The sequence below is a fragment of the Mesoplodon mirus genome (assembly GCF_964341445.2).
Source record: "Mesoplodon mirus genome assembly, chromosome: 18".
Classification (NCBI taxonomy): domain Eukaryota; kingdom Metazoa; phylum Chordata; class Mammalia; order Artiodactyla; family Ziphiidae; genus Mesoplodon; species Mesoplodon mirus.
The window spans coordinates 5,522,227-5,660,289 of NC_138994.1; the positions used below are offsets into that span (position 1 = coordinate 5,522,227).

Here is a 138,063-nt window from a genome sequence, read left to right on the forward strand (position 1 = left end):
CGAGGGCCCGTGTGCCCTGGAGAAGTGCCCCAGGGAGGGTCCACCAGAGCCAGCATCTGTACTCAGGAAGTATCTTCCGGCCAGACCGTCCGATTCCTGGCTGGCCTCTTTCTAGTCACCCCCAACTTTACCCTCACCCTGTCTTAAAAATTGCTGCTGGCTCCTCCCCACCAGGTGTTTTCCTGTGAAATTCCCCCTTCTTTCAGGAAACGTTCCCCTAGGAAGGCAGCTTACCACTTTCTGTTCCAAGACAGAGCCTGCATGCCCCCTCCCTAACAGATCACTCAGCCTTGACCTTTACTTGGCATGTTTTACCTTATCTCTGAGTGAATTTGTCATTTTTGCCTCTTGTCTCTCTTTGCGTTCCATTTTGGGGAATTCTCTCAAGGGCAGGTAGAAGGTGTACAGATAAGAGCTTTCAAGCTCCATCAGGGCCAAAGTCTCTACCCTGACACCAACCTTTTTTTTTTTTAATATTTATTTATCTATTTGGCTGCACCTAGTCTTATGTGCAGCACACGGGATCTTTTAGTTGCAGCACATGGGATCTTTTAGTTGAGGCATGCGGGATCTAGTTCCCTGACCAGGGATCGAACCCGGGCCCCCTGCATTGGAAGCGAGGAGTTTTAAGCGCTGGACCACCAGGGAAGTCTCCCGACACCAATGTTAAGAGACATCCTGGGATGTTTGGAGGCCTCATCCCAAGCACAGGTTGCATTCTCCTCTCTCCCTCACAACTTAGGTGTTGTCGCAAGGATGAACAGCCCCAAGTGCTGCTTATCCAGGGCTCCTTGATGACAGATTCATAGAAAGTCAGAACCAAAAGAGACCTCAGAAATACTCTAGTCCAATTCTTTAATTTTATAAAGGAAATACAGGGGAAACTGAGGTCCAAAGAGGTGACCTTACTGCAGATGGGAGGGCAGATTGATGCAACTACTTTGGGGGACTTCCCTGGTGGCGCAGTGGTTAAGAATCCGCCTGCCAATGCAGGGGACACGGGTTCGATCCCTGGTCCAGGAAGATCCCACATGCCGTGGAGCAACTAAGCCCATGCGCCACAACTACTGAGCCTGTGCTCTAGAGCCCGCGAGCCACAACTACTGAGCCCGTGTGCTAAGACTACTGAAGCCCGCATGCCTAGAGCCCATGCTCCACAACAAGAGAAGCCACCACAATGAGAAGCCCATGCACCACAACTAGAGAAAGCCCACACGCAGCAACGAAGACCCCACGCAGGCAAAAACAAACAAACAAACAAACAAACTACTTTGGAAACCATTTGGCATTTATCTTATAAAATTAAAGAGTCAGATACACTAAGACCCTGCAGCTTCACTCCTAGGTATGTACCCCGGAGACTCTCACACACATATGTGCGAGGACACACATGCAAGATTGTCCAAAAACTGGACAGAGCCCAGATGCCCATCAACAGTTGGATGGATGGATGGGTTGTGGTATATTCATACAAGGAAAAACTTGACAGAGAGCAGGGGAAAATGAATGAATTGCAGCTACCCACAGCAACATGAATGCGTCTCAAAAAACAAGTGTTGAGCAAAAGAAAGTAGACCATAAAAACACAGTTATGGTAGGATTCAACTCACATAAAGTTGAAACAAGCAAAACTAAATTGTATTATTTGGAATGGATACATAGGTGGAAAAACCACAGAGAAAAGCAAGGAAATGATTATTGAAGAAAAAAAAAAAGGACAGTGGTTCTTTCATTTAATATGTATTTACTGAACTCCTGCAATGTGCCACATGCTATTCTGGACACTGGAGCAACAACAGTGAGTGAAACAAGCAAAGGTGCTCACCCTGGGGAGCTCACCTTTTATCAGGGGAAACAGCAATAAACAATCATAAAATAAATAAAGAAGTTATAATAGTATATTGGAAGGTGGTGCTATGGAAAAAAGAAAAGCACAGAGGCTCAAGAATTCCCAAATCAGGGAGGGATAAATTAGGAGGTTGAGATGAACATATACACACTGCTATATATATAGAACAGATAACCAACAAGGAGCTACTGTATATAGCACAGGGAACTCTACTCAATATTTTCTAATAACCTGTAAGGGAAGAGAATCTGAATATATATATATGTATGTATAACTGAATCGCTGTGCTGTACACCTGAAACTAACAATTTTATAATCAACATACTTCCATGAAAAGATTAATTAGTTAAAAAATAAATGAATAAACAATTCCCACGTTGGAAGCTGAGGGCAAGTAGGTTGCAGTATTATAGAGGATGGGCAGGGTTAGCCTCATTGCAAAGGAGAGATCTGAGCAAATGCATGAAGGAGGGGAAAGTGTCAGTTAAGTGGTGGGGAGGGAGTATTCCAGCCCAGTCCCAGGCCCTTTGGAGCTGAGAGAACAGGCCAAGAAAAGGCCCTAAAGAAGGAGTCTAGCTGGTGTCTTCCTGCATGAGGAACAGCAAGGAGGCCAGGCGGCTGGAGCACAGGGCATGATGGGGAGAGTAGCTTTTATTCTGAGTGAAATAGGAGACCGTTATAGGGTTTTAAACAGAGTGCCATGATCTGAGTTATATTTTAGAAGGAATATTCTGACTCCTGTGTTGAGAAGGAAGGGGGCAAGTGTCGAATGCGGAGACCTAGTTGGAAGGATCTTGCATTAATCCAGGAGAGAGACCGTGGGGGCTCCGACCAGAGCAGTAACTGGAAAGGTGGTGGTTACCTGGGTAGGGGTGGCAGTGCAGGGGTGGGGTTGTGACTGGGGAGGGGCCTCACAGGGAGCCCCCGTTGGTAATATGTTTCTTGACTTACCTGTGTGATGAATGCATGGGTGTTCATTTTATAAGTATCTATTAAACTGTACATGTATGTTTCAGTGATGTTTCTGTACCTATGTTTTAATTCACAGTAAATGAGGAAATAAAGAAGTAACATAAGGAGCCCAGCTAGTAAATGGCTGGCACAGGTTGGGGTCCAATTCCAGTGCCTTTTACCCTACCAATCCAACCCAAGACACGCATCCCAGCTCAGTTCCCCTATATCCTGGTGCTGTGGCTTGGGGCAAACCCTGTCACCTCTCTCAGGCCCAGTGTTTCATCTGGGAAACCAGGAAAGTACTGCCTGGCTCCCTCCCTCCCTTGGGTGCTGTGAATATCACAAAGTGTTTTGTAAACTGCCAAAAAGCACACGTTACTGTTGCTGTTTTATTGAATTTAAAAAAACATCTTTACTGATATATAATTGAAGTACAATAAACTGTACATACTTAAAGTGTACCATTTGATGAGTTTTAACACATGCATACACAATGAAAATGTTACCACAATCAAGGTAATACACATATCCTTCACCCCCCAGAAGTCTCCTTCTACCCTTTGTAATCTATCCCTCCCTGCCCTATACCTCCAAGTTCCCAGGAGACACCGTTTTGCTTTTGGGCAATATAGATTAAGTTTGCATTTTCTAGAATTTTATATAAATGGAATTATATAGTCTTTTTTGTACGAATTCTTTCATTCAGCATAATTACTTTGAGATTTATCCATGTTATGCATGTATCAATAGTTCTTTCCTGGGCTTCCCTGGTGGCGCAGTGGTTGAGAATCTGCCTGCTAATGCAGGGGACAGGGGTTCGAGCTCTGGTCTGGGAGGATCCCACATGCCGCGGAGCAACCAGGCCTGTGAGCCACAACTACTGAGCCTGCGCGTCTGGAGCCTGTGCTCTGCAACAAGAGAGGCCGCGATAGTGAGAGGACCGCGCGCCGCGATGAAGAGTGGCCCCCGCTTGCCACAACTAGAGAAAGCCCTCGCACAAAGACAAAGACGCACACTGCAAAAATAAATTAATTAATAAACTCCTACCCCCAACGTCTTCTTTAAAAAAAAAAAAGTTCTTTCCTTTTAATAGCTGCGTAGTATTCCATTACATGGATAAACTACAATTTGTTTATCCATTCACCAGTTGATGGATATGTTTCCAGTTTGGGGCTATTACAAATAAAGCTGCTATGAATGTTCCCATAGAGTTTGATTTCTCTTGGGTAAATTCCTAGGAGTAGAATGGCTGGGTCATATGGTAAGTGTGTTGAACTTTTTTAGAAGCTGCCAAACCGTTTCCTAAAGTGGTTAAACCATTCTACATTCTCACCAGCAGTGTGTGAGTTCTGGTTGCTTAACGACCTCATCAACACCTGGTAAAGTCAGTCTTTTTCACTTTAACCATTATGGCGGGTGTGTAGTGGTGTCTACCTGTAGTTCTTTTTATTTATTTATTTGTTTGTTTATTTATTTATTTTTGGCTGTGTTGGGTCTTCACTGCTGCGCACGGGGTTTCTCTAGTTGCGGTGAGCGGGCGGTGGTTTCTCTTGTTGCGGAGCACGGGCTCTAGGAGCGTGGACTTCAGTAGTTGTGGCACGCAGGCTCAGTAGCTGTGGCGCACGCGCTTAGTTGCTACGCAGCATGTGGGATCTTCCCGGACCAAGGCTTGAACCCGTGTCCCCTGCCTTGGCAGATGGATTCTCAACCACTGCGCCACCAGGGAAGCCCCGTACCTGTGGTTCTTAATTTGTATTTTCCTAATGACACCGAGCATCTTTTCATGTGCTAATTGACCTTCCACATATCTTCTTCGATGAAATAACTATTAAAATCTTTTGGTCATTTTTTAATTTATTTGTTTTATTATGGAGTTGTAAGAGCTCTTTACTTATCGTACTTACAAGTTCTTTGTCAGATAGATGTTTTGCAAATATTTTATCCCAGTCTGTGGCTTGCCTTTTAATTTTCTTAAGTGTCTTTCTGAAGAGCAAAGGATTTTCATTTTGATGACATCAAAGTTATTTTTTCTTTTTCATGTTTTTTTGCTCTCTTATTTTCATCTATTTTTTAAATAGTTTTATAATTCGACCTCTTATATTTAAGTCTTTTGAGTTAATTTTTGTATGTAGTATGAGGTAAGGGTCAGCTTTTTGCTTATTTTGCTTTGTTTTGGCATATGGTCATCCAATTGTTCCAGCACCATTTGTCAAAAAGATTATTCTTTCCCCAGTGAGTTTCCTTAGCAACATTAATTGATCATATATGTGTGGATCTATTTATGGACTCTATTCTGTTCCATTGATCTATATATTGATCTTTATGCTAATGCCATTACTGTAGCTCTAAAGTAAGTGTGTCCTCATCTCCCTCACAGGCACACAGAACTTTGAATAACAATATCACTTTGTGTAGTCATTATTGTTTTTTGAAAATAAATTTATTTATTTATTTATTTATTTATGGCTGTGTTGGGTCTTCGTTTCTGTGCTAGGGCTTTCTCTGGTTGCGGCGAGCGGGAGCCACTCTTCATCGCAGTGCGCGGGCCTCTCACTATCGCGGCCTCTCTTGTTGTGGAGCACAGGCTCCAGACGTGCAGGCTCAGTAGTTGTGGCTCACGGGCCTAGTTGCTCCACGGCATGTGGGATCTTCCCAGACCAGGGCTCGAACCCGTGTCCCCTGCACTGGCAGGCAGATTGTCAACCACTGCGCCACCAGGGAAGCCCCGTCATTATTGTTTTATGCAACTCTCTCCCTGGCTAGACAGAACTCTTCCAGGAAAAAAATGTTATTTTTTTATGTTGGTACTAAAGGTATTCTTTTTTAAAATTAAACTTATTTTGAGATAATTACAGATTCATATGCAGTTTTAAGAAATAATACAAAGACATCCCATGTACCCTTTACCCAGTTTCCCCCAATGGTAACATTTTGAAAACCTTTAGTGCAATATCTCAACTAGAAAATAGACACAGATCTTATTCAGGTTTCGCCACCTTTACATGTACTCATTGGTGTGTAGTTGTGCGTAGTTAAGGGTATCTTTTTGCTATTTAAACCTTAACAATGATTTCGTTTGTTCTCAGCTCCCCCTATGAATACAAGGCCAAGAGCCTCGCAATCTCATTGGTGTTGGAAGTTGACATTCTAAAGTAATGTAGTAGAGACTTCCCTGGTAGCACAATGGTTAGGAATTCGCCTGCCAACGCAGGGCACACAGGTTCAATCCCTGGTCTGGGAGGATCCCACGTGCCGTGGAGCAACTAAGCCCGCGAGCCACAACTACTGAGCCCTTGTGCCACAACTACTGAAGCCCGCACACCAGAAGCCCCTGCTCTACAACAAGAGAAGCCACAGAAACGAGAAGCCCACGCACGGCAACTAGAGAAAGCACCCCCCGCAGCCAAAAATAAATAAATCTTTAAAAAATATATGTAGCAAATGCAGGGTGTTTATTGGAACCTAGAAGAACCTAGTCCCCCTTTTTTGGGGGGGAGTGGTGGTATGGGAAAGGATATCAGGAAACGCCTGGAGGGGGTGAGGGCCTGCCAGGTGCTCACTAAATGTGTCACATTGAAGGTTAGTGCCCTTAGGTGCCTGGCCCAGGGTCACGCAGTGAGTGTACACAGACCTAGCACTCCGACTCCGAAGTCCTGGGCTCCCTCCCTCTGATGGTGGTACACGTGCACATATCCTTGCCACGAATGCCTTACCCCTATTTGGAATTCTGCCCCCAATCTTCTTTCTGGTTTTCCTGGCTGTAAATTCTGAACGCCACGCAACGCCAGGAAGAACCGATGTAGCGTGCAACAGCCAACATTACAGAGCGCTCCCGCCTCGCAGGCGCCTTGCAGCTGCTGGCCACGCGCTCGCCTCGCCCCGCTCAACGCGCGGCTGCCTAGACGCATGCGCACGCTGGCAGCGGTTGTGCCCGGGACTCAGCCTTGCGCGCGAGGGGCGGGGCCGGAAGCAACTCTACGTCTCCCTGTTGCTAAGAGACGGAGCTTCCACAAGCCAGACAGACTTTCTCAGGCTTCTTTTCCTCCCATTCTCCGCTTCATCGTCTCCGAATTGCGTCACCATGGCGGACCCAGAAACTGAAGGCCTGCGAAGCACCTTCCCCTCTTACATGGCGGAGGGCGAACGGCTCTATCTGTGCGGGGAGTTCGCTAAAGCCGCCCATAGCTTCAGCAACGTGAGTCGCGCTCCGAACCTATCAGCCACCCATCACTGAGGTCCTGATGATTCCTGAACCACCCTATTGTTTCCATTATTCCACTGTTACTGATTGGTGCACATCTGTCACAGATAAGCCCCTGTTTGGCCGTTTTCTACCAATTCCCACTTGCTTTCTGCCTGGTTGTTAATAACCAACCTCTGTGTTAACAGTGACCTCGTCTCCTACTTTTTTACTCAAATGTTTCGCGATTGGCCTCCTTTCCCATACATAACTGGCCGGGAGATTGGCTGGGAGGCTGCTTGCAGAAGTGAAGTCTCTGGCACTCGGTTGCTTCTGGAAGGTGGTCAGTGAATAACTAACATCATAAAACTTTACTGTAGTATAAATAGCTCCACCCTACCCTAAGGGGATTGAGTGCTATTTTAGGATACCAGGCATACTGCCACTTAGCAGTATGAGCCACTTAGCAAGCTTATGGGGGAGGTGCTGTTATTACGCCATTTTGTAGTTGAGGAAACTGATATAGAAGTTGAGTAACGCCCAAGATCACTGAACTAACGAGTGGCAGAGGAAGGATTCAAACTCAGGCACTCAGACTTCAGTGCTGAGGTGCTAACCACCATACTCTACTGTACTGTCTCCCAAATAAGCTTTTGTATGTTTTTATGACTGTTTCTTTTATAACAAATAGCCCGCTTGTTACAAATGGAGTGGTAGGATAGCCCTGTAACCAGTCCTAAGGCTCCCCCTAAAGTCAAGCTTCTCAACTGCTACCTAGAGTCTTTTGGCCCTTTGGATCACCAACCACATCCTAAAACCAAAAATAACTGATCGGATGGGCCAACAATTAAGTTCAGGAGCCCTGCCCGGCGCATTCTCCTCTTTCTGGATCCTGTTTCATCCTGGAGAAGCTCAGGTAGTGAGAAAAGAACATCCCGAGGGCCTATAGCTTTAGGTGAGAAGTGGCCTTTTCTAGGAAAGAAAGTAGCTACTTCTTCTTCCTGGGAATGTGTGAAGGTCTTAGACAGGGGCGGGTACAGTCTGATGCCTCAGGAAGGACAGTACACTGCAGACTATGGTAATGATCTTAAACAGGAGAAGAGAGGACATGGGGAGTAGGGGAAGCATTCTGCTGCCACGTTAGGGCCAAAATCACAGTTTCCATTTTCCCAGCACTTTCATCTTAATCCCCTGAAGTAGTGATTCATTCTCAATAAGCTATGTAAAAAGAGAGGGCTCGTGGAATGGATAACCAAGTTGCAGATTGTCTAAAATCCATTTTGTTAGCCTTCAGAATGCTTAGCCTTCGAGTAGTATTTTGAATGTGTTGTGCAGCCATTACAGGTTCATGGTTGAATTTTTATGCACCGAACACCCTATGATTCTGAGTGGACTGGAGGCATCCCAGACACTAGGAGAAATTCCGAATATCCACAGGGTAGTATATTCTCACATCTCAACCAGTGGTTTCCACAATAGCTTGTGATTTTACCTTGTTCCAGATGAGCCAGATGCAGATAACCTAGTTGACTGAGCAGAGATCAGTGTGGTGCTGCTTTTAGTCTGAAAAGATCCAAAGACCTGTTTGCTGGCCTGTGGAGTCCCCTTGAAACTCTGGCAGGAGGGTTTGGGCTGCTGTGTCCATTTAGGCTTCTTACCTCGCCCTGCCTGATGCCTGTTGATCTGAGTGGTTTCTTCCTCAGGCTCTTCACCTTCAGAATGGAGATAAGAACTGCTTGGTTGCCCGCTCCAAATGCTTCCTCAAGACGGGAGAGCTGGAGAAATCCCTGGCAGATGCTGAGGCTTCACTCCAGGGTGACCCGACTTTCTGCAAGGTGACCGTAAGGGTGGGAGGACTCACTTTTTCTTCAACACTGCCACCGCCTGCAGCAGCCTCTGATTAGTACTGGTTGAAGAACCAGCCAGACTGCCTGGAGTTTATTGCCTGGAGTTTCCCTTCATAGGTTACTTGCCTGGCTCTCTGACCCTGTATCCCAACATTTATCCTCAACCCAGGGACCCTTCTGTTCCACCACACCTGAGTCCTAGAAGGCCTTGTCTGCTCTCCTTGATTTGACTTCCTCTCGTTTCAGGGGATTTTACAAAAGGCGGAGACCCTGTACACCATGGGAGACTTTGAATTTGCCTTGGTGTTCTATCATCGAGGCTACAAGCTGAGGCCCGATCGGGAATTCAAAGTTGGAATTCAGAAAGCCCAGGAAGCCATCAACAATTCAGTGGGAAGTGAGTGACCATGAGGCCTATGCCCTTATCCAGGAGGCTGTTGGAATCCTTAGGTTTGGGGGAAGGCCCAAGGTGTACTGGGTGAGCAGCCACCACCGGACGGGCTACACGGAGTCCCAAGCTTGGATCTGGCTGCTCATGATTTCCTTGAGGATTAAGAACTGTCCACTGGGAAGACCAGTCCCCGGTCCGCTGTACTGAGCACTGCAGTGTCTGGTTCTCTCCAAAGCCAGATGAGAAGCACCATTTTTCTCACCCCAAGACAGACGAGTAGGCCTCTTTTTGGCCTGGTGTCATAGGGTAGAATGAAGTCCTGAGCCCAGCCTTCCCCGGTCCCTGGCTTCCTCCCTTACCTCATACGCACCAAGGGCTGGCTCTGCCCATCAGCTTAGTGGGGGTGGGGGTGGGTGGAGAGCTTGCCACTGTGGGCGGCAGAGTGTGGAAATGGAGACCACCCCTGGTGCCCAGGGCCTGCTGTGGCCTTAGGCTAGTGGGGGCTGCCTGGCTCCTAGGAGAGTGTTGAACCATTTGCTTGCTAGCCAGCCTCCACCATCCTGCTGCCAAAGGCAACTATTTCCACATAAAATATGTGATAGATGGTGCCTGGGGGCCCGGCCGACCTGAGCCCCAGCTTTTGTCCTTGCAGGTCCTTCTTCTGTTAAGCTGGAGAACAAAGGGGACCTGTCCTTCTTAAGTCAGCAGGCGGAGGTAAGGGCCCTGGCTGCTCTGACATCATCTCTTTAGGAAGGCAGAGGCCACACGTGCCTGAGGAGCACAGGAAGTTCAGCTCGGTGCTCTGTGATGACCTAGAGGGGTGGGATGGGGGTGGTGCTGGGAGGGAGGCCCAAGAGGGAGGGGATATAGGTATACATAGAGCTGATTCACTTCACTGTGCTGCAGAAACTAACACAACACTGTAAAGCAATTATACTCCAGTAAAAAAAAACAAGTCTTAATGGCCTTCGTGCCTGGGAGTGATGAGCTCCTGGCCAGTGTGGGCAGTCATGAGATTCTGCCCCAGCTCCTGAGGGGTTTTGGGAGTGTAGCTGTTCCTGGACCAGACACACTCTATGGTTCTCAGCCCACGGTGGTCCTGGAGGGAACGGTCTGGGATCACAGTCTCAGGGGACCTTGGCTGGGTGCTCCAGGCTCCTTTCTGAGGCTCTGTTGGGTATTGCTCCGTATTCCCAGAGCATGCAAGCCCCGCAGAAGCTTCATCCCGTGAGACAGCTCGTACACCATCCCAAGAGGGAGTCCAAGTGGAAGGGCTCGCTCAAGAGCAAGAAGATCATCCGACAGCTCCTGGGCGAGCTCTATGTGGACAGGGAGTATCTGGAGAAGCTCCTGTTGGATGAAGGTTTCAGACACTTTTTTTGCAACAGGGAACTCGGGGCAAAGGAAACCTGGGGTGGATGCTTAACCTATAAGCCAGAGGCAGAGCCTTTCAAAGGATATTTGCCGACACGTTCCTCTGGAAAGGTTTTGCTACCATTCTCATTTTACAGATGAGGAAACTGAGGCATAGGGAGGTTAAGTAACTCAGTGACACGGCTCTCGGATTTGAATCCAAGAAGTCCCGTTTCTGAACCAGAGCTCTTAAGTGCTGTGGTACCCTGGGAGGGAACGCTGAAGATTTACCACTGCGATCCCCAAAGGGGTATCCCCTGAGCCTTCAGTCTGTACAGGTCAATCCCCTGTAGAGGGCAAAGCAGTCCAGCTTGGAGGTGCTAGAAGAGGAATCCTAGGACCGTGGGACTGTAATGTCCTAAAACCTCATCCCTCCTTTATCAGAGAGACCCCGAATGGGGAGTAACTCATCCAAGGTGACGAGCAAGCAAGCTAGTGGTGGAGTTGACAGCAGAGCCCAGGCCTCCTAACCTCCAGAGCAGCACTCTTCCCACCACACCATGCTGGCAGGGAGAGGAAATAGGACGGAGCCTGTTTCCTCATTAGACATTCATTATATGACTGTCTCGTATAAACATGGGTGGTGGGAGTGTTGCCTTTAGCTACTGAGCCTGAGCAGGGATCACCCTCGAAGCCAATGCCTTTTTCCAGAACTGACTTCCCAAGGTCCTGTGTAGGATTCCCGGCAGGTTGCGTCTCAGGGGCAGCTTCACAGCTGGCACAACTCCTCTGTAACAGGCCTAGATGCTTCCGTCCCTGCAGAGGAGCTTCCATGGAAGGAAGAGGTGGCCGGAACATTACCCAAGTGGCCTTGCAGCTTTGCTCCCAGCTCTGACCTCTGGTTAGGCAGGTGGGCAGAGCTTGGGCATGCCCCTCCAAGTCCCAGCTTGCACTGGCACACTTGGCACCTGGGGACTCGCTTGTCACTGGCAACCTGGACCAGGTTGTGCATTTCTACTTTGTCTTCTCTGAGGACACAGCTTGAAATAAGGGAGCCCCGAGGGCTGGGAGCTTTTCAGAAAGCTATCCACCAGCTGCTGCTTCTGCTGGCTCCTCATGTCTTGCCGTAAGGGGCCTATGCCCGAAGCCCTGTGCCATGCGAGTGCCTGAAAAGGGGGGCTCTGGCCTCGTCTGCACCCAGTTAGACCCACTCTCCCACCTATGTGCTCTTGCTTTCATTACTGTCCCCCAATTCCAGGGAGAGGTCCCCACAGGGAGACCCTTAGCCAAGAGGAGGTGACTCCCCTTAGACGCCTCCCCACACCCTTGCCCACAGACCTGATCAGAGGCACCATCAAGCACGGCCTGACCGTGGAGGACCTCATCATGACGGGCATCAACTACCTGGACAGGCGCAGTTACTTTTGGGGGCAGCAGAAGCCCATCTACGCCAGGGAGCGGGACCGGAAACTGACGCAAGAGAAGTGGCTGCGGCACCGCAAACGCCGGCCCTCACAGACGGCCCGCTACATCCTCAAGAGCCTGGAAGAGATTGACATGTGTGGGTGGTGTTCTCAGAAGGGCGGGCCTGTGGCCAGGTGGGGACAGAGACGCACGGCAGCCGGAGCCCCTGGCTTCGCTGTCCTGTGGATGGAATCTGGAGGGGGAAGTGGGCTCCCCTGTCAGCCGGGGGGGGCTGCTCCCCGCTCCATATCCCCTCTCTCCCTTCCCAGTGCTAACCAGCGGCAGTGCTGAAGGCAGCCTTCAGAAAGCTGAGAAAGTGCTGAAGAAGGTTCTGGAATGGAACAAAGAGGAGGTGCCGAACAAGGACGAACTGGTCGGAAACTTGCACAGCTGCATAGGGAACGCCCAGATGGAGCTGGGGCAGATGGTGGCAGCCCTGCAGAGCCACAGGAAGGACCTGGAGATCGCCAAGGAATAGTGAGTGCCTGCAAGGGCTTGGAAGGCCAAGCGGCCGAGGCCTGGGGCGGGGGCTACGTCTCGGCCTTTTGCCAGGGCTGCTGGTGGCTGAGCTCCCACTTTCTGCCCTGCGTGCCTGAGGTGGATTCCCCCAGAGGGAGGAGCCACCTACCCAGGACAAGGGCACACCTAGACTGTCAGCTTTTTTTTGCCACAAAAGGAAGGTAGTGGCCCCAGACTCCAAAAAGCTCCCAGTGGTTTGGCTCTTAGGGATATTTTTATGTCATCTCCACAAGCATTCATCAACTCCAGACATGCCAGATGTTGCTAGCATTGTGAACACAGCAGTGACCAGACACAAGGCTCATTTCCCTGCAGAGGTAAAACAAAAAGTGACACAGCTAATAAATTGCAACTGTGCTAAGTGTCATAAGGAAAAAGTACAGGACCCGGTGCTACGAAAAGTGTATTCCAGGAGGACTTGACTGGGTGTTGGGGACACACTTGGCCTGTGGGAGGGCCCAGAGGTAGGCAAGAGGGAGCTTAAGGCCGAGAGGAGGCTGGACCAAGCAGGTAGGGGTTGGATCAAGCAGGGCCTCGGAAACCATGGCACTGACTAAGCTTGGGCTTCGAAGTTGTACCTCCCAGCTGTGGGGCCTTAGGCAGGCACTTAACTAACCTCATGAGCCTGGGTCTCCTCTGTCAAATGGACATAACAGTAGCCCTTACCCGATAGGGTAGAAGGGAGGGCGACATGCAGAAGTTTCCATGAAGATCTCAGAACAGCGCTGCGTATCCGTGATGAATCCTGTGTTGGTTCTCGGGAACCACCTCTTCCCGAGACTGGATGGCCCCTCTCAGGGGTACCATCGCTTTCTGGGCACCCTGGTTCTAACCTCTGGAGTCATTTGTGACCTTCTCTTGCCCGATTCTACTTGCCCCACAGTTCTGAGCCTCTCTGTCTCCCATCCTCCCATTTTTGTTTTAACTTTTTAAAAACGTATTTAATTTATTTATTTTGGCTGCACTGGGTCTTAGTTGAAGCATGCGGGATCTCTTATTGTGGCACGCAGACTTCTTAGTTGTGGCATGTGGGATGTAGTTCCCCAACCAGGGATCGAACCTGGGCCCCCTGCATTGGGAGCATGGAGTCTTAGCCACTGGACCACCAGGGGAGTCCCTCCCATCCTCCCACTTCCTCTCAGGTCAGCCCTCACCTCTCCCTGCCTCGAGCTGCTCCCATACGTCACCTCCAGAGACATGCTGATCTTCACCTGTCGACTGTCCTTCCACTGCTGACACACAGGCCTTGGGCCCTCACTGCCTGCAGGTTAAAAGCAAATGCCTTCACTTGGCACTCAGGGCCCTTTCTGAACCCACTTCTGCACAGCCCTCCAATGTCAGTCCACCCTTCTGGGCCAAAACGGATCTCCTGAACACGCCTGCCACCTGTGTTCTCCCCCTTGCTCATCCGAGTCCTAGAAGCCGTCCGTCCATTCCCAGCTCATTTCTCACCTGCCCTCCCTGTGCCGAGCAGGAATCTTGCATGTTGGCCATTCCAGGAGTAGAAAACAAGCAAACGACAACCAGCTTTGGAGACAGACCTGAATTTGATTCCTGCCTTTGGCACTTAGAAGCAGTGTGGATTTGATTCAGTTGCTGACCCTCTCAGTTTCCTCATTTCTAATGAAGGCATAATAATACCAACTCATGGGGATTTTGAGGATTAAATAAGTACATACAGTACTTTGTATCCAACTTTCTCCCGTGCCCTAAAGACATAAATCTTTACGTCTTGCCTCCCTTCTGAGCTCCGGACCTGCATATGCAACAGAGTCCAAGGCATTTCCACTTGGATGTCCCACAGGAGCCCCAAATTTAACATGTCCAAAGTGGAACCCCTCATCTTCCTGCCAAATCTCTTGCTTCAGGGCCCCCTATCCGTGAAGATGGCACTGGTGGCCACTCAGTCCCCAGGAAGGAGCCAAGGTGGCTTCCCAGACACCTCCCTCCCCTCACTGCTCACGCCAGCCTGCCATGGCCCATCCACGCCTTCTCCTGCCATCAAGAGAACATTCCCCGTACTTCCCTAGTGGTGCAGTGGTTAAGGATCTGCTTGCCAATGCAGGGGCCACGGGTTCGTGCCCTGGTCCGGGAAGATCCCACATGCCACGGAGCAACTAAGCCCGTGCGCCACAACTACTGAGCCTGCGCTCTAGAGCCCGCGAGCCACAACTACTGAGCCCACACGCCGCAACTACTGAAGCCCGTGCACCTAGAGCCCGTGCTCTGCAACAAGAGAGACCACCGCAATGAGAAGCCTGTGCACCATGATGAAGAGTAGCCCCCGCTCGCCACAACTAGAGAAAGCCTGCGCACAGCAATGACCCAACGCAGCCAAAATAAATAAATTAATTAAAAAAAAAAAAGAACATTCCCTTCTCTCTTTCCCTCCCACAACTCAGTCCAGACCTTACTCACTTCTCGCCTGTTTCCTCCGACCTGGGTTTCCTGCCACCCAGCTGGCCCTTCTGTGCAAAACAAAGCCAGTGGTCGGGAGGCAGTTCCAGCGCCCGGGTCTGCTCAGCTCAGACCGTCCTCCCTGACCTGACTTGCCCTGACCTCGGTTGACCAGGCTCTCTCGGGGCCCTTGGGCATCCTGAGCCCTGGCCAGCACCTCTCAGCTCTGCTTCTGTTCAGCCTTCTCTTTTGCCAGCCCTTTCTTCATCAGCTCCCTCCTCCCCATCCTTCAAATTGTAAAGAAGTGGTTTTTTCTTGGGGAAAGCCCACCATGCGCCCCAGAGTGACTTAGCAGCCCTCCTCCGTGCTCCCTCTCCACACGCCATAACGTTTCTTGCCTGCCCTGTAGACCTTGGACTTTTCTACTCCCTTTCTCTTCCCAGCATCTGCCACATAATGGGCATGTGATGGATGTGCGCTAAGTGGCTGATTAAGCAAACAGAGGTGTTCCTTAAACAAGCTTAGTTCCTTTGCAACATCCACGAACGGGCCTCCAGTCTTTTTTTTTTTTTTTTTTTTTTTCCCCTTGGCTGCGCCGGGTCTTAGTTGCAGGATCCAGTTCCCCGACCAGGGATCGAACCCAGGTCCCCTGCCTTGGGAGCGCTGGAGTCTTCCCCGCTGGACCACCAGGGAAGTCCCCGGGCCTCCAGTCTCACCCATGAGTCTCACCTGTGTGCCCTACGGGTGTCCTCAGTGGATCATCCCTGCCCCCACCTCCAAAGCCCACCATCCTTCCAGGCGCAGCTCAAATCCCGGCTTGTCTGAGCAGCTTCTTCAGTGACCCCAGCCCTCAATTCCTTTCTCTGATTACTCTGTGGATGACTTGATAGCAGGCTCTCTCAGTTCCATTACTGTCCAAGATAACAGTACACCTTATTGTTATGAACAAATTAACATATTTCAACGTGTCTATTCACACCAGAAAAGAGCACCCACTCTGGAAGGGGAGGCTGACATCAGAGCAGCAAACATGGCCCAGAGGCCGGAGAGAGAGGAGCTGAGGGGGCCTCAGAGAGGAGGAAAGGAAAAGATAGGACAAGGGGGGTGGCTCCCTAGGCAGAGGGACAGGGCAGGGGTGGAGGGCTGGGGGAACGGCGGCTTGTGGGCTGGGCAGGGGGGCCAAGACCTGTGGGGAGTGGGAGGACGGAAGGAGGCCGCGCTGAGGAGGGAGGACCTGGCCGGAAGTAGTGAGGGCCGAGGAGGGCTTTGTTTTCACACCGGTCCGCGGCCTGGTGCTCGACCCAGAACTGTGTGGTGCTCACGTCTCCCCACAACCCCCAGCACCACGCTCCCCTCGCTTCCCTGGGGCCGCGTTGAGATGTGTCCCCCGCCCCCTTTTCAACGTATTTACCTACATATTTATGTACGTGTACACATACATAGGATTTTTAAAACAGAAGTGACTCACTTCTGCGGTTTTTTAAAAAAGAACGTGCCTTGGAAGGGAACGTCTCACTCTTCGAATGGCTTCATCGAAAGGTATTTCAGCGCCCACAGTACGCGCGTAGGGAACTGCATCCCTGCGGACCGACACCGAGGCTGTTCCCTTTTGCCGGCACGCACACAGCTTCGGTGAGACGGCAGACAGATGTGGGTATGTCTGCGGGTCGAGGGATGCCTTGGTCAGGTTTTGCATTTAAAAGGCAGCGCGGCCGCGGTGGGGAGAGTAAATCAGAGCAGACTTCCTGGAAGACAAGGAAGTCTGCCACTGTGGGCCAGGGGCTGAGGGGCGAAGGGAAGAAAGGGAGCTTGCCTGAGGAGGGAGGGAGTCGGGGAGGGATGCTGGGGGAGGGGGCTGCGGTTGGGGGAGGGCTTTCTTGGTTTATTTGTTGGGAAGGAGGTATATTTTAACAGATCAGAATGTTCATATGGTAATAGTAAAGAACCAGTGGAGGGGGGAGTGATGGCCTTTTCTTTACGGAAATATCTTTTGTGTGTGTGTGTGTGGTACGCTGGCCTCTCACTGTTGTGGCCTCTCCCGTTGCGGAGCACAGGCTCTGGATGCGCGGGCTCAGCAGCCATGGCTCACGGGCCCAGCCACTCCGCGGCATGTGGGATCCTCCCAGACCGGGGCACGAACCCGTGTCCCCTGCATCGGCAGGCGGACTCTCAACCACTGCGCCACCAGGGAAGCCCCGATATATCTTTATTTTTAGGGTATAAATTTTTTTACTGAAGTATAGTTGATTTATAATGTGTTAATTTCTGCTGTACAGCCAAGTGATTCGGTTCTAAATATATATACATTCTTTTTCATATTCTTTTCCACTTGATTTATCACAGGATATCAAATATAGTTCCCTGTGCTATACAGTAGGACCTTGTTGTTTATCCATTCTATACATAATAGTTCCATCTGTTAACCCCAAACTCCCCCTCCATCCCTCCCCCACCCCTATTTATGGAAATATATTCATTGCTTTTCTGATGACACGTGAATACTGAAAAAATATGTAGATTCTATGGATAAATTAGAAGTTTCCTTCATACTCTCATTTCCCTTGGGTAATCACTGTTAATAGTTAGGTTTACGTTCTCTATTTCTTTTTTTAATGCCTGCTTTTTAATTTATTTGCTTATTTTTTGGTGGTTTAAAACAACGCATTTATCCTCTTACAGTTCTGGGGGTTAGCTGTCTGAAGGCAGTCTCACTGGCCGCAGTCCAGGTGTTGGTAGGGCCACACTCCTTCCAGGGGCTCTGGGGAGAATCTGTTTCCTTGCCTTTTCCAGCCTCTGGAGCTGCAGTTATTACACCCTGGGCTCGTGGCCCCTTCCTCCATCGTCAGAGCTTTGAGCACAGCTTCTGCTTCAGGCCCCGCACATTCACTTTGAACACTAATGGGGCAACAGACGTTGTATGTGCTCCCATAATCTGACTTTTTAACTTAATATATCAGGGACTTTTTCGTACACAAAAAATTGCCCTGATTGCATTCAGATTGTTTCCACTGTTCATTACTACAAACAACACTCTATTGAGTGTCCTTGTCACATTATATTCTGGAGGTGAATTCCTAGAAGGGGAGTTGCTGGACCAAAGGGATATCTTTGCAAGCTGTTGCCTGTTTGCCCTCCGGAAAAGTCCCGATAATGTCCGTTCCCGGCCACAGGGCTCAAGAGGGCCTGGGTACCGCAGCCTTGCCAGTCTGGGCATCGTCCCTCCAACTGGCCCGTCTTTGACTTCTTTCCAGTTTCCGTAGTGCCTAGAATGGCCTTGTCTTGCTTCTTCCCCACAGTGATCTTCCTGATGCCAAGTCCAGGGCCCTGGACAACATTGGCAGGGTTTTTGCCAGAGGTGGGAAATTCCAGCAAGCCATTGACACGTGAGTGACCCGGGACTGTCCCCTCCCTACTCTGGGGCCAGGACATCCCACCCTCCCACTGGACTCCCAGACTGGGGAATGGATGTCAGGCAAAGAGGCATCAGAAGGCCCGAGTTTGGCTCCTGGCTGTGCGAAGTGACCAGGGGCAAGCCACTTTGTAAACTCTGTGGCTCATCAGTTAAATTAATTAATAGAATAGAATCAGCATTTTCTCCAAACTTCCCAGTGACAAGAGTCACCGAGGACACTTGTTAAGCCTATGAATTACTGGGCCTCTCTCCTGGAAATTCTCATTCTACAGGTCTGGGTTAGAGCTCAGGAATCTGACTTTAACAAGGACTCCAGGTGACCCTTACTTTGGGCAAGTTCAGGACCAGGTGGACCACTGACTTCTGGGAGCTCTTCAGAGGTTATTCTGTCACTCTGTGCAGTCACGTGGGGTCACTGGGAATGGAGTCTGAGCTCTCCAGAGGGCTTAACTGCTGGACTTTTGATGTCCAGCCCTGGGGCTGGTGACCTGCTCCAGTGGGGTGACTCAACCCCAGGGAGACTCAGGGGCGGGCTTGACCACACAGTGAGAAATTGTCCTTCAGGCCTTCGTTGCTTGACTGGAATAGACTTGATCACCAGAGCCTTCTATTGCACGTCATATGGTTTCCCGAATGGCCCCTGGTGTCTAGGTGCCAAAAGACAGAGGCCTGTGAGTGTTCACCTACCCACTTGTTGTGCTTTTCTAAGAATTTGTCCATTTCTTCCAGGTTGTCCATTTTATTGGCATAGAGTTGCTTGTAGTAGTCTCTCAGGATGCTTTGTATTTCTGCGGTGTCTGTTGTAACTTCTCCTTTTTCACTTCTAATTTTATTGATTTGAGTCCTCTCCCTCTTTTTCTTGATGAGTCTAGCTAATGGTTTATCCATTTTGTTTATCTTCTCAAAGAACCAGCTTTTAGTTTTATTGATCTTTGCTATTGTTTTCTTTGTTTCTATTTCATTTATTTCTGCTCTGATCTTTATGATTTCCTTCCTTCTGCTAACTTTGGGTTTTGCGTGTTCTTCTTTCTCTAGTTCCTTTAGGTCTAAGGTTAGATTGTTTATTTGAGATTTTTCTTGTTTCTTGAGGTAGGCTTGTATAGCTATAAACTTCCCTCTTAGAACTGCTTTTGCCACATCCCATAGGTTTTGGATCATCATGTTTTCATTGTCATTTGTCTCTAGGTATTTTTTGATTTCCTCTGATTTCTTCAGTGATCTCTTGGTTACTTAGTAACGTATTGTTTAGCCTCCATGTGTTTGTGTTTTTTACATTTTTTTCCCTGTAATTGATTTCTAATCTCGTAGCGTTGTGGTCAGAAAAGATGCTTGATATGATTTCAATTTTCTTAAATTTACTGAGGCTTGATTTGTGACCCAAGATGTGATCTATCCTGGAGAATGTTCCGTGCACACTTGAGAAGAAAGTGTAATCTGCTGTTTTTGGATGGAATGTCCTATAAATATCAATTAAATCTACCTGGTCTATTGTGTCATTTAATGCTTGTGTTTCCTTATTACTTTTCTGTTTGGATGATCTGTCCATTGGTGTAAGTGAGGTGTTAAAGTCCCCCACTATTATTGTGTTACTGTCCATTTCCTCTTTTACAGCTGTTAGCAGTTGCCTTATGTACTGAGGTGCTCCTATGTTGGGTGCATATGTATTTATAATTGTTATATCTTCTTCTTGGATTGATCCCTTGATCATTAAATAGTGTCCTTCCTTGCCTCTTGTAACATTCTTTATTTTAAAGTCTATTTTATCTGATATGAGTATTGCTACTCCAGCTTTCTTTTGATTTCCATTTGCATGGAATATCTTTTTCCATCCCCTCACTTTCAGTCTGTATGTGTCCCTAGGTCTGAAGTGGTTCTCTCATAGACAGCATATATATGCGTCTTGTTTTTGTATCTATTCAGCAAGCCTGTGTCTTTTGGTTGGAGCATTTAATCCATTCACGTTTAAGGTGATTATCAATATGTATGTTCCTATTACCATTTTCTTAATTGTTTTGGGTTTGTTTTTGTAGGTCCTTTTCTTCTCTTGTGTTTCCCACTCAGAGAAGTTCCTTTAGCATTTGTTGTAGAGCTGGTTCGGTGGTGCTGAATTCTCTTAGCTTTTGCTTGTCTGTAAAGCTTTTGATTTCTCCATCGAATCTGAATGAGATCCTTGCTGGGTAGAGTAATCTTGGTTGTAGGTTCTTCCCTTTCATCACTTTAAGTATATCATGCCACTCCCTTCTGGCTTTGTAGAGCTTCTGCTGAGAAATCAGCTGTTAACCTTATGGGAGTTCCCTTGTATGTTATTTGTCATTTTTCCCTTGCTGCTTTCAATAATTTTTCTTTGTCTTTAATTTTTGCCAGTTTGATTACTATGTGTCTCAGCGTGCTTCTCCTTGGGTTTATCCTGTATGGGACTCTCTGTGCTTCCTGGACTTGGGTGGCTATTTCCTTTCCCATGTTAGGGAAGTTTTTGACTAGACTATAATCTCTTCAAATATTTTCTTAGGTCCTTTCTCTCTCTCTTCTCCTTCTGGGACCCGTATAATACAAATGTTGTTGCATTTAATGTTGTCTCAGAGGTCTCTTAGGCTGTCTTCATTTCTTTTCATTCTTTTTTCTTTATTCTGTTCCACAGCAGTGAATTCCACCATTCTGTCTTCCAGGTCACTTATCCGTTCTTCTGCCTCAGTTATTCTGCTATTGATTCCTTCTGGTGTTTTTTTCATTTCAGTTATTGTATTGTTCATCTCTGTTTGTTTGTTCTTTAATTCTTCTAGGTCTTTGTTAAACATTTCTTGCATCTTCTCAGTCTTTGCCTCCATTCTTTTTCCAGGGTCCTGGATCATCTTCACTATTATTATTCTGAATTCTTTTTCTGGAAGGTTGCCTATCTCCACTTCATTTAGTTGTTTTTCTGGGGTTTTATCTTGTTCCTTCATCTGGTACACAGCCCTCTGCCTTTTCATCTTGTCTATCTTTCTGTCAATGTGTTTTTGTTCCACAGGCTGCAGGATTGTGCTTGCTTCTGCTGTCTGCCCTCTGGTGGATGAGGCTATCTAAGAGGCTTGTGCAAGTTTTCTGATGGGAGGGACTGGTGGTGGGTAGATCTGGCTGTTTCTCTGGTGGGCAGAGCTCAGTAAAACTTTAATCCACTTGTCTGCTGATGGGTGGGGCTGGGTCCCCTCCCTGTTTGTTTTTTGGCCTGAGGCAACCCAACACTGGAGTCTACCTGGCTCTTTGGTGGGGCTAATGGCAGACTCTGGGAGGGCTCATGCCAAGGAGTACTTCCCAGAACTTCTGCTGCCAGTGTCCTTGTCCTCACAGTGAGACAGAACCACCCCCTGCCTCTGCAGGAGACCCTCCAACACTAGCAGGTAGGCCTGGTTCAGTCTCTGTGGGGTCACTGCTCCTTCCCCTGGGTCCCGATGCGCACACTATTTTGTGTGTTCCCTCCAAGAGTGGAGTCTCTGTTTACCCCAGTCCTGTCTAAGTCCTGCAATCAAAGCCCACTAGCCTTCAAAGTCTGATTCTCTAGGAATTCCTCCTCCCGTTGCCGGACCCCCAGGTTGGGAAGCCTGACGTGGGGCTCAGAACCTTCACTCCAGTGGATGGACTTCTGGGGTATAAGTGTTCTCCAGTCTGTGAGTCACCCACCCAGCAGTTATGGGATTTGATTTTATTGTGATTGCACCCCTCCTACCGTCTCACTGTGGCTTCTCCTTTGTCTTTGGATGTGGGGTATCTTTTTTGGTGAGTTCCAGTGTCTTTCTGTCGATGATTGTTCAGCAGTTAGTTGTGATTCTGGTGTTCTTGCAAGAGGGAGTGAGAGCACGTCCTTCTACTCCGCCATCTTGAACCAATCCCTGTATCTTTTTATAATAAAACGTTTTATAGCAAATGTGCTTAATGTTAAAATATTAATTTGGAAAATATAGAAAAGTAAAAGGAAAAGTCTTCAGTCCCACCACCCAAAGACAAGTACTAATTCTAATCCTGCTCTTACTTTTATTGATATTTTGTTTTTTCATTCCAATCTTTTTTCTGTGTTGATTTTCTCTTACATGTGCTTAATAATATTCTTAAATGTTATTATGTTATTTCAAATGCTGTTTTACAAACATTATTTTCAACTCTTGTATCATCAAAGCCAGTCCAAAGAGAATTCGGTCCATCTCTTTGGATGTACCAAAATAGCTTTGGTAGTTTAAAAATATGTTAATGCTTGTTAGCTCCACCCCTGTCTCTAAAAGGACTGGTAGTTGGAGAACAGTTTTTCTTCTGCCACCAGTAGGAAGCCCGGCCTCCTATGGCCGAGTGTAGGGCCTGAGCGGAAGGAGCTGACCCTGGTTCTTGTGTCCCCAGATGGGAGGAGAAGATCCCTCTGGCCAAAAGCACCCTGGAGAAGACTTGGCTGTTCCATGAGATTGGCCGCTGCTACTTGGAGCTGGACCAGGCCTGGCAGGCCCAGAATTACGGTGAGAAGTCCCTGCAGTGCGCCGAGGAAGAAGGGGACATCGAGTGGCAGCTGAACGCCAGTGTTCTGGTGGCACAGGCACAAGGTATGGGCCCCATGAGGACCACCCTACCTTTCCCATGTCAGGGCCAGGAATCCTGTGGCCTGAACTTACCATCCCAGTGTATCCCTGCGCTGAGACTTCCGATTCTGAGAGTGGGGATAAACCCCTGCATTTTGACCAGCGTATGTAGTGCCTACTTTAAGCTAAGCTCAGTTAGGGCTTGGGGGCCCCTGAGAACTGCCCTGCCCTTGAGGAGCTCATCTGCAGACCAGCACAGTGTCATGTTGTCATCAAAACAGCTCCACTCCTCTTGCCTCGGTAGCCTTTACATGTGCCTTCTTGTACCTAATCACTGTGCAAGCCAGTGATGGAGGCATTATTGTCCTCCTCTTTTTTTTTTTTTTCGCGGTACGCGGGCCTCTCACTGTTGTGGCCTCTCCCGTTGAGGAGCACAGGCTCCGGACACGCAGGCTCAGCAGCCATGGCTCACGGGCCCAGCCGCTCCGCGGCATGTGGGATCTTCCCGGACCGGGGCACGAACCCGTGTCCCCTGCATCGGCAGGCGGACTCTCGACCACTGCGCCCCCAGGGAAGCCCTGTCCTCCTCTTACAGTTGGGGAACCGGAGGCTCTGCGTGGTTCAGCAGATTGCCCCAGGTCACGTGAGGGAACTTTTTAGGGTGATGGAAAAGTTTTAAAACTGGGTTGTGCTGATCACTGCACAAGCCTATAAATTTACCCCAAATCATTGAACTGTATACTTACGAACAGGTGCATTTTATACTAAGTGAATTACATCTCAGTAAAGTTGTTAAAAAACAGCAAGGGGCAGGGGTGAGGAGGAACAGATGAAACAAGATTGGTGATATTTTGGTATTTTTTAAAATTTTTAAATTTTATATTGGAGTATAGTTGATTTACAATATTGTGTTAGTTTCAGGTGTACAGCAAAGTGACTTCGTTACACATATACATAGGTCTATTCTTTTTTCAGATTCTTTTCCCATATAGGTTATGACAGAGTACTGAGGAGAGTCTCCTGTGCTGCGCAGTAGATCCTTGTTGCTTATCTATTTTATATGTAGTAGTGTGTGTATGTTAATCCCAACCTCCTAATTTATCCTAATTTATCTCTCCCCCCAACCTTTCCCCTTTGGTAAGTTTGTTTTCTAAGTCTGTGAGTTAGTTTCTGTTTTGTAAATAAGTTTATGTGTATCATTTTTTAAGCTTCCGCATATAAGTGACATCACATGATATTTGAAGCTGGGTGATGAGTAATGGGGGCTCATGATACTGTTCCTTCGACTTTTCTGTATATTTGAAATATTTCATAATATGAACTTTAAAAACAAATAGCTTGGGCTTCCCTGGTGGCGCAGTGGTTGAGAGTCCACCTGCCGATGCAGGGGACACGGGTTCATGCCCCGGTCCGGGAAGATCCCACACGCCGCGGAGCGGCTGGGCCCGTGAGCCATGGCCGCTGAGCCTGCGCGTCCAGAGCCTGTGCTCCTCAACGGGAGAGGCCACAACAGTGAGAGGCCCGCGTACCGCGAAAAAACCCACAAAAAACAGCTTACAGTAATAAGTAAGCAGGGGAGCTCAGGCTCCTAATCACTGTGCTGAGCTGCCCTGCTCCGGGCATGCAGCTGACCCCAGAGAAGGAGGAAGTGTGATAGGTGCTCTGATCAGGGGCCTTATCACACATTCACTTATTCACATCACAGATGCTTACCTGGCATCTTCTAGGCACCAAGGCTGGGCATACAGTAGGGAGCAAAACTGGTAACTATTTCCTGCCCCCATGCCTGAGGAGTAACTTTTAAGCACAAACATTAAGAATGCAAAGGCACCAGCTGTTCCAAGACCTGAAGACAGAACTTTTCAGCCAAAGGGACCACATTTAGGGAGGTGGGCAGGAGTTTGGCTCGTTTAAGAAACTGAAGGAGACCAGTGTCAAGCTCCTGGGGGCCAGGAAAGTCTGGAGAGAGGAGGCTGGTAAGGGGCCAGATCCACAGGGCCTCATGGGCCTCGTTACATATTGTAGATTCTTTCCTAAAAACATAGAGAAAACCACTTGAAAACTGTAAACTGGTGAAGACATGATTACTGTGGCCTTTCCTAGAACTCTTCCCTGTTCCCGTGAGGACTTTTCTTTCTTTGGCTGTGCAGTAGGGCTTGCGCGATCCCAGTTCCGCAACCAGGGATTGAACCCAGACCCCAGCTGTGAAAGCGCCCAGTCCTAACCACTGGGAGGTCTTATTGGGCCCTGAGGGCCTTTGGAGAAACAGGCCGCTCACTGCCGGTCTCAGTTTCCCCACTCTAGGGTGGAAAAATCCAATCAAGTGCAGCAGCCCGAGAGCCACTGGGCTGTAGAGGCAACACAGCCGAGCGGGCAGATCTTGGGCTCTGGGCCCTCCTGGCAAGTGCCACTCTGTGCCTCAGTTTCGTCCTCTGTAAATAGGGATAATTATATCAATAGTATGTACCTAGAGGGTTGGTGTGAAGAAATAAGGTAATACCTAGGCGTGTAAGCACTTAGAACAAGAACTAGCATATAGTGAGCACTCCAGAAATACTCATTTCCTCCTTCCTGCCCTCTCGTCAGCTTCCCATAAGTGTTTCCAACACAGATGAGAAACAATTACAGTCCTTAGAAAAGTCGATTTATGGCTCAACGAAAATGTAAATATAAATGTGTAGATTTGTGGATACACGGGGGGAAAAGAAGAGGAAAGGGGCTCCCAGAATGAAGATAACTTCAGGTTATAGATTCAGTTAAAAGGAATGGCCTTTACTGCTTCACTCCCATAAGTGTTATGACTCCTCTTCTGACCTACGGTGTCCCAATGACATTGACATTTATTCAGGGTGGTCTCTGAGGGATTACAGTGACTTTCCTTCTTTTCAAATGTGTATTTGAAAAAGAAATGTGTATTGACCTCATTCACTGTGACTCCACAGACTTTCAGAACTCTATTAGAATTGCTTTTCGGATATAATGCCTTTTGCAGTTTGACTTATGGACACAAGGCCCTTCTTTCCCCGGGGATCCCAAAGCAGTTCATCGTGGGGGGGTTGGATCTTGGGGTACTCAGTTATAAGAGGAAGCGGTGGTGTGTAAAGAAAGTGGAGTGTGGTGTTCCCAGACCCTGGCAGGTGAGCACTTTTCTCCTTCCTTCCTGAAATTAACCTCTTTTCAAGGGCAGTCAGTCAGTCCATAGGCCATCGTCCCTGGCCCAGCACTAACCTGTCCAGTGAGTGAGCTCGGGGAAGCTGCCTCCTCTCTGGGTTCGGATTGTACCAGCGTGGGCATTGATGTCCCAGCCGCTGGCCCACGAGTCACAGCCAGCCCATCCAGATGTGTTTGGTCTCCACAGTGTTCTTAACAAATTTGAGTGAACATTAAAAAAAAAAAAAAAAAATCTCCTTTTCTGGAACAATCTAGAGATGGGGCAAGATGGAGTTATCCCCCTGGAGACGCATGATGTGGGCACAGACCCCTTCCCTCACTGACTCTTTGCACCTGAAATCCAAGGCTCAGCTTCTCAGGTTCTGGTCCTTAGTGGTGAGGACCCAGGAATGTCTGGAAAGGGTGGTGCTGGGAGGCCCAGATGCTGCCCGCCTGGGCTGCAGGGCAGCCGTATCGTGCAGCACACAATGTCACGATCTTCCTGTCTCCCTTGTGCTCTTCAGTGAAGCTGAGAGACTTCGAGTCGGCAGTGAACAACTTTGAGAAGGCCCTGGAGAGAGCGAAGCTCGTCCATAACAACCAGGCACAGCAGGCCATCATCAACGTGAGCCTCTCCCCCGCTGGGCCGGCTCTGGGGCTGGGTGGGCCCAGGGGCCCTCAGCCCTAGATATTTATCACCCCCCAACTGCAGGGCACATTCTGGGTAGGGCCGTGGCTTTCCGCTGTTTGTTACTGCCATCAGTTTATATAGCAACCCAACCAATACCCATACTGTGAACTTTTTATTTTGGGCCGCGCCTTGCAGCGCAGCTTGCAGGGTCTTAGTTCCCGGACCAGGGATCGAACCCGCACCCTCGGCAGTGAAAGCTTGGAGTCCCAGCCACTGGACTGCCAGGGAATTCACCTCAATACACATATTTTTATTTGAAAAAACAGACAAAAAATAGAAAGTTTTACAAAACATATTTACATTTACTATGTACACTGATATTTCCTACTCTATTCTATTTTCTTTTCATTCCTTTTCTTTAATGCTGGCTGAGCCCTCCTAAGCGGATTTTAGGACTTGCAGTTTGAAAAGTACCAGCTCCCCCAAACCCCCACCCACCCCCAGGAGTCAATAAGAAATCAGCGTGATTGCCTCACTCGCGCTGCTTGGTCAGGCAGCCGCTAGCCACCTGCAGCCATTTAGAGGAAAAGGAACTAAAAGTAAGTAAAAGTTACAGTTCAGTTCCTCAGTCACACCAGCCATGTTTCAAGTGCTCAATAGCCACGTGAGGCCTCTGGTACCACACGGTGCAGATCTAAAGTCTTCCCATCACTGCACCAAAGCTGACGACCGTGGTCCCGGCCCTCAGGAAGTGTGGTGTCTACAGGAAGCTTAGAACACAACGCCCTCATTCCTGACCCACGCAACAGGGACTAGGGGATTCAGCGTGAGAGCCTCAGCGGGTAGGCAGGGCTGGGCCTTTCCCCTCAAGGAGGGTTTGAGGTCGCCTTGGAGGCTGGGCAGGTTTTGAAAGTAGGAGGCAAAGAGAAGCGCCTGTCAAGCCAAATGGACCCACGGCCCTAAGTGGCTCGTCATGGGACCAGGCCCCTGACCTTTCACCCCCTGGAATGGCATCTCCAGGCAGGAAAGCATACGAGGGGGGCAGACCAACACTGCACAAGAGAGTCCAGGCCCGGCAGAGGTTTCCTGAGTGTCTAGTGGTGTTCCGCCCCGGGCGGGTCAGGGGGATGGCTGCGACGAAGAGGGCAGGGTTGCCCTCAAGATGCACAAGGGCTGAGTTCCAGGTCCCCGGGGGCCCTGCAGACACCATGGAAGCCCCTCGGAAGGCAGGCCAGCCCCCAGCCACAGTGTGTGGCTGAGTCCCCTCCGTGGCTTGCTGCCTGGCTGAGGGCTGAAGGGCTTGCCTTTTCTCTTTTACATTGGCTGAAGCCAAGAGAAGCTTTAGGTTAAAAGGTGGGGCTCAGTAGACAGACGCAACCCCCCAGAACAGGCCTGAGCCCGAGGGAAATGAGTCTGAGTTGCCTGCCAGCCACGCTGTCTCTCATACCACTTAGTGTGTGGGGCGTTCCAAGTGCACAGTATCCGCTAACCTCAGGGCGGGAGTCTTCAGAGGAGCCAGGGGAAAGGGGAGGGGGCAGAGGTCAGAGGAGCCAGGGGAAAGGGGAGGGGGCAGGGTTCTGCGCAGCCCTGCCTCCTGGCGCTGGGGCTTGGGTGGGGCAAGGACAGGTCACACGGGAGCTCACCAGCTCCTCTGCCACCCACAGGCCCTGGACGATGCCAACAAGGGCATCATTGAAGAGCTGAAGAAAACCAACTACAGGGAGATACTCGAAGACAAGGAGAAAGGTGAGTACTGGGGCCCCCGAAGACGGCAACCTCAGAACCCTCCCTCTGCTTTCCTTCTGGCAGTCTTCGCCACGCTTTCCTGCCGCTCCTTCGGTCGGGGGCTTGGCACTGCTCACCGAGCATTCTGATTTCAGTGCCGCCACCAACCCCAGCCTTTCTCGGGACCGGAGAGGGAGACCTCGGGCTGCGGTCAGAACCCGTGCTGTCGGCCCTGATTCTTCAGTACTCCCGTATTTCTTTAATCAATTCATCAACTCTTTGTTGAGCGCTTGTCACGTGCCAGGAAGGTGTGAGATTTGGGAGGAGACAGAAGCTCGGTCCCTGCCCCGGAGGAGCCCACAGCCCAGTGGGAAAGCCAGGCCCACAGCCCAGTGGGAAAGCCAGGCAATTAGAGTTGCCGGCGACCAGGGCTCCTGCACCGGAGCCTGCTCTGCAGGGGGACAGTGCTGTGCTGTGAGAGCCCGGGCAGGGGTGCTCCCAGTTCTGTGGGGAGGTAGGAAATGCTTCCAAGAGGGAGAATCTTCCGCTTCAGCCTCCAAAAGATGCCCAAGCATTTTCCAGATAGAGATGGAAGGTTGAGGGCATTTCCGGTGGGAAACAGCAGGAGCAAAGACAGAGGTGGAATAACAGTAGCTGACACTGCGGGGGCTCTAACCGCTGGCCCGACGCTGGGTTAAGCATTAGACAGAATGATCTCCCTCGGTCCTCACCACCTAGGAGGTAGGTATTGTTCTGGGGGCACTGGAGCCTGAGTGGAGCCACGTCACACAGCAGTCTGACTCAGAGCCACACGCTCCCCTGCTGCCGGCATCTGCTCTTCAGGGCCAGCAGTGGGCAGCGCAGGGGTCGGGGCAGGGGACCCGAGGGCCAGCTGAGGTGCATAGGTGGCAGGGCTGTGCTCCTGCTGGCCGGTCTAGCCCTTATCACATTCTTTCTCCCGAGGGCTCCAGGGAGTAGAGAGGCCTTTGATCCCCCGCTTGCTCTAGGCTGTCTGACTGGCTCCCATGAAAGGAGTGAGGGAAGAGGAAGTGGCTGGGACTCCAGGCCCCACGGAGTCGACAGGGACCAAGGACGGGCCCCAGAGGGGGCAGGGATGATAAGAGAAGCTGATCTGCACTCGGTCCTTCCTGCATGCCAGGCACTCGTCTAAGCTTTATACATGCCGACTCATCTGATCCCTCCCAGAGCACTAAGAAATAAGTATTTCATGCTTGATTTTACGGATGAGGACATGGAGGCAGAGGGGTTAAAGTCCCACAGCGGTTTCCAGTCTCCAGCAGCCTACCTCCGGAACCCATGCTTTTCCCATGCTTCTGCAGTTTCTGTCCGCCCCTCTGAGGGGCCCTCCCTCCAGCCAAATCGCAGTAAAGGGGAGCTGGGGCCGGGGCTCCGGGCTCCTCGGGGGACAGAGCCCCTTGCAGGCACCGAGGCTGAAACCCTCTCTGATCCAGGTACAGCAGCGGGAATTTGGGCACGGGGTTTCTGGGCACCTGAGCAGCCAGATGACAGCCTTTTATTATCCAGCACCTGCCACGTGGTGGCCAGATCCCCTCAGAGAGGATCTGCCTCTGCCTCCACACACCCTTGGAACTGCTCTCAGAAGCAATAATGTGAAGGGTACAGCAGGGAAATGGCAGATGCTCCAAGCATCCTCCTCCCTTGGCCGACGGAGTGCTGGGAAAGGCATCCTGAAAGCTCCTCTGGAAGGCCCTGAGGCCAGCGGCAGCTGCTGGGCACTTCCCTTCCCGGACAGCAGGTGGCAGCATTGCATGTGTCTTGGCCAAACCACGTCACTTTCCTGCTCTGAACCCAGAGCCCCTATAGGCGGCTTAGAAACCAGGGCTTCCAGGAAGAGAATGTGGAGGAGACTCAGGAAGGGATTGGTAACTTTTCTCTGTAGCTGGTAAAAACAACGAGCAAAGATCCCTTGGGTTGTAAAATTGCTCTCCATCCGAACTTCCACCACAGTCTGCTCACATTTTTACGGGGAACCTCCTAACAAATGATGAATATGCTTCCCGGGGACGAAGGGGAATGCAGAGTGGGGATGCCGGAGGAGAAGCCTCCGTCCTTTCCCAGCCCCTGTGCTAGTTCTCATAGGGAAAAGGAAAGAATGTGGTCTGGGGGCAGACTGTCCTGGGTTCAAATCCTGGCTCTGCCAGTTATTTATTTGCAATGTAACCATCGTTTGTGATTTTCCCTTTATCAATCTCAGGTCCCTTGATTGCAAACTCGAATCAGTAACACTATGCAATTTTTTTTTTTCCTGCGGTACGCGGGCCTCTCACTGCTGTGGCCTCTCCCGTTGCGGAGCACAGGCTCCGGACGCGCAGGCTCAGCGGCCATGGCTCACGGGCCCAGCCGCTCCGCAGCATGTGGGATCTTCCCGGACCGGGGCACGAACCCGCGTCCCCTGCATCAGCAGGCGGACTCTCAACCACTGCGCCACCAGGGAAGCCCCACTATGCAATTTTTTGATGACCGAACAGTATAATCTATGCCGCTCACGTGATGCCAGGAACAGAGCTGGCGCTCAGTAAATGATGATCCTTTTCATTTTGGAAAGGAGTGCTGTCTCTTAGAAGCATAGGCCCCCACAGGCTGGGGTTCCCCCAGGCCCGGAGACGGACAAACTTCTACCTTTCTTCCCTCCTTTCTCTTGTTTTTCAGAAGATGCCACTACTTTGGATAGTGTAACAGTGATGGCAAAGGAGAAGGAAACGATGAGGAGAATGAGAGATGAACCCGAGACGGTGATGAAGCAGTGCGAGCGGGAGCAAATGGAGAGTGAGAAAGAGACCGAAGGTGACTTGTCTAAGGAAACCCTGGGGATCACAGCTAGTGGACCAGAAGAACATTGGCAGAGAGGAGAAGTAGAAAAAGCCAGCCCCTCAAGGAGTAAAGGACCAGCTGCGATGGAGGCAGGTCCAGGAGATGTTGCCAAGGGACAATCCGGAGAAGCAGGCAGGAAACTAACAGAAGTGAACAGAGGGGAAAGAAGAGAAATTTACAGGAGGCCTTCAGAACTGGACCAAAACCTCTCAGAAGAATCAAGCAGAAGGGAATCCGAAGGACTAGAGAAGACCCTTTCAGAAATCGGCAGAAGAGGGTCAGAAGCACTGGGGAAAACAGAATCAGGAGAAATAAGAGAACCGGAAATAACAGAAAATTCCGAAAAAGTGGAGAAAGATGAAAAGGAAGACAAAGCCATCGAGTAGCCATTAGGATCAGGAGGCTGGTGTTCACAGGGACCACGGAGATCTTGTTAAACTGGACCTTCAAGCTGAGATTTGTCTCTAATAGGAAAACATGTGGACTGGGTCCCACAGGTCACCTCTGTCTCTTTCTATTACTGTTTTCCCTTTAAATGTGCATCTTTCACTCTTAAAAACCCTGAGTCTGTCATTTTGCCTCCTTAACCCCACCCATTCTCAGAAGAGCCTTAGAGAATGAACGAGCGGGCATGGGGTACCACTTTCCTAGCAGAACTCTGATGTTCTGATTAGGTGAGAAACATGGAGACCCCCAAACAAGGCCTGACCCAGAATGTGACCAAGGTGTGAAACGCGGTCCTCCTCGCCAGGCCCTGTGCAAGGACCTCATGGAAGAAATGAGAAAGGTGCTAAGAAGAAAGGGTTTCAGGAGAGTGAAGAAACAGACGAGCTCCAAGGAGCTCAAAAAGCTTAAAGGGGGGAGGAAAGAGAAAGGCCTGGGAGTAGAGGTATGTCTGCCCAGCTGCTGGCCATTGGTTTGTCTTGCTGAGTACCTACTGTGTGCAGGGCACTGTGGGAGGCTTTCTGGAAGAAATAAGGATGGGACAGCCTCAGCCATCCCACAGTGAGGGAGACCTACTTGTAAACCCCTAAGCCTTGAAAACAATGAAGTGCACGCTGGCACTGGTGGGGCTCTAGGAACCCAGAGGGAGAAGGAAGGTGTCTGCCCAAGAACAGGGAGCAGCCGAGAGTAGGAGCTGCAGCTGGACCCACCTGTGCCACCCCAGGGCCGGGCGGTACAGTCAAGTAAACCAGGCTCCTCCAGCTTGTCTCCTCCTCTGTATAACGAGTACCTGCCTCAGTGACTGGTGTAAAGATTATATGGGTGCTTAGCACAGCACCTGGTGCACAGGAAGCTCTTGAATACCCACCCACTGAGCTTTCAGTGGTTTCACAGAGGGGGTGGCTGAGCAGCTGAGGACGCGAGTTAGGATTTCATTACGTTATTCATCTGTCTCTTTGGCCACTGCCATCCTAGTCCCGTCTCCATAATTCCTGAAACGACTGGGGTTGGTTGGGGCAGAGGCTGGGACCTGCCGGACTAGGGGGAGGCAAGTGAGGCATTTCAGATGCAACTTTTAAGGAACGTAGGGCGAAAAAACTCAGTAAGGAAGATAAAGTATTTTAACGCAATACTGTAAAAAAAAAAAAAATTAATGCAAAACCCGATGATGAGTAAAATATCAAAATTTAAAATAAAGACAGGATTCGACCTTGTACTTGCACGACCCTGCCTCCCTCGCCTCAACCTAATCTCGGCGCGGGACCCGGAAGGGGTGACTGCCTGCCTCTTCAAGGAGTTCATCATCACCTTGTACAAGAAGAAGAGGCCGCACAAGCCCTCCGCTCCCCACCCCCCAGCCTCCGCCGCCGCCGCACAGGTGCCTCGAAGCCCAGGTGCCCCATGCGGCGGGCGTGCGGGAGGGCGGCCGGCAGCACGGCCGCCACGCCCCAGCGCCGAGTCAGTTTCGGGTTTCGATTCGCCGCGCCTGCGCAAAGGGGGCCGGGCTCGGCCCACCCGGGGCCCGCCTGCGCGCGCTCCGCCCCCGGGCTATGTAAGGCGGCCCCCAGTGGGGTCGCGTCACCGCTACACTCCGTGTCCCTCCGCGCAGGCGGGCGGCCCCGGAGAGCTGGTGCTGTGACGGCGGCGCCCCCTCCTCATCATGGTGAGCGGGCGCGGGAAGGCCGGGAGGGGAGCAAGCGGACCGGGCCGGGGTGGCACCGTGATGGAAAACGGGAGTATTGGGGAATTGGGGAGAGGAAGTGGTATGCAAATGAGGACCCGACGTTCCGGAGTTGAGTCGGGGCTTTCTTGGCTGTCCGTTACAGGCCTGAGGTAGGGGTGGTGCTGGGAGAGTGGGGAGTGCGGACGGCGCTGGAGGAGGAAGGGGACCGCTCTGCGGAAGGTGCTGCCCCGGAGCAGACCCGGCTGGCGGGTGGGCCGGGCTAGCGTGCGCTGGGCCCGCGCTGGGCTGGCGTTCGGCGCCCTTCCCTGCCCAGGGCCTTGTCTGAGATGAAGGTACGCCAGCTGAGCACTCAGGGTGCTGGCGGGAGGTGGGGCCTCCCGGTTTAGAGGAGGGCGCTGTACAGTCAAAGCTATTGTCACCTGTGGGTTTTAGCAGGCAGGAGAACAAGTGGTTCAGAGAGGTGCTGCTGACACAGAGCAAGGGGCGAGCAGAGCTAGACCCCGGACGCAGGTGCCCTGAACCGCCCAGTCCTGGGGCAGGCACAAAGACCACGACTTTGTGGGGGGCCCAAGGGAGAGGAGGAGGAGGTGGCAGGCGTGCTGAATGAAGCCCTTTGTCTAGCGCTCCCCTGCCCTGCCCCCCGCCAGCCCTTCTGTGGGACCATTGTCCCCCCATCCCAGACAAGAGAGTATTATCTGTCGCTGGCATTGTTGGGGGAAGGGAGGCGGTCTTTGGGTGACCCTTCTCCACCCTCACCCCGCTCTGTGCCCTCGGGGCCACGGCTGCTGTGGCTTTGCCCAGACATGGAGCCCCCCACCTCCAACGAGGTCATCCTTAATAAGTGCCAGGAATATAAAGGTAGGGTTCACTCCTAGAAACGCAGGCTTCAGGCCCTCCCCTGCACGCACTTCCAGCACCGGTTTCCTTTCGAGGTAGCAGCAGTGGGCGATCCTTGAGGCTAATCCTTGAGGCTACGGTCCTCACGAGAGCGAAGAGTTTAGGAGCGCTCAGACAAGCACCCCTCTCCACCCTGCAAAGCCAGAAGCCATCGGGTCTCAAGGAGCGAGGAGACACGGTCCAGCAACCCAAGGCTTGGGAGGGTGCCCAAGGCACCAGGGGTGCCTGTCAATCAGGGCCGTAGCACCTGAGCCAGCTGGGGTTCCCGGTTAGAATGAGGCCAGAGACAAGGAGGCGAAGCTGGCGGGGTGGCCCCGAGTGACCTGGCTGATGTCTGTCTCCCCCTCCTCACACAGAATAGAGGCTTCTCCCGAAAGAGCCAAACGTTCCTGCCCAAGATCTTCTTCCGCAAAATGTCATCCTCAGGGGCCAAGGACAAGCCAGAGCTGCAGTTTCCCTTCCTGCAGGACGAGGAGACGGTGGCCACCCTGCAGGAATGCAAGACGCTCTTCATCCTGCGCGGCCTGCCCGGGAGCGGCAAGTCCACGCTGGCCCGGGTCATCGTGGACAGGTACCGGGACGGCACCAAGATGGTGTCCGCCGACACCTACAAGATCACCCCCGGTGCCCGGGGGGCCTTCTCCGAGGAGTACAAGCGGCTGGACGAGGACCTGGCTGCTTACTGCCGCCGGGACGTCCGGGTCCTCGTGCTGGATGACACCAACCACGAGCGGGAGCGGCTGGAGCAGCTCTTTGAGATGGCCGACCAGTACCAGTACCAGGTGGTGCTGGTGGAGCCCAAGACGGCGTGGCGGCTGGACTGTGCCCAGCTCAAGGAGAAGAACCAGTGGCAGCTGTCAGCCGACGATCTGAAGAAGCTGAAGCCTGGGCTGGAGAAGGACTTCCTGCCGCTCTACTTCGGCTGGTTCCTGACCAGGAAGAGTTCCGAGGGCCTCCGCAAAGCCGGCCAGGCCTTCCTCGAGGAGCTGGGCAACCACAAGGCCTTCAAGAAGGAGCTGCGACACTGTAGGTGGCGGGGTGGGCGGGTGGGGGCAGTTAGCCTTATTCGTAAGCCCCTCTTGGCTGGGCACAGGGTGCTGCGTGCACGGGACCATTGTTCTCAAAGCACTGGGGGAGGCAGGGGGCTCACCTGGTACCGGCAGAGGCCGCTTTGGGTGGTGACGCTCCGTGGGTTATGGGAGAGGCGTTTGCCAGGCACCTTGCCTCTCACCGCACCCTTCCTCCTGCCCTCTGCTCCCCATCTGCGCTCTCCCAGCCTGGATCTAGGCCACTGACCCCGTCTTAGAGGTGGGAAAAACAAATTACTTACTGCCATAGCAAGAAGTACATCAACATTTCGTAAAAACTTGGAGAATCTGGTCCGATGTTTTCAAACTCATTTTTAGCAGCAGAACTATTTTCTAGAATAGAATATGCCGTGCAGCCCTAAGCTGCAGAAAAATTACAACTTGGACTATTGTGACTCCACTGGCGATGGTTCCCAGGCCTTGAGCTATCCAGCGCACCTCCTGTGGCATCCCACAGCTCCAGAGAACAGTCTCCCTAGTCTAGCCCCTCGTTTTTGCAGATGGGAAAATGCCCAGAAGGGTTGCGAGGTTTGCCCAAAGCTGTAGTGAGAGCTCGACTCAGTTGCCTCTAGAGGGGCCTCCCCTTACTGGATTGGACCAGGGTTCGCTCCTGCAGGGCCTGTTTGCTCCATCGAGAGGGGAGGTTTGGGATAGGGAAGGACCCTGGTGGCCCTCCTTCTCCAGTGGCCCATTGGGGAATATGTCACCCACTCCCACTAATCATCTGTTACTTCCTTTAACTCATTCCTAGCTCCCCCTGATTTTAGACTATCTTCATACTTGAAATATCCCCACCCGTGTTTCTTTGCGTTGTCAGAGGTAATTTGTGCCGGTATAAGTTCTCAGAGAACTCTCATCTCGGCTCCTAAAATTCAAATGCTGGGAAACCAGGGGAACTGTGGTGCCTGCACCAGCCGGGCGTGAGCCCTGTACCTGTGAATAGCGTGACAGAGAAGCTCCCAAGGCAGGGCTCCTAGTTAAGAGCTGGTTCTGCCCTGGAGATTGCCTCTTGAAGCTGCTTTTACCATTAAAAACTGGGATCCTTCTGCCCAGGACACAGCAGGAGAAATGTAATGGGCCACAAACAAGGCCTGCCCTCAGAGTAGAGGTCTCCCTCCCCTGTGGAGGGTGAGCCACGTCCTTCACAGGGATTCAACCCTGGGGGTAAACAGGAAAAGCCTAGTGACTCTGAAGCTAGCCACAAGGCTTAGAGTCTGGAAATTGAGATCACAGATACCCCAAGTCTCATCAAAACTACCAGCCACATAATGTCATCCTGTTATCTTACCAGGCCCATTATAGGCTTTCTTCCACCAAACGAGGCTGTAAGCTACCTATTATTAGAGTGACCAGGTAACTTCTTGTTCAAGTGGCCCCTGAGTGAAATGGGGCACGACTAATAGTTACCTAGGTGGTCTTGGGAAAACTGGGATGTGTGGTTACCCCCAATTGTATTTGATTGACAGATTAGGGTCAATCACTTGCCCCAGGTCCACAGGCTTGGAAGTGGGCTGGATGTTAATTATGCTGTTTCTGGCTCCTTCCGTTATACCACACAGTTCCCAACCTCTTTTTTCTTTCTACCCCATTTTTCATGACCTGCTTCCCTCTTTTCAGATGTGTAGCTAGCGAAGTTCAGATTCCCTTGGCATATGCCACCTACCCCTGGGTTACAAGTGCCTTAGTTTTCACGTCTGGGTAAGAGATGTAAAAATCTGCAGAACATAAAGCAGGGAACTTATATCAACACCTATTCATAGCTCCAAAGTTGCTATTAATTTGACCAACTAATGAATGGTAGTGGATTGCTCAATTATAGTGGATTGCAAATTTATGCTTAATGTCCGATTTTTTTCCTCTGGGTCTCCCATGGTCTTGGTGATAGATGTCGCAATGCCCCTGCTCTCCCGCCCTGACTGCCCCACTTTCTCTCCCTTCAGTTGTCTCTGGGGATGAGCCCAGGGAGAAGATTGAACTGGTCACCTACTTTGGGAAGAGACCCCCGGGCGTGCTGCACTGCACAACCAAGTTCTGTGACTATGGGAAGGCCGCTGGGGCAGACGAGTACGCCCAGCAGGATGTGAGTGCTCCTCGGGGACAGCTGGCTGAGGTGGGGAGAGGGCAGGGCCTTCTGGAGATGGGTACCGGCTCAAGGCAGGGACCACAAACCAGCCAGCCTCTCAGGAAAAGAGGCGGCTCCATCCCCAGCTCGCCGCAGCCTGTGTAGTGCCCCCCAGGGCCTGCCCATCAGAGCCTGTTCCTTCTGCAGTTGCACAGAGAATGCTGGTTGGCAGCAGCTCCTGCTCTGGCCTCGAAGCCCGTGTTCAGTTCCAAAGGCTACAAGTCCCTTACCCCCAGTCTGAGGCCTGGCTGTGCCCAAGTGGGGAGTGTCGACAGGGAGGCTTATTGGCTTAGGGGTACCAGCCCCATCCCTGCCACACAGCCCAAGTCTCCCGCCCACAGCCTCTGACATGGGATCCTTAACCACCGGGCGTGGCCGACTCCAGCCTCCTCCAGGTTGCCTTCACAGCAAGGCCCTCCCTGACCCTCTGCCAGCTCCCCGACTTCTCTGCCTAGGTTAACGCAGCCATTTTACTTGTTTATTCATGGGTCTCCTCCCGCATGAGTGGAAGCCCCCTGAGGGCAGCACTATGTACAGTGTGGTTCACCTTGTATCCCTAGCACCTACCACAGCTGCATGAATGAACACAGCACTTTCACTCCCGCCTCTAACTTCATTCATCGTTTATTAAGCACCTGTTATGCAGTAGACACTGTTAGGACCAGCGGTTGTGAGCAAAATAGGGAAGATTTTATGGTCAAAATCGGAGAGATGGGCTTTTTCAGAGAATCAGATATAATTAAGCCAAAGTGTATGGAGTAGATTTTGATCAAAGTCCTTTATTTCTGACCTCACCCCACCCTCCAGGATACTGCCTGGACACCAGGGTGCTTTTACAGGGTGAGTCGAGTAGTGACGACAACAGCCCTCGCCAGGCTCTTCTTTAGTCCTCACGCTGAGGAAGGTTCTAGCCTCAGCTCTCTCTTACAGGTGAATGAGCCCTGAAGCTGGGGGGTGGGGAGCCTGGCCTGAGCTCAGGAAGCCTTGCGTCTCACGCCTGCTCTCTCCTGCCTCTCTGGCACCTTCATTTTTTCAAGCAGCCTGGACAGTGTCAGTGGACAGACATCCTCCCAGCACACGGCCATGGATGTGGAGGTCTGCGGGCTCTGCTCAGTGGCACTCACTGTCCCTCTCTCGATGCCGCCACCTCCAGCTCAGTCCTCTGTCCTCTCTCCACAGGTGGTGAAGAAATCCTACTGCAAGGCCTTCACGCTGACCATCTCTGCCCTCTTTGTGACACCCAAGACGACGGGAGCCCGGGTAGAGCTGAGCGAGCAGCAGCTGGCCTTGTGGCCGAACGACGTGGACAAGCTGTCCCCCTCGGACAGCCTGTCGCGGGGCAGCCGTGCGCACATCACCCTGGGCTGCGCGGGTGATGTGGAGGCCGTGCAGACGGGTATTGACCTGCTGGAGATTGTGAGGCAGGAGAAGGGGGGTAACCGCGGCGAGGAGGTGGGTGAGCTCAGCCGGGGCAAGCTGTACTCCTTGGGCAGTGGGCGCTGGATGCTGAACCTGGCCAAGAAGATGGAGGTCAGGGCCATCTTCACGGGGTACTACGGGAAGGGCAAGGCTGTGCCCACACGGGGCGGCCGCAAGGGTAGTGCCTTTCAGTCCTGCACCATCATCTGAGTGTTCCCGGGCCATGGGCCCCTGCTCTTTACAAGGGAATGGGGAGGAGAGGGAAGCATCCCTCTGCTTGATTTTTGGTTTAAGATTTTTTTTTTTTTTTTTTTTTTTTTACTCAGAGTTAACCTTCTTGTAACTTTTTAAACACTTGTAAAATAACTGCTCGTTTTTCCTGCCCACCCCCTTCCCCTCTAACGCTCAAGCTCTCAACACAAGGGGGTGGGTAGGTGCCATTCAGGAACCCGGACCAAAGCTGACGAGGCTGGGCCGAGTTGGGCCTGTACCGGAGCCACAACCCCAAGCCCCGCTTACAGTTGCTGGGCCCCTAGGCCCGCTGCCCCACACAGGGCCGGCTAGTGGGGAGGGACACCCCGGCGCTGCTCGTACTCGCGGGGTGGTCACCACGGCCACAGAAGACTAGTGGTGGATTTGAGACGGGATGATCCCTGGGCTTTGACCCCATTTCTTAATCAGTGTAGCCCTAGGAAGCCTGGGCTATTTACCGGGGTAGAAAAGGGGTTTTTACCTTCCACCTTTGGTCCTAAGTGCCTGTCCCCTCCTCCTCACACTGTAACGAGGTAACAGTTTGATACTAGGGGAGAAAACAATAAGCAGCAGCCACATCCCAGGCTGGCTACAGGTCTCACCCCAGGAAGCGGGAGGGCTGCCATCCTTCCAGGGGCGTAGCTCTGCCGTGTGGGCGGGGAGATCAGGGCCAGAGACAGCGCCTCGGTGGGAAAGCTCCGATCTCGCTGTCCGCGCAGCCCGTCTTGCCTCCTTGGTGCCTCCGGAGGCCTCTGTGCCTCCACTAAAGGGGGTCAGTGGGTACCAAGAGCCAGTGGAGTGGCCCCCGGCTGTTTCGCGCCAAGCCCCACCCGGTGCCTCTGGGAAGGGGCTTTTGACATCGCTGCAGGTGCTGTGGTTCCTGGGGTGCCCTCCGCTGCCCTCTGCTCAGTAACAGGGCCTTGCTAATCGGGTTGTCACTTGACAGAAGTGCCCGGGATTTTAGTTACTATCCTGGCTTTGCCCAACCTCAGCAACTTGTAAGACTGATAATGAAATAAATCGTGTTAATCCTAGCTGCGTGCAGTCTCTCTCACCCTCTATGCCCAGCTCAGTCTGCCCTGGGGCAAGGGCAGGACTGCCTTTGTCCCCCAGCTTGGGGCCGTCGGTCCTGTCTCCCCTCTGCGGGCCGAGCACAGCTGTGGCGAGGCCGGGCAGTGGAACAGTGTTGGCTTTCATGAGGCGGCAGAAGGGAGAGAGGCTGGTCTTGGATGCACACAGGCAGCGGGAGTTGGCTGGTGTGAGGGATGCGGAGCACAGAGCTGCCACCCCCCAGCAACTGGGCACAGGCCCACAGGTGTGCCTGCGTTCTCTAGGGAAGGCCACCTTAAGATCAGCGCCACTTCCAACACAAGGGAAGAGCTGACTCTTCCGAGCCAACGGGGGCCTGGATGGCCACATGGGAACTTCCCAGGCCTAACGCAGTCAGCATTTCAGCGCGGCTTTGGCACTAAAGGGGGAAGACTGAAAAGAAAGGGCAGAGGCTCAGATGGACGAGAAACAGCTATTTGGGCCAAGGTCCTTACCCAGCCATCTCTACTTACCAAAGCACCCAAAATCTGAGCTTCAGCCAAAGCTTCAAGTGTGTCTACCTGGAACTGAGATTATTCACCACAAACACAAAGCTTGACCTGAACAGCATGACATATACCACTGCTTCCTCCCCCAGCTTGCCTCCCATACAGGAAGGGACACCAGTGGAGAAGGCAAGGGGCGTTTGCCAAGAATAGTGTTTCCAGCTAAGTGAGCTGATGTCAGCGCCCAGATCGCTGTGCCCAGGAGCTGCCTGTCCCACTTGGAAGGGGTCTGAGGGTCAAGAAGGCAGGATTTTGTCCTTGTCACCATCGCCCTCAAGCAGTGGGAACTCTGAGAGCCCGTGTAAACCTCTGAGTTAGCCCAGTCTGACACCTGGCACCCACTTTGGACACATGCAGCTTCTAGTGATTTCTGGTGGCCCTACCGTAAAATGTGTTTTCTGAACTCGCTGCCCCATGACTGACATCAGGCTGGGCACGGCAGCATCCCCAGGGCCTGCTCAGCACTCCCGTGCTAAACCGATTTGGGGGCAGCCAGCACCCCACCTGCCCCCAGGTGCCCTCACCCCTCATGGGGTGGCTTGCTGAGCCTAAAGTCCACGTGGGCATCAGCTCCGTGCTGGGGGCTCAGCTCTGGCCCACTGACTCTGGAGTGACACAAAGCAGCTGCCAGAGCAAAGTGCCAGAAAGGGTCAAAACATTTTATTCTCTTAATTTTTTTTTTTTTAATAAAGTTAAACAGTAAAACAAAAATTCACAAGCTGCCCTGTCCACCCCCCACCTCCCTCCCCTACCCGCAGTCTTCGGCGCTGGCTCCCTTTCCTTCACCCCACTCACAAAGACACCGGGTATCCAACTGAGAAAACGAAACTGCTCAAAGTACGTGGATCATAATGAAGGGAGGAGGTGAACTGTGTCCACATTCGAGGTTAAACTGAGCAAGTCTGCATTTTCTGGGTTCTGGATGGCTTCATTAGCCAAACTGAAAAAAGAAATTCCCTGGACCAGATGCTGTAGGGAAAAGAAAAGCTTGTTAGCTGGCTCTGAATTTTCTGGGGGAAGATCAGTTTGCCCTGATTATGGAGAGTCTTTAAGGGCTACTTCAAACAGAAAAACCTCTAAGGGTATCAAACAGGCTGGGCCTTGGGGTGTAGGAGGGAGGATGCAAGCAGGTTGTACGTGCGTAGTTCTAACACCGTCACTCTTGCAGAGAAGCTCCGGTACTAGGGAGCTTAGAGACGTCTCCCTGACCCTGTGCAGGTGTGCCCGCAAACCCCTCCTCCATCCTCGGCAGCACCCTGTCCTGCTGTCTTGCTGGACGAGAATTCTGCTGCCTCCACTGTTGGGCCCCTAGTGCTGCCTAACTGGGGAGTCCTTGTGTCGGTTTGTGGTCTGGGAACTCAGGCACACCCACCTTCAAAGCTGAAGCCCCCAGGACCGCCAAAGAATGCCTTGAAGATATTGTTTGCATCAAAATCTGCGGAGCAAAGTGAGAAGCAGAGAAGGCACAGAAAGGTGAAAAAATCAGAAGTGTCTGAAGAGGAACTTACGAGAGACCCATTCTCTAATGGGTCTCCAAAGCTTTCCCAGATAACATCACTTCCCTCCTCTCCCCAAACTTCACCGACGAGAGGCGATCCCACTCCTGGGATGTGTTCCCTTCTTCCAAGCATGGTCCCAAAGGAAAGCTTTCTTTGCCTCAACCCACTTCACTGAGCCTTCTCAACAACTGGAAATGCCATGTGCGCTTTACGACGTAAGACTTTCTCCACACTGTCTCCCTGTAATGCTGGGGCTGCTACTGAAAGGGCTAAAATGTACCACTTCAGTGCTACTAAGACTGTATCTAAGAATGAGACCTATGATTTATTGCGTTTGATGCCATACTCTGTCTACACTGTATGCCAGAAAAAAAGCTATAGTTTACTAAGCACCTACCAGGTGCCAATCACGGTGCTGGGTACTTTGCATACATTGTATCATTGAGTACCAATTTATACTCAACAAAACCTAAGCAGAAGCTCAAGTAACTTGCCCAAGATCACGTGGCCAGTGAAAGCAACAAAACAACACTGCCAACTCCTGTATGCCTCCAGCGCCGTGCTTTCTTCACCAGGCCACAGCAGGTCTCACATGCCCAGTCTGCCTAACTCCCTAAGCTGCACAGGATTTACCTCCACCAGCCAATCCCACCCACAGGCACATCGTGTCCAAAAGTGCATTTGTCTCTGCCTGTGTATCTGCTCCTGTTCCCGGGTCCCCCGGCTCCGGGAACAGCCCCATCAGGTCGGCTGGGCCAAAGCTGCTCTGGACTGCGTCCTCTGCCTCTTCCAACATGTTCCGCAGCCACTCCTGGTGATTCTCACACCGTCTCCCGACTGTACCCTCCGATTCTCTCCTGGTGATTCTCACACCGTCTCCCGACTGTACCCTCTGATTCTCTCCTAGTGATCGTGTCTTCCCTCCTCCTCACCCTTTCCAAACCAGCTCGCCTCACTGCCATCACAAATGTATCTCCAGAGCCTAAATCAGGTCCATGGCTCCCCGACTTATATCCCTTCAACAGCTTTCGACTGCTTACAACTCTTCTCAACTGCTGGGCAGAGCAATGTTTATTATTGGTAAACCTAGGGGGTTTTTTTGGGGGGGGGGGGGCAGGGCTGCACCTCGCAGCATCAAAACCATGCCCCCTACAGCGGAAGCACAGAGTCCCAACCACTGGACCGCCAGGGAAGTGTGTGTGTACACACACACACACACACACACACACACACACACACACACACACACACACACACACACACACACACACACACACACACACACACACACACACACACACACACACACACACACACACACACACAGTCAGAACTATCTGTATAGCATCATCGACCTTATTTTAAATTCCAATAGATTTTCTCAGTGTGAGAGAAAGGGTTGGCATCAGAGGCAGTGGTCTGAGAACTGCATAGTTCAGGGCTTCTTTTATCTCCAGCTAAGCTCACAGTGAGCAATGATGCTCACGGCTGCGCTTCACTACATTCTAAGTCTTCTGGGGAAACTGAAGTCTGTGAGGGCTTACAGGAATCTGTGAGACGCATAAATATCAGTCAGCAAACACTTTGCAGTGGGGGAAGAAAGAACTTCCAGCCAGAAGGACAAGTCCACATCCTTTCCTGTAGCCTCTAAGGCCTGCTGAGGTCTGACCCAGCTTCTGTGCAGTTCCCACCGCTCTGTGCCTCGAGCACCCTCTATCCTCCTAGCTGAGCCCCTGGCAGCTCCCACAAGGTGCTATGCTTTCTGCACATCCAAGCCTTCCCTTGCTAGTGCTGACCTCCTCGGCACCCACTCTGCACCCTTGACACCTGCTATACTTTACTGCCCTCGTTGGACTCCATGTCTATTAGACCAGGGGTCAGACTTGGCCTATGGGCCAGAGTTTGCAAACCCCTGGACTGTGGGTTCCCGGACGTCAGGGAATCTGTTTGATTCACCTTTGTTATTTTCCACACCCATCAGAGTACCTCACACATTACAGGTACTCATCAGAGTGCACTTTACAAATTGTGGAGCATCACTGGCTGATTATATAAGACTCTCCCTCTGGAGTGTCTTTAGAAAAAATGTTAACGTTCCGCAGCTGTCAGATTCATCCTAGGCTGCCCCAACCAACTCCCAACTCACCACCCATATTCATGCCCTCTTCATCCAGGTCTTGTCCACTGTCATATCGAGTCTTTTTCTTGGGGTCGGAGAGAATGGTAAAAGCTTCTCCGACTTCCTTGAACTTTTTCTCCTCCTCCTTCTGAACTTCAGCACTGGCTCCACTGTGCCGATCTAAAGGGAGGAGTATGGGAAGAACTCAGAGCCTCAAGAAAACAAAGTCTGAGAGAAAGACCACATTATGCCTGATTTTAGAATCTGGTACTTCCCAAATTTGGAGGGTATGGAACTGAGCAACACCTTATTCCAGCTCAGCAGCCTCTCTGAGGCTTTCGTGCTGGACTGAGCTTGGCAGCGGCCGGCCCACCCTGCTCTCCCCACTGAGCCCCCTCCCCACCCGCTCTACCTGGATGGTGCATCAAGGCTCGTTTCCGATAAGCCTTCTTGATTTCGTCCTCAGAGGCATTCTTGTCTACTCCAAGAATCTTGTAGTAATCTTTCCTCTTACTCTTCTTCAGTTCCAGCTGTGCATTTTTTAGGAGCTGTTTGTGTTCTGGAGGAAGACATCTGGCGTCAACGGACGCGCCTGATTCTGGCTTCCCTTACCAGGCCCCGCCCAGATGCCCTAGAGTCAGAAGCCTCATTAACCATACCAGGGGCTTTTACGGTGTTTTCTTCTGGAGATTAAAAAATCTACTCCTAGGTATGTTCTTCACATTGGCCTCATCACACAGAAAAGGAAGTGAAAGTGACAGGGAGGACTGGGGACCAGAAAACAGGTGCCTTGTCCCACTCTTGGGGTCTCTGCTCACTTCTTCAAATAAGCTCCAGGTTCATCCCTGAATCAAACTACTCCTATGTCCAGTTTTAGGACCTACAAGTCAGACCACACAGTTCCCTGAGACACATGCTCTCCAACTCCTTTACCTTTTGTTTTCTCCGTCTGATATACTTTTTCATAGTCCCGTACTGCTTCTTCGTACTGTTCTGTGTCCATGTAACTGAGAAGGAAACACAGGGCAGTGCAGCGACATGAATAGCAATGGCCGTCAGTATCAGTCCAGGGGAAGAGGCACGGCTCAAGCAAGAGACACACACTTTTGGTTGAGATGCTTCATGAAACAGGAGTCCTTAAGCTAGCCATGAGAAAAATGAACTACCAATTCCTCAAGAGAAAGAGAGAGAGAGGTCTCATGCCACTTGCACCTAACCAGCAAAGTTATATTCTGCTCTGAGCAGACAGCAACCAAGGGGAGAAAGTTCCTTCTGATTTCACTCAGAGCCACCGAGAGGCATCTGGATCACCTCATGAGAGACAAATGTGAAGGTACCTACTTGATTACTTGGGACTGAAACACAGGAGAAAAACTATCAAGTGAGGTCAATGGATATGGAAGAGCTTGGAAGCAGAGAGAGCCATAAACATGCAGGGCCAGCTCCAATCCAGAGTAGATGTGGGATTCGTCGGCCACTAGAAGGATCAAGTTCAAGGTGGTGGCTGCTGGCAAATGCTTCCATTAAGACTAATCAATCTGAGAGATGTAGGTTAATGAGATAGAAAAGGAGACTGTAAACACAGGCTTGCTTCTATTTCCATAGCACAGAAGAATGGAGGGCCCCTGGCCCAAGATGGGAGGAAACAAGCTCGACAGGCTGATCGCCAGACCTTTTAAGTGTCTCCTCCACAGAAGTAAAGTGGCATTTTCCTGATAATATCACTGGCTCCAAGACTGGCCTACCGATTAAACAGACTCTGGTGGCAGTTCCAGACAGTCACCATCAGCTGGGGAGGGGGAGGTGACCATGCAGCGCGGCGAGCCACTGCACAGCTACAGTGGTTACACTGCCGCCACACGAGCCGATCTCTGCAAACATCCCAGGGCCCCACCCGGCTTAGAGGCCAGAGCAGGGGGAGCATTGCCGATGTGGCTGGCAAAAGTGAAGCCCAGCATCTTAGGCATCTCTGATTTTCTGGCCACACCTTGATTAATGACTTTTAAAAAATGGTGACAAAACCAATGCCCCACAGACCCAAGGCACGAATGCTACTAGGAGTACAGAGAACCCATCTGCAGGATGGAGTATAACAACATAAACTGAAGTAACAGGAAACTAGTAACTGACAGCTCTGCGTATAGAAATGATGTGACAAACAAGCTACCTTGATGGACTTACCAGGCCCTACATAATGTACTAAATAAGCTTATATTAGTGATTTGCATTTTTACTTCACACTTTTTTTTTTTTAATTCAAGGACATCCTTACATTATTTTTTTTTAAGTTGAAGAAAAAGTAGAAAAGTAGAGCTTTAGGGCAAACGGAAAACTCCAGCCCATCATGGGAAATGTAGCAAAGATCTGGCCTCTCCCCACCTACAGGGGTGAGCGGAGGCGGACTGGGCAGCAGTCAGGGCTCTCGTAAGGCTCTGGCCTGAACTCATCTCCAGTCCTTCTCGTCCATCCCAGCTGCCTGAGGGGACTGCTGCCCAGCCCTCAGCCGACTGTGCCCAACAGTGCACGCTGTCCTCTGCGGCAGGATCTCATGGCAGAGCCACTCAGAGAACAGTTCTGTTTCTACCACAAAGATAAGGAGCTATCTGATCAAAGCAATTCCTGATTTTTATTTATTGCACATATGAGAAACAAAATCCTTCATCCCGTTACCCTCCTAACAAATCCAGAATTTTCTGTTCTCTTCCCAACCCTGTTCAAACACTGCAGAGTGTTCCACTGAGCTGATACAGTATTATGTATCCAGCCACCCCCTTCCCACTAGACATCTAGGTGAGGTTCTCCTCCTATACTATTACAATAACACTGCAGTAAACATGTACATAGCACTTTGTGTCTGATAAAGTAAGTCTTTAGCTGGGTCAAAGGGTACGCTTTCGACTTCCGTGTGTGTCTGCAAGTGGTTTGAAAAGATGAGATGACTGACAGTTGGTCTCACAGAATCTGTAATATAATTCCGTGTATGTTTGTTGGACAGATTTAGTCATCTACTTAGAAATTCACTTAAAAAAAAAAAAAGCACTACCCGCAGGAGTTTTCCTGTTTTTTACAAACGTGGATAAGTTTGGGAAAAACTAAGTGGCGAGTAGCCCACGCTCTGCGCCAGTGGTGAGACTGGGGAGCTCCAAGAACTGTGGGCTCATCAGGTAGCAGTAACAACGCCTGTTCTTTGGCTACGCCACCTCGTGACAAGGAACGGGATGGGTGCTGGAGGACAGGCATACAACAAGTAGGTCTTCCTTTAGGAACTTTAAAGACAGGACATTCTTCTCCGCCTGGGAAATTAGCCTGACAAAAGGAAAGACGGATTTTGGGGAGAGGTCTCTCCTAGCCCCTGCTCACGTTCCGGTCCGGAGAAAAGAGTCCAGTGGGGTCAAGAATAAAATGAACAAGTATGCTGGGGAGCAACCTGACTCTGAAGGCAAGTCTGAGCACTAGATCTAGGCAGGAATATCCTGCCTCATAAATCACCTAGTGAGACAAGGATATTTCAGAAGGGGCTTCCCCATACTGCTGGGAGGCTGAGCCAGATTAAATCCCTTCCTATCAAAAGACTGTCTTCCCTAACCCAGAACATACAGGATAGGCACAACTCTCAACTATCACAAGAGATACCTTATTCCTCCTCTTCCAAGCACCATACATTCATTCAACAAAACATTAATTGAGTGAGCACCTACTGTGTGCCAAGCACCAAGCACTATGCCAAGTTAGAGCAAAAGTGTACAACACAAAATAAAATCTCCAAAGGAAATGGATTTAAACTTTAAATAACAAAAGGAATTTGGGTCAGGCATCAGAGGAAACTTACTGACCGTGAGGGGCGTAAGACACTGGCATGGGAGACTGAGGGAGCTTGTGCAATCTCCTTCGCTGGAGGTCTATAAAGATAGTCTAGGGCTGGAACAATCCCACCTAGAGGCAGGGGGAAGGACCAAATGACCTCACAACATCCCTGGGTCTGCTTCATCATCCATAATGCAATTCCCCTGGCAGGCCAGCAGCAACTCCCTCTTCCCCCCACCCACCAGAGGAACTTACCACTGAGCTCTTCTCAAGTAGGCTTTTATATAAGTGTCATCAAGCTTCACTGCATTTGTGCAGTCTTCTATTGCATCATCTAGTTTCCTAAGCTTCAGGAAAAAGAGAGCAGTCATACTTCACATCTTGGGTGACTGAGGGAGCCCAGAAGCTGTGGGCATGGCTTCAAAATTCTAAGAGGATCGATCAGTCATGCTGGCCCCCTAACCGCCACACTCATTCTTGGTCACTGGAAAGCCAGTATCTCATAGGGCTAAGGACACCAAATTCAAAATTGGTGTCTTTTCTAAATGATGGAAGCAAAGCACACTTATCTGCAAGGATAAACCACCTCTTACCATTCCAGGTCAGTGCCCAGCCAAGACATGGGAAGAGTAAGGGTGGTTCCTGCCTCCTGTTCTTCCAGAGGCCAACTGGAAGGACCAGAATTACTGTGACTTTTAAACTACTAGGACTCTGCAAGAGCAAGGAGCCTGTCCTTCTTTCTGACAGTTGTGTGGGACAGAACTTAGGACATTTTCAGCTGAGCATGGTGACCATCAGTTATGCTGGAGAAAAAAACTAAGCCTGCCTCATACTCGAATTTCCTCCAAATCACTCCTAAAAAAGAAATAATCACTTGCTTAGGCAAAAAGAAGCAATACTTGCTTTAAAAATTGTCCCAAAGCCTCTAGCCATTCTTTTACTGGAAGAAAGAAACTTGAAGAACAGGTGGGAATATCCTTCCAAACTGTCCTTCAAGTGCCCCTAAATTCCACAGAAAAAATAAAAGCTTGCCTCTCAGAAGGAAGTTCCTAACAAGCTGAAATATCAGCCTTTTCTCATCTGGCTTACCCTCATTGGGCAAATTTCCCAAGACCTCTTTGTTGGCCCTTAAAAATATCTCCATAGGCCCCAAGCCCCAGACCAAGTGCTTACCTTGGAATTAACCGTACCCCGATTACAGTAGAGTTTAGCATTTGTTTTTATATTATTGGGGTCTATCCCCAGGGCTTCTGTGTACAGTTCATATGCTAGCTTGTAATTTCCTTCTTTAAACGCTTTATTCCCATCTTCCTTCTTTGCTTTAAGTGCTTTGGCATTCTATAGAGAAAAGCAAGGGGAGGTCAGTTCACATCCAGAAAGCCTCATCTGAGAGGCCACTGCACAGAGAGGCCAGAATCTATATTCAATTTCTTAGATCCCAGCGGTTTAGCATCACATGGCCCTCCACCCTACCCAACCCCACCACCTGGGCTATTTGTTGCTCATTGGTGCTTCCTACAGAGTGGACAGGGGAAACCAAGATTTATAAAAGAATACCAATGAGACCTGTGTTACCCAGGGTTTACCTCCACTCCCCGGGATAAGCATTACTATCTTTTCTTCACTGAAGGAAGAAAAAAAGAAAAAACACACTTAGATATTAAAAGGATCTGACCCTATAGATCACATTTACCTTTAGGCAAATAAAAGTTGTCCTGAAATAATTTCTCATGAAAGGATCAAGCATCCTGGCAAGGAGGGAAGAAGTGCTATCACATTCCCTGTGATTCTAAAACCTTCCACCTTAACTCTTAAAGGCTCAAAAAGAAAGCTTTCTTTCCTACCCAGATCTGGTGCCTAGAACTTACTCTGCAAGCAACGCAGGCCTTCTCATGGTCAGGAGCCATCCGGAGAGCTTGGACAAAAAACTGAACCGCCTTCTCAATACAATCTTCATAATAAAGGCAAAGACCTCGTACATACAGAGCATCAGCATTGGTGGAATCCATTCGTAAAATGTCACTGCAATAGCCAGAAAGGGGCACATTCAGCTGTGGTTTGGGTCTCCCCCACCATTACTATCATTTGGCCAGTTTTTTTCTTGACCATGTGTCTAATATGGAAAGTATCCAAAGGTAGATTCCCAAGCACTCTTCCCAACCTGTCCCCAAATAAATCACCTGTATCTATCCTTATATACTTCTTGTGTCTCACAATCTTTATTAGATCAGGGATTGGTAAATACAGCCCACAGGGCCAAATCCTATCTGCTGCTGGTTTTTGTAAATAAAGTTTTATTGAAATTCAGCCACACCATTCGTTTATCTATTATCTACGGCTGCTTTTACACTATAGTGACTGAGCTGCATTGTTAACAGAGACGACATGGCCTGCAAAGCCTAAAATATTTACTATCCAGCCCTTTAGAGTTCACAAACCCCTTGAGTAGAAAGAAACGGACATTTAAAAAAACAAAAACACACAAAAAAATCTACACATCTCTTCTTTCACATATAGCTCAAGTACCTACTGAACTCCTATATAAATACCTTTGGATTTTCGGTATAATACCCAGTCTAACCTTTGGCTTTAAGTCCCAGGAAGGTCTGATCACCCTGGCTGGCCTACTACAGGACAATATGTTAACTCCTGTTGTAGAGAACTGCCAGACAGCATTCGTCCAGTGGTATCTGGCACTTTAATACAAAACTGGCCTGACTTCATACCTGGCCACAGACTGTGCTTCTGGATAACGACCCAGCATTGTTAAACATTCTGCTTTAAGGATTTTGAAGCGATGGCAGGCAGGGGCATATTCTAGGGCACGGTCCATGCAAAAAACAACCTATGGGGAAGAAGAAAGCAAATAAGGTTCTTCATCCTGGACTCCAGAAAATGTCTTGACTTTAGTTTGGTCACAGGCAACAGATTCAAAGGGAAGTAATACCAGAGTTTAAGAATATACCTGTTTAAAAATATACACACACACACACACACACACACACACACACACACACCCCAATTTATTTGATTAAACCACTGAAAATGAGGAGAGCAGCTCCAGATGATAACGATGACAGCAAACATTTACTGAGTACTTTATATATTAACCCATTTAATGCCCACAACAATTTTCTGAAGCAGGTAATATTAATACCCATATTTTACTGATGAAAAAACTAAAGTACAGAGATTAAGTAACTTGTTCAAGGTCACCAAAGCTTGGATCTTGGACCAAACAGGAATAGAATTTGATCTTAGACACGAAGACTCCAGAGCCTATAACCTGAATCACCATGCTAAGGTGCCTCCACAGGGAATCATATAGATAGTGACTGTGATCAAAACTCACATTCTTCTAGTAGAAATACCATTATTTGCTACTTTGCATAATTCATCATGCTTAGCCTACTAAGTAAGACAAGGAATACCAAAAAGAGAACCTGATAAAGAATCATTGCTCCCTGTATTACTGAAATTGCTCACAGTTCCCTCCTTCCTGTGGCATGAGCCTCACATGGTGGCCACTCTTCCACTTCCACTTTAGTACAGAAATATCTAATAATTAATTTGCTTTCAATAGTCCTAAACTATACCTAACACATTGCTATACAAACCAAAAAGGTTCTCTCTCTCTCTCTCTCTCTCTCTCACACACACACACACACACAGAGCTGAGATTATTTCAGTCTTTCAGCTTCATAAAGACTTCCATATATTCCTATTTTTTCTGAGTTTGCTCTCTGAGCATTCACTTTGGTTTATCTGTTATTCCTGGGAAATCCTTCCTGAATCATATTCTCCTCCAAGAAAAACTGACCCAATGGAGAAATCTGGAGTTAAGGGATACCCGTTCCCTCTAAGAATCTGGTCATAGGGATCAGGAAGAGATGAAGTCTGAAAACTGGAAGCAGAAATAACTCAAATTCCATCAACAGGAGACTGGTTAGGCAATGTAGACATTCATATACTAGAACACTACTATGTGGATCTAAAATAGAATGAAGAAGTTCTGCATATACTAATATGGAAAGACTTCCAAGGCCTATTAAGTGGGAAAAAAAAAGCAAGGTACAGAACTTTGCAGAGCGTTATTACCTTTCATGCAAGAAAGAAAGAAAGAAAGAAAATTAAGAATCTCTCTTTGTATTTGTTGGGAATTCCCTGGCGGTCCAGTGGTTAGGACTTGGTGCTTTCACTGCTGGGGCCAGGGTTCAATCCCTGGTCAGGGAACTAAGATCCTACAAGGCATGAGGCGTGGCCAAAAAAAAAAAAAAAAAAAAATTCTGTATTTGTATTTGTTTATGTAGAACAAAACTGTGGCAGTAAATAGAACAAGAACAGTGGTTACCCTAAAGGGTGAGAAATAGGCAGATGGAAGATAAGTTTGGGGGGAGCACTTATCACTGAGTAATTGTTTATACTTTCTAGCTTTCGAACCAAGAATAGCACCTACTCAAATATTTAAATTTAAAAATAAAGGGAAGTAGGTAAACACCATGAGCTGTTGCACTGGGAAGGCTTTCCGCAGTGTCCACAGAGCAGTGGTGGGGACACCTTTCCTTGAATGGCACAGCTTATGTTCTAAGGACAATATGAAAATGCAGGTACTGAGTAGGGTAGTCATGTGCTAATCTTCCCCTCCTTAAACAGAAAAAGAATTGGGAGGAGAGCAGTCCGTCAAAATGTAAGCAGCCACAACCTGCTGCCTTTGTGACGTTCTGTACAGAGATGGTTCAGCTCATGGTGGGGAGTGTCAGTTGGAGCCTCAGGGCTTCACTTCCCACCCCCACCTCCCCATGACTACGGACAGCTGCAGGCAAAGAAGATCTTTGTTTCTTCCAAGTTCATCTGTTTCCCTAGCCAGGATCATAATTCTTCATTTGTGACATCACCGTGAACTACAGTGGGGGTGCTGGGATGTCACAAACAGAGGATTCTGTCACAGACTAGGGATTCTGGCTCCAGGGTGAGCAAGAAAGAGAAGAAACCCAAAAGACCGCCTTTTGAGACAAAGCTTTTGCCTATGCAAACCTCTAAAAATGTGACACGAGGCAGAACTGCTTTCCAAACACACACACACACACACACACACACACACACACACACAAGTATGAACTGCACTACAAAGACACTGTGGTTTTTAAAACCAATGGACAGAAGAGGGACGCTAATAAGTTAATGCTAGGACTCTGTATAAGCTAATCAGATATTACCAAATAAAAGACTGTCACAGTTTGTGACTTAAGAATGATTCTTGGGCTTCCCTGGTGACGCAGTGGTTGAGAATCTGCCTGCCAATGTAGGGGACACGGGTTCGAGCCCTGGTCTGGGAAGATCCCACACGCCGCGGAGCAACTGGGCCCGTGAGCCACAACTACTGAGCCTGCGCGTCTGGAGCCTGTGCTCCGCAACAAGAGAGGTCACGATTGTGAGAGTCCCGCGCACCGCGATGAAGAGGGGCCCCCGCTTGCCACAACTAGAGAAAGCCCTCGCACAGAAATGAAGACCCAACACAGCCAAAAATAAATAAATTAAAAAAAAAAAAAAAGAATGATTCTTAACTGTACCCTTTTATCAAGCATTTGAGTACCTGCTACAGAAAGCACTGAGCAAATTCCCACATATGAAGTGACAACTCCAGTCCTTGGATGATACAATCTTAACTGATCCTGAAAACTGATCCTGATCAGTGGTTTTTAACCCTTTTGGGGGCCACTTACCTCCCCTTTTGAAACTCTAGTGAAAGCTACTTCCAAGTCCATCTAAAGAAGGGAATCAGGAATTACTCAGATGAGAGATAACCACTACAAACAAGACTTACAAAGATATCTGGAACTTTGATACCTTTCCCATGTTTCACATAGGTCAATCCCTTTGGCATGTACATTTTTCATGTACTATCACACAGCTCCATAAAGGACAGTAGTGTGCTTCTGTGGAAAGGCTTAACATCAAAAAGGTATGACGACAGGTTACGTACACTATTCAAAAATATAAAAGGGGCCTCTATTTTTTATTTATAGCTCCATCTAGATCAAACAAAGCAGGTGTTAAAGCTAGCTCTCATTATTCTAATAAAAATGGGTTATCCAAACCTAATATTTAATTCCAACTGGCTTTTCCTCTACTAACCAGCATACCTTATATCAGAAACAGGAACGAACTCAAGTAACAAACTCATACTGCTTTTTATGATAAAGCGAAATATAATTAAGAAAATAAGAACCTTAACAAAAAAAAATTTTTTTAATGTTGATGATGTGGAGCAACAGAAACGCCCATTCATTGCTGGTGGGAATGCAGAATGATACAGTCACTTCTGAAGACAGTTTGGTAGTTTCTTGCAAAACATAACATACTTTTACCATAAGATCCAGCAACTGTGCTTCTTGGAATTAACCCAAAAGAGTTGAAACTTATATCCATACAAAAACCTGCACAGAGATATCCAGAGCAGCTTTATTCATAATTGCCAAAAACTTGGTTGTAACAAAATGTACCTCTGGAATTCTCCTCTGGGGAACACTGATAATGGGGGAGGCTATGCATGTGCGGGGCAGGGGATATATGGGAAATCTCTGTACTTCCCTCTCAATTTGGCTGTGAACCTAAAACTGTTCTAAAAACAATAAATAAAAGTCTTTAAAAAAAGAGGGAAAGAAAAGGTCAATGCCAAATTAAAGTGATAATTTACTATTCTAGATCTTCTGTACCATACTACTCCTCTAATTACCTAAAACACACACACACACACACAGAGAGAACTTTGTGAGAAAAGTGTAGATGAGACTTCCTCACAGTTGTACTTTACCTTCCGAAAATCCCGCTTCTCAAAATCCGTTTCTGCTATTTTCTCATATTCTATGACTGCATTAGCATTCTTGAACTATACGAGAAAAATCATATAAGAGAGTTTTAAGGAAGTTGCAGATTCAACAACCAGAAAAACCAAGGACTTGATGAGTTTATTTCAAGAAAATCAGAACCACAGACTTTTCACAAATCAATTTGGTGAAGATGTAGCCGAGACTCCTTAACAGAAAGGTTAAGGCCCAACCTTTACCCTCAGTTTGAACTTAAGGTCAGAAACAAAGGAGCCATGACATAACATACATAAAATAAATGGCACTGTCAGAGGTTCAGTGAGATTCTCACTAAACGCATCTAGCAGTAAATTGGGTACATATGAAGATGCAACTAAAACATCTTTTAGCTGCTACCAATTTAATCAGGATCTGAATTCAAATTTTTTAACCTCACTCAAATCAGTTCCTTGACGCATCTGCCCATCCCCCCAGCTATCTCAGAAACCCTCCAAATTTCACAGGTTTTCAAAGCTGTAAATCATATTCAAAATTCCTTTTACAGATAAGGAAGCTGAGGCTCAGAGACTATGAGACTTGCACACAGTCACCTAGGTGTGGCTGATGGCAGGAGTGAGACAAGATTTCAGTTCTGATTCTCAAGTCACTATTCCTCCCAAATATACCACCCTGCTGTTTCTTCTGATACTGATGGCATCAGACCCATACCTCCTGTTGTGCCTGAGCATTTTTGTGATCCAGTTCTAGGGCTCTCTGGAAACTACGACATGCCGCCATGGCATTCCCTAGAGATAGGTGGCATTTGCCCTCTCGTAGATGTCCCTAGAAGAAACACAAAGAGGGAAGAAAAGGAATCATGATTGGCCAAGCCAAAAGAAAATCAACAGCAGCAACACGCACACAAAACCAACAAGGGATGGAGCAGCAGTTCTCAACCAGGGGTGATTCTACCTTCCATGGGACATTCAAGGACGTTAAAGATAGTTTTGGTTGTCACAACTGGGAAGGGAGGAGAGTGCTACTCACATCTAGTGGTTAAAGGTCAGGGATCTACTGAAAACATCCTATAATGCACAGGATAGTTCCCCGCAATAAAGAATTATCTGGCCCCAAATGTTAACTAACAGTGTCAAAACTGAGAAACCGTGGGCTAGAGGAACTCAACTACAGCAATTCAGACCCCCGCAAACAGCCCCATTACATACCCGAACAAAACTGTCATCCAACCTCACTGACTGCTGTGCATCTCCAAGAGCTTCCCGGAACTTTCCAAGCATCATCAAGGTGGCTGCTCGATTCCCGTAATAGCTAGCATTTTTAGGACACATATCTACAGGAAAGGCAGAAGAATGTGAAACGAAGTTTAGCATGGGTCACTGCTTCAAAAACTCAGGGGCCGTCTCCCTCAGAACTATATCAAGGCAATCAAACTATAACAGGAATGCTGACATACTCACAGCCAAATTTTTGACCACTTGGACAAATGGACAGCAGCAATGGTACAACCACTTTACAAAGACAAGTTATTTAAAAATAATTTGCACTTAGCTTTAAAGTGCACTGATTATCCTTTATGGGTTAAGGGGTTAGTATATTTGTCTTCTTAATGATTTGTGTTTTATGTAATAAGACAGGAAAATGAATTTGCATTCGTTGAGCTGGGGGTGGGGAGCATGAGAAAAATGCTGGCATGGGATTAAAATATACTGGCAAATTGAGCATGGAGGTGACTAAGACTTGTTAATATCTACAAAGGCCATTTTCTAAGATGGTAAATGAATTGGCAATGGCTGAGATGCATTTAGGTAGGTATCTTATTGCCATATTATCTAGAATTTCTAGAACTGCCTTTAATTTGCCAAATGAAGAACTACCTGCTTGAGCTAGAAAAAGTTATCCCTCACAACAGGGGGCCCCAACCCCCGGGCCGCCAACCAGTACCGGTCCTCGGACTGTTAGGAACCGGGCTGCACAGCAGGAGGTGAGCGGCGGGTGAGTGAGCGAAGCTTCATCTGCCGCTCCCTATCGCTCGCCATTACCACCTGAACCATATCATCCCCCCCACCCCGCCCCGTGGAAAAACTGTCTTCCACCAAACTGGTCCCTGGTGCCAAAAGGTTGAGGACCACTGCCACTAAGGTCATTAAACCCGAAAGACTTCACACAGTAACAGTTATCAACCCACTAAGCAGAGAGGCTACTTCTTAGAGAGGAGCTATTTATAACAGTATTTGGTGGGGGGTTTCCTGGTGGCGCAGTGGTTAAGGACCTGCCTGCCAATGCAAGGGACATGGGTTTGATCCCTGGTCCAGGAAGGGTCTGGGAAGATCCCACATGCAGCGGAGCAACTAAACCCGTGCACCACAACTACTGACTCTGCGCTCTAGAGCCCTCGAGCCACAATTACTGAGCCCATGTGCCGCAACTACTGAAGCCTGGGCACCTAGAGCCCGTGCTCCGCAACAAGAGAAGCCACCGCAATGAGAAGCCGGCACACGGCAGCGAAGAGCAGCCCCCGCTCGCCACAACCGGAGAAAACCCACGCGCAGCAACGAAGACACAACACAGCCAAAAAACTAAATCAAAATTTAAAACAACAACAACAACATTTGGCAAATTATTTTCCAGCGTATCCCTTCTCACCTATGGCTTTTGTATAATAGTTATAAGCTTCATTGTAATCTTTCTTGGCATAGTATGCATTTCCTTGTTCCTTGAAAGACTCTGCTTCCCTGAAAACGAAAGAGAAAGAGAAACACGTTACTATACCCAGGGAATAACCCCTGTCATCTCATGGGAACAATCTTTTGGTCTAGAGCCCCCGGCACATTGAGCTGAAAGTTAATGTGATACTTGAAGGAATTTATAGATTTGTTTGATGGGCTGATGGACCAAAAGGAGGTGCTAATGAACGAATCCAAGTTCTTCAGATGCTATTTTTTGTCACTTAGATACATTCAAACTAAATCCAGAAACCTCTCTGATGTTGCCTGACCTTTCCTCACTACTCCTACCTGTAATCATTCCCCTTAGGACAGGCAAATTTAGACATTCTCTCACAGAGACGGAATTCTTATATTTATTTCCTTTCCACTGTGTCACAACTTCTGCCTCTTTAGCAAACTTACAAAAAGTCAGTTATAGGTAATGCCGTTCAGGAGCAACTGATTTCTCAATGTGAAATGGGTCATATTCTTGGAGTTTTAATGACTTATTCTCTTGGAAACTGGCTCATGCGTTTGTCACTGGAAGGACAAGCAGAGCAAAAGCAGGTGGCAAAGGTGTTAAAAGCATAGCATATTGGTGTTTAAGATGGAGGACAGAGTCGAGTGACAGCAGAGACCAAGAACCTGGACGACAGGGACATACAAAATACAGACTGCCAGTGCCATGCTCTAACAAGTGCCCACCTACCGATGCTCTCTGCCCGTCACATCGATGTGGATACTTAACTGCCTCCTCAACCATCCCTCTAGTACCTTGTATAACCACCCAATGGCGTGGTTATGAATATCAAAAATTTTGCCCTACTCCAAGATCCATTTTTTTGAAGCTGTGCATGAGACAAACTGTACCTTCCAAAAGAAACAATGATATGTAATTGCAAATTATATTCTTGACCAAAGAACTAGAATCAAATCAGACATGACCAACAATGTCTCAAAGAACAAACTTGTAACCTCTATCAGAGATACCCAAAAATCACTCTAATGACCAACTTGAGTGACAAAGATAATTCTTTACCAAAATGATTACTGCAACATAGCTAAATATCTGGCATTTCTGTTATAAGGAAGAATCTGTTTCTCTTTCTGTCCTCCACACATGCTAAAAGCCCAGTTCAAGGGCTGCCTGAAGTGGGGACAAAAATACAGTTCTTAACCTTGGTGATGGTACAGGAGTTTACAGCTTGATTCCATAGACATCGGCAATGGGAAGATTTGTGATTTTATTTACTCACATATTTTAAACTACAAACTGGTAAAACTACCCTCCTTTTATTGAGGCGATCTCCCTTTCCATTCTTCTCCATCACTGTCCTGGCAAGCCCTATTAACAAGAAAAGTCTGCTAGCAGAAAGGAGACGGAAAATGGGGGATTTCCCTAGTGGTCCAGTGGTTAGGACTCGGCGCTTTCACTGAGGGGGCCTGGGTTCGATCCCTGGTCGGGGAACTAAGATCCCACAAGCTGTGTGGCCTGGCCAAAAAAAAGGGAGAAGGAAAATGGAAATGACCTATAAATGTTGACAGATTTGGACTGTGATGGATTTGAGTAATTTTATTACACCAACTGTCAGAATGCTGTAAAGAGGCCACCATCTGCTATTAACAGTTCTCAAGACGGATCCCCCAACTGCAAGACTTATAAGACCAAGCACAATCTTTCCACATGCTGAACAACTCTGAATTAAGCCGGGCACTGTAAGAACTATGAAGAACCTATCCTTTAAGAGCAGACATGCCAGAAGATTTGAAGAAGGGGCTTCCCCAACACTGGATGTCGGAAGTTGAATTAAACCACTATGAAGAAATGGAGTAGTAAATTCAAAGGCAACGGGCCCAAACTGTACCGGAAAAGATCCAGCCTTCTATTCACTCAGCTAGTGGCTAAGACCACACAAATCCTTGAGGAAAACCAAAGGCATCTGGGCACTTGGATAGACGTTGTATCAGCATATAAAGCTTGTGAGTCAAAGGTGGAACAATCTGTAGAAATACAGAGAGATGCCCTTTCTTTCCTGAAACACTCACTCCAATGGAGGCCATGAGTTCAGCACTGGCTTTCCAGCAAAAGTGTAAAGGATGACTTCTGTGGAAAATCAGTAATTATTACTGAGGCCAGGTACTTTCCATACATTATCTTATCAGGTGAGTTTCATTATTCCCATTTTTCAACAGAGGAAATTAAGGGTTAGAGATTAAAAACTGTCCAGAGGGTCAGGGTGTCAACCCAGACCTGCAGATCCCACAGCTGTGCCCTATCTACTATGCTAAGCTCTTTCTCTCTAATGCTCACCTCTACCTATTGCCTAAGACTTTAAAAATTAATCTGTACTGCTAAGAACAATGAATATGAATTTCTTTCGACTAAAACACAAAATAGCCGCAGCGTATAAAATCCAACTCCAGAACTGCAATCTGGATTTAAACAAGCCAAATGACATTCCTAACAATCAGTCACAGACAGAGTAGGGCTCCTTTCCCTTTAAGATGCAAGACCTAGTGAACTGGACTTTGCCTCCCCCAAGAAATGCATTTCATTTTAGTAAATGGTGAGTAGATTCCATTCTAGAGCAAACAAAGCGAGTAATGTAGAGTCAGCCCACAGCAGAAAGAACAAGAAGAATTGTGTTGTGACACGTTACCATGTTTTTAACCTCACACTGCACAGCATCAGGCCAGAATTAGCTATTCCCACACAACTGCCTCATGAAAAGGACTTATTTTCATAGAAACATGGTTGATTAACAGCTGCCTAAACAATGGGCACTTAGTGCCTTTAGACTGAATGCTTATTTTTTGCCTCCAGGTCCAACGCCCAAAGTGGAGTCCCTCCGTCATCTTGAGCCTCCCCACCAAATACACGACAAGCTTTAACCAATGGGCCTGACCCTGCGAGACCAGCCGAGGAAAGAGTGGATCTTTGGAATCCAGCATGGCAGCAGCAAGAACTGAACAAGGCTGCATCAGGAACAACTCCAGGGTCAAATCCATTCAAGTCCTGCCTGGGAGTCTGAGAAAGGGCTGAAGCGTGTTCAAGCTGCCCTTACAGCAAAGGGACTGAAGGATGAGATGTCAAAGGCGTAGGACTGGAAAAGAAGGAGAAGAGCTGGTTAACACTGGAATTGAGGGTGATCTGGCGGTGGCATCTGTCACTCCACTCACTGCCAGTCAATTCATCTGAGAACCAAGCGAGGTTACAACATGTACCTAACTAAAAAACATCGGTACTAAGAAAGGAAGAATTAGGATTAACTGAGTTCACCTGGATTAGGTAAAAAAAGGAACAGATTCCAAAAGGCACTACATGAAACTACAGATTATTTTCTGTGGCCACAAAATAAAATTCAGACTAAACCCTGAAATATACCACCACATCAAAATATAGACTTGGCCATAACTGACCCGATGACGCTTTAACAGACGCTGTATCCCTAGTGCATTTTCAAATTTTCAAAACATTTCCAAGGAGGGTCTTCACAACGGCCTTCTGAAGTGGTGACGGTGATAATATCACGTGTCCTCCAACAGACGAAGAGCTAGGGAGGCACCCAAGGTGGCTGCACAGGTTTACTAAATCTTAGAGTCCCATGTTTTCCCCGCTAGATCCTGTGAGTGGCAAGGTTTCTGGATTAAAACTAATTTATCCCGTTCCCCACCCAATCCTTGGATCACCTCTAAGCAGAAAAAGCTTCACTTCTCTGATTCACCATGAGATGCTGGGAATGACCACCTCTACCAGACCAGTCCTTTCACTTGAATAGCCAGCAACAAATTCCTGTGCAAACAGCTCGTGAAAGGTTTTCCAAAAACTCTGCCCTCTTTGGATGTATGATGGGAGGGTGTCCCACAACGGGATCAGTGCCCGAGGGCCAGGCCGGCCTTCTCTCTGACAGACATAGGTAAGGAGAATACATTCTACTCTTGCTCTGCTTTGCTATTTTAAACTGCATTTATTTTTCAGAAATAACCTCACCACTCAGAACACTGCAGTATGAAAACCTGCCCTTCTAACACCACATGTGTGTGAACCATCTGTACATCCTCTGATCACACAGTTCCATCCTCTCTCTCCCAACGTAGCACGCATTCATCACAGATGCTAAGCACTCCAACAAACACTGCCAAGGGAATCATTTGGTATCACACAGGTCTTAGCAGGGCTCGGCATCATGTGATCAAATCAGACAACCTGGGCTTATGATCACCAGCCAACTTTGCACATTTACAGCTAAATTAAAAACAAATTAAAACACCACAGTTGAGGGCTTCCCTGGTGGCGCAGTGGTTAGGAATCCAACTGCCAATGCAGGGGACATGGGTTTGAGCCCTTGTCCGGGAGGATCCCGCATGCCACGGAGCAACTAAGCCTGTGCACCACAACTACTGAGCCCGCATGCCTAGAGCCCGTGCTCTGCAACAAGAGAAGCCACTGCAATGAGAAGGCACCCTAATGAAGCATAGCCCCTGCTCGCTGCAACTAGAGAAAGCCCATGTGCAGCGGCAAAGACCCAATGCAGCCAAAATAAAATAAATAAAAAATAATATGGCTATTAAAAAAAAAAACAAAAAAAAAACCACAGTTGAAATCGTAATGTGCCCCAAATTAGATGCTCTATAAAAACTTCCATTTTCTCTCTAAATACTTCCAAGTTGAACACTTAAGCAATATCTTTGCCTTAGGCCAACTAGTCTATCTTCTAGAAATTAAAGAGGTATTTAGAAACTTTACTCAACTCTCACTAATGCAGGATTCACTGGCAAGTAGTTTTTTTTTAAAAACGTCTCAACATCTCTGGGTTCTCTCTGGAATTACTTCACATGTCTATTTGTAATGTACCATTTTTAGATTTATTCTACCCCACTGCATGAAAAATAAAGGCTAACATGGCTTCACTATTCTACATTTACAACTGAGGAAATACTGATTAGATTTTTGAATGACCAAGGGCAGGGTGGGAAGCGGGGGGTGAACCACAGTGCTCTTATTTATTTCAAGTATTTGGCTAGAATAATGTATTTTTAATAAAGTTCCGTTCTTCCAATAGCCATTAATACCAGTTTAAATCAAAACAGACGCAGCAGCTTGAATGAGATCTTTTTTTTCTTTTTCTTTGCATTTTCTTGATGTAGTCTGCTACTCCAGAAGTGGAAGAGAAATCTACTAAAATTACAATGCAGGACAACATAATTTCTTGTTAGAACAGAGGAGTGTTTAGGGGCCTTTGACCTGGAGACTATTTTACTGGCAGGAAGAACTTTAGAGAAAGATATCTTTCCTTTTTTTACCCTCAGGCTTTTAATAATAATACTTTATACTGCCAACGAGTCAAATATCCTTTACTACTTCCAAAATGTCACCCTTACTCTAGATTGTTGCACCCATTTCTTTTATTCAGTCAAATTTACTAGTTGCCCGTTGATCAAGGAATGCCCTCCACCCTTCAGAATTTACAGGATCTTGGCCAGTCTCAGAGTAGAAATTCCTTCTTCCTTCCCACAGTACAAGACCTCTTGTCCCCAAAGGCATGTCACAGGGCCTGTTTCATGTTGTACTCTCTCTGACCTTCATGAGAGAGTAAAGTAAAAGGAGCCCAGGAGCCTAACTAACTTTTACTCCATTTTACCAAATGCATATTATTCGATTTCTTTCTTTTTTATCCTCTAACAATCTAAGTTTCACATGGATAGGTGGAAGCCATACATGACCAGGAACAATTCCACAGACAGAGTGTTGGCTAAATGCAAGGCGCTAGATGTTGAGAGCAAATAAAGACTTCATAAAGGTCCAGAGAAAATAGAGGGCGGACTCTATCCAACTTCTTCTACCTGTTGGTAAGGGTGGACTACCCAGCTTCCTTTACCCAATTTCCCATAGAATAGGCAGCTTCTGCTTTCACTTAAAAGCCCAGTTAAAACACCCACCCTCCCCCCAAAAAGAGAAGGAGATGAAGATGAAAAAAATATACCACTTCAAACTGTCCTCCGTCTGGACACTAAGGGAATCTCAACAGGGGGCAAAGCCAGAAGAGACCAAAAGGCACCAAGTGCAGTCACAGATACAGACTACCCAAGGCAGCAGCACTCCCTACTGCTCAAGTAGGGAAGGACACCAGGCAACGCACTGGAGGTGGCTGTCTTATTCAGTGGGGAAAAACAGCAAGCAAGCAAGCAAGCAATCAATCCGGACGGAAATTCCATCACTGCAGGCAGAAGGATATTCACACAGAAGTAGCAGCCTCAACTGTGTTAAAAACTTCTGCTAGTTCCTTAAATGGGAGGTGTCACAATCTGTGGCATCTACTTAACCTTCATTTACCCCTGGGGACAGGAGGCACAACCAAGAAGTTGCTTCTGAGAAACAAGCTTCTCAGAAGCTACTCTGAGGACACAAGCCACTGGCTTTTTGGCATTAGTCAGAGACTTGTTTTCATAATATCTCCCCAAACCCACCATTTCCTATCCCTTGATTTCCCATTCTGTGACACCCCGCAGTACCCTCACGGGGACACCAGCGCTCACCAAAAATCTAGAACCGGGGAATTCCCTGGCGGTCGCGTGGGTAGGACTCTGTGCTTTCACACCCGAGGGCCCAGGTGTGATCCCTAGTCAGGGAACTAAGATCCCACAAGCCATGTGGTGCGGCCAAAAAAAAAAAAAAAAATCTAGAACTGAGGAACTATAATTAGGAAAAAGGTTGCTTTCTGAGTTTTTTGGGGGTTTTTTTTTGGTGGGGGTGGGGGAGAGAGGGGAGGAGATGGAGATGGGAACTAGAGTCAGGAGTCTAGACTGTCAACTGTTATTTTGCTTCCCAAGTTTTTGTGGTTCTTTAGTTCATCAGGTGGTTCACTGTCTCAGAGCAAACTGCCTGAGGAAGAATTCTCGGGACAGAAACTCTAATAAGAGAGGGCCCTGCTTGCCTCACACACCCTCCCCAAAAGCCTAATATTAGAATCAGAAAAGACAGTTAACACTTTGCTTATCTGACAATCTGGCCACCCCACACAAAGTCACAGGCCAACAGAGTATTAGGTCTCAGAATCAGACTCTGAAAGTCAAATATTCCTGATCATATTACCATTCTCAAAAGCCTCAAACACTCATACCCCTGCCATGGTGGGATAAACATAGAAACTGCTGTTTGGATCTGCATGGGAAAGAAAAAAACTGTCAATCCAATAAAATGAATAAACTACTGGAAAAACTTGCATGCTGAATGCTGTTCTTACTGCTGAAATCCAGACAATTTAAAAGAATACCTGGAACGGCCTCTAAGTAACTTCCACATCACTCAGCACTGGAGAAAGGGGACCAAACATTAGTGGAGTAAGGGAGAAATGGGCTCTCAGAGAGACTTTGCATCAGACCACAAGGCACCTAGGCAGCCACCGACCATTGTTCTCCAATCTTCTAAAGTCCTAGAGAAAGAAACCAAAGGCAAGTGCCCAGTATGCAGCTTTTAAAAACTTAAAAAATACTAGCTTCAAAGACTAAACCAATTCCTGATTGGTTGGAATGTGCAATAAGGCTGATCTTTAAGCCAATCAGAGTTCTGGTCGTTGGGAATGAACTACACACTAGAGCAACTGCCACTCACTTGGCCCAACATTTTATTAAAATCGCTCAATTTACCTGGCTTCAGTTAATACGTGAATCTGAATTAAACCAGCAAGGAACAGAGAGACCCTTTCTCTGTGCTCTACCTTTGCTCCAGTAAAGACTATTAACAGTTTTGCCACTTGTTAATACCAGGGTTCAATTCAATCAATTATTTGCTGGTATTCAGGATTCTGTATTCCTAGCTTTATCCCTTCCTTAACCGTGACTTATCTGTCCCACTTCTTCATCTCTGACCCCACACTTAAGGTATACCAAAATGAAAGTGAAGACTGAAAGCAGTGTTTCTCACTGATTTGGGTTCAAGGTCAAAGACAAATTCCCAATCAGCTTGCAGGCTCTGTCTAGCTGCCTGCCCTCGAACTTCAAGAGCAAGTTTAGGGGGACACAAACCTAAGAATTTGAAACAGAGTGGGGAAGAAGGGGGAAAAGTAATCCCACAAGCTCTGCAGTTAAGGCCACAAACTCCAAAACACCCCAAGACGCTGCAGTTAATGGCAAGTACAGCAGCCTCCGGGCTATGGATTCAGGGTTCAGTGCTTCCCACCAACAACATTCATAGAAAAATAAAAGGCAAAATCCCGAAAGCGTTTACAATACCTAGGTACTACGGAAGGGCCTACTAGTAATTGTCCTTGCTCTCCGCCACCAGGACAACAGACACTGAGAAGTTAAGATTATCAACCCAAGGAATCAGGTAAGGATGCCCTTGGCTCCTAAGTCGATGGCTCCCATTGGCTCTTTTGGACCTCACTGCCCAGTCAGGCCAGATATATGCGGAGACACAGAAGTACTTCCTCTATTGATTAGCAACTTGAAATCCTTCGATTTTACCATAATAAAGCCCACCTACGGAGACAAAACGGCTCCCCAGTCCAGGAAAAATGACCAGAGAGCCTTCACTCAAGACAGGCATTCATGTATTAGGTAAAACAATCAGCAACTTCCCCGGAAAATGTGAGGTCTTAAATTAGCTGAAATGTAAAACCTCTGCAATTTAGTCCTCTGGCTCCCCAAGCAGCTTTATCTATTCTGGTGGGCAAAGAGAAACACTAATCTTCATGTCCAGAACCCTGATCTATTTTGGAGTGCCAACTAACACATCTTTTATTTTAGCTTCTCAGCTGCTATGAGGGAAAAAGAACTTTGTCCAGAGTGACAGGCAAAAAAACTAAAGTCCATTTCTTTTTCTGTAGAGACTCTAAAGCTAAGAAAATAAAACATGTAGCCATTTAAAATGCTACAACCATGAGGTCCAACTTCTTCAAAGTTCCTCTCACTTTGCCTCCCGTGGGGCTGTGACAGTTCAGCAGCAGCAGCAGCAGGATGCCCTTGGGCCACGATGCAAGGAAGGACTCCTTGCTGGACTTTACAAAAACAACCCGAGACCCATCAACTCCTGTGTCCCCAAGTGAACTGGGAGTAGGACTGTAACAAGAGACACGAACCTGGCCAAATAACTAACCAAGTCAGATAGTAAAGGGCATTTGTAAGAGATGTGCCTATCCCTGCCCTCTGCTGTGGCTACACAGGAGGATTCCAGGATATGTGAAAAATGTAAAACAATCTTCCTCCAAAACTTCTAAGTCACCACTCCATTTTCAGCATTGGAAAGCTACACATAAACAAGGCTTTTTCTTACTAACAGAGCCCAGTATTTACCCTCCGCCATAAGGATGCCTTATATGGCGGAAAGTCAAATGGTGATATTTTTATTTCACTGTAGTTTCCTTTTGATTTTTTCACATAAGTGGTATACAATAAACATTTACATTTTATTATGTCTAAAAAAGATCTATGTATGTTTTACATATAAGTCTATTTCATAAGAATGTGTTTTTCAGTTATAGTTTTTTTCTCTTAGTGGCAGAGAAAACCACCGTGCATTTTACAACCAATGACATCTCAAAACTCCATGAAATAAGGCAGTTAACATCAGTCAACACCCCCCCTTATTCTGTTTACTGCTACCAAATACCATATGTTTTTTTGTGTCTGATGTGGTCACGTTACGGCATCATCCTGTTTTATGTTTTTTATGATAGAATATCGTAAAAGGGCTGATTTTTTAAGGAAAAAAATTTGCTTTACATAGGAACTTTGAAGGGAAACTGGAATTAAGGACAGTGCCTACGTCAGAGATTTACACTAAGTAGGCTGAGTTTATTTTAAATTACATATAGCCCAACTCCCTCTTTATAGCACAAAGAACCACTGAACTCCTTCCAAACACAAGTAAATCCCTACAATTAATTTAAGTTCTGCCTGTATTGGTGGGAGTTCTGCGCCCTGTTTTGCAGTTCCTTAATGATGCTGATGATGCTTAATTCTAAATACCTGCAAAGAACTGGTTTGTGAAACCTCAAAACCAGGAACAGACAGAGACTAGGCTCTGGTTTCCTGCCTTCTCTGATATCCCAGGGACCTACTACACTTTGTCAAGGCCCTCAGCTTCTGCTCGCAACAGGTCAGGAGCCTGGGACACTGGCCGTAGTAACTACCCTTAAGCTTGATAACTATTCATTCTGCCTCCTTGAGTACCTCTGATGTTTCAAACCTGGAGAGTTAAAAATTCTCGGAATCCTGATTTCAGATCTCATGAACTAATCACCACCTCGAATCCTCCAGACCGAAGCCATAATGGGCTTGGTATAAAGACATGAAATATGTGGGAAGGAGACTGAGAGAACTGTAGTCAGTTAACCCGCGGTTGATGAGGACAGGGCTCCAAACTTCCAGAAGCTTTTCGTTAATTCTGCTCCAGAATGAGGACAAGTATGACTACCCGCAGCTGTGTTCCAACCCCACTTCCAATAACCTGCCTTAGCTGTAGCCAAAATCCAGAGCGTTCTCGAAAAGCACTCACTCTGCAGCTCCCTTGCCGAGTCCGGACTGGCCATCTCGAGCCACTGCGGCTGCCCAGCAGAGCCAACAGCGCCCAAGCAGCTGCCCTCCTCCTTGCTGCTTAATTTAAGAAACAGCCCTGAAAGAATGAGGATCTTAGAAACGGTGGAAGGAGAGGGTTTGACGTGTGGCGCACGAGACAAAACCCCTCACCCTTCTTTCTCTATCACCTTCGACTTCTGGGGTAACCGAGGGGCCACTAGGTCAATAATGGACACACACAATACCTCGGGCCCAGACTAGCGCTCGCTGGGGTGTAATTACTGAGGAAAGGGGGTGAGGACAGCAAGAGCTTCGGAGACGCAAAGGGCTGAGACACAAGATACAGAAGTTAACAAGAGAAGGAAGGGGTCGGGGGCGATGTAAGAAGGCGTCGTCACAGCCGCGCCGCCCCCCCACCCCACCCCACCCCACCCCGCAACAGACCTCCGAGACCCCCTTAGAGACCCGGCCTCTACAATGAGGACGACCTTCCTCTCTGCTGGGCAACAACGCCATGCCTCAGCTCCTCAGCCAGGCGGAAGCAGGAGGGGAGGGCAAACCTCCGAGAGCGCCCCTTCAGGGGGTCCATCCGGACTCAATCTCAGATGGGGGAGGGGGGATTCTCGGAGGGCGGGGCATCGCCTCTGTAGGGGCTGCACCACGGCAAGGACAGGGTTCCCGGAGCCATGGAGCTGAAGCTCGCCCCTTCCCCTCCCCTGCCACCCGCTTACCTCTTCGCTTCCTCGTCGTCTAGCAGCTCTGGCTCGGTCGCCGCCATTACCACATCGCACTCCGCGGCAGCCGCCATCTTACCGCCGGGACCAGAGAGCCGGTTGGGAGGTCGGCGGTGAAGAGCACTTCCGGTCGGAGCATCGAGCAGCTCGGCGGCGCTGCGCCCAGAGGGGCTCCCTCGGGCCCGTCTACCAGCGAGAGGCTCTGATTGGGGCCAGAGCGGCCTCCCGCCCCTGGAGGTCCAGGGTGGTCTCCTCGCCGGAGCGGGGGCCCAAGGACGGTTTCTGTGCATAGGGGGCGCCACTTTACCCGTGGGTCGGAAGGGGGATACAGGAGGGTGTCGGCTCTCTAGGCTTTGGCTTTCCTCAGTATGCTGAGAGCCTCGTTGCCATAACAACTTCCAATCCTAGAGAGTCTCCTGTGAGGCTCAGGGAGTCTGAGTTGGGTAGGGACGCGGTGACCCAGTACCCCGGAGAGAAAGAGCCCCTCACTACCACCTTCCCGACCTTGGAGTATGTCCACAGCTTCCTCCCGCGAAAGGCAAGAAGAGACACTCTGAATCCAGTTTCCCCAGCGTTCATCGGCCCCTGGAAACCCTGACCAACCAAGCCAGGGGAACGCAGGGCGTCTTCACACCGCGCCTTTCATCCCCTCTGGATCTCCAAGCACCAACTGGTTCGACACGCCTAACGACGCTGCTTTCATGTCAGACGCCTGGGAATGCCATCTCAGCATTAAGCCTAGGGAGGGTGGCACAGGACCCCAGACCCTGCCCTGGAGTTTATAAGGCAGCTCGCGGGGTGAGGTCCCTGCTCTACAGTGTCCTCAGTGCTCCCAACACTCATATAAACTCTGTGCTCAGCACGCTTGTCTTCCCGATTGCAGTGTGGATTGGGAACTCAGAGAGGGCAAGGACACAGCCCTTCGTAGTACTTCCCTTCACCCAAACCAATCATTTTTGTGGACTTGAATTAAATTGGGATTTCCTGAGGTTAAACTGGGGGAGTTTGAGGTTAAAATTTTAAAGTTAAAGGGTACTAAAATAAGAATGGGTCAAGGGAATTTTAAAAGGATTTACCCCGCCCCCCAGACCCCTGACGCCCTCGCTTGCTTCTCCAGTAAAACAGTCTGTGCCATTGTCCATAGGCCGCTTGCATGGTTCTTCCTATCACAGTGCTGAGGGAGCTGAAATCACACCTAGCACTGGGGAGCGGAGAATGGGAGAGGCTCAGGGGTTTGGAAGAGAGAAGTCATTCATCCAGCCAGTCATTCAACAGCCCTCTCCAAAGTACCTACTTTGTGCTGGGTTGGGAAAGCGCAGACTCAGACCATCTAACCTGCTTGCCAATGGCTCATGGTCTACAGTCTAATGCAGGAGGCCCATCTGTCTTTAACCATCTTCCTCCTTTGTGTTCTCGGCATCTAAAACTCCCAAGTTATCACCAAGTCTTGTTGATTCTCTTACCAAATGTCTCCCAAATCTATCTCCTTTCCATCCCAATTCAGATTCTCATCATTTTTTGGAAAACTTGGAATACTACCATAGTCTAACTAACCCCAAGTCTCACCTCTCTCCAACCTTCACTCTTTTACCAGAGTGACTGACCCACTTAAAAGCAAAAACTGATCATGTCACTTCGCTGGCATAAGTCCTATCAATGGCTTTCCACTGCTGTTATTAGGATACAGTTTGAACTCTTTGGCCAGCACACAGGCCTTTGATTATTTGGCTCCTTTCTACCATCAGTAATGAACCCAAATACTTGTAGTTACGGTAAATGCCATGACTCTTGCCGTATTTCCTCCACCCTTTCCTCCCACACCCTTCAAACTTCAACACGGACCTGACCTCCTCTAGGAAGTTTCCGCAGAGAACGTGATGGCCACTGCCCCCAAGTTAAATGCCCTTAGTTGTGCTCCCATAGCACCTCTGTAATAGTTCTTACCATGCTGTACTGTAATTGTTGGTTTAGATGTCTAGCTCCTCTAGATGGTGACGTTCTAATGGGCGGCAACGGTGTCTAATTCCTCCGCTTTTTCTCAGCACGTGGTCCTGTACCTGGCACAGAGTAGGACCTCAGAAGACATTGGATGAATAAATGACTGAGTAAACAAAGTGTTACTGTAGTAGCCTTTAGAGAAAGAACATATGGGCATCTGAGGCACCAAAACAGCACCCGGCCGGTCTAGGGAGCCTAGAACCCTGTGCTCTGGGACCACCCAGCCCAGGTCCCGGCCGTCATTTCCCCGCCGGCCTCTGGAGGCGCTGTTCGGCTGGCGCCCGCTCTCCGCCGCCAAAATAGGTCTTGCGGGATGGAAGCTACGGGGCGGGGCCAGACGGAGCCCGGATGGACCGGGAGGAAGATCCGAGCGTTTGCGGCCGTGCTGCCCCACCCCTGGTCCCGGCGCGCGTAGAGGGGCCCGGCCGGGCTGCTGCGAGGCCCCCAGGAGGTACGGAGCTGGGAGGCCGGGATCGACCACTGCTTCCGGACGCTTTTAGGTGGCAGGATTCCGATTCCCTCTGGGAACCGTCTCGTGGGGAAATCTGTTCCGGAGGCCCGCCTAGCAGTCTCTCTTGGGGTATCCCTTAATTGCGGGGCTCACTATACGAGGCCGCTCGCGGGGAGGGGGATCTGTACTAAGAGTTTCCTTTGGAGAGGTTTCTGTTTAAGATCCCTTTGGCGAGTGATCTCTGTATCTCTCCTCTGGGTGGGGGGGGGGCGGTGCGGGATCCTTGTCTGGGGCTCCTTCTGGGAAACCTGTGTTTGGGATGCCTTCGAGGAGATGTCTGTTTGGGACCTCCAAACAGAGAAGGGATTTCTGTGTCTAGGCCTTATCTGGGTTTGTCAGTCCAAGAGAAACAAAATTTTTCTCTTTTCTGAAGCGTTTTTTTCCTTAGATTCCTTCACTCTTTTGTTTCTTGTCTGATGTTTTTCATCTTAGCCATGGCCTTGACTGGGAATTCGAGGGAACTAATTGTCTGGATAAGCCATACGGGAAAGCAAAATGTTCTTCCTAATTGTTCACTCTCCCCAGGAAGAGTGGTATAAGACAGATCCACACAAAATAATAGTCCTACTAATTTCTCCATGGGGTCATGGTTAAAGAGAGGGAGCTGAGCCAGAGCTCCCTTCAGCAACTGGTCCTCTACATCCACTGCACAGAAAGGAACCTGGCTAGTGATTCCTTTAAACCAGCGACTCTCTTCCCCCTTTTTGGCAACGCTTACCGAGCACCTGCTCTGTGCCAGTTACTGGCCTCATACTGGGAATAGATGAATAATATACAGCTAACTGTCCAGTAGTGGATATAGATTCATCACTTCAGTACACCCTGCCTAGGGCAGCAGACAGGGCCGAACCCCTGAGGCCATGCATCCACTTCAGAACTTGCATCCTCAGTCAAGGGAAGTTTGCCCTTTGTTTTGATCCTGCCTCACCCAGCGTGCTTCCGTTCTTCAAGGTTGAAAGCTAAGCATGGGGAAGAGCTGCAAGGTGGTCGTGTGTGGCCAGGCTTCTGTGGGCAAAACTTCAATCCTGGAGCAGCTTCTGTACGGAAACCACGTAGTGGGTGAGTGTTGCTGGGCGTGAGGTGTGGTGGAGGAAGTGGAAGAATGAGGAGAGGATTTGATCACAACACGAAAAGGCTAAAGATCGCTGCTGCTGGTCATTACACCGAAAGATCCCAACTCTACAACACTGAGGACATCTGGAAAGAGAAAACCCAATGTCCGAGATAAGAAGGAAAAACTTCCATGTCACAGTGTGTTTAGCAAGGTATCAGCGTGAGATTAGAGCTGTTCCCCCAAGTTATTCCAGTCTGGCCAGACTCGCAGTCTTTGGCCCTCTCTCCTCAGCCCCCATGTTCCTTTCTCTCCCTGTCTGGTTGGCCTGTTAGGATATATTCAGTCACTCATGTTCCCAATCTCTTTTCTCCCTAGAAACAAGTTTTCTCCTCATTTTGTCCCAGGTTCTGAGATGATTGAGACGCAGGAGGACATCTACGTGGGCTCCATTGAGACTGACCGGGGGGTGCGGGAGCAGGTGCGTTTCTACGACACCCGGGGGCTCCGAGATGGGGCTGAGTTGCCCCGGCACTGCTTCTCCTGCACTGATGGCTATGTCCTGGTCTACAGCACGGACAGCCGAGAGTCCTTTCAGCGCGTGGAGCTGCTCAAGAAGGAGATTGACAAATCCAAAGACAAGAAGGAGGTGTGTGGGGGAACCCTGGTGGTGAGAGAGAGTGGGCCCTGGGCTGGCTTTGGGAGGCCTGGAAAGGCTCTGTTTTTCACTGATTTGCCAGGACGTGGGTTTAGAGCTGGAGGGTGGAGATGGAGGCCACTGGAGGGTGTCTTCACCCCTAGAGGTGGCCGTATGTTGAGGCAGCTCAACCAAAGAGGCTTCTCCAGTTTAAGATGTCCCCACTAGTCTTTCTTTATAATGGTTCTGTGCTCTCCCCTGTGAAGGCCCTTTTGTTCTCAAATCCCGCTTTAAGCTGCAGGCATTCTGGGAGCGCTTCCTCACCGGTTACTTAGCCTGCAACTAACTGACTGCCAGTAATGATCAGGCATTGGTGACACAGGGCTTGTAATGGAACTCCTCCAGATGGAGGCCCCTGTCCACAGTTTCTAACATAGGAAGAGATGAGACATCAGCCATTGAGGCTTTCCCTCTCCTAGGACTCCAAAGTGGAAATGGTTGCTTTTTCCTCTCCTTCCTCTGTTCAAATTCTGGCCTCCATCTGGCACCCCCTCCAGGCGTTCCATTACAAGCCCAAGGTGGTCACTGGCCCTCACGACCATTCCTGAGGTCCATGCTACAGCCACGGGCCTCTACCCTGTCCCTCTTCGCCAGGTCACCATCGTGGTCCTCGGCAACAAGTGTGACCTGCAGGAGCAGCGGCGTGTAGACCCGGATGTGGCTCAGCACTGGGCCAAGTCGGAGAAGGTGAAGCTTTGGGAGGTGTCGGTGGCTGACCGCCGCTCACTGCTGGAGCCCTTCGTCTACCTGGCCAGCAAGATGACCCAGCCCCAGAGCAAGTCTGCCTTCCCCCTCAGCCGCAAGAACAAGGGGAGCGGCTCCTTGGATGGCTGAAGAGCTGCCTTGCCAGCCCTGGAAGATGGGTTGAGGGGAAAGGGAGGGGGGGTTTAGGCAAGCTGTCCTTCCCAGTCAAGGGGGGAGCTCCCCACTAGGCTAGGCAGCTGGGCTGTCCCAGGCTCAGGTCACTTTTGCTCCCTCCCAACTCTGGGAAATGCAAATAGTCTAGGTTAGCGGCCCCCAAGCCCCCCAGCCCCCATCCTGCTGTATCCTAACAGCAATGGAAAGCCATTGATAGGATTTATGCCAGCGAAGTGACATGATCAGTTTTTGCTTTTAAGCAGGTCTAGGGTGGTTTTGGATCACTGTCCCTGCTACCGGCCCTGGACAGGAAGCAGAGCTGTGTGTGGAAATGCCCAGTCTACGGTCTGATTCCTATCGCAGGGGTCTTACACCTCCGGGTTTCCTGCCAATCTCACACACACACACCCACACGCTTATGGCACCAGCCTGGATTCTAGAGAAAGCGCATCCAGGTATCTGTGTGTGTGTGTGTGTGTGTGTGTGTAGATGTGCACACGTGTGTGTGCTGGTGTTCGGGGTGCCTCCTCATCCAACACCCTGACCTCTCCTGTCCTCTCCTGGGCTGAAAGAAGCTAGCCTCCTGGGAGCATAATTTTCTGTTTCAACTCTTCCCCCAGCTGTTTTGCTTCCTCTTCCTGCTCAGGGAGCATTTCCTTGGTTGAGGTGGAATGGAATGCCGACTGGGCTGGGAGTCACCAGCTGGCTTTGTGGCCCTGCAAGGCCTTTCCCCTCTAGTTTTCTCATCTGTAAGGTGACGGCAGTTGCTTAGATGATCTAGATCCTCTCCAGCCCTGTGTGGGTTGTATACTGCCCATGGTTGGGCTGGCTGCACTGTTCCCTAGCTTCTCCCGTTTCAAGGTGCTATGCCTGTGGCCCTGGAGGCTGGGACACTGCTCCCCACCCCCCCAACCACCAGGGGGCAGGAGTGCACTACCCACTCTAGTTGCCAGAGTGACTGCCCAGTGCCCTATCAGCGGACCTCACAGCCCTGGGGACTGGTCGTCACCCTTTCCTATGGTTGTTTTCAGCTGATAGCTGGACTTCTATTTATAAATTACCTGTGTTTATATGCCTGCCGCCGTGGTGGAGGCTGGGCAAGGTGCTCGTCTAGCCCTCCCTTCTTACCTCAGATGCCTGAACAGAATAAAGCCGACCAATAGCAGCTTCTCAGGAGCTGCCAGATCTCTGGGGGCTCAGAAGGGTGGTTACGCTTCCAACACGCTGTAAAGTGAGCTGGTAACCCACAACTTCCCGTGCCCACTTCGTGCTTCTGATGTACACACCTAGCATAGGTGAAGACACTACAGCCAGGTGACCTCCAGTACACGCCCCTTCTCCCCAAGTTGGGAGAGGTGAGCAGGGTCAGGTGGCCCAGGCTGGGCGAGTTAGGGCGTGTACAGGCTCGGGCTTAAATTGATTTATTGATGCGTTGGACACAATAAAACCACAACTGTTATCAAAAAGTTTCCCACCCTCCCCCCTTTTTCTTGTTCTCCCACTGGAAACAGCTTTAAAATAGAAAAAAGATACAGGTGGATACTGGCAAAGTCCCATATGGTGGGGTGAGGGTGGCAGTGCTGCTGGGGTGGGATGGAGGTTATGACATTAATTCTGACAGCATGAAAACGGGTCTTGAGAATGGCTCCGAGCGGATCCCAATACTCAGGCGAGTCACAGTGAGGGGGCCTTGGGGTGCTCGTGGGGGAAGGGAAAGCTGAATTGAGTGCTAGGGGCCAGTTTGGGGTGAGGAGCTGGAAGGGAAAGCTCTTTGGGAGCCCTGGGAGGATTCGGTGCTAGCTGGATCCATAGTCTGAGGGAGACCCAGTGTCACCCCCCACCCCCCCAGCCCCCGAGAGCTGGGATTCTGGAGGAATCAAAGAAAGGCTAAGAGAGGAGAACGTGTGTGGGGCTGATCACTTCCTCTTAAAAACTGGGCCCGGCCTGCACATTACCCTCGCCTCCCCGTCGTCTGTAGCCCATCCTGTCAGAGCGGATGAAAAGCCCCAGAGGCTTGCAGTTCCAGCCACCCCTTGGCTTTGCCCCACTTAGCACTGCTGTCTTCCTCCTGCACAGTCTTCCGCCACATCCCCAATGGTCAGCTCGTCCAGGTAACCTTGAACCCACTCCATCTTGAGACCCTGTGGTTGGGATGGCTGTGATTGTCCCCTTAGCTTCTCCCTTGAGACGGCCCCCTCAACACCAGTGATTCTCTAGAGAATCCAGTGAATGGGGAGGGCCTCCCCTCCCTGCCCCCAGGGCATGGGAATAGAGGTCGGGCTAGGAGAAGGTACAGTTCTTCGGACCTCGGGCCACATGGGTGTAGGTCTTGAGTGGGAGAATGAGAGCACCACAGGGCTGGGGCTAGGATTTTGCATAGATCTTTGGATTTTCCAGTTTGTTCCCCATAAATCAGGATGGGAAATGGAGGGGAGCCCAGGGCTAGCCCTAGAAGCCTGGGGAAGGGAGGGCGCAGATGGATGGTCCTTGGGCCGGGGTGGCGGGGCATTAGTTGAATCCCCAGTGCAGATTGAGTGAAGGGCTCTTAGCATTAGCCCAGCTCTTCCTAGATTGGGCAGGAACCCCTAGGCTGTAAAAGGCAGTCTCCTGTGGGATGTAGGGAACCGAGGCATCTTGGGGAGAGGAGGAGGGGGAGGGCAACTGCTAGGAAATCAGCCCCGGGCTCCCCAGGAGGGCTAATAGGGGGCAAAGACGATGGGTCCCGTGGCAGGGCGAACGGCTCCTGCTGGGGTGCGAAACAGAGCTGGGCCCAGGATCGCAGGCGGGAAGAGGGTGGTGGCTGCCGTAGGCGCGGGCCGGAGGGCCAGGGGCCCTGGGAGGGCACAGATGGTTGCCGCCGCGGTGGGGATCGGGCTGGGCAGGAAGCGGGCTGCCAGCGTCTTGGTGAGTTGTTTCTGCAAGGCCAGTTTAGACTGCAGAGAAGAGAGGAAAGGACTCAAGTCTCTGACCCCAGGAAAATCCCGTCCCCTCCCTGGGCCCCCTCCTTGGGCTTTTTGCTGCAGTGGGGGGGAAATGTGACTGTCAGGATTCCAAACCTAAATCCTCCTCCCTTCCCACCCCCAAACATTCATTCCAAAGGGCTTTCTCCACCACCTGCCTTCCTGCCTGGAGGGAGGAGAATCTTAAGATGGGCCGAGGGAGGAGGCTATGGGGAGCGGGGGTGGAGATGGTCTCCGGGAGATGCATGCCCATGCCTCGCTGTTGCCCCTGAAGTTACTACCTGGGCCCACCTCCCCCCCCGGAACTGTTTCTGAGCAGATCCCCAGATAGCCAAAAACCCAACCCCAGCTCTTTCCCTGCCCAGGCAGCCTCCAAGGCGGGTGGCTTCCTTCCTGCCCCTCCTCCCAGCCCCCCAGCTGGCCCTCCCTTCCGGCCTACCCTCTCCCCTTACCCTCTCCCCTCTGGACCTGGGTCCCAGCTCTGTTGCCCGGAGACAGATACCTTGAGGATACTCACAGCCAGCGCTGCGTGCTTCTGCAGCTTGCTGTGCTGGCTGGAGGGCTTGGGGGGCTTCCCGGCCAGGCGGTCTTTGTGCCTCCTGCTGCTCAGGTGCTAATGGACAGACAGACAGACTGGGAACAAGATGAGGACCCCGAGGACCCCAAGGACCCCAAAACTATGGCTAGCTCATCCTTTCTCTACCCACAATTCACACACCGAATGCACATGGCCCTGGAGTGGCCCTGGGAAGGGGAGGTAAGAATTGGCCTTGGCCTTCGCCTTCCAGGAGCCTTGCACCTCTTCCTCCACTGCTCCCTGCTCTGCTCTACCCACCTCCTCCCTGCAGGCTCCCTCCTCCTCGCCTGGCACTGGGCCCACCCCCCGCACCCCTGCTCCATCCCCAATCCCAGCCACACTCGCCCCACCTGCTTGAGTTGGGTCTCTGAATTGACCTGGAGCTGACAGAGAGCACAGTGGAAAGGGGGCCTGGGCCCCTGCCGGCCCCCGCGGACCCCCGTCACTCTCTTGGCCTTGTGTCCAGCTCCTCCCCGGGGCACTGCGTGGCCCCTGCCCCTGCGGGGAGCGCCCCGCTGGCCTTCCACCATCCACCGGTGCTTGGCTCCTGGAGGGAGGAAAGAAGACAGCTTGCCAGCACCAAAGAGGGGCTTCAGGGGCCGCGGAGACCCCCTCCACACCAGGTCAGTTTGGCTGCCCCCTGAAGCCTCCAGGCTGCTCAGCACTGCCAGCCCCTCCAGCCATGTGAGATTTCTCTTTCCTCCCAAAGGTCCTCCCAGCTGTTCTCATTTCATGCCAGCATCCCCCAAGGAAGGCCTCGTTGCAGAGTTACAGGTCGGCTTCCCTTTGGCACTCATTCCAACCCAATTCCCCTGGGTCTGATGCAAGGAGAGGTGGGGGGGTGTCTCCTGTCTTCTGTGATGACCCTCCAGTTCTTGCTGCCTGACTTTTCTTCCGGATCCTCCCTCCTCAGGCATTACCGGGAGGACCCGAAATGCCTGTCCAGCCACAGCTGAGCACAGCGCCTCTGTCACCTAGCCCTGGAGCAAAGTGCCCAGAAGCTCTAGCCTGCCCACATCTGGTGAGGGCCATCTCCTCCCCGGGACTGGAGCTGGTGGGGGGCGCACTGACCTGTGTTGTGAGCCTGAAGCTGGGAGGCAGAGTTCACGGTCACCTTACACGTGGGGCAGTAGAGGCGCCCCTTCTCGCTCCTGCCTTCCCCACTCACACCACTTTCCACAGCAGCCGCCGCCGGTTCAGGCCCTGGCGCCTCTCTCCCAGGCTCTGGGGAGCAGGGTGGGCAAGAGGAAGAGGAGGAAGAGGAGGCAGTATCCAAGAGGTCCGAGTGGGCCGGCTCCCTGGGCGTGGGTTCCGGACTCAGGGGTGGCTGGACTTTGGGACCAGGAGGAGGGGCTGCAGGAACTGCTGGGGAGATGGGAGGCGTGGGGTAAGAGTGTGAGGCCCAAGATGATTCTCGAGACCACGACTGTAAGCACAGATATTCTGGGGGTGGCATGGCAGATTGGAAGGGTCCCTGGTGCAGGGATGACCAGCACTGAATTCCAGACTCCCCACCAAATCACTGGGCGGACTTGGGCCTCAGTTTTCCCACCTGATATGATAAAGTTGGATCCAGTGGTCTCAGAGAGCCCACCCAGCCCTGATGATCTACAGTCATTAGGGAACTGTTAAATATGTGGAAGTCACCGAAAAGATGTGCTAGAATATTCATGGAGCACTATTCATAGCACCAGAAAACTGGAAACTGTCCAAATATTTGTCAACAAGAGGACAGTGAAAAGAGTTGATGGATCATGCAATGGAATACTATATGGCAATGAAAAAGGACAAAATACAGCTACACGCAACAGCAACTTCTGATGGGGTTATATCCTGATAAACCCACCGTAAGCTGAAAATATCATAAGTTGAAAATGCAGGTACTTCCCTGGTGGTCCAGTGGTTAAGAATCCGCCTTCCAATGCAGGGGACATGGGTTTGATCGCTGGTCAGTAAACTAAGGTCCCACATGCCACAGGGCAACTGAGCCCACGTGCCACAACTAGAGAGGAGCCTGCGCCCTGCAACAAAGAGCCCTCCCACCGCAACAAAAGATCCCGTGTGCCGCAACTAAGACACAACACAGCCAAAATCAATCAATTAATAAAAAGGAAGGAAATTTTTTAAAAATGCATTTAATACACCTAACCTACAGAACATCATAGCTTGACCCAGCCTACCTTAAATGTGCTCAGAACACCTACATTAGCCTACAGTTAAGCAATATCATCTAACACAAAGCCTGTTTTATAATAAAGTGTTCAATATCTCACGTCATTTATTGAATAGTGTGCTGAAAGTGAAAAACAAATTGCTTGCATGGGCACAGAATGGTTGTGTGTCAGTTGTTTACCCTCCTGGGCATGTGGCTGCTGCTGACCAGCATCACAAAAGAGTATGCACCTACTGTATATCAGGGTCCCCAACCCCCAGGCCACGGATTGGATCGGTACCAGTCTGTGGCCTGTTAGGAACCGGGCTGCACAGCAGGAGGTGAAAGGCGGGTGAGCGAGTGAAGTTTCATCTGTATTTACAGCCACTCCCCATCGCTCGCGTTACCGCCTGAGCTCCTCCTGTCAGATCAGCAGCAGTGGCATTAGATTCTCATAGGAGCGCGAAGCCTACTGTGAAGAGCGCGTGTGAGGGATCTAGGCAGTGGGCTCCTTATGAGAATCTAACGCCTGATGATCTGAGGTGGAGCTGAGGAGGTGACGCTAGCACTGGGGAGCGGCTGCAAATACAGTCATCATTAGCAGAGAGGTTTGACTGCACAGAGACCACAATAAATCAATTGCCTGCAGACTCATATCAAAACCCTATCAGTGGGGGTCTTCCCTGGTGGCGCAGTGGTTGAGAATCTGCCTGCCAATGCAGTGGACACGGGTTCAATCCCTGGCCCAGCAAGATCCCACATGCCACGGAGCAACTAAGCCCATGTGCCACAACTACTGAAGCCCAAGTGCCCTAGAACCCATGCTCTGCAACAAGAGAAGCCACCACAATGAGAAGCCAGTGCACCGTAATGAAGAGTAGCCCCCGCTCGCCGCAACTAGAGAAAGCCCATGCACAGCAACGAAGACCCAACGCAGCCAAAAATAAAAACAAATTAATTAATTAATTAAAAAAAAAAAACCTATCAGTGGGCTTCCCTGGTGGCACAGTGGTTGAGAATCCGCCTGCCAATGCAGCAGACACGGGTTCGATCCCTGGTCCAGCAAGATCCCACATGCCACAGAGCAACTAAGCCCATGTGCCACAACTACTGAAGCCCAAGTGCCCTAGAGCCCATGCTCTGCAACAAGAGAAGCCACCGCAATGAGAAGCCTGCGTACCACAACAAAGAGTAGCCCCCACTAGCCGCAACTAGAGAAAGCCCATGCGTAGCAACGAAGATCCAATGCAGCCAAAAATAAATAAATTTCTTAAAAAAAAAAAAAAAAGTCCTATCAGTGAGTGGCAAGTGACAATTAAGCTGCATCTTACGGAGTAGACTGGACATAAGCAACACACTTCGGGTGTCACTGTCTCCCATCACCCCCAGATGGGACCAACTAGTTGCAGGAAAACAAGCTCAGGGCTCTCACTGATTCTGCATTATGGTGAGCTGTATAATTATTTAATTACATATTACAATGTAATAATAATGGAAATAAAGTGCACAATAAATGTAACGTGCTTGAATCATCCTGAAACCAACCCTCCCTCCCCGGTCCGTGGGAAAATTGTCTTCTGTGAAACTGGTCCCTGGTGCCAAAAAGGTTGGGGACCACTGCCGTATATTGCTAGCCCAGAAAAGATCAAAATTCGAAATTGGAAGTTCAGTGTCTACCGAATGCATATGGCTTTCACACCGTTGTGAAGTCCAAAAATCATAATCCAAACCACCATGAAGTCGGGGACCATCTGTATATCATTAAACAAAACCAGGTGAAATTGATCTCTGCTGAGAAAAGTCAGGCTCATAGTTACTCTGGGGGAGGGGTGTAGGTGGTTGCATAGCATCACCCCCAAACTCATGTCCATCTGGAACCTCAGAATGTGATCTTATTTGGAAATAGGGTCTTTGCTGATGTAATTAGTTAAGACGAGATCATACTGGACTAGGGTGGGCCCTAATCCAATGACTGGTGTCCTTATAAGAAGACCATGTGAAAGCACAGAGACACTGGGGAAAATGTGACGTGAAGCCGGAGGCAGAGATCGGAATGAGGCATCCACAAGCCAAGGAGCTCCAAGGATTGCCGGCAACGACCAGAAGCTAGAAGAGTAGAATGAAACAGATTCCCCCACCCCCGCACCGTGCCCCCAGAAGGAACCAACCCTGCTGACACCTTGCTTCAAACTGCTGACCCCCAGAACTGTGAGAAAATACATCTCTGTTATTTTCAGCCACCCAGTTTGTGGTCATTTGTTATCACAGCCCTAGGAAGCTAACAACAAGGTAGTGACCGGGAGGGGACCCAAGGAGGGGCTTCTGGGGTGCCTGTGACACATTTCTTCATCTCAGGAGATCCAGACTGGAAAATTCACGGTACTCTACACACGTGATGTGTGCCTTTCCCTGTACGTATGGACTGCTCCAACACAAGCAGGAATAATAATAAGCAGAAATCGCTCAACCCCTTGTCAGAAGCCAGATTTGGAGTGGGATGGGGGGAGAAAAGTTCAGGACTGACCTTTGCTCTGTGGCTCTTCAGGGGCTCCACTGGCTGGAGTCGGGGATGGGGACACCAGCGTCCCATCCTGGGCCAGGGTTTGAGGCCTCTGCTTGCTCTTGGAGGCTTCGACAGCCTTGAGTTTTCTGGCGTGTTTGTGGCCTTTGTAGTGTGCTTCGGCCTGGTTCTGGGGAGGGGAGGGCATGGGGTCACCATTCATTGGCTGAGTCCACCTGTCCCATCCATGAGCTGGCGCTGGGCAGGGGGCAGGTCAGAGGGAGGCACGGCTCCGGCCACACAGGGGGCGCATCCTTGTCATCACACGCAGCATGTGTGTGGCCCTGAGATTTACAGAATGCATTCTCATACACAAGCTCCCAGGCAAGCAGCCACTGGCTTCAAATTCTGCCTCAGCCGCTTATTAACTGTGCATCTTTGGGCAGGTCCCGTCACCTCTCTGAGCCTCAGTTTCCTCGCTCGTAAGCTCTGTGATGATAATACTGATTTCACAGAGTTGTGAGAATTAAAATGAGAACATGAATGACAAGGGCCTAGTATAAACAGTAGGTGCTCAGTGAATGTTAGTTACCAACAGGTTTATAAACGCACAAGTGGAAAAACAGAGCAGTCCCCACACTTTTGGGAATGTGCACCTCAGATCATTCATCCCTTTGTACATGTTTCCAACAAATAGTTATTGGACATTTGCTATGTGCCAGGCACTGTGCTGGGCCCGGTATGAAGAAGATAACGGTTCCTCCCTCAGAGTGAAGTCTCTCTGTCCATCACTTGCATGACTCACATAACCTGAAGGCCGGGAGGGACCCTCCAAATCTGGCCTGTCCACTAGAGGCCCCTTCTTGTTGCTCCCAAAAGCAGGAATGACAGGCCCCCGTGGCCCCTCCCTGGACACTTTCACCAGAGCAGGGAAGGTCCGCTCTCTAGGGGCGGGCCATGGTAGAAAGCATGTGGACTATGGGGTCAGCCAGGCCTGGGTTCAAATCCCAGCTCTACTTACCAGCTGTGTGGCCTCATGCAAGTCACTTAACCTCTCTGAGGCTGAGTTTCCTCATCTGAAAAGTGGGGCTGATGATAGCACCTCTATCCATCTCACAGATGTATCATGAGAACTCATTCAGAGGATGGGCATGAACACATTCTGGAAACTCTCAGGTGCATTAAGAACTCAGCTCTGGACTGAGAGCCGATGGTGACCCCTGGGACCCGGAGTAGGTAAGGGCAGCCTTCTCTGGCAGAAGGGTCCAGAACACAGGAGAGAGGCACAGGGGAGGGAAATGAAATCCCAGGGGGGTGGGATGGGACGGGGCAGAGGAATCTGGAGAGAGGAGAGGATGGGATGGATAAAGGACCAGGAGCGGCTCTTCTGCAACGAAGGACAGAAAATACAGACCCCAGTCCCTTTGCCACCCCTGTTCCTCCAGGAAAGACCCCAGAAGCCCAGTCTCCAGCCCGCTCCCTGTCCAGCCCCCTCCCCAGCCTGTTTCCACTACTCCTTCTCACCGCTGAGTTGAACCTCAGGTGACAGGTGTTACAGGAAATGAAGAGCTTCTTCTTCAGAGGGGAGGGAACCCCAAATGTGTGACTGATGACAGCCTTCTGGACCGGGTCCATCTGTGAAGGGGGTGGGAGTGCACAGTAACGTTGGGGTCAGCTCAGTAAGGGCGGGGGGCGGGCACTGCAAAATGCCAAAAACTAAGACTATTGAGGAGGGCAGGGATCAGCCCAGAGGAAGAAATTTCCCATGTCTGTGGATATTAGAGAGAAAGAAACAGCCTCTTCCCTGGCTGACCTTCTCTGTCAGCCTAGGCTTCTGCTTAGAGGCAGGGGGATGGCCAGGATGACCTCCATGACCTTGTGAAAGAGAACCATGTGCTGGTGATCACACTGGCATCTCTTGCCGCCCCTCTGGTCTCTTTTTTTTCTCATTCGCAAGAATCACAACTACTGGGACAGAGAGTTGGGGGCAGGCAGTAGCAGAGAAAGGAATTTGGAATTTCCTCTCCCATAACCCAGACTTGCAGCTGGACCTGCGGGCTGGGGGAGATAAGGCTTATGTTATCAGCTCTGCCACTGTCACCGGGTCTGAGAGGGAGAGGGACAGCCACTCCCAGGCGCGGTGGGGGGCTGGGCGGGGGCAGCAAGGGCAGCAAGTGGAAGCCAGAGGAGGGTTCCCTGAGTAGTAGGGTCGTTTCTCTGGCATATTAATTTGCGTGTTTTTTTCTTTTCCTTATTTTAAATAAATTTTTTTTCTTCTATCAAACCAAGCTTTTATGTTCCCTTTTCTCAGGGGCTAGGTTGTTGGGCCCAAAGCAGAAGCTGTCTGGGCTTGCTTGTCAAGAGGAACTTTCCAAACCTTCCTGAGAGGAGAACAGAAACTTTGAGAGAAACTTCCCTGAGAAGAGAAGGAGACTCTAACTCCCACAGCACCCAGGGCGGGGGCGTGCAGAGGACAGGACTTCAGAGGAGAGTGGCCTGCAGGGCCCCCAGTAGGAAGACGACAGCGGGTTGACCCCCTCTTAGGGATTATATGCCTGAACGGTGAGCATGTCAGCAAGTGACAGCGGGGACCAAAGACCAGAGGACCCTCCCCAAATGTCTCAGGCTCCACAGGACGTTTGCACAACCGTGGAGGGTGGGAAGGAAGGAGCTCCCAAGGGTGACTGAGACGGAATTTCCTACCATCTTGTCAGGATGGGGTGGGGCTCATCAATGATTATATTTGATTTTCCAAATTTTTTAAAGAAGGGCACATACCTTATAGCTCATGTAGTGAAGTAAATTTCATATTTACACACATACACATATGGAAATACACGTTTCTGTGTATACAGACTAGTAGGCAGACACACAGCACATAAGCTTACAGGCAGTTACAAATTACAGAGACAAGTAGAAAGATACACACTGGCATGCACACCAACGGCACGCATCCACAAACTTACAGTCACCCAAACCACGAAAAACACACACCAAACACATACACAGTCGACACAAAGACACAAAAAAACTCTCAGATACACAGGCACATACACTAATTACAGACAACTACCCAGGCGCAAAGAGTTTATAAACACACATGCACAAACTCACACCCACGAACAACAAAGTCCTATAGAGACAAACTAAAACAGAAAGGCACACCCCAAGTGCACACAGACATCCCTATAGAGAAACTCAAGTGAAACCTGCAGTTCACAGGCCCCCCCGGGGCCCAGCAGTAGTTGCTGGGGGAGGAGGTGATACCATCCTGGATCCCTGGCCTAAGTGGGAGCTGGGCCCCATTTCAGGAGCCCTTGGTCACTCTGGTGACCAGCCTCTGAGAGCTGGGCCCTTGCAGCCCCCCTTCCCCTCCACCCCCATGCTCGGCTGCATGCCCCCCACCCACCAGCCCAGCCCGTACCGTGCTGAAGTTGGGGAAGAGACTGAGCGGGGTGGCGCCATTGAAGTGGAAGGCGAGCAAGTGCTTGAAGTCCAGCGGGGGCTGCAGAGGCCTGGCGGGCAGGGGCAGGGAGGCCAGCAGGGGGCTGGGGGTGCTGGAGGCCGGGCCTGCTGCAGGAGGAAGAAGGGCAGGGTCTGAAACAGGGAGCCACGGGGCTCACTCCTCCCTCTGCAGCCAGAACACGAGGCTGATGGGCTTCTTGGGCATAGAGAGAGCGCAGAAGCCCCTGTCTCCCTGTTCACAAAGTAGTGCTGGCCGAGTCCAGGGCGACGACAGCGCATTTCTGTGCCTCTCCTCTCCACAACTGGGGAAGCAGAAGCAGGGAGTCCACAGTTCCAGGCTGCCAGCCCAGAAGGATGACCACCAACCCACCCAGAGGGGCAGCATAACGACCTAAAGGAAGCCCAGAGGGGAGTCAGGCCGAGGGAGTCAGGCCCCTGACACACACACCACCACGGAGACTGCACGATGCACTGGGTTTCCACTTTATTGCAAATTAAACCCAAACCCAGGAGGCTTGGGGAGAGGCCAGCCCCCTCCCTTCTCACTACCTACCCTGTCCAGATCCCCACATGGTTCACAGCAAGGGCTGACAGAGGGGATAGGAAACCCACTGGAATCTGAAAGCATGTGTTCCCCAGCTCTGGTGAGGCCCCAGCTGCTTCCTTCAGGAGGCAAAAAGCCCTCCAACATCCCTGCGTTGGGCCTGGGGCTGCACCTCGGAGTCAGCCAGTCCAGCACTGTGGTTTTACAGTCTTTGGTCTTAAAGGTCTGAGGCAGGGGCCCGGGTTCAATCCCTGGTCAGGCAACTGAGATCCCACAAGCCAAGCAGTGGGCAAGAAAAAAAAAAATCTGTTGGGAATTCCCTGGCAGTCCGGTGGTTAGGACTCTGTGCCGAGGGCCCGGGTTCAATCCTTGGTCGAGGAACTAAAATCTAAAATCCCGGCGTGACAAAAAAAAAAAAAAAAAGTCTGAGGCAAGGGCAGGGGAAGGCTAGGAACTTAGAGAGCAACCAGACTTTGAGGCAGAAAAAAATCAGAAATAAATTTAGTCCACCTGGGACTCTTTTGGACCCTGTCATTACAAAACCAAAAGAAGTCCTTTTAGATTTCATGTATTAACACTGTGAAAGATAGGATAGAGTTATTTTACATTTATAGATGTGTACGTCGATATACACAGCCATATAGAGAAAAGCCTCAGGCAGCCTACTGGTGAGGAGGGCACCACCACTTCCCTTGAACTGTTAGCTTGTGCACAGAGAGGGTGCTGTGCTGTGTGTCAAAAACAAGGGCGGTCATCTGCTCGCCAGTCACATCTGAAGAGATGCTGCTAGAAGTGGGGGGCCTACAGTCAAGGACCCAGTCTCCTCTCCTTCAACCCCTGAATTGCGCAGACCCGGTCTTCCTCCAACCAATAGCCCCTCAACTTTTCTAGGACCAAAACTTGGGCTGAGTTCAGAGGGAAAGGGGTGAGCTACTTCACCAAACTCTGGAAAGGTCAGGAGTGATATTTAGGGTGCCCCAGACCCCAGCACCTCTGCCCACTGGCCCGAGCCCCGCCCCCGATCCAGCCCCTCCTCCACAGCCCACGGGGCTGGGTTAGTACTCAGCGTGGAGCAGGGGAAGCACGGGGAAGGTGGGTGGGAGGCCACAGCTAGGAGGTCAGCTTGGGTGCACCACAGTCAAGTCCGGCTTGACCCTTAGAGAGCCTAGAGCCCCGGGCTGGCTGGACAGAGGAGAGGAGGCCGCCCTCGCGTGAGCTGCGAGCCCAGGAGCCCCTCGCCCCACCCACTCTCTAGGAACTCCACCGCCAGCGCAAAGTCAAACTCGTGCAGCGGCGGCCCATCCACCGCGATCTTCACCGCGGGGCCGCCCCGGCCTTCCCCCGCCCCGCCCGGCCCCCACCACCGCAGCTCCCGGCTGCGGCCGACCTTGTCCAGGAGGCCGGCGCCCGCGGGCAGCGCCAAGGCCAGGGAGGCGAGGGCGGCGAAGTCGGGGAAGAGCTCGTGCAGTTCAGAGCGCGCGCACGCCAGCTTGGCGCACAGGGCCCGCGGGCCCAGCCGCCCCAGGCTGCACACCACGCGCTTGAAGAGCGCGAAGTCGCCCAGCGCCCGCTGGCACACCACGGCTGGGGCGAAGGCACGTAACAGGACGCGCAGCGCCCCCTCGCCGTGCGCACCCAGCTCCTCGGGTGCCTGCGGGTAGCGGCGGGGGTCGAAGATCGCCGCCAAGGCGGCCACGGCGTCCAGCGAGGGCCCGGGGTAGGAGTCCCGCAGCCCCCTCCGCATGGAGTCCAGGAAGGCCCCCCGCAGCCGCTCCAAGCCCTGGACCGCAGCCTCGGAGTAGCCCACCAGCTCCACACCGCGGTAGGTGCAGCGGCCACGGCCCAAGTCAGGGCTGGAGGTTGCCAGTTCCTGCAGGAAGCCCTGGAGACGCGCCCCACCTGAGCTGCGCTGCGCTTGGAGGGAGGCTGCAGCTGCCGTCACCAGCGGTTGCAGCAAGGCCAAGTCCGGCTCTTCTGGCTGCAGGACAAGGGCGAGCTTCTGCACGGACGGCAGAGCATCCAGCAGGAGGTGGGTGAAGGCCACAAAGGTGAACTGGCGCAGGGCGAGGGCCAGTGCCCTGGTTGTAGGTGAGGCTGGGGCAGAGGCCTCCAGTGTGGGCACCAGGCAAGGCCAAGCCTCAGCCACTGCTTCCACCACAGGCAGCAGGGAGGCCCAGGGCACTGGCCGTGGTCCTGCCAAGTCAATAGCTGCAAGGTCCAGTGCCGCCCGGAGCTCAGGGACCACGTGGGAACTGGGGCCACCGTGGAGGCGGAATAGGGCATCCAGCACACTTTCATATTCACCTAGGTAGGCAGGGGGCTTGGGATCTGTCCGGCCGGGGAGGCAGTGTAGCTCCATGAGCAGTGGGCAGGCGGCCTGGAGCTGCGGGCCCACGCTCCCCAGGCGGTCACTGGGGAGGCTTGAGCTGAGCCAGGCCAGCTTGGATGCAGACACGCCAAAAGCCTGCAGAATGTCCAGGAGTTGGCCAGCGGTGGCCTCGCCTTTCTGTATCTCCACACTGCCCAGGAAGGTGGTGGCAGGCTGGCCATCGCAGGGGGACACCGAAGTGGCAAACAGGGCCAGATTGTGGGACTCAGGCCAGTCCCTGGTCTCGTCCAACACCAGGCCCACATACGGGGATGCCTTCAGGCGTTGGCAGGCCTCTGTGTGCAAGACACTGGCAATGGCGACCTGGGACAGCCAGGGAAAGAAAGGGAGGAAGGGCAGAGTTAGGCTTGTCCTGAGAAGGGGAGGCAGGCAGGGTGGGGTGACAGAAAGAGCACAGGCCTGGGGTCGGACTAATCCTAGCTTTGCCACTTACGGACTGTGTGACCTTGGGCAAATCATTTCACCTCACTGTTCATCTCTGTTTCCTCAGCTCTAAAACCAGGCTGATACCTGCCCCCAAGCTCCTCAAAAGGTTGTTGTGACTCATATCTTAGTGCCCTGACCAGGGATTGAACCCGGGCCCTCATCAGTGAAGGCGCGGAGTCCTAACCACTGGACCGCCAGGGAATTCCCATCGATGTAACTTTGTGTTGTACTTATAAGTGTAAAAATGCTTTAGGAACCATAAAGATTCTACGGCATTTTGTGTGTGTGTGTTTTTCTGCAGCATTGCCCCTGTCAGCCTTATTCCTGGGGGTCTCCCTCTGCTCTGCTGCTCAGGGATTAACTGATAGACGCGTTGACTCCCTACCAGTTACACAGAGCCCCAGCTGTGTGCTGTTTGTCATCTCTCTGGGGGATGAGATCCAACTTCCCCACCCCCTTACCAGCCCCCAGGACTCATACAGCCAGGGCCTAGGACAGAGCTGCAATATGCATGCCCCCAAGGGCCACATGGGTGACGTTGACCTTGAAGTGGGCCAGGGATAAACCAAAGGGAATAGGGAAGCCCATGCCCTGCTTTCCACCTCCAGAACTCCATGCCCTGACTGCACAGGACCTAGCTTTTCAGTAGAAGTCACAAATCCATATTTTTATATGTAATCTCTTGGTTTTTTGTTTATCTTGGAGACTAATTTAAGTTTTCTTAAAACACTGTGAAAAACACATCTGTGGGCCAGTCAAGCTCCCAGGCCACCAGTTTGCAACCTCTGACCTAGGTAGTGAGGGGAGCAGACCTGAGCCCCTGAGGACAGGGCCTGGTCCGGCCTCTTCACTGTTGGGCACCCAGGAGCTGGCCAGGGGCCTGGCAGCTAGTACGCCCTCGGTGAAGGCTCTGATGGGCGAAGGTGTGAACGAAGTGCTTTGGCCGCTGCCCGGGGGCCTGGCATGCTGGTGCCATGCCCAGACGGCTCGATGTTCTCCCTCCTCAATCCCTCCCCCACAGCCCTGGCTGCCACCCACCTGCATGTCCCTCACCCTCCTGGGACTGTAGTAATCGCCGTGCTCCATGCCCAGCAGCGCCTGGCACAGGTTGAATCTCTGCAGCTCGAGCAGAGCAGAACAGCGGTCGTCAGGCACGTCCTCCTTGGCCATGCAGTACACCGTGGTCAGCACGGCCACCTTGGCCGGGTTCGCTTCCACCTTGACACCCCTGAAGCTGGGGGTGGTCGCCAGGCCCGGACAGGTCCCTCCGCCCTCAGCCTGGCCCTCAAAAGTGGGCCGGCCCCGGTTGACGGCCAGAGCCTGGCGGTGGGCCCCCGAGGTCACGTGGCGCAGCAGGGCGTGGCGCTGGAAGTTGTCGGTGCCCACAGTGAAGGCGTTCTCCGCTTTGCCGTGCTTGTTCCGCACCAGGGCCTGGCGGCACTCGAGGCAAAACATCAGCTTCCGCTCGTAGTCGAAGTCCAGCCAGGTGAACTCCTCCTTCCAGTGCTCGTTGAAGTAACGCTTGTACTTCTTGTTGGAGTTGGAAGCCTCTCCGGCTGGTTTCTTCCCCGGGGGCACCATTCCTGCTCGAGGGGCAGGGCGCCTCCAACCCCCACCCAAATGCTTCTGCCCCCCCCGCCTGCCCCGCACACCGAAGCACCTCCTCTGACAAGGGGAGTCGGTGGGGAGGCAGGAGGGGGGCAGCCCGCCAGGCTAATGGGGACCATCCATCTAACTTAGCCCGGAAAGTTTATTTCCACTCCGCTGGTGGGAGACTGGAGGTGAAAGAGACAAGGGAGAGGTGTTAGGCATCCACTGGGGCTTCACACTGCCCACAGAGGACTCCCCGGGCGAGGGGTGGACTGGACCCAATGGGGAAGGGCTACTGGCAGTGGGCCATAAAGCGTTATCCAAAGTGGGTAGAGGTATGAGGGCCCCAGCCTCTAGGACAAGGCATCGATTGCTTTGACCGCTGAAGCACGTCAGAGCTCAGGGCTGGAAAGACTAGTACCATCAATGCAGCCACACTTTATAACCCGAGACAGACAGTGGTTCTCGGGGCTCACGAATGACTCGTGGCTGAATCCTGGCTCCTCGCCCAAAGGATAACTGGGGCCATCAGGCCACAGTCATTTGTGTCATCAGAAGGAAGTTAGCACGAAGCTGAGCTCCCAGAGCCACAGGATGAGGAATGGGATTTGTTTCCTCTGGAGCTCCCTTCCCTAAACACACGCATGGGCACGCTCACACACACACACACCAGTTGTGTGGTTCTGGGAAGGGTAGCCCAGAAGCGGGGGCTGGGCTCCAGACTAAAGGCAGCCAGCTGGTTGCCTCTACCTCCCACACTCCACCACCACCCCAGGCGCGAGGCGAGGATGAGGAGTTCAGGACCCCACAGCCACGTCCAGTGGATGGCCAAGACCTGCCACCTCTGCTTCCTCATCATCTCTCACACCTGCCCCTCCTCTCCATGTTTACTGATAAGTGGTACCTACCATTTACCGAGTGCGAACTGACTCAGGCCCTGTGCTCAGGACTGCGGTGACTCCATCAGGAGACCAAGATTCCTCTTGCAAGTACTCTCTGAGGATGGTATCATCCTCACTTTGGACAGGAGGAAACTGAAGCTCGGGAGCTTTAAGTGACTTGCCCGAGGTTTGCCAAACAGTAAGTGGCGGAGGTGGAATTAGAACCCAAGTCCCCCTGACTCCACAGGCCATGCTGAGACCCTGGCCTGCACCGTCTCACCTGGATTTCGCAGCGGCTTCCACCTCTGCCTTTGTTCCCCCACACTCTTACCTCACGTAACAGCCAGAGAGCAAGGCCACACACAGATCCCACCGTGTCACTGCCCTGCTTCCGCCTCTTTGGTGATGTCCCATTGCCTAAGTCTACATACCTCACCATGAGCTAGCGAGATGCCCCCCCCCCCCCCGCCCAGCCTCTGGACACCTCCAGAGCCTTCCCACCCCTGTCTGCTCAGCCAGCTCCAAAGGCTTACCATGCCCCACACACATTACTGTTATTTTTGCTCCTGCCTCCACCCCCTGCGCCTGGAACTCCCTATCCCTCCTCTTTCCCTGGCTATTTCCCATTCATTCTTGGAGGGCAGCTCAGGCATCCCCTCTGCCACCCTGATCCCCCCCAACCTGGGCTGGTACCTGTCCTCTATTCTCCCATAATTCCCCGTGTATGAGTCTTTGTAACACAATATGGTGAACGCAGGGATGCTCTACGTATCTCTGTACTTGGTTCCTGGAAGGTCAAGATCACATTTGCTCATTTTTGTACCTCTAAGTCCCTGTACAGGACTGGGCACGCAGATGGCTCTCAGCAAAAGCTGGTTGTTTAAAAGAATGAAAGGATTATTTTGGCTATATGAAACAACTTCCTGTTCCTTTCTTTTTTTAAAGATTTTTTTTGATGTGGACTATTTTCAAAGTCTTCACTGAACTTGTCACAATATTGCTTCTGTTTCGGTTTTTTGTTCGGGAGGCATGCGGGATCCCAGCTCCCCTGACCAGGGATCGAACCTGCACGCCTGGAATTGGAAGGCAAAGTCCCAACCACTGGACCGCCAGGGAAGTCCCAACAACTTCCTGTTTCTGAGGCTGTTGGTTTAACTGATTCTAAACTCTGAGAAAGCAGTGACTGTCTTGCCCACCTGATATTATACCCAGCACCCTGTGTGGAACTTGGCACTTAGTAGGTAGGTAGAGTAAGGGCAGATGAGTCGAATTCCACGGGCAGCCCATTCAGTGTAAGGAGAAGCACTCCATGTTGCCAGAAGTGGGTGAACCTTGCTGGTCCTCCTCCCCTGGACTCTGCGTGGCAGTTGGTACTGCTCATCACACCCTCCTGAAACACACTTTTCTCTTGCCTTCCACAACACCACATCCCCTGGTTTTCCTTGCTCCCGTCAGCCACTCCCCTCTGATGTCATCTCATCCTCTTCTTCCCTATCTCAAACTGTCCAAAGAGTTCAGAACCGTCTCTACAGGACACTCCTCTGGGCACCACACCTTTCCATCCAACTGCCTTCCTGGCTTTTCTAAACAGATCTCTCCTGTATCTGTCCCTACAAAATATGCTCCTCTCCCAGGCTGCCCCGCTCAGGAAAATGGCCCTTTCTCCCACCCAGCTGCTCTGGCTGGAACACTGCCCATCCAACCCCCACTCTCTTCCGCATCAGGACCTGGTCTGTCCACAGGTCCTGTTGATTCCACCTCTACGATCTACCTCTAACTCATCCCTTCTCTCCATGCCACTGCCACCATCCTTGTCCAGGCCACCATCATCTCTTGCTTAGACTATGGCAGTTGCTTCCCGATGGCACTCTGGGTCTCCACTCTTACCCCTGTCTGGGGTCAGAGACTCTCAGTAGCCAGAGGGGGCTTTTTAAAACATACAGCTTAAAATCCCTCCATGACTGCCCATTGCTCTGAGGCCAGCACCAGAATCCCTTTCAAGGTCTACCAAATGCCCAGGCACTGCTGACCTCTCTGGGAGCCACGTGTGCCTCCCTCCCCTTCCAGCTACACTGGCCTTCTCTCCGTTCCTCCAGAGTGCCAGAGTCCCATCCCCAGAACCTTTGCACATGCTGCGCCTTCTTCCGGAATGTTCCCACCCCCCCCAACACTGTGCCTAGTCCACTTTCCCTCTGGTCTTAGCATAATGACCTCTTCAGGGGAGGCTTCTCTAATTATCCTTCCCCAGCAAGTCCCCTTATTTTCTGTCACTACCCCGTTTGTTCCCTCCAGCGCACTCCCCAAAGTTTACACTCCCGAAAATCTGCTTATTTCTGTGTAGTTCTGTTGCTTGCGCTCCTGCTGTCCGCCCCCCTCCCCTGGAAAAATTCCCTGAGGGCAGGTAAGGTAATTTACTTGTTCCTCTCTCGACTCCAGAGAAGGGAACCACGGCTGGCCCCCAGCAGGTGCTCCACAAAATTTGAGGAGTAAATGAGTCAGGAAGCACAAGCTCTCAGGCAGAGAGAGCAATGGAGTGGGCCCCTGGGCACCTTTTGGGTGGCTAAAACAGCTGCATTTTTTTTTTTTTTTTTTTTTTTTTTTTTTTTGCGGTACGCGGGCCTCTCACTGTTGTGGCCTCTCCCGTTGCGGAGCACAGGCTCCGGACGCACAGGCTCAGCGGCCATGGCTCACGGGCCCAGCCGCTCCGCGGCATGTGGGATCTTCCCAGACCGGGACACGAACCCGTGTCCCCTGCATCGGCAGGCGGACTCTCAACCACTGCGCCACCAGGGAAGTCCCAAACAGCTGCCTTTGACATCCTTTCCTCCTAAGGTCCCGTGATTCTGTGACTTTCTCTAGCCCACCACCCAAAGGGTCTTAGAATGGAGAGGAGGTGCAAAGTCAAGGTGACACCCTTCTGGGTTTTTGAGAAAAGAACAAAAGAGTAGGGAGGGAGGAGGCCTGGGAAGATGGAGATTCTGAAACTGTACTGTCCAATAGGGTAGCCACCAGCCACATGTGGCTGTTTAAAATTAATCAGAATTTTAATTTTTTTTTTTTATGGTCACACCACGTGGCTTGCAGGGATCTTAGTTCCCTGACCAGGGATCGAACCCATGCCCTCGGCAGTGGAAGCGCAGAGTCCTAACCACTGGACCGCCTTGGAATTCCCCAGAATTTTAAATTTTTAAAAATTCAGTTCCTCAGCCGCACGAGCCACACTTCAAGTTCTCAATAACCATGTGTGGCTGGTGGCTACTGTACTAGATGGCCCAGAGAGAGAACATATACATCATCCCAGAAAGTTCTATTGAACAGCGCTGCTCTAAAAGACCAGGCAAAAGCCACTGACATTCTCCTACCTCAACCTGAGGGAACCGGGCTGGGTGGGGCGGGATGTAAGACGTGACTCTTGGGGCGATGTGTGTTGGCCGGTGGTCCCCACTCCACCCCAGCACGTAAGCTTCAAACAGTGTCTATATGGCTCCAGGATGGGGGTCCCCAGTCCCCTCCCCAGCCTTCTTTGGGTCTCCTACTTTCGGGACCCCAGCAAGAGGAGTCCACGCTCCCGGCAGAGTAGGGGCAGGAGCCTCCTCCCCTGGCAGCCCGGTGAAGTAGGGGCTCCCTGCACACCCTTGCCCATCCTCCCGGGGCCTGGATGCGGAGGGCTGGGGAACTTCCTCTGGGGGGCGCGTGGTGCAGGAGCTCTCCGATGGGTGCCGCCCGCGCCGTGCCGCCTCTCCCGCAGGAGCCCCAGCCCCCGTGGCCGCCCCCTGCCTGGAGGTTCCTGGAGGGGGCGCCCCGCCCGGCCCCCTCCCCTCCCCGGCCCCCGCACGCACGCACTCACGGAGTCTCGGGAGCCACCATCTTGCGCGGTGGACGCTCTGGCCGCGGTCTCCTTGGGCTCCACTGAGCGACAGCAGCCACTAGCGGTAACCGGGGCAAAGAGGCGCCAGCGGCGGCGCGGGCCGGGGTCGCGGGCAGGGCGGCGGCGCCCCGGGGGTCGGCCGGCCGCGCCCGCCTGCCGCCGCTCTGGCCCGGCGCACCCTTAGCCCGGCGTCGCTCTCACCCTCCCCACCGCGTGCGCTGCAGCAGGAGCAACTCAGGTTAGACCGCAGGAAGGATGCTCCCCGCCAGCGGGAGGGACAGTGGTCATTCATTCACCACAGGTATCCGTGGGTTCCTAGAGGAGCTCACAGGTGAGAACTGACTGGTGAGACCCAAACAGGCGGGGCGCTAGGGAGGCTACACTCTGGCAAGTGCCCCGAGCGAGAGCGATGAACAAAATGCTTTGGGAATCACAGAGGAGCAGGCTGTCAGCTGAAGGTCATCAGCCTGGAGAGGCAATTAGGTTTCACAAAAGGGTCAGTGAGATTTTACCAGGCAAAGGGCATTTCAGCAGTGGGAATGGCAGAGCCATTGGGAACCATCGTGAAGTTCAAAGTCGAGTGCAGGTTCTCAAAGCTCAAGGTAGAACAGAGGTATGGAAGCTCTACAGTGAATGCTGGGGATTTTGACCTTCCGGCCTTGTGGGGAACCTCGGGAGGTGGGTGAGCTAGAAAATCATGTGGGATCTTAGTTCCGCGACCAGGGATTGAACCCGGGCCTCAGCAGTGAGAGCGCAGAGTCTTAACTGCTGGACCACCAGGGAATTCCCAGGAAATCGGTGTTTTAATCTAATGAGTTATTTCTAACAGGGATGACAAATGGGGTGGGTGGGAGGAGTGACCTCTTCCTAGAACTCTCAGACGCCCAGGAGACCCTCACCCCTGTGTGGGTTTCCCTGCAGGAGGAATGTGGGTGGTACCCCACCTTCCTAGACCTAGAGGCCTGCAGTGGAGCTCCAGTAACGACATCAAACTCTGAGGCCTTGGCAGCCCAGCACTTAGCCTCAGTTTCCTCACCTGTGAAGTGGGAATTACACCTGGGTAAGGAGGAAAGGGCAGGACAGGAATGGGTCTGAGGACCAAATGAGGTGCTGGGTGTGGAGGCCGTTTGCACAGGGGGTGCAGGGCACTTGGTGACCCAGTCTCCCCTTCTGGTCAGCACAAAGTCACCCGGAAATGCCTTCCGGCCCCCGCACAACTGGGTACACTCTTCTCCCACTCAAGGCCTAAGGCACACGTTGAGGTCAGGGCCTCTTCAGTGGTTGCTGGGAGCTCCCCGCAGCCCCCTTCACGCAGCGCTGCTCTGAGCCGCCCACCACCTGCCTCTGACATTCACTGTGAGCCCTGGCCCCCAGGGCCACTGGGATGACGCACGAGTCATGGCACATGCACACACACGTGTGGCCACTTGGCTTGTGGGTACACTCAGATGAAGGGAGACGCTGCAGCCCCCACCCCCGTCCCAAGATGGCACCACACAGCCTGACGGGTCTAGAATTCTGCACCCCCAAAACGGTCAGGTGTGTGTTAGGGGGTCTTCTCGGGTAGCATCTTGCAACAGAACAGCCACCCTGGCTAAGTGTCTCAGAGCAGTCCCTCCCCACCCCTGGCCAAGGGTCCACAGCCGGGACCCAGGGCTCATTGGATGGCTGCCTCAAGAGGGTGGGTTGTTACTCTGATCGAACAGGAATAAACCAGACTAAGTGACGGAGAAAAGGCCACCCCCAGGGGTCCAACAGAGACGAGGGCAGGGGTGCACAGCTGGTGTCTCATGAAATCACGTCACCCTGCCTACCACCCACGGGAGAGAATCCGGGGAAGCTACGTCCTGCTGTGTTGCCATCACTGGGAAAGATACACAGGAAAGAGCACAGGGACACACACCCTGAGGTCCACAGGCATCCACACAGATAGTGACAGGGACAGACACCAAGGCACACACTCACACACATCTCCCCATGGTGAGACCGTCTATGCACACTGATGTGTGTGTGTACATACGGAGGTGGTACCCACGCAGAGACAGACAGATACCCCTGCTAGCCAAGGGGCGGGCACAGAGGCCACGCATGAGCATGCATGAACACACAGGCAAGAGCAACAAAGACACACTCAGATCATATACACCCAGAGGGACACACACACGAGGACACGCAGACCCCTACAGATGCACATACAGACAACACAGAGCAACAGGCATGCAGTGGCACACAGCATCACAGAGAGGTGCACGTACACAAAGATCCATATACAGAAACACACACACCCCCGACAAAATTAAACGCATCTGACATACACACAAGCTCATGTAGCCAAACCGAGTCCCCCTCCCACCCCCGCCTCGAGTCATAGGGGCAGATGGTAGGGTCCTCCCAGAGGCAGCGTGCACGCTCGCTCACACACACACACACACACACACACACACACACACACACACACCTCAAATAGTAAAGTTGCCGTTTCTATCACAAATAAAACCAAAACTCTGTGAAGAAAGGGAGTCCAGGAGGGAGAGAGAGCCAAAGGCAGGGAATGAGAGGTTGAACCAAGACCCCAGCTTGCTCAACCCCCGCTAGGATTAGGATTCCTCCCCACATTCTCCAGCGCCCCCAACCCACCCTGGGCTGGCCAGCACTGTGGAGGCGTTGATGTTCCAGACTCCCGCCCTCCCTGCACCTGAGGAAGACCCCCGAGCCCAGTCACAAGAGGAACACTCTGCTCCCAGCCCCACGGCCTCCAGCCCTGGCCCTTGTGGAAGGGGATCCCCCAAATCCTTAAAGGGTAATGGCTGTTTCCCTCAAAAAGGACCAGGCAAGCCCTGTGTGGGGAGGTGAGCCAGGAGACCACGAACAAAGCACGGGGGGCGTTGATGTTGACCCCAGCGCGATGGCTGGACCTCAGCGGGCGCCTGGCTCTCTCCTTCTCTGCTTCATTGACAACTGCCTCTAACCCCCGAGCCCTGCTCCTCCAGGCGGCCCCTTAGAGGCAGTTGAAGGTATGATTTGATACAAGGAACCTTTGTAGCGGGGGCTCCTCGGAGGACGCACACCTGCCCCAAAGTGCAGCGGCCTCATTCCTGCAGGCTGGACCTCCAGATTCCCGACCATTCCTGCCACCCCTGCCCCACCTTTGCTCCCAGCCAGAGTGGGGGCTCCCCCCCTGCCCATCCTTGAACTTGGGAAAAGGTACCAAGAGTCAGCTGGCTACTGGAGCCTCTAAACAGACGACTCTGGGGGGGGTCGACAACAGGAGGAAAAGGATAGGGCAGGGGAGAGGGGAGAGGGGAGAGGCCCACCCTCGGCTCGAAGCCCCTGCCCCAAGCCCCCAGCTCAGGCGTCCTCAGCACTCACCCAAGAGCATTCTCTGCCTTTGGAGGAACCGCTGAGCGCAGAGTGCGAAGCGAATGAAACCCAGCCGGAGAGTGACAGAGGGAAGGGGTGGGGGAGTGGAGGGACAGGAGGGGAGGGTTCGAGGGAGGGGCTCCTGCTTCTGCTGGGAAGCCACGGCTACCGGGCCCAGTCTCCCCTCTCCAGGAAGGCGCTGCCTGTTCCCCGGTTTCCCCACCCCAACCACCGGTGGAAAGCACAGGGCACTTCTTCCCCGAAGGTATGGGGACAGCGGGAGGGTGTCAGGGGGCCTAGTGCCTCTTATACCAAAGCGAAGAGTTGACCCTGCCCACAGAGGCCTCCAGGACAGGAGGTGCTTCCAGCCCCTTCTCTGCCGGCCAGAAAATTCTTCTTCTGAACTTTGAAGCCCTGCCTGAGGGCTTGCTGCCGCAGGGGGCCCGTTCTCCCATCTAGCCTTACGTATCCTCTGCCCCCATCCCCTTTTATTTACCTCCTTTTGCTGCAGGGGAAACCGAGGCTCAGAGAAGGGGAAGGGAGCGCAGGTGGCTTGCAGTTCAGTACCTGGACTGCCGGACCTGCTACCTGGGCAATTCCAGGAAGCGGGGAAGGGGTGTTCATCAGTCACCAAGAATTTCTGACGCCCCTCATCCGCCCGCACCCTTCCCTCCCACCCATCTTTTCTCTTCTGATTTGGCTCCTTCCTCCTCCGCCTCTTCCTGAAACCTGCGGGCTCCTAACTCACCTGAGCACCTGGTGCCGGGAGGGGGGTGGAATGCGGGAGCGGAGACAGCCAAGCCACAGCTGGATCCAGTCTCGCATTCCAAGCCCGGGTCCCAGCGCTAGCCCCCCACCCCCTCAGCATCCTGTCTCCACCAGACAATTAGCCGTAATCTCTGCAGCAGCCAGTTCTCAAGCTGCAAAGAAGGTCTGGGGAGGGGGTGGCGGCGGCAGCCCCTGAGAACAGGTTTGTTAGGAAGAGGCTCTGTGGGGGAAAGGGCTTGCTGGTGTGGGGAGAGGACGGAAACTCAAGCCCAGAGCTAATTAACCCACCCAGAGACACAGACGGAACCTTTGTCTTCTGCGGGGGCAGGGATCTGAGCTAAGCCCCCTAAGTTCCACCCAGACAGCCTTGCCTTTCCTGGTGGCCCCTGGGGGGAGGTGCTGATGGTCAGGTTCACATCTGTGAGGGGGTGAGTGAGGGCACCGCCATCACCTGCCACTTAAGGAGAACCGCAGGAGGCACTGGTTAGACCCCCCAAGAACTTCTTAGTGGCCTTGGGGGAGCCAAGGTGAAGCAGGCATCCAGAGGCCTCGGGATGGGCTGGGAGGGGCACTGAGGAGGAACTGGAAATCCAGGGAGATACTGAAGCCATGGTGGGGACAGGCTGGAGGGCTTCCGGGGCCTCCTGATGGGACTGAAATTAATCCATCTGCAGGGAGTGGAGGGTGAAGAGCTCATCAAGCCAGTGACTCAGGTGTGACCCAAGCTCAAGGCCTTTGATCTCTGGGGCTCAGAATGCAGCCAGAGGCTTCTGCAGTCAAAGACTAGGAGAGGAGATGGAGGGACTGATTAGAACGGGATCTAGGAGAGGTCTGAGGGCGCAGGGCAGGGGACAGCCTCCATCTGCCACTCTGATGCCTTCCCGTCCCCAAAGGCACAGGGGTGTCTGGTACAGCTGCAGCCGTCTTTGCCCTGAAATCCAATATAGTCTGACTCCGTCTCCGCTTTCTTGTCCCCTTTAGTGTCTACCCTGTGCTCCCCATCCAAGTCCCCTCTGGCCATTTCGGTAAGCCAGAGCTTAAGTCATTTTTGAAATCTTCTCTCCCCTCTGGTGTCATGTTGCAATGGTGGGGAACAGGGTATGTGCCCTAAATTGGGCAGCTGGGTCCGTCCTGCCAAGAGACAGGGGGAGGAGCCAGTTGGACTTAGAAGGCTCCGCTCCCTGTCCCTAGCCAGCCTAAGCAGAGCGGGAGATGGCTGGCGTCTCCCCATTTTTCAGTTGAGGACACCAAGGCATGGGTTCTGAGCACTTGAACTGCCTGTCATGGGAGCTGGTCTGCCTGCACTGGGCCATCCCTCCTCCCCATTCCTGAAACATTAAGGCTCCATCTCTCTTAATGTATGCTGTTCTCCTCAGCAGCAAGGTGAGGAAGGCACGTGAGAGACAGGATTTAGAGTCAGAGATGCTGGGATCTGAACCTGGCTGTGGCCTTAGGCCTGTTGCTTACACTCTCTGAGTTCTAGTATCTCAGTTTCTCAAGTGAAGGCTGAATGCCAGTCAGCTACGCCGGGGGATGGCTGGGTGAGGAGGGAATGCTGTACTGCTTATGGAAGTGCTTTGCAAACAGTTCATCTCCTAAGCACATGCTCATTGGCCCTGGGGGTAGGTCACAGCTCTTTCCCCAAGGTCCAGGTCCTGGTGTCCGTCCCCCAAGCCCGGTGCTGGCCCAACATCCACACTAGAGGTTGGAGGTAGGAGGGTTGAGGCAGCAAACCTTTCTCTCTGCAGATGTTCAAGAACTACCTAAAATTGTTTAGGGATACGCGCACGCGCGCGTGTGTGTGTGTGTGATGGTCAATAGGGTCATTGAGTTCAGCCACATTGAGGTGGAGGTTCCTGGTGCCCACACCTCCCATGGGGGGCAGGTAGGGTGAAAGATGGCTCATTCCTGAAGCATGAAAGGGTCTGCTGTGTGGGAGACAGATCGGGAGGAGGGCAGGTGGGGGAATAACCTGGAGAAGGGGCTGGGGAAGGGCGCGGTTCCTGCTGTTTCCGCATCCTGTGCTGTTTCCCCTTCCTAGGTGTTCCAGGCTGACTCATGGTGGGCAGCTGGGTGAGGCTGAGTAAGGCGGCCTCTGACGCAGGCATTGGTGAGGAAGCTGAGAGAGGGGAGAGCTGCCCCCCGTATCTCCCTCCCACAGACGGCCTCAGGGACAGGATCCTCCAGACAGGATCCTGCCTCACTGCCTGTGACGGCCTGTCACTGTGCAAGGCGCCAGCCCCCCAGACCCCTAATCAGAGTGACAGCTCCAGGAGGCCTCCCAGAAAGGGAGCCTCGAAGGGGCATGACTGGGCCGTCACCCCCACCACTTCAGCGCCCTCCCAGGGAACGGGCGGCCCTCCTGGCTGCCACAGGACTGAGATCTCAGGTGTCCAGGAATAAAGCTGTGCGTTAAGGGCTCCTTTGCCTCAAGCCTCCTGAAAGTAGACGTGACTCTCCATTTCCGGAGGTGCCCCAGTCAGCCGTGCCCTCAGGGCTCTCTGCTCTGGTCCAGCCTCCTCAAGCGGACTTCCGCACGACGGAGGACCCCACCCCCTCACCCCTGGGGGAAGTTGCTAGCATTGGGCTGCCTCTCCCACCCGCAACTCCCAGAGGGCCAAGGAGACAGGAGAGTCCATGGAGGGGGTGGTTTGCTGGGGGGTCATGACCTGAAGTAGAGTCAAAGATAACCAGGCCAAGGGACTTCCCTGGTGGTCCAGTGGTTAAGACTCCGTGCTTCCAATGCAGAGGGCGTGGGTTTGATCCCTGGTCAGGGAACTATGATCCCACGTGCCTCTTGGTGTGGCCAAAAAAAAAAGATAACCAGGCCAATGGAACACAGGTTCTCCGCTGGAGCCCCGGGATCCCAGGGTTCCCAGAAATCTGAGGATGCAACATCCTCGCTCTAGTCACAGCCATCACCCCCCGGCCCAGCATGCTCCCACAGTGCCGCTCACTCCTCTTAGCATGGCGGTGGGGAAGGTCTGGCCCCGTGGCTATCTTTCCCTCCAGACCGTGAATGCCCAGCACTGCTCAGTACAGAATCCCGGCATCCTGCACAGGGCCAGCGCAGGGCTGGAAGGCTGGTGATGCAGGACAGATGACTGGAGGGCCAATGACTTACGAGGTGTTGTTTAACAATCTTGGGAGGGAGTACCAGGCATCGTGTCTCCTGGTGACCCCCCCCAAACCTATCCTGTACTCGGGGGATAAGGACTGTGAGAAAAGGGAAGCCAAGTGAAGGGGGACCCCATCCCTCTGGGCAGCCTGTCTGTGGCCACCAGTGTCTGGTGCTGCAGTCCTTTTTCTCACAGCCCACCTGCTCTCTCCACACTGGGATGGTGGGTGGGGGAGAGAAGGAAGGACCACTGCCTGGAAGGAAGGCCTGAAAAGCCAGAGTTAGAGGGGAGCAGGGGTGGGACCAAGTCCTCTGGTCACAGGAATGGCCTTCCCCACCCACCCTTGCCTCCCTCTCAGCGGCCCCTTTCTGATAACGGAACTGTCCATCACAGCATCCCCTAAGCCAGAGTCATCCTTGGCAGCTCCCTTCCCCTCGGCCCCACATCCCGTCAGTCACCAAGTCCTGCAGAAAAGACCCCGGAATCTGGTTCCACCATCCTACCCACTTCCTTCTCATGTACCCCCAAGACTTACCCTTCCCCCTCACCAGAGACCTCTAAAAACACTAACTACTCCTGCTCAAAACACTTCAGTGATGCCCATCACCTTCAGGACAAAGGCCAGATGCCCAGCTTGGCTTTGAGGACTTCACAGGCAGCCCCTGCTCACCTCCTGCCACGCCAGCCACTTGCCCAGCCCAGCACCCCCTGCTGTTCCTGCAAAGCCATGGCCTCAGGCCTGGGTGCATTTGCTCTAGCTCAGGGGTCCCCAACCCCCGGGCCGCAGACTGGTATTGGTCCGTGGCCTGTTAGGAACCAGGCCGCACAGCAGGAGGTGAGCGGTGGGTTAGTGAACGAAGCTTCATCTGTATTTACAGCCACTCCCTATTGCTTGCATTACCACCTGAGCTCCGCCTCCTGTCAGATCAGCGGCAGCGGCATTAGATTCTATAGGAGCGCGAAGCCTACTGTGAAGTGCGCGTGGGAGGGATCTAGGCTGTGCGCTCCTTATGAGAATCTATAATGCCTGATGATCTGAGGTGGAGCTGAGGCGGTGACGCTAGCCCTGGGGGGCGGCTGCAAATACAGATCATCATTAGCAGAGAGGCTTGACGGCACAGAGACCACAATAAATCAATTGCCTGCAGACTCACATCAAAACCCTATCAGTGGGATTCCCTGGTGGTGCAGCAGTTAAGAATTTGCCTGCCAACGCAAGGGACACGGGTTCGAGCCCTGGCCTGGGAAGATCCCACATGCCACGGAGCAACTAAGCCTGTGCACCACAACTACTGAGCCCACGTGCCACAACTACTGAAGCCCGCATGCCTAGAGCCTGTGCTCCGCAACAAGAGAAGCCACGACAATGAGAAGCCCACACGCCACAAGGAAGAGTAGTCCCCGCTCGCCGCAACTAGAGAAAGCCTGCACACAGCAACAAAGACCCAACACAGCCAAAATGAATAAATTGAAAAACAAAACAAAACAAAAGCCCTATCCGTGAGTGGCAAGTGAAAACAAGCTCAGGGCTCCCACTGACTCTGCATTATGGTGGGTTGTATAATTATTTCATTATATATCGCAATGTAATAATAATAGAAATAAAGTGCACAATAAATGTAATGCACTTGAATCATTCCAAAACCATTCCCCCAGCCCCCCAGTCCGTGGAAAAATTGTCTTTCGAGAAACCGGTCCCTGGTGCCAAAAAGATTGGAGACCGCTGCTCTAGCTGCTCTAGCTGTCTCCCTGCCTGGGAGACAAGATCCACCAAGATCCACCTTCAGTGTCATTTCTCTGAAGCGTCCCCTGACTTCTGTCAATTCACCACTCCCTCCCACTTCTCAAAGGAGCCCATCCCCACATCTATGAAGCCCGCTGTTATCTTGGACAAACTTGTCTGCATGTAGTTATCTAGACAGTTCTTTCCTGACAGGCAGCTCTGTTGCCTTTTAAAAACACAAATTCCCAGACAAATGCTGTATGTTCTCACTTACATGCAGAATCTAAAAAAGCTGAACTCATAGACATAGAGAGTAGAATGGTGGTTGCCAGGGGCTGGTGGTGGGGGAAATGGGGAGATGCCGGTCAAAGGGTACAAAGTCCCAGCTGCAAGATAAATACGATGTAGGGATCTAATGCACAGCTTGGTGGCTGTAATTAGCAGTACTGCCTTATACTCTTGAAAGTTGTTAAGAAAGTAAATCTTAACTGTTATCTGTACACATACGCTCAGAATTATGTGAGGGGATGGAGGTGTTAACTAGCTTTACTGTGGTAATCATTTCACAATATATACCTGTATCAAATCATCACACTGTACCCCTTAAATTTACATTTGTTATATGTCAGTAATATCTCAATAAAGAAAAAGTACAAAAAAAGAAAAAATACTACAAGGTCCTACTGTATAGCACAGGGAAATATACTCAATATTCAATATTTTGTAACAACCTAAAAGGGAAAAGAATCTGAAAAAGAACATATATATATGTATATATATATCTCTCTCTGAATCACTGTGCTGTACCCCTGAAACTAACACAACACTGTAAATCAACTCTACTTCGATAGAAAATAAATAAATAAATAAAAATATGAATACCCCCAATCAGCAGCTTGCACATGGTAAGCTGTCTGTAAGTATCTGATGAATGAATGAATGACTTTTGAACACACTCACACACACACACTCCAGAAACATCCATACAGTTGAATATGCTCTTATTCAGAGTCACATCCTGGGGTCCAGCCCCAAGTGCTCAGGTGGGGAAGATGGTACCAGCCATTAGAGCACTCCCTGATTTGCTTATGCAGTGACCTCTGCCTGCGAGGTCCCTTCTCTTCTCACCCCTGTTCCGAAGCTCACCGCAGCCCCCCTCCTTCGGGAGGCTTTTCGTGGTACCCCCAGGTAGAATCACCTTTTCTCCTTTGTACCCCTGAGGGCATGTCCCAGGTAGCACCCACAACACTCATCTGCTCATTTCGTGTCTGTCTCGGCCTAAAAGACAGTTTCAGTCTTGGGGGCCGCGGGGGGAGGAGTAAGACCGGAACGTCTCCAGGCCCCAGCACAGTGCGGGGAACACGGACGGCATCCCATAAACACTCACCCAAACAACAGGCAGCCCTCAGGAGGTCAGAGTGTAGCCCTCTGGCAAAGCTACCAACCTGGGCTGCAAGGTATGTGTGCAGGGCATGCTTCTGGTGGCCGCCCCCAGGAACCAGGCAGAAGTTCCGGCCCTTCCTGACTCTCACGCTGGGCCTGGTTCATAACCTGTTTCCCCTGCCGGCCAGCAGCCTGCTGCTCCTGGTCTCTCCCATGACTCCCATGTGCCTGTCAGCTGGAATCATCCTCACGAATCCATTCACCCACTTTGCCCAGAATCTGCCTTGCAGTCAGCGGTCCTCTTGCAGCCCAACCTCTGCAGAGTCATGCCAGCCAGGGAGAGGCCGAAATCCTGGCCAGGAGTCCAGTGGCCAAAGGGAGAGGGGCTTCTCCCCGCTCTTCCCCTGACCACCTCTCAGCCCTTAGCTGGAGTGTCGTGCACATCGCTGACCCTGGCCTTCAGAGACCAGAGCTGGAGCCCGGGACGCCCCGTAGGCGAGGCCCTTATCTGGAAAACTATCTGCCAGGGGGCTCCTGGTTGGAGAAATGCTGCTTAGGGGGCCTGGTCCTAAAAGACCCCACAGGGAGAGCCCCAGATCCAGAGGAGGCCTCAGACCTCAGGCCCTGAGAGACCCCACAGAGGGCTGTCAAGATGCAAAAAAACTTTGACGGCATCTGGGGAACTTCAGACTCTAAGACCCCATTGAGGGTACCCCAGACCAAAAGACCCCACAGAGAGAGGCCACAGACCCAGAGCCCCCCACAGGGGCCCAGAACCCAATCTGTGGGAGCAGCGCCCCTCCACACTGACCTGGCCCCAGGGGCGTCTTTCCCAAGCTGAGCTGCCGCAGGCGCCTCTGGTGGGCCCGCCCCCCACAGTGCACCTGGGCCTGGGCTGCCGAGTTCAGCTGGATGTTGCAGACGTCGCAGAGGGTGTACGACGGCCGTTTTCTTTCCCGCTTGGGCTTAGGTGGTTCTGGAGGCCGAGGGGGGCACTCAGCAGCTCCAGATCCGGGGGGCTCCTTCTCACCCGGGGGAGATGGGCTCAGTGGCCGCTTCATACCTGGGCAGATCGGGAGACAAGTAAAGAAAGGCGAGTGCAATGAATACACAGACGGAGCAAGAGGGCTTCGGGACCCAGAGATGCCTGTGCCCCGTATCCCAGCTGAAATTCCCTGGCCTTCTGAGAGCCCCAACCCGAGGATGGCAAAAGGGAGCAGAAGGGGGGCTGTTTTAAACAAAGCAGCAGTAAAATGCGGGGGTATCTGGAAGAGTGTCAGAAACAGCCACACACTGGGTGGCCGACACCTGAGGGCTCAGAGCAAAGCACTCAGAGGGAGAGCGGGGCTCTCAGAAAGCGGGCGACGTGGAGGGAGAGCCAGCAGAGAGGCTAGTGGAGACACTAGCCTGGCCCAAGGCAGGCCAGGCGCTGACAGTGCTGGGACAGGCAGGCCTGTGGTGCCTGCTGGAGATGCAGGTGCTGCCCGCCAGAGGATGGCTGCAGAAACCCAACCACCTCGTGCCCAGTGCCGGTGACATGCATACACGGTGACAGTGTGTGAAGCCATCCCCACCCCTGCCTCACAGGGCTCCCGATGCCCCCTGCTGTTAGGGCAACAGTTGGTGTTTACACACACACACACACACACACACACACACACACACACGCGCGCGCGCGCGCCAGGCCCTGCAGAGCATGCGCATCACCCCTCCAGGCCCCTCCCCTTCTCCTTTCCGACTCACTTCTCTGAACCTTTCCCACCGGACTTTTCTGCCTCTAACTGGCTCTATTCTGCCCCATGACCTACGTCAGACTGAACTGGGTTGATTTTCACTTTCTTCCTGAATCTGTGTGCATGCTTCCTGCCTCTGCTTCAGATTGGGTATTTCCCGAGGGCAGGCCTGGTGTCCCCCTCACCAGGACAGAGAATTCCTGAGGTCAGGGACCGTGTCTCTTGCTCATAGTGGGGGAGCCCCAAGGCTAGGGCCTGAGTGAGGAGTGACTGAGCCCATTTCTCTTGTATGGGCTGAATTATGTCTGGTGACCCCCCCGCCCCCCCCACAAATTCATATGTTGAAGTCCTAACTCCTAGTATCTCACAATGTGATTGTATTTGGAGAGAGGGTCTTTAAAGAGGTAATTAAGTTAAGGTGAGGTCATTAGGGTGGTCCCTAATCCAATATGGCTGTTGTCCTTATAAGAGGAAATTTTGGGAATTCCCTGGCAGTCCAGTGGTTAGGGCTCCATGCTCTCACTGCCAAGGGCCCGGGTTAGATCCCTGGTTGGGGAATTAAGATCCCACAAGCTGTGTGGCAGGGCCAAAAAAAAAAAAAGAAAGACATTCACAGAGAGAAGACCATGGGAAGACACAGGGAGAAGATGGCCATCTGCGAGCAAAAGAACAGGCCTTAGAAGAAACCAACTCTGCCTACACCTTGAGCCCAAACTCCTATCCTCCAGAATTGGGAGAAGACAAATTTTTGGTATTTAAGCCACTCAGTCTGTGGGTCTTTGTTACGGCAGCCTAAGCGAACCAATACATCCTCCTAAATGACATTTCCTGTGTCTTTAGACTTGTGTTCATTTTGCAAATTAGACCCAGTGAAGTCAAGTGATGCCATAACGTTCCCATAAGGCCACACGTCTAGTAGTGGAGCCCACATCTGAACAAAGAAAATTAATTTCTCAAGTTCACAGCCAAGAACCTTGCCTGCAGTCCCTGGACCCCACCCCCTGCTCTTCGTAAGCTGCTTGTCACTTTTGCAGGCAATGTTCCCACAAAATGGGCTGTCATGACGTGTGTGGGGACTGTGAGTGAATGGAACAGAGGGGCACAGTAATTAAGAGCATGAGCTCTGGGACTTCCCTAGTGGCGCAGTGGTTAAGAATCCGCCTACCAATGCAGGGGACACGGGTTCGAGCCCTGGTCCGGGAAGATCCCACATGCCATGGGGCAACTAAGCCCATACGCCACAACTACTGAGCCCGCAAGCCACAACTACTGAGCCCACGCACCACAGCTACTGAAGCCCACACGCCTAGAGCCCATGCTCTACAACGAGAAGCCACCGCAATGAGAAGCCTGCGCACTGCAAGGAAGAGTAGCCCCCACTCGCCACAACTAGAGGAAGCCTGCACGCAGCAACGAAGACCCAATGCAGCCAAAAATTGAAAAAATTAAAACTAAAAAAATTAAAATTAAGAAAAAAAGAGCACGAGCTCTATATTGACCCCCACCTGGTTTCACATCTCAGCTCTGTCACTTACTGGTTGTGTGACCTGAGCCTCAGTCCTCTCATCTGTTTATCTGTAAAATGGGGGTGATGAGGAACAGTTCCCAAGTCATAAGGGCACTGTGAGGATTAGACAAGCTGATCTATATAAAACGCCTCTCGGGGTCCTATAAATGTCAGCACATGGGAGTCACGGGAGAGACCAGGAGCAGCAGGCTGCTGGCCGGCAGGGGAAACAGGTTATGAACCAGGCCCAGTGTGAGAGGCAGGAAGGGCCGGAACTTCTGCCTGGCTCCTGGGGGTGGCCACCAGAAGCACATGCCCTGCAGATGCCCACCTGGGCCACGGGACCTGCCCCAAATAAGGAAAGGCATATGCCCTCTCCCACTCCCACCCTATAGAAGGAAGGTATATGTGCCTCGACCAATCAGTAAAGGAAATTTTCACCTCGGACCATTCTTTTGTTTTCTGGCTATAAAAACTGATCAATAGCACATGTTCGGGCTCGACTCTCCCAGACTACTAGGAAGTTGGCCCGCTGTTCTGGCAGTGACCCTTCCCTCTAATAAATTCTATCTCCTTTACATTCTGCTTTGTGTCTGGAAATTCTTTTCTGACCCGCGTTCGGACCACGACAGCATGGAACAGACTTCCTTTCAGCCCTCAGAAGGCACTAACCCTGATGACACTGATTTTAGACTTCCAGCCTCCAGAACTGTGAGACAAGACATTTCTATTGTTGAGGCCACCTGGTTTGTAGTGCTTTGTTATGGCAGCCCTAGAAAACGAATACACCATGGATCTGACCTTTGTGCAGTCCTAGGTGCCTGGTGACTTGAGGGACCCTGGCACTGTGCCTGGTGGTTTGGCTGGGCTGCAGTACGAGAGATAGCCTCCAGGTGGCGCAGGGAGCATCTAGCGGGAAGATAAGAGGTGGAACTCGGTACCCCACCCGGCAGGGCGGACCCCACTCCTCCACACTCTTGAGGCAACTCGGTTGCCCCTCTGAGCCATGCCAAACTCCTGGGCACCATGTCTGGGGTCCAGGGGACAGCTCTGCCCACGGAGGGCACACTGGAAAGTCACTCCATCACCTTGTGAGATTCTACATCCTCTCACCTCTAGATGGAGGTCATCACAGCTATTCTCCTGCCTTTACAAGTCTTCCCCGACTCTCCCAGCAGGAAAGAGGAGCAGGAAGAAAGTACCAGGTACAAGTACTGGGAGGTGGGTCCAACCAGCCAGGGGGAAGAGGCTTCAGGGGAATGAGATTTTCCTGGCCATGCCCAGGAGAGCTGCCTGCTTCACCAGCAAGGGGACAGGGGTATTTTGAAATCTCAGTGCAACTTATGACAGGCAGGCCCAGGACATGGTCCAAGACAGCAGACAAATATCTGCCATGGGGCTGATTAAACCCCTGTGATATACAGCCTCTGAGCTCACAGAGCCCTCCTGGATTCCGGGGCTAACTGTGCCCCGCCAGCCAGGCTGCTGGGCCTGCTGCAGCCTGCCCTGCCTAACCCCGGCTCACAGCTGTCCTCTCGGCAGCTCCACCACTCCAGATCAGCTAAGACTCCCAGCAAGAAAATGTGGAGGGGTGGGCAATTTTTAGGGCACACACAGGTCGGTCTAACCCCTGCTGTGGGCATCAAGAGGCCAGTACACCCCCTGCTGGCCCCTATTCAGAACCAGCATGACTCACCCTCGATGGACCCACATGTGGATAGGACACACTGTCTTTAACAGAAGAGGAAATCGAGTTCCCAGAGCAGGGGAGGGGGACTTGCTTCAAAGTACATGGACAGGCAGTACAAGAACTGCTTCTGGAAGCTTCCCTGCTTCCCCCTCTACCACTCAGCTGCCCAGACCACCTCTTCTTTATCATTACACCCCTGTTTACTGACAGCTTACTGTGTGCCAGGTGCTTTACACACAGGATCTCTTTTAAACTTCACAACCCCATGAGGTGGGCACCATTCTTGACCTATGATCCCATTTCATAGATTAGAGAACAAGCATGGAGAGGTTTCATGGCCCTGTCACCTCTCCTTAAAGCCTGCCAAGTCCTGATCTGAACTGCTGGGTGGGAAGGGGGGCTACGGATACAGAGAAGGGCTTCTGGGGAGGCTCAGGGCTGCCCAGCCCCTACCTGGCAGGCAGGGAGGTGCCACACCCTGGGCAGGGAGAGTGGGGGCCAGAGCCAGAGAGGCTGGGAGGAAGGGGTGTGAAGACAGGGGGAGAACTAAACTGAACTTGGGAAAAGACCAGGTGAAAGCAGAGAAAAAGAGCATGCGTGTACCTAGGTGTCTGTCTTGTCTGTCTGGTTTACACAGGAAGCGGGTAAAGCTCCCTCTGTTCTCACCTTCCCTGAGAGATGGGCTGTGGCTGCAGCAGGGAGGGAGCCACCCACCTGAAGGCAGGCTCAAAGCAGCGCTGGAGAGTGGATGGAGGCCAGGGTTGCTGTCTGCCTGTCTGTCTGTGTGCCCATCCATACGGAGCTAGAGGGGGTCGGAAAGGAGCACTCAGGCAGGCCCCAGGGCCCATTTCCATCCCTTCTTCCTGGGCGACAGTGGACTTCAGGGCCCCAGGTTTCTTTTTTTCTTTTTCTTGTTTTGGCTGCATTGGGTCTTTGTTGCTGTGCTCAGGCTTTCTCTAGTTGCGTGGGCGAGCGGGGGCTACTCTTCGTTGTGGTATGCGGGCTTCTCACCCCGGTGGCCTCTCTTGTTGCCAAGCACAGGCTCTAGGCATGTGGGCTTCAGTAGTTGTGGCTCGCAGGCCCCAGAGCACAGGCTCAGTAGTTGTGGCACCCAGGCTCCATTGCTCCGTGGCATGTGGGATCCTCCCGGACCAGGGCTCCAACCCGTATCCCCTTGCACTGGCAGGTGGATTCTCAACCACTGCGCCACCAGAGAAGCCCCTCTTTTTTTCTTTTTAATTTATTTGGTTGCGCCGGGTCTTCATTGCAGCACGCGGGCTCCTTAGTTGTGGCATTCGAACTCTTAGTTGTGGCAATGCACGTGGGATCTATTTCCCTGACCAGGGATTGAACCTGGGCCCCTTGCACCAGGAGCGTGGAGTCTTAACCACTGCACCACCAGGGAAGTCCCAGGGCCCCAGGTTTCAGTGGAGTCCTCGGGCACTGCGTGGGATTCTCTGACTGCACTACCCAAAGAGGGGTGGATAGAAAGAACTCTGGAGGCCGTAAGTGCAGAGCGGGTAGTTGTTTCAGCTGCAGCCTGGGGAAGGGTGTCCTCGGGAAAGCGCTGCTTTTGCCAAAGGGTTAACGGGAGAAGAAGGTTCTAGACCTGTCTCCAGCCTTTGGCAGGGCATGAAGGGGTCCCTCACCAAACCCTTAATGAACCCAACTACACTCTGGTACTTTTCCCCACGTCTGTCAATATCTACCCTCCTGCCTCCCTGAGCCAGGTCCCAGGCCCTGCCTCTGAGAAGGGAGCCTGGCTGGCCCGCCAACCTTGGGCCAGTCCCTGCCCCTCTGGGCTTCAGTTCCCCTTCTTTAAAGAGAGAGGGTGGGGCTGGGCTAATCTCTCAGGTCCTTTGCAGGTGGGCAGTGGCAACACAGAGCAGCTGCCTCTCAGGTTGGGGTGAGAGGGGGGAAGCCAAGTTGTATTTGTCTGTTTGAGCCGCCAGAGAAAGGCGGGGTGGGGATAGAGAAAGAACCGCCCCATGGCGAGTGTCCATTGCCTTCTGGGCACTGTATAGACAGCACCCCCGTTAAGCCTCATAACAACCCTGTGAGGTTTTACAAATGAGGAAACTGAGGCTCACAGTCGAAAAGAGAGGCAGGTGAAAAGGGCCAGTTCTGTACCATCCCATGATGCAGGGGCAGGGGGTGCACACCGTGGTTGCCCCCATTCCCGTCACTCACAGGGTCATGAGCACGAGTGTGGAATCGTACCTGGAAGAAGAGAGGCCTCATCCATTCTCGTCCTAATGGAGTGTGAGCCCTCCTGGGCCTGGCTGCCCCCTCAGTGTCCCCAAGGAGCCACCACTGAGCATTTTGGTCTCTCTTTCCCGCCACTTCTACTCTCCCAAGGCTGACACTTTGCAGGGTGAGGAAGGGCAATAACTCACTTCAGTTGTGTGGCCACCATAGAGCGGCACCCACCATGGGATGGCCCAGAGAGCTGGGGTCTCTCAACACTCACACCCAAGACTCCCCAAAGGAGTCAGAGACCCCCACCTAGAGGAGTGGGATGGCCCGAGTGGGGGCAGCCACGGCAACCCCCAACCCACACGTCCCTGCTTTGCCAGAACAGGAGGCCCTGGGGCTGGGCAACAGCTGGTCCAGGTGTCAGATGCGGTGGTGGGGGGGATCCACTGGGCAAGCCAAGACAGCCATGTCTGTCTTCCCACCCGAAGTGATGACAGAGGAAGCCGGTCACCTCTCCCTGGGGACTACTGGGTGCTGGGGATTTCAAGGGTGAGTTGGATAAGAGGTGCTGAAAGTCAACACTCCAGCTCCAAGGATGGGAGAGAGGGGGCATGGGAGGTGATGGAGAGCGACGGTCCAGAGATGAGGTCACCGTCCCCCCCGACCCTCTCCTCCTCCAATCTGTCCTCACCCCCTATTGGCTGGGAGTCCCAGAGGGCCTCCTTCCCTCCTGACACCCCCAGAGATAAAGGCTGCCTCTCCTGGACACTGAGACTCCCCTGAAAGACCCTCAGGCCACCCTCAGGAAGGAAGTCCTTCTTGCGATCCAAGCTGCATCCCTCCTTGCAGGGTCCACAGTGGCAACACAGAACAGCTGCCTCTAAGGTGGGGGTGGGGGAGGGGGTATGAGCCTCAGTATCCCCTGTTCTAGCCTCTGCTGCCAGGCAAGGCCTAGGAACCTTACTTGCTGTGCAGGAGACCCTCCACACCGCCTGCCCAGGACGCTGGCACAGCTCAGCCTCATCCACCGCCTGCTCCCCCAGCACAACTCCCCAGAAGACTGAACAGTGGCTCCCCCAATCCGTGCCCCCCACCGCCATTGTCCCACAATGGGGAGCACTTCCCTATCAGCACTTCCAAGTTGGGGCTGAGTGAATGCGTCCTGAGGGCCAGAGGAAGGAGGGTTGAGACGTCCTGGGACTGTTTGAGAGTTGTGGGTGGGAGGTAGAATCCTGCCTCCCCCGTGGACCACGAGGGCCAACCTCTGCGCCTGACCCTGACAGAAGAGGAAGCATTCTGCTTGAAGGGGGAGGGGCAGGCAGGAAGGCCTCCAAAGACGGTGAATGACGGGGATGGGAACCGGGGGTGGAGAGCATACTCTCTGCACCCCTGCCCCAAAAGACAAGAGATCTCCCACCCCCCACCCCTTCCATTCTATTCTATCCCAGGGGCTGATAAGGGGGGGTTGATTTTTGGAGTCTCTAAACAACTTAGACGAAGAAGGTAGGTTATTTGGTGGAGCCCCCTGTCTGCAGAGAATGGTCCCCTCCTTTTTAGGATGAGAGTCTCACCGTCTCTGCCCCGTGGTCCCCAGCCTCCCTTCCCCTACCTCCTGGGAGCTGGAAGTCCTTCTGGCCATCACCCTGGTTCCCCGCTCCCAACCTCTGTTTCCGGTTAAGTCGTGATTCTTGTCTCCCACCTTCCCCCAACACAAGGCGGGGCAGGGTCCTCGCCGCTGCCACCAGCCCTACAGAGACCCCAAAACCGCCACCCCGCGCGCGGGCCCCCTTGGGCGCTCAGCCCCAGCGGCGCGTCGGTCCCGGATGGGGAGCCAGGAGTGCGGTCCCACGGCCTGCGCCCGCCCCTACTTGAAGGGCGCTCCCGACCGACCGGAGCGGGGCCGCATCCAGCCGCCCGCAGCCACCCGGGGCGACCTGGATTCTCGGCTCCCAGAGGTGCGCGGCGGGTGAGTCCCAGGCCCCCGCGTCCCGGGGCAGCCGCTGAGTCTCCGGAGCCCGCCCCTGGGCGGCCAGAGGGAAGCAGATGCCAGGAGCCACGCCGCCCCGAACGGAGGGCAGGCGAGCAGGCTGGGAGGGGGGCTGCTCCCCTCGATGGGGCTCCCCAGGAGGGAGAGGAGGGGAGACCCAGGGGCTCTCTTGGTGGCGGGGCCGGGCCCATGGGTGAGTATCCTCCCTACCCCTGGCTGGCCAGTCCTGAGGGCTCCCCGCCTTCCGAGGGGTCCCGGAGCTTAGGGGAGGGGACCCCAAAGTGGTCACCTCCCAGTGGCCTGCTGTGACCTTCCCTACCCCTTTGCAAACCAGCCCCTCTTCTCGGGGAAGCTCAGGGAGAAGGAGGAAGCTGACATTCATGGAGCACCTCCTGGGTGCCAGGAGGATGGCATCCAATCCCCATAACAACTCAGCTCAGATTGGTTTCATTCCCATTTTACACACCAGAAGATGAAAGATTGGGGATGTTAAGTAACAGGCCCAAAGTCACTCAGGAAGTGAGCACCGAAAAGGAGACTCCAGGTTGCTCCGAGGTCAGAGCACCAAACCAGGCCGGTGCGCCTGCTGGGGAAATATCACCCGTGTGTGCGGCTGGGAGACATTTCTGATTCTTCCCAGGGAATCAGTGCACTGGGTCTGGCCTGCATCAGGGCACAAGGCAGGAGTATGAAGCCAAGCAGAGGAGGGCAGGGGCCAGGGGCATAACCTCCTAACAGCACTTGCCATTATTCCATTATTGGGGAGTCCCCCCAAAAGGGGATAGGAATGGCTCATGTATCTAAAGAAGATGTACCACTGCTGCTCACCCCACCTCATGCTCCGGGCAGGCTTCATGAGAAAGAGGCCTTCCAGAGAGGAGGCCCCACTGTGGGGAGCCCTGGAGATGCCATGCCTGCTCCCTCCCAGCACTTCTTCTGGTTCTCACACCCACCAACTCACTCCTGTCTTGAGGCCTCTGCTGTTTCCTCAGCCTGGAACCGACCTTCACAGGGCTGTTTCTTTGCCATTCAGGCCTCAACTCCAGTATCACCTCCCCAGGACCCCATTTCCCCAGCCCCATTATACTTTATCCCAGCCCCTGGTTAATTTCCCTCTTAGCACACCTCCCAGGATGTAATGCTTTTGCCTGTCTCCCTCACGGGGGCAGGGCCTTTATTTCCCAGATAGCGGAAATGCCAGCACAAAGCTTGATGCGCACCTAATAAATGCTCCATGTACAGAGTCGTTGAATGAATGCATGACTTCATTTCCACTCTAAGAGTCAACCCACATTAAAGTGTACACTTTAAATGGGTGAATTAGGCTTCCCTGGTGGCACAGTGGTTCCGAATCCGCCTGCCAATGCAGGGGACACGGGTTTGAGCCCTGGTCCGGGAAGATCCACGTGCCGCAGGGCAACTAAGCCCGTGCGCCACAACTACTGAGCCTGGACTCTAGAGCCTGCGAGCCGCAACTACTGAGCCCACGCACCTAGAGCCTGTGCTCCTCAACGAGAGGAGCACAATGAGAAGCCCGCGCACCACAATGAAGAGTGGCCCCCACTCGCCGCAACTAGAGAAAGCCTGCGCCCAGCAACGAAGACCCAACACAGCCAAAAATAAATAAAATTATTTTTAAAATGGGCGAATTGTAAGCTATGTGACATATCTCAATAAAGTGGTTACTCAAAAATCCATCAGTGCAGGGTGGGGCTGACAGTCATGGTCCACCACGGGTACCGCGCCATCCCCCAGCACACCCACCCTCTAACTTGATCCAGTCACATCTCTCTCCGTCACAGTCCACATCCTGTGTCTGTCCATGGGGAACTGCAGTTGCTCAGACTTGGAAGGGATCTTAGCGGTCATCCTGTCCCTTTTGGAATTTGTCCCTGACAGGTTACCCTCTGGCCTCTGCTTGACTACACTGATGACTCACTCTCTCACAACACAGCCCGTTCCACTGATGGATGGTTCTCAAGGATAGGAAGCTCATCACTGTGGGGTCTGAAAGTTGCTTTCCTGCAATGCTTATGCAAGGGTTCTAGAGCTGCTCTCTGGTAATGTAGAAAAAGCCCACCCCACCTTCCACAGCCCGCCGAAGACGGCTGGCAGCCTCTTCCTCAGGGGTCTCTTCTCCCAGCAAAATAGACCTATTTCCCTCAACTATCCTTTCCCTTACATGGCCACCTCCTCCAGGAAGCCCCTCCTACATGCTCCTAGGGCATCTTGTATGGGCCCTAACACTGCACTTATCATACTGTATTGAACTGTGTCCCCCAAACCCTGCCCCAGCCATCCCACTGGGCTGAATAGGCTAGTTCTGGGCCTTTACTCAGTCCCTTCTGCTCAGTCCCTTGCACGGTGATCCAGTGACCTGAACTGCACAACTCAATAAAAATTTGTCTCCAGAGGTTTTATGACCCCACTCATATCCCTGTTAAACTTATCTAGGCTTTCAATGTCCTGCTTAGAACAGAGCAAAGGAGATGATCCCCTCCCCCCGTCCTCCATCCTGTCCTCTATTAATGCTGCCCAGCCCTTAGCTTTGCTGCCCTCCTGAGTCAGCTCTATACAGACCTGAGGGAACCTCCCATGTCTATTTTCACGTGATATGTTGGCAAGTTCAGCCTCCCCATCTAGTTGCCCAGAGCGTGATTTCTTGAACTATGAGCACCAGACCTTGTGTTTGGACTTGCTGGCTCTCCCGTTCTGCCCAGCCTGATGAAATCATTCAGGAGGACCACGAGCGCCAGCTTAGTGCCACCACAAAGACGTGGCTTCACCTAGATACACAGGGATAACACACCCTTGAACTCCAACCCTGCACACAAACAAAACACTGCTCTTAGCTGTGAGCCTTCTGCCTTCCAGACCCTTCCCACAGCTTTATCGACCCATTTTAACCTCCCAAATAGCCTTGAAAAGTCAGTATTTCTCTCCTCACTTTAAAGATAAGGAAAGGGAAGCTCTGAGAGGTTAGTTTACCTGCCCGAGGTCACACATTAGAAGGGGTTGAAGTTGAACCCCATCTGGTTGACTCTAAACTCTAGGGCCTCTTTCCTCTGTGTAATGGTGCCTCTAAAGGCCTTATCCCAATATACCCAGACTTTTTTCCTACAAAGGTGGGTGAGGAGGAAGAAAACACAGAAAACCTCTTCTTAGTCATGAGAGTCTGGAGGTGCCAGGTGGTGCTGGTGCTCCCTTTCCCACCTATCACTCATCCAAGGAGGGAGTCAGGCCCCTAGTTATTGCCCTCCCCCTCCAATGCCGCCAGAAAAATGACCCTTAGTCTAAATAAAGCTACTGAGTCTCTAGTTGGGCCACTCAGTTCTCCCTGCTGCTCAGTCTCATCACATTATCTTCTCTTCCCCTGTTTTGTCTGTGATGAAGCCCCAGCCCTAGAACAGTGCCTGGCACACCAAATGCAACCAACACATATTGCTGGATTTGAGGAATGAACCAACTCTCACTGTGGGCACAAAAAATAGATCGGGTTCCTTGCTCTGGCTGTGTGGGCTGAGGCAAGTTACTTTCCCTCTCTGAGCTTCAGTTTCCTTATCCGTAAAACAGGACAATTAACAGGTAATAGGGCTTCCCTGGTGGCGTAGTGGTTAAGAATCCGCCTGCCAATGCAGGGGACACGAGTTCGAGCCCTGGTCCGGGAAGATCCCACATGCCACAGAACAACTCAGCCCATGCGCCACAACTACTGAGCCTGAGCTCTAGAGACTGCGAGCCACAACTACTGAAGCCCGTGCGCCTAGAGCCCATGCTCCGCAACAAGAGAAGCCACCGCAATGAGAAGCCCGCACACCACAACGAAGAGTAGCCCCCGCTCGCCGCAACTAGAGAAAGCCTGCGCCCAGCAACGAAGACCCAACGCAGCCAAAAATAAATAAATTTATTTTAAAAAAAAGTTTTTTAAAGAAAGGAAAAAAGAACACATAATAACATGGCAGAGGGTGATGTGAGATCATCCCTGCAGAGCGACTGACATATGTGCCCAATTAATAAAACGGGTATCATTAATGAGGTGTTATGGTCCCTGCTTTAGAGACGGGGCGCCGGGGCTCAGAGAGGTGAAGGGACTTACGTAACACACACAAGCTGTTATGCCCAGCTTGGAAGTGGCCCATATAGAATGGGAGCCCGGTATGTCTGGCCTTAAGGCTGTGCCCTTTTCCCTGCACCGCAGGGCCTTCCCTGAGCGCTCAATAAATATAATCCCTATCATAAAGATCGGAGATGGTTATACTAATCACGCTTACTAATAACACCAAGGGCCCCAGCTGAGGCAAAGCCTGTAGCAAAGGGGCTCAGGAGAGAAGCCAAAGACCCCTGCCCAGACAGCAGCTCCTGTTCTGCTCATGGCCCCACCTGGGGTTGGAGGTACAGAGTAATTCTAGGCCCCTGTGTTCCAGGAAGGCGGGGGAAGCCCCAACCTCAGGTGGGCCTGCCCTGTCCATCATGGGTCCTTTCCGTTCCCACTGAAAGGGCAGAATCACTAATGGCTGAGAGCCCTCCCCCCACGGGGCCAGGCTTTGCCTCCTAAAATAGCCCAGAGCCACCATGTGCCCAGGGCGCCTCCTCACTTGTTGCAAATCCCTCTGAAATTAAATCCCCATCCTGCCCCAAGCAGGATGGCACCACCTGCTGCCGCCGGGCTCTATGGCTGACCGGGCTCCCCCCAGTGGAAGCCGGGACAATTGTCCTTCACGGTGACCGAGACATAAATCCCCAAATAATGAGACAGGCGCTGGGAACCAGAACCAGACACGGTGCTAATTGGTTTACTTCTGGGCAGGCATGATGTGGAGACAACAGCCACAGGCCTCGGTTTCTCAGCCAGGAAGATGGGGTGGGGAGACGTGATGACCTTCTGGGTCCCTGAGTTTCTGTGCCCTCTGACTGGCTTCACACCCAGACTCGCCAGCAGTTCCTTCCTAGAACATCAACTTCTTAGATGTAAAAGGGAAGGATTGGGATCCCCTGGTCCAGGTCTTGAAGTAGGGAGGCCCAAATCATGCCTACCATGATCTAAAAATACCTCTTTCCACTAAAAACAAAACAAAACCAAAAGTCTCAGCCACCTCAACATGCATGAGGATGGGGGTGGGGAGGTGGGGAGGGCCCAGCACAGTGTCCCTGCTCCTCATGCATGGTCGGTAGTGGATTCTCGGACCGGCAAGAGGTCCTCAGTTTTCAGTAATCAGGATGAGATTATCACATTAAACTTTAAAAGTCTTTGCTCAAAAAGAAGCAGCAGCATGAAGTCAGAAAGAGAAAAACAAATATCATATATTAACGCATATATGTTGAATCTAGAAAAGTGGTCCAGATGAACCGGTGTGCAAGGCAGAAATAGAGACACAGATGTAGAGAACAAACGTATGGACACCAAGGGGGGAATGCGGCGGGCGGCGGTGGTGGTGGTGGGATGAATTGGGAGATTGGGATTGACTTGTATACACTAAGACATATAAAGTAGATAACTAATAAGAACCTGCTGTATAAAAAAATAAATAAATACAATAAAACAAACAAACAATAAAAAGCAGCAGCAGCAGCTGACACCTTTGACTCCCCCGACTTTGCCACCATCACCCTCTCCTGGAAACATGGCCAGATGAGCTCCAAATACGTGCCACATGGAGGCTCCATCGCATTGGCTTAGAGGCAATGGAATGGACAGGATGACCTTTCCAGGCCTGGGCTGCTTCTGAGTTGTGGTGAGATGGAAAGGGGAGGAGCCAGGGGAGGGGATAAGTGTGTGTCTATGAAAGTAATTTGGGGGAGTCTCATGAGAACCGGAGTAAGTTGGAGTCAGGGAAACATGCATTTCAGTACAACTCTGCCACTTACTGACCTGTGACTGGGAACACGGCCCTTTTCCCCACATCTCAGTTTCCTGATCTGTGAAATGGGGATGACAATAACAGTAACTAATAATAACACCCCTAACCCAAGGCTGGCAGCTAAGAAGATTAAATAAGATAACAAACAGAAAATACCCTGCAGGCTATAAAGAGCCATTGTGATGTGAGGGGATGACATTGTTAGTTAAAGCAGGAGGGACAGTGGTAAGACTGCAGAAAGAACTTCCTCACAGCTGTGCAATGGAAACTAATGGGGCAAAAGAGAGGGAAGACAAACGGGCCTGGGAAGAACCCCCAAAACCTCACCAATGATCCCCTTTCCCAACACAGGGTGCCCTTCCCCATATCCAGACTAGACCCCTCCCCTCCTGCCTGTCATCTTGCCTCACGAGGCTATCAGCCCGTCCCCAGGCTTTCCCAGCCCAGAGCTATATCCAACTTGTTTTTGTTACCAACGCAATGGAAATTATTCCAACCTCCTCACTCAGCTTGGCAAAGCTGCCTGTGTTGTGTACGAGAGGCCGAAGCTGGAGGAGAAGAGGCTGGGAACTGGCGTGTCCACAGCAGGGGTAGCCCCCTCCCCAGAATATTCACTGCAACAGCAACAGTCTAGAAGGCAGTCAGCTTACTGGGGGGACTTCCCCATACTGCCCCATGGAAGAGAAGGAAAGGCTGAGGGCCCAGGGGTCCTCACTGGGACCTTGGCTACCTTCCCTCTTACTTAAAGAGCTGCATTCAGAAGAGGCCGGGAGAGGCCCTGACTACCAGCCAGGATCAACCCTGAGGAAATTAAGATCTTTGAGTTTCCCCAACCCACCCTTCATTTCCTGATGCTTTTATTTAGTTAGTTTGTCCAGCAGAATGCTCCCACCCCACCGGACCTTGAGGTCCTCTCCTCTTCCTCAGTATAAGTAACTGAACCTAATGCACCCTAACCTCAGAAGGATGGAGGCAGGGGGAGGCTGAAGATGACCCTGAGAATCTGGGGTCACCTGGGGCCAGGGGAGAGACTCCAAGCCCACTGGCTGAGCGAGATGGTGGGGTGGCCGCGGTCCACCTTGCTGGCCAGGGAGCAGCTGCTGACCACATCAACGAGTCCTCCTCTCAAATCAGTCGGGTGGGTGGAAGCACATGGCTGTTGCAGGCCATGAAGGAAGCCTTTCAAAACCAGCAGAGAGGTTCCAAGAAACGCCCTGGGGATGGGCTGTGTCAACATGCCCTATGCCCCCCAGGCCCTCCGCTCAGCCTCCAGGCTGCCAAGCTGCTTCCCACAGTAGAGGCTGCCAGAAGGCCTTGGCTGGGAGGCAGCTCGGGGCCCAGGACAGAGCCTGGGCTCTGGAGCCATCAGACCTTGGGCAAGTCGCTTCACCCCTCTGATCTGTAAAATGGGCACAATAGTATCTACCTTGCAGGGTTGTTGGGAAAATTAAGAGATATATATGGAGAGTGTCTCCCTTTGGGCCTGGCACAGAGTAGGGGCTCGATAAACTCACTCAATAAACATTCATTGAATACCTACTATATGCCAGGCCCTCCATTCTATGCCCCGGGGATCCAGCAGTGAACAAAAGTCCTAAGGGTCCCTCATGGAGCTTGCAATCTAGGGAGATGGTCAGGTCAATAAGCAGATAAACACACAAAGTCAGGGAGAACAAGAGGCCAGGAAAGGCTTCTCTGAGGACAGGACAGTTCAGCCCAGAGCTGGCTGATATGAGGGACAGGCCTGCTTGAGGGTCCTCAACTGTGGCTGCTCACTGGAATCACCTGGGCAGCTTTGAAAATGATGCTGGGGCCCCTCCCCAGGGATTCTGATGAGCTTGGTCCAGGGTGCAGCCTGGGCACCAGGACTTTTCAATTCTGCCCAGGTGATTCTCATGCGCAGCCAAGGGTGAGAACCCCTCACCCTGCAGTTTTCCCAAATGGCTGGCCACTTGAACATCACCTGGGAGCTTGTTGGGCATCCTGGGCTGGGCCCCAATCCCGGAGGTTCGGATTCAGGGGCTGGAGTGAGGCTCAGGCTCTGCCTTTTTAACAAGCACCCAGGTGATTCTGAAGAGCAGACAGGCTTAGAGATGTGTCTGGAAGACCAAGTTCCTGCACTGTCCTGCCCAGAGCCACGCCCTGCTGCTTAGGATCAAAAGGACCCACCTCTTTGACCTCAGCCTGGGAAGCCCCGCCTCCTTTCTCAGGCAATCAAGTTTTGTGCATGCTCCTAGGCTTAATTCACCATGAAGACCGAAGGTCCCCACCGCTGTGGGCTTGGACTCTGTTTCCCCAGCATCCTCAGCCTCTTGGCCGAAGCCCCCACGCCATTCTGTTCCATGTCCATGCTTCATGTTCAACCATGTGGCTCCAAGTCTGGCACCCCACAGGTATGACTCGTCCTAGTTGAAGGAGTACCAAAGCTACCCCAGCCTCTGCTGGACACAGCTGCTCCCACAACTGGGCCAAAGGTGGAAGGGTTGTGACCTGCTCCTGGAAATCCCTGCTCCACCCCCTTCTCCTGTCCTGGGTCTCTGATCCCAGGACTCCTCCCGTGGAGTCTGACTTCTCTCCCTCCCACTACACTCTTAGCCCTGCCCTAAGGGCCAGGCCCTGGGATGGGAGAGAATCCCCTTACATCCCTGCTGAAAAATCAGGTCCCCGCCGCCACCCCTCATGCTTTAGCTGCCTGGCCTCAGGGATGCTCACCCTTTAGGGAAGCAGCATAGTACAGCCATATCCCCACACTGGGTTCAAATCCTGCCCCTGCCACTTCCCAACTGTGGGACCTTGGCCACCTCTGTGCCACAGTTTCCCCATCTGTAAGATAAGGATAAATAGTATCTTTCTTAGAGAGTTGTTATGGGGATTAAATGAGTCAGTATTTGTACAGTGTTTAGCAAACAGGTACATCGTACACTATGTGTGCTTGTTAAATAATATTTAAAACTATATGATTCCACGGGCTTCCCTGCTGGCGCAGTGGTTAAGAGTCCGCCCGCCAACGCAGGGGACATGAGTTCGAGCCCTGGTCCGGGAAGATCCCACGTGCCGCGGAGCCACTAAGCCCGCACGCCACAACTGCTGAGCCCGCGTGCCCCAACTACTGAAGCCTGCGCACCTAGAACCCGTGCTCCGCAACAAGAGAAGCCACCGCAACAAGAAGCCCGCGCACCGCAACAAAGAGTAGCCCCTGGGCTTCCCTGGTGGCGCAGTGGTTGAGAGTCCGCCTGCCGATGCAGGGGACACGGGTTCGTGCCCTGATCCCGGAGGATCCCACGTGCCGCGGAGCGGCTGGGCCCGCGAGCCATGGCCGCGGAGCCTGTGTGTCTGGAGCCTGTGCTCCGCAACGGGAGAGGCCACAGCAGTGAGAGGCCCGCGTACAGCAAAAAAAAAAAAAAAAAAAAGAGTAGCCCCCACTTGCCGCAACTAGAGAAAGCCCGCGCGCAGCAACGAAGACCCAACACGGTCAAAAAATTAATTAATTAATTAATTTTTAAAAAATACACGATTCCAGGAAGGTGATGCTTTAGTCAATCAGCAAAGTGGGTCCTGACGATGCACTAGTCTGGGAGGCTGGGATCAAGATTCCATTTTACAGGCGAGGAGACTGAGGATCAGGTCAGTTACTTCAAGCCTTCTCCTTTCAAGCACCCCAAGGCCCACCTCCCTTACTCCTCAGCCGCCTGGCCTGGCCCAGGTGGGCTCTGTGCCCCGCACCGACAGAGGCCCCTTTGTACCCCTGCCCAGGGTCACACCCAGAGCTCGGAGCCATGGACCAGACAAGCGCCTTGTGTCAGGGTCTGTTTCACAGCCAGATCTGTGGTCGCCCTGGCTGCTCCAGCCACGTGCTCTGGGCAGGTGGGCCTGAGGGCCATCCCCACCCCTCCCAGCCCCCCACCCCAACCTCAGCAGGGCATCCTTGACCCTCCCTCGCCACATTCAGCCAGGAGACAGACTGGGAGGGAGCCCCAAGGAAAACACCCTAGTTCTAGGTCTCTACCCTGTGCAAACTTCAAGTGGTCGGACCCTGGGGTGTCTGGGGCCTCAGAGGAAGGGAGGGGCAGGAGCTGAGGGTGTGAGGAATGACATGGAGGTCACTCTGGGGGAGTGGGGAGGGCCATGGTGGGATTCAGGGAGTGGGATGGGACTACCTGGCCCTTTCTACCTCCCTAATCTGTCTTCAATCTGTTCACGTCTCTTTACCACCTGGATTAGCACCATAGCCTCCTCACCAGCCTCCCTGCCTCCACTCCTCCACCTCCCACACTCCCAATCTATTCTCCACATGGCCAGAAGAGCCTTTTTAAAAGGCAGATCTGGGGCTTCCCTGGTGGCGCAGTGGTTTAGAGTCCACCTGCCAATGCAGGGGATGCGGGTTTGTGCCCCGGTCCGGGAAGATCCCACATGCCGCGGAGCGGCTGGGCCCGTGAGCCATGGCTGCTGAGCCTGCGCGTCCAGAACTTGTGCTCCGCAATGGGAGAGGCCACAACAGTGAGAGGCCCGCGTACCGCAAAAAAAAAAAAAAAGGGCAGATCTGAACTTGTTACTCTCCTGCCTAAAACCTCCAAAGGCTTCTCCTTCACTTTATTTTATTATTATTATTATTTAAATATCAAATCTGATTTTTATTTTTAAAAACTTATTTATTTATTTATTTGGCTGCGTTGGGTCTTCTTTGCTGCACGTGGGCTTCTCTAGTTGCGGCAAGTGGGGGCATGAGGGCCCTGTAGTTGTGGCTTACGGGCTCTAGAGCGCAGGCTCAGTAGTTGTGGAGCATGGGCTGTTGCTCCGCGGTATGTGGGATCTTCCCGGACCAGGGCTTGAACCTATGTCCCCTGCATTGACAGGCAGATTCTAAACCACTGCGCCACCAGGGAACTCCCTGGTTTTTATCTTATTATATTATTATTATTTTTTATTTTGGCCGCACTGTACGGCTTGCAGGATCTCAGTTCCCCCACCAGGGACTGAACCTGGGCCATGGCAGTGAAAGCACAGAGTCCCAACCGCTGGACCACCAGGGAAGTCCCTCCTTCACTTTAAGAGAATCCTTACCACCTGGAAGATCTGGCCCCTACCCATCTCCCGAAAACCCTTCTCTTCTGCAACCCACCATCCCGCCCACAGATTAACTGAGATATAAATGCAACCCTCCACCTAAGGCTATGGCTGGTAGAAGTAACACTGGTAACAGCTAGGAACCAGATACAAGAAGACTCGTTATTGACCAAAGTGGACACAGGAATCCAATCTTGACCACAAATCGCTTTTTACATTTGAATCTTCCAAAATTGGAGTTTACCCAGTCATTCACGCAATGTCAGAGACTAGGGTTGGGGTCTTTGATCGTTGTGAAATTGATCAGTGAATCAAATCTCGGCGGCAAAATCTATACAGAATTGATGCCAGTGAAAATAATTTCAGTAAAATTAAAATAGACTGGGGAAAAAAAGGAAATTTGTTTAATTGTAGAGGAAAAATGGAAAAATGTGATCAAGGAGTTAAGCTGGATGAATAGAGTCCAAACTGGAAAACAGTTTCTAAAAGTCTTCAGTGTTGGTATGTTTTGATTTAAAATGTTTGCATTCAAAACATCCTTTGGGTCAAACTGTCCAGGTCAAAATATCCTGTGCCCCTTGGATCTGTTTTCGTACCTCTCCCTGCCTTTCTTATGATACTCCAGCCACACTGGGCTCTTTCTCTCCCCGGAGCACAGCAAGCTCTCCCTCACCTCGGAGGGTCTCAGAACCTGTTCTTACTGGCTGCAGCGCTCTTTTCCTACTGACTCCTACCTCTCTTTCTCATGGCTGATGCTGAAATACCGTGAGAGGCCTTCCTTCCTTGCCTTCTTTTTTTTTTTTTTTTTTTTTTTTTGCTGTACGCGGGCCTCTCACTGCTGTGGCCTCTCCCGTTGCGGAGCACAGGCTCCGGACACACAGGCTCCGCGGCCATGGCTCGCGGGCCCAGCCGCTCCGCGGCATGTGGGATCTTCCGGGATCGGGGCACGAACCCGTGTCCCCTGCATCGGCAGGCGGACTCTCAACCACTGCGCCACCAGGGAAGCCCCTTCCTTGCCTTCTTTAAGGTAGATGTCTTCCTGCCTCCTCATGTGCTCTCTTATTCCCCCTGTCTTATTCCTCCTTGAATTCCCAGGGCAGGGCCTAGCAAATTGTAACACATAGTAGGTGCTCAGTAAATATTTGTTTGTTTGTTTGGTTGTGCCACACGGCTTACAGGATCTCAGTTCCCCAACCAGGGATCGAACCCGTGCCCCCTGCAATGGAAACGTGGATTCTTAACCACTGGACCGCCAGGGAAGTCCCAATAAATATTTGTTGAATGAATGAATGAATGAATAAATCAGTAGCACGAGGGTGAGGGGCGGGGGGATGGGTTAGGGCTTACAAAAGCCCCGGGAGAGTAAAGAGACGGGGCAAGGAAACAGTCTTCCACCTCTAACCCCCTCGTACTCATGACACCAGGTTCTGGAGAAGCCCATTTCAGCAGAAAGGAGGGGACAGTACCAGTTCTGCTTCATTTCTGCCCCTTGCCCAGCCTCCCAAGGTCCGAGCCCATGTGCCAACTGGCCAGTGGCCCCACCCCCACCCCAGCTGGGCTAGGCACCCTGCCCCCCAGGCCTGGCTCCCACATTTGGCTGTTGGCCAGGCTATTTGGGGAAACTTCTTGATCCCCCCTCTGGCCTCTCTGCTCCCACACCTCATCCCACAGCCCCGGAATAGCTGTCCCCGGCCTCAACCTAGGGACAGTCGCATTCTCAATTAGCACCCAGATGGCTGCAACCATCTCTAAAAGCTTCTCGTGTCCCTCTCCCCTCAGGAAGCCGCTAACTAGGACAGCAGATCTCAGAACAAGGTCACAAGACTCGTGCCCCGACACTCCCTTCCCAGCTGGAGACACGGGTGGGGACCAGGAGTCTCCATTGCAGCCCGTGAAGATGGAGGAGGCGTGGGTGAGGGTGAGATGCAGGGACAGCCAAGGCAGCCTGGGCTCCTTTTTGCCCACAGAGCAGTTCTGGCTCACCCCGGGGAGGAGGCCTAGCTGTGGGGAATGAGGAGACCTGGCGTCGAGTCCAGACTCTGCCTGGATGGGGCCTTCATGACCTCTCCAGGTTTCATAGGGTGGGATGTGGCAGTTCTGTACACAGTACAGTACCATACAAAATCCAGGGACAGAATGACCCTTGGGGTCCGAGGGAGATCATTCTGGGATGAATCCTGGGAAGGGCCCCGAACCCATTAGAGAAACATTCCTCCGCTGAAGTCTTGTTCTACCGCTGGCTCCAAGCTCAGCCAGTGAGGGTGGGTAGGCAGGTGGGCAGACTTCTCCCACATTCTGAAGACTACACCCCATGTGTTCCCTTTGGGAACCCCCAGAGGACCCAAGGGATCCAGTTCCCAGCACCTTCTCAGGGTATTTCCGCCAACGCCAGGTGAGGGATGGGGGTTACAGGGCTGTGTCATAGCTCCCTCTCCTGTCCAGCCAGTGGGAGGGGGTCGCTGGCATCAGATGTAGGAACCAACAGACCTGAGATCAGGAGGGTAGAGATGTCTGGGGCCTGGGGAGGTAGGAGAGGCTGATGGGGGTGCTGGGGGAGGGCAGCTGGAGCGTGGCAGGGCCCGGCCTGGCCTCTGGCCTGTGCATCTGAAGTGGGGAAAAAAGCACCTATGGAGTCGGTCCCCACCCCACCCAAGGAAACCTTAGTCAAATAAACAAACAGCCAACACAGCCGCTCCTGTAAAAGAAGCCAAGAAGCCGTGGCAGTGAGGAGAGGCCCCCTGAAGTGGGGAGGCTGGGGGAGAGGGCAGGGAGGCTGTTTGAACAGGCCCCGCGGCCCTGGGGCAGCTGGCAGAAATGTTTGGAATAGGGCGGGGAGCACAGTGGAGGCTTGGATCTGGAAGCTGGGGCCTGGGGTGGGTGCGCTGAGCTTGGCTGCTTCGAGGAAAACGAAAACCGTCAGTGGTCAGTGACGCTTCTGAGGAAGACTCCTAGTCCCCAAGACCTTTCCCTTGGCTCAAGGCCACAGACAAGGGGCTCTCTCCCTCGTCACTCTGAATCCCCAGCCCTGCTCCCAGGCCTATGACCCGGGGCCTTGTTGCAGAAGAAGATGCTGAATATTTCCGTCTGGAGCCAAAGCCCCCAAATTCTCAAGTTCTCAACAGAGGAGCTGGGGCAGGTGGGCCGACAGCCGTCCTCCCCAGAACCTGATAGTCCTCCCCCCTCCTGGCAGTTGGAGGGGCCAGAGGTGATGGCAGCGCCTGGGGATGCTTTATCACCTTTTTCTGCACTCAGAGACACCTGGCTGTCCTGTTCCCTGGGACGCCTCATGAGAGGAAAAGAGATTGGAGAGACAGAGACCTAGACTCAGAGGCAAAGATGGGGAGAGGCTAAGACAAACAGACACAGAAAGATGAACTAGTGAGACGCCACACGATCAGAGACACAGAGCCAAGGGACAAGGAAGGAGATTGAGAGTGAGGCGACATGTGTCCGTGCCAGAGAGACAGACGGAAGGGCAGAGCCACACACAGAAAGAGACTAAGAGAGACAGAGACAGATGTACAGAGAAAAGGGGAGAGGAATAAAGAAAGACACACAGAAAAAGAGAGACTCAGAGAAGGACAGAGAATGACAGGCACAGGAGCAGGGGGAGGGCCGCCCAGTGAGCACACGGGACACAGGGACAGACACCCGTACAGGCTGAGAGGCTTCCAGAACTACACAGGGACCTGGAGACACTCCCTGCGAGCCGCGGGGAAACAGAGGGGCCGATTGTTGAGCCCGGCGGGGTTTGCGGGGAGTCCCAGGAGGGCGGCATGGCTGCCTCCTGTCCCTAACGCTGAACCCCTGCAGGCATCTGGCCCCCAACCACCCTCAAGTAAGCCAAGCCCTGGCCACTGGAGCTGGTGGGTCACCCAAGGTGAATGAAAAGTCACCAATAGGGGAGAGGGAATGTGAACTGTAATGAAGGCAAAGGAGTTGGTGTAGGGCACGTGTCAGGATGGGTCCACGGGGGATCTGTATCTCGGATTGCACTTGGAGTGGTGATTAGGGGTGCGCCACCGTTCAGCGACGTCTGTGGGTTAGTGTAGGTGGGCGTGCTTGCCTGGGTGTGTGTCTGAATGCGAGTGTGTGTGTGTCCGGTTCAACCAAGCACTTCACAGCGCTAATGAGGCCAAGGCAGCAGGTTTGATCCTCAAGCAGCCCAATCAGGATCCGTGAGGGAGTCAGAGACGACCACGAGAAGGCTGCGCGTCTCCTGTTCTGAACAGACGGTGTGTTCAGGTGCCACAGGGCACTCAGCTACAGTCGAGACCAACGTGCCATTCCTTCCTGCTGGGGATGACCCCCACTGCCTGGCCAGCTGGCCCCCACACTCTTCCTCACCCAAAGCCCAAGATCCAAACTTAGAGGAGGACCCACATTCCAGACACATGGCCCCCTTCTTGGCCGCGGGTCCAGCGCCCTCTGAGAAAGGCAGCTGGAGAAATGGTCCAGCCCTGATCTTCCCCCAGTCTGACTTCCCTCCCTCCTGCTGCTGCAGCCCCACTGAACTCCCTCCTTGCTCCTTGGGTCCAGTGAGTGCCCACACCCGCCCCACAGTCAGGAGATAAGCAACCTCTCTCCCCCTCACCCCTTCCCTCTTAAGCATCACAGGACATGTTTTAAATGTCCCAGTTTTGGCATGGAGAATGAGGTCAGCAGGCCCAAGGGGGGACTGCTTGACGGTGGCAGCTGACAGTCTTCATTTCACCTTGAAACTCCCTCCTGGTCCAGGTGGGCGTGTCCTAAGCCCAGTTTTACAGGGGTGCTATTGGGGGACAGAGAAAGCAGGAAGGGAATTCACCAAATAGCGGTTTCAGTCACAGATGCTGCCAGGCCCACCTCGAACATTTGCAGGGCCTGGAGCAGGAGGATAAATAAGGGCCCACCTGCCCATGTCTAAATATTTAAAAGTTATAAATCGAGCTAGGAACCTGCTAATTAAAATATGTTCTGGGAATTCCCTGGCGGTCCAGTGGTTAGGACTCAGCGCTCTCACTGCCAGGGCCCGGGTTTGATCCCTGGTTGGGGAAATAAGATCCTGCAAGCTGCGTGGTGCGGCCCAAAATCAAACCAAATAAAATAAAAAGTAAGTTCTAACCTCCCACCTTGACAAATACACTGTCATGATGTCCTGGAAGACCAGCTTCCAATTTAGATGTCTCTGACTCCTGGGAGTTTTGCAGAACAACTCTGTATAGGGAGAGACAGCTCCACTCCCACCCTGCGCCCCGCCAGCAGCCCCCCTTTCTACTGTCAGCTCCTTTCTACACTGCAAGGGACTCACAGGCATGGAGGTCGACACCCAGCCTGAACTCACAACCTGGTTCCATCTTTATGCCCTGCAAACAGCTGTCCCTTAGCCATCTTCAGGTGTCCTTCAGGTCTAGGGGTGCACACATTAGTGGCATGACCTGCCCTGAGGAGAACGGGCCCAGGGAAGAGGCTTGCATAGCTGGGAGCAAGCTGGCGACCTTCTGGGCAGGGACCTCCGGAGTCACAGGTATGGCGCATGTGGTCTTGAAGGGGATACCCAGGCTCATCCCCTTGGCCCTGCTGACTACTCCTCACCCCACAGGGAGAGGGATGGCGAGAGGAGGGCCAGAGCAGAGACCTTGAAAGCACCCAGCCAGGGTATGGGCAACCCCTCCCTCGCCCAGGTTTAAGGACACTTATTAGACCCAGACTTCCCTGGCAGCCTCCAGAACTCGGGCCAGGAACTGGAGCTGTCTTTCCGTTGGAGGGCAGCTTGGACACTCCCCAAACAGGACTTTCAGTCACTTGTATTATTTATCTCCCTGGAAAAATTTAGTGCAGCTTGATCCCAACTTGTGGATTTCTGGATGTGGGGAGGGCAGAGAGGTGATGACAACGGGCCTTTTTTTTTTTTTTGGTTGGGTCTCTAAGCCAGTTTGTTCCCCTGAGGCATAGCCCTCCCCAAGTGGGCTGCTACTGGTCCCTGCCCTGTCTTCTCACCCTGGAGACAAAAAACAGGGTGACTAAGGGAGAAGGTGGTGAGGGGACCTGGGCAGCCCAGACAGATCCAGTCAAGATCCAGGGACCAGCAGGGGCTGGGGGGTGGGGGGTGGGAGGTGAAGGGCACGGCTCTCTCCGGCCAAGTTTAAAAAAGAACCTCCAACCCCACCCCTACCCCTGGCAGATCGGCTTTGCTGTCCTACACAGGAGGGGACACTTGCACTTGTTGAGCCCTCACCAGGCGCCAGGCACCATGCTAAGCACTCTATGTGTGCATTCTCATTTAATCCTTGCAGCCACCCTATGAGGTGGGTTCTATTATTATCCCCATTTTACAGGTGGGGAAGCGAACTCATAGGTGAACTAACTCGCCCAAGGTCACACAGTAGGTAGAGGTGACAGAACCCAAGTCTAAGTGACCCCAGAGTCCCCACTCTTTCCACCACAGCACATTGCCTCCCAGAAGCAAGAAGCTGGCACAGAAGCAGAAGGGATGAAGGTCAGATATGAGAGAGAACTTCCTGACAGTGACAGTGTATGTGGTGAGAGGAGACAATGGAATGGGGAAACTAGACAGACACAGAAAGCCCCGCCACCTGAGTTGGGTCCTGGTCTGTCTCTTGGCTTGTGATGATCTCTAGAAGGTCCATGGGGTCCTGGCTGGATCCAGACAGCAGCATATCCTGACCTCCCTCCATTCTACTATCTGGGGTCCCCTGCTCTACCCTAACACAGCAGCTAGGCCCAAAGTCTGACTCTCCTTTGTGGCTCAGAGCTCTAAGCATCCCATCTGAGCTGTCAACCCAGGACCTCCTTTTCCAGGAAGCCTTCCTCGAGGTCCTAGGAGGTAGGGCCCCTTTCCTACAGCCCAAATCCCAAAACACAAGGTGCAAATGCACCCACGTCTACAATAACGCCCACTTCTGTGATCACCTCCCCCATCTGGCTCCGGGACATGGACGCAGGGAAGATCTATTCAGTCCCCAGGCTCTCTGGGCTCCCCAGGCCATCCGGACCAGCCCCTGCTCCCTCATCCCTTTCACCCCCACACATCTGTTTCCAGGGCGTAAAGAAATGATGCAGGTGCCCTGGGGCACACCGGAAAACCCAGGCTCCAACTCAGGTATGCGGTGTCTCTTGCCGCATTTTCCCTCAGAGGCCGTTTGGGTCACCCCATCAGCCCCTAAGTGGGGGGAGGGAGTAAGATGCTGCACTGACTGAGGCACGGGGCACTCTGAGTCAGTGAGGTTTCTTACGCGGAGCCCCGAAGTCACCACCCGCAACCTGCTCTCCTCCAGAAAGCTGCGCGCCTCAGGCCCGTTTCTGTCCTTGTCCGTCCCTCACAGCCTGCCTCGGCATCAGGGAAAGCCAGCCTCTAAACTTCTCCAGAGTTTAGTCTCACCCGCTACCTAGATGCCCAGCATCAGTGCGTAGAGCCAGTAGGGATATCCTCCCTGCCCCTTGGGGTCCCCCAGTTTTGAGGCGAGGGCACAGGACAGGTGGAAGGGGCTGCCTTGTTCTCCCGCACTGCCCTCGAGGTCCTCAGCGTGGACCAGCCTGCGTCGCTGACTTACCTGCGGGGCACAGACGAGCCCGTCGCGGCCACCTGCTCTCACCGCGCTCCGTAGCGCAGCGGCTTCGCGCTTGCCGAGGCGGAGGCGGGGCCAGGGGCGGGGGCGGGGCCTGGGGGAGCGGAGGCCGAGCCCCTCCCCGAGTCTCCGCGGGGAGGAGCGGGCCGGTTTATTCAGGTGGGCATAAAGCGGGGGGGGGGGGGGGGGAGCATCCGGGCCACTAGGGAGGCTCTGGCGCTCTAGCTATTCTGAGGGCTGGGAGTTAGGATTCCTGGGTCCTGAGGACCTCATGAAATGCCCTCCTTCAGGCAGCCTTACCCAAGTGCCCTGGAGGCAGTGGCTCCACATGAAGACCCCCTGACACGAAGAAGCAAGCCCGGGAACCCCTCCTCGTCTGCGTTCCCCCTTCCATCTGAGCTCAGGAAAGCTCTCCCAGCCAGGCAAGGTGGGTGCGCGATAGGACACGTCCTCTAAAGTCAGGGCCCCCCCCATCCAGGGGTCAGCTGTGTAGGGGCTCAGGCCACCGAGGGGACCATTAGGTGCCCAGGTCATCTTTAGCCTCAGTCCATCTCTCTCCCAGCAACACAGCCACACACACACACACACCACGCCACCCCAACCCCTGCCCTCAGCGCCAGCTCAGGTCCCTCAGCTGTCACTGTTTAGCCCTGGAATGACAGGCATCCGGACTCCGTGCATCCAGCCACACTCAAGGCCATTGAGCTTAGCACCCCTGGGCCCCTGCCCCCCTCCCTCTGCCCCCAGTCACTAATTTTATTGACCTGTAAAAGGCACGTTGCTGGCAGGAGAGATCACAAGTGAAGGTGAAGTGGGGAGCAGAGGCAGAAGAAGGGGCCCCGGGAGGCAGAGATGGGACAGGAGGGAGGAGGAGGGTGACTCCTGGAGCCACGGCCAAGGAACACTGGAGAATAGCAGGAAGAGAGGCCCTAGGAAAGAGGGGTACCCTCTCTGCGGGAGTGGAGGCCAAAAAGACTGGTACTGAAATGTCACCCTTCAATCAGACAAGAGGCAGACTGAAGAAAGATGCTGGGAGAAGGGAGTGCGCATCATTTCCCATCTACCCTTAGGCAGGACCAGGGATGTAGCCAGAGGGAAGGAGGTTAGACGGCAGGAAGGACTGCCATCCTGCTCTCAAATCTCTGCCCTAGCCCCCTCCCTTCCTCTTGAAGGTGACTCCTGCCTGCTGGGCTGCTTACTACAGAAATAGCCCTTTCCCTGAAGAATCAACCTAGATCTTGCCTTTCTTTTTCTTTCTTTCTTGTTAAAACGAGAACAGAAAATTTAGGCCTTTACAACTTCTCCCACCCCCCATGCCTACCTGAGCCCTACCCCTCAAATCCTGGATCTCAGCCTCTTCTCAGCCCAGGGGAGATGACCTGGGGGTTAGGGGAGGCTGGAGAGGGGGGCACTGGGGTTTGAGCCTATTATGGGGTGGAGGAGGCAGAAAGGCCTCACATTCTCAGTGGCTCTCAAATTTAGACTTTTGATGCTCTCTCCAAATCAAGGTTACACGATAGCCATAAAGAGGGGTGTTAAAAAATTTTTTTTTAAAGCTTTGAACATTAGAAATACAGCACAGGGACTTCCCTGGTGGTCCAGTGGTTAAGAATCCACCTTCCAACGCAGGGGACGCAGGTTCGATCTCTGGTCAGGGAACTAAGATCCCACGCGTCACGGGCAGTTAAGCCACAACTAGAGAGAAGCCCACGTGCCACAACTAGAAAGAAACCCACATGCCGTAACCAAGACCTGACACAGCCAAAAAATAAATTAATTAATTAAAACAAAACTAACTAAAAAAAAAGAGAGAAATACAGCACAAAGCAGATTGGTGGTTGTGGAAAGGGAAGAGGATTACATTGGGAGCAAGGAAGTTTTGAGGGTGATGGTGATGTTCATTATCTTGATTGTGGAAGCGCATACGTACGTTAAACTTATCAAATTGCACACTGTAAATATGTACAGTTATGTCAATTATATTATACCTCAACACATCTGTTTTAAAAATACTACCCATTTTCTACATGAGTTCTACTTCTTTATTTTTAATTTATGGAGAATCTCAAAGAATACAAGTGGCCTTGGCAGGGAAGGAATGTTGAAGCCAAGGGAAACTGGCGATGCCTAGTACAGTGGGGCCATTCTTCTGCCTCAGTTTCCCCCCACCAGCTCCATCCATTGCATACGAAGGTGTCTGTGTACATGTTAAGGGGGGTCTGGGATGAGCTGTGGCTCTCCAGCTGCTTCCTGAGTGTGGGAGTCCAAGCCAGCCTGGGTGCCCAGGGTTCCTCTGTGGCTGGTCAGCCGGGAGCCTGGAGCTGGTGACTCCGGAGGGAGGGGCTGGACCCAGGCTTTGCCCAGGAGACGGTGGCTTCTGTGGATTCTCCCGCCCCCTGCAGGCTACAGCAGGCACTGCAGGGACAAGACGGTCAGTCCAGGGAGAAGTCAGCCAGGCTCTGGGCACAGTGCTGCACGTAGTCAAAGTCAGGCACGGTGAAGGGCACGCGGGACCACTTCTTGGACTGGACCCGCCCTTGCGGTGTCTCCAGCAGCAAGCTGCGGACTTTGAGTACTGGCAGCTTCGCTGACTTGTAGATCATCTGCAGACCCCAGCCCTGTGGGTGGGACAGAGATGGCCAGGTCTGCATCTCTGTCCTCAGACTGGGCTTCTCTCCTCAGGCTGGAGTTCATGAATGCTGGGCCTATGTCTCCCACCTCAGCCTGAGAGCCATCTCCCCCATCACACTGTGGACTCCCTAAGACAGGGGTGGAACTCCTCTCCTCAGATTGGGAGCTCCTGGGGCAGGGCTGCCTCCCCCATCCCAGTGAGGGCACCCTGATGGCAGAGGCTGGGCTTCCTCTCTCAGACTGAGGACTTCTCAAGACTAGTGCTAAGGGCCACGGCCCCAGCACTTACCTCCCCACAGTTCCTGCAGCTAATGACACCCCCAGGCCTCCAGTCCTTGAAGACTCTGTCGATGACCACAGGCTCCTGGGAGATGTTGTAGTAGATCCTGGAGAAGAATGGGAGTGGCCACAGCCCTCATGGACCCCACCCCCCAACCCCAGCCCCAGATCTCATGCCCTCCTGCCTGCTGAGCCTGCGCCCGGGCCTTGGGCCTTCCTGCCCGTCGAGAGGTTACACTCTGCCTATGCTGCCTCCACGGCACCTTCTTCTGCCCAAGCTGGCCTCAGCACTACCCACCTGGATGATTTCAACAGTCCCCCAACAGCTCTCCCTGCCCCATCCTTCCATCCCATTCCATCCTTACTCTCAACCCCACATCATCCTTCCACCAACTGTCAGAGTGACCCTCTACAAATGTACATCTGACCCTGACATTCCCTTGCTCAAAATTCCCCCAAGACTCTGCATTGCCTACAGGACAAAGGCTAAACTTTCAGGCCCGACCTTCAAGGTCCTCCACGGGCCAGTCTGTGTTCCTTCAGAATCTCATCCTTCACCATCTCTTCCACTCAAGTCAACCAGAATTACTCCCGTTGCATCATCCCTGCCTCTTCTCATCTCACATTCCAACCCAGTGCATCCTTCAAGACAAGCCCTAGTTGAAATGCTGCCTCCTCAAATGAGAGAACCTGTGTGAAGATCCTTGGCATAGCAGGTACCTAATAAATAATGAATGGATGGAGGATGGGGAAAGGTTACCCTCTAGAGGGTGGAAGATGAGGGGATGGCTCAGGGACAACTAGCCCCTCTTGATGTCTTCAAAGTAGGTAGGACCACCTGGTTGGGGAACCAAGATCCCACATGCTGCGGGGCAATTAGGCCCAGGTGCCGTAACTACTGAGCCCGTGCGCCTCAACTACAGAGCCCATGTGCTGCAGTTAATGAGCCCACGTGCCACAACTAGAGAGAAGCCTGTGCGCCACAACGAAGAGCCCACACACTGCAACACAAGATCCTGAGTGCCACAACTAAGACCCAATGCAGCCAAAAATAAATAAATAAATATTAAAAACCAAAAACAAAGTAGGTAGGACCAGGGGGCCAGTCTGTGGCCCCTCAGCATTTGGCATCCTGAATTCCAGCTCTTGCTCAACCACATAGTGGCTGTGGGAGCTTGGGCAAGTCACTTAGCCTCTCTGAGCCTCTGTTTCCTCACCTGTAAAGTGGGGTGATGATAAGACCTGTCTCCTCAGACTACTGTGAAAATGCATACTTGGTCGTTGTTAAAATGCTCCTTAACTTTCCAAACCCTCAAAGCACTGTCTGGATGGAAGGGATTCTCCATCTCCCATCATACCCTTCTTCTCTCCCCGCTTCCCATCCCGACAGCCCCTTCTACAGTTCTCACGAGAAGTTGGGGTTCACGTTGACGTGGTGGGTACCCTCCACCCTCCGTAGGTCACTCCCATAGCCCACGGGCACCGTGCAGTTGACACAGAGGAGCCGCACGTGCTCTGCCAGGAACTTGTGCTGGAGACTCTCCCGCTGGGCCGCCTGGGCTGCCCGCTTGACCAAGGCTGCCTGCTGCAGATCCTGGATCTGGGGTGGGAGGGGACACGGGGCATGGCTGGGGCCTGAGAGACCTGACCCCAGGGGGCCAAAGGGCTCCCAAAGGGCTCAGATTATTAGCACCCAGAAGGGACTTCCTCAACCATCCCTGGAGTTTTTAGAAGCAGCTCTGTGGAATAAAATATGGGGG

At 52.1% G+C, this 138,063-nt stretch overlaps 7 protein-coding genes across 22 annotated transcripts in view; 3 read left to right on the forward strand and 4 right to left on the reverse strand.

Annotated features, from left to right (window-relative positions):
- Nucleotides 1–6,803: 6,803 nt before the first annotated feature.
- ODAD4 (outer dynein arm docking complex subunit 4) lies at nt 6,804–33,104 on the forward strand. 3 transcript variants are annotated; one of them, XM_082604487.1, is made up of 12 exons: nt 6,804–6,998; nt 8,687–8,818; nt 9,077–9,227; nt 9,874–9,935; nt 10,419–10,584; nt 11,911–12,135; nt 12,308–12,515; nt 18,251–18,337; nt 22,732–22,928; nt 26,579–26,679; nt 28,350–28,431; nt 31,102–33,104. In XM_082604487.1, exons 1-12 carry the CDS (start codon nt 6,885–6,887, stop codon nt 31,647–31,649), a joined length of 2,073 nt encoding a protein of 690 aa, XP_082460613.1. In that variant the 5' UTR covers nt 6,804–6,884; the 3' UTR covers nt 31,650–33,104. The 3 variants fall into 3 exon arrangements, 2 of the variants coding, with proteins under 2 accessions (XP_082460613.1, XP_082460614.1); XM_082604488.1 differs by having other exon boundaries at nt 31,105–33,104; XR_014291943.1 differs by lacking the exon at nt 26,579–26,679 and having other exon boundaries at nt 31,102–31,237.
- A 130-nt stretch (nt 33,105–33,234) lies between these two features.
- On the forward strand, nt 33,235–40,203 carry CNP (2'',3''-cyclic nucleotide 3'' phosphodiesterase). 2 transcript variants are annotated; one of them, XM_082604490.1, is made up of 4 exons: nt 33,235–33,370; nt 34,645–35,314; nt 37,317–37,456; nt 38,678–40,203. In XM_082604490.1, exons 1-4 carry the CDS (start codon nt 33,368–33,370, stop codon nt 39,125–39,127), a joined length of 1,263 nt encoding a protein of 420 aa, XP_082460616.1. In that variant the 5' UTR covers nt 33,235–33,367; the 3' UTR covers nt 39,128–40,203. The 2 variants fall into 2 exon arrangements, with proteins under 2 accessions (XP_082460616.1, XP_082460615.1); XM_082604489.1 differs by lacking the exon at nt 33,235–33,370 and adding an exon at nt 33,574–33,723.
- Nucleotides 40,204–41,393: 1,190 nt separating this feature from the next.
- On the reverse strand, nt 41,394–69,244 carry DNAJC7 (DnaJ heat shock protein family (Hsp40) member C7). 2 transcript variants are annotated; one of them, XM_082602913.1, is made up of 15 exons: nt 68,968–69,244; nt 60,784–60,822; nt 57,657–57,745; nt 56,219–56,343; nt 55,722–55,835; nt 55,001–55,075; nt 50,913–51,031; nt 50,055–50,208; nt 49,360–49,524; nt 48,442–48,533; nt 45,316–45,389; nt 44,795–44,941; nt 44,410–44,562; nt 42,137–42,199; nt 41,394–41,733 (listed from the first exon to the last, which is right to left on the reverse strand). In XM_082602913.1, the coding sequence occupies exons 1-15, from the start codon at nt 69,042–69,044 to the stop codon at nt 41,696–41,698; spliced, it is 1,524 nt and encodes a 507-aa protein (XP_082459039.1). In that variant the 5' UTR covers nt 69,045–69,244; the 3' UTR covers nt 41,394–41,695. The 2 variants fall into 2 exon arrangements, with proteins under 2 accessions (XP_082459039.1, XP_082459038.1); XM_082602912.1 differs by lacking the exon at nt 60,784–60,822 and having other exon boundaries at nt 41,396–41,733; nt 68,968–69,238.
- Nucleotides 69,245–71,304: 2,060 nt separating this feature from the next.
- NKIRAS2 (NFKB inhibitor interacting Ras like 2) lies at nt 71,305–75,551 on the forward strand. 4 transcript variants are annotated; one of them, XM_082603245.1, is made up of 4 exons: nt 71,336–71,419; nt 72,431–72,538; nt 72,938–73,179; nt 73,822–75,551. In XM_082603245.1, exons 2-4 carry the CDS (start codon nt 72,445–72,447, stop codon nt 74,059–74,061), a joined length of 576 nt encoding a protein of 191 aa, XP_082459371.1. In that variant the 5' UTR covers nt 71,336–71,419; nt 72,431–72,444; the 3' UTR covers nt 74,062–75,551. The 4 variants fall into 4 exon arrangements, with proteins under 4 accessions (XP_082459370.1, XP_082459371.1, XP_082459372.1 ...); XM_082603244.1 differs by lacking the exon at nt 72,431–72,538 and having other exon boundaries at nt 71,305–71,419; XM_082603246.1 differs by lacking the exons at nt 71,336–71,419; nt 72,431–72,538 and adding an exon at nt 72,553–72,744 and having other exon boundaries at nt 72,909–73,179.
- A 1,230-nt stretch (nt 75,552–76,781) lies between these two features.
- ZNF385C (zinc finger protein 385C) lies at nt 76,782–106,851 on the reverse strand (the record flags this gene model as incomplete). Of its 7 annotated transcripts, none has more annotated exons than XM_082604204.1 (8): nt 76,782–77,018; nt 77,548–77,658; nt 77,973–78,169; nt 78,694–78,984; nt 82,299–82,464; nt 83,799–83,909; nt 85,699–85,844; nt 106,602–106,851. In XM_082604204.1, the coding sequence occupies 8 exons, from the start codon at nt 106,849–106,851 to the stop codon at nt 76,782–76,784; spliced, it is 1,509 nt and encodes a 502-aa protein (XP_082460330.1). The 7 variants fall into 7 exon arrangements, with proteins under 7 accessions (XP_082460330.1, XP_082460331.1, XP_082460334.1 ...); XM_082604205.1 differs by having other exon boundaries at nt 82,299–82,458; nt 85,699–85,847; XM_082604208.1 differs by having other exon boundaries at nt 77,563–77,658; nt 85,699–85,847.
- Nucleotides 85,894–95,431, reverse strand: LOC309794205 (uncharacterized protein C17orf113; the record flags this gene model as incomplete). Its single annotated transcript, XM_082605418.1, has 4 exons — nt 95,417–95,431; nt 90,137–90,873; nt 87,495–88,975; nt 85,894–86,041 (listed from the first exon to the last, which is right to left on the reverse strand). The coding sequence occupies exons 2-4, from the start codon at nt 90,677–90,679 to the stop codon at nt 85,894–85,896; spliced, it is 2,172 nt and encodes a 723-aa protein (XP_082461544.1). The 5' UTR covers nt 90,680–90,873; nt 95,417–95,431.
- A 28,535-nt stretch (nt 106,852–135,386) lies between the features above and the next one.
- DHX58 (DExH-box helicase 58) overlaps nt 135,387–138,063 on the reverse strand; it is an 8,999-nt gene continuing 6,322 nt past the window's right edge. For 2 of the 3 annotated variants that reach the window (XM_082604277.1, XM_082604276.1), the window contains 3 exons: nt 137,713–137,903; nt 136,314–136,410; nt 135,387–136,011 (listed from right to left, as the gene is read on the reverse strand). In XM_082604277.1, the coding sequence (XP_082460403.1) occupies nt 135,826–136,011; nt 136,314–136,410; nt 137,713–137,903 (474 nt within the window). In that variant the 3' untranslated portion in view covers nt 135,387–135,825. The remainder of the gene's footprint in view (nt 136,012–136,313; nt 136,411–137,712; nt 137,904–138,063) is intronic. The other variant, XM_082604278.1, reaches the window with a different exon arrangement.

What these genes read in the sequence shown, in the direction of transcription:
- CNP (XM_082604489.1), top strand. An exon ending in CAAGAAGGAGCTGCGACACT is followed by an intron (nt 35,315 to 37,316) that starts GTAGGTGGCGGG and finishes CTCTCCCTTCAG; the next exon opens with TTGTCTCTGGGGATGAGCCC. An exon ending in ACGAGTACGCCCAGCAGGAT is followed by an intron (nt 37,457 to 38,677) that starts GTGAGTGCTCCT and finishes CTCTCTCCACAG; the next exon opens with GTGGTGAAGAAATCCTACTG.
- ODAD4 (XM_082604487.1), top strand. Translation starts at nt 6,885, where the DNA reads ATGGCGGACCCAGAAACTGAAGGCCTGCGAAGCACCTTCCCCTCTTAC. An exon ending in TCTTAAGTCAGCAGGCGGAG is followed by an intron (nt 9,936 to 10,418) that starts GTAAGGGCCCTG and finishes CCGTATTCCCAG; the next exon opens with AGCATGCAAGCCCCGCAGAA. An exon ending in CTGGAGATCGCCAAGGAATA is followed by an intron (nt 12,516 to 18,250) that starts GTGAGTGCCTGC and finishes TCTTCCCCACAG; the next exon opens with TGATCTTCCTGATGCCAAGT.
- NKIRAS2 (XM_082603244.1), top strand. Translation starts at nt 71,317, where the DNA reads ATGGACCGGGAGGAAGATCCGAGCGTTTGCGGCCGTGCTGCCCCACCC. An exon ending in TGCTGCGAGGCCCCCAGGAG is followed by an intron (nt 71,420 to 72,937) that starts GTACGGAGCTGG and finishes ATTTTGTCCCAG; the next exon opens with GTTCTGAGATGATTGAGACG. An exon ending in AATCCAAAGACAAGAAGGAG is followed by an intron (nt 73,180 to 73,821) that starts GTGTGTGGGGGA and finishes CCTCTTCGCCAG; the next exon opens with GTCACCATCGTGGTCCTCGG.
- DNAJC7 (XM_082602913.1), bottom strand. Translation starts at nt 69,044, where the DNA reads ATGGCGGCTGCCGCGGAGTGCGATGTGGTAATGGCGGCGACCGAGCCA. An exon ending in AGAAGCGGGATTTTCGGAAG is followed by an intron (nt 51,032 to 55,000) that starts GTAAAGTACAAC and finishes TCTTCCCCATAG; the next exon opens with GTTGTTTTTTGCATGGACCG. An exon ending in TACTTGAGAAGAGCTCAGTG is followed by an intron (nt 45,390 to 48,441) that starts GTAAGTTCCTCT and finishes TTTCCTTCTCAG; the next exon opens with TTACATGGACACAGAACAGT.